The sequence below is a fragment of the Bombus affinis genome, chromosome 5, assembly GCF_024516045.1.
Source record: "Bombus affinis isolate iyBomAffi1 chromosome 5, iyBomAffi1.2, whole genome shotgun sequence".
NCBI classification, from domain to species: domain Eukaryota; kingdom Metazoa; phylum Arthropoda; class Insecta; order Hymenoptera; family Apidae; genus Bombus; species Bombus affinis.
In genome coordinates, this window is record NC_066348.1 from 3,495,745 (window position 1) to 3,613,249 (window position 117,505).

Sequence of the window (117,505 nt, forward strand, 5' to 3'; positions counted from 1 at the left end):
GACTAAGCAATAATAAATAAATAAATAAATAATATACAATATTATTTTATTTGAAGTCGACAAACGATTAGATAACCATATATCTTGATAATAACGAATTATAGTATTATAATAACGAAGATAAGAAAACACGATTCACAAAAAATATGCTTCTGTGCATCAGATAATCATAATACATATTTGCCCAAAGTAACAATACAGATTATTTGAATGTTATCGATACTTTTTTATCTTAACGTCTGTTTGTTATAATAAGATTCATAATTCCATAAGTACGTAATTTTGGCTATGACAGAATTATAAAAATATATATTAAGATTTATTCCAATTCACATTTGCACACATTCAATTCACATTCAATTCATATTTGCCGATAAAATTATTTTTACGCGTTTTTTACTAAATTTATAAAAACACGAACTAATGAACTGAGTTCATATTTCAATTATTTATATTTCATTCACATAATCCACATTTGTATCAAGATTATCCGCAGTCTCATCTAGACATTTGCGAATGCGTGTCGTATGAAACAGAAATGTGGTATTTACAATTTCCAATACTATACTGAATAAATTAAAAAGTTCCTCCTATCACTACGGAAATAGTAAACTATATTTCTATTTGTCTATTCTAACTATTTTGCTTAAAATGTGTATTCCATTTTTTACATTAAGTATTAATATATAAAACTATTTCCGTATCCGTCTGAAATTGAAGCTTAAATAGGGGGACGATTTCGCCAAATTACAACCCTGTATAAAATAGGCGCGATTTATTGAAAATAAACGGTATGACACACATTAAGCGACATGTGGACGAACTCATGAACACTTATGTAAGTGAAATTTTGTCGGCTCGTAATCATGTTCGTTACGTGTATACGAAGCTCCACAATATAACCGAAATTGTAAAAACAGTACAAAAACATAACATAAACTCGATAATTTACTCGGACATAAATACATTAAAAAAGGTCTACACACAAATATGTAACAAACTAAAATAATATCACGATACCATGTATAAATAAGAAAACCAATGTTTTGTATACGTTAACAATACGATGTCACTAACACACGTATGTGAGTACTTCGTACATAAGTAACTTGTACCTAACAATTTTACCTTCATCAAATACAGTTTAACATGTGCAAAATGATCGAAGCATAGTTGCGCTGACGGTTCTAATATAAAAGTTGAAATCATTGTACATATTACATAATTCTCGATTACATGTGTACTGTATACCTTGCACATGACTCTGGATGTGTATACGTATAGAATGACATAAGTGTTTGTCCATAAGTGTGAGAGCGGATCCACTGCTGTGCACGTGACTGAATCTCGAGTATACGTCTCTGTATAGTCGATGTATGACCAGCGGCACCGGTTGGTCGTCTAGTGAGATACATCTATATGTAGTTGGCTGTTCAATTATTCGAACGTCATGCGCATAGTCAACCGAGTCCATCCTAATGCTTAGCAATCGGCTGTCCGCTATCGGCATTCGCCGAGCAAAGATTGTCAACGGTCTTGGTAATCATTGGAGTTCACGTCACGCCAGTGACAGCAACTGTCGCACGTCGCACATATCGATAAAGTGCACGATGTTGAATTTATTCGGACCACTTCTCGACATTCCGACGACCTACTACGGGGCGCTGCTGGGCGTTGGATTCTGCGCTTATTATCTTTTTGAAGTTGTTAAAGTGAGTAACTTGATAAATACAACTTCTGTTTCATTTTGTTACTATTTTTCCGGAAATTAATTATTAGTTACGAATCGCGCGAATAGAACAATGGAAAAAAATGAAGTATACCTTATTATGAATCATTAATAAATTGACCGATTGAGTACAGGCACTTAATATGATTTTATGACGGTAATACCAATGTACTTGTGGATTTTAAAGAAAAATGATGGGGATATAAAGTGATAATTTAAATATTATGAATGATATATTATTTATGTTTCTAGAGAAGATACTATATTTATAAATTAAACGTTTTTCTAAAAAAAAGAGGATAGATAACAAAAAATTTTAAAATAATAACTTTAATATAAACTTTTAATGTTATTAATATAAATCGTAAAAGAATAATACAGAAATTGGTATATGATTGAAAGTAAAATTGAATAATAGGTAAACAGATTCCCACGTATGAATATTTTGAAACTGAATCTAAATTTTCAATTGAATTATACACGACGGCGCGGCGGATAGCATTTATCCGCAGACTTTTAACCTTCGTTAAATTCAATCAGCACCAAATTTAGTCCAGAGTCACGCGTCTATAGTGTCTGCCTTCATCCTATTAACGCCATTTATTGTAGAAAGATAAACTTCGCCAACACAACTTGAAACATTAAATTCATACTGAGGCTAATCGTAAGCGAACGTTATTTAGACTTTCACGGAGAAATAATTGCCACTCGGAGATGTGACTTATGATGAGGGAAAACTACAAAGTTGAATTATCAATGGCCGCATTGATAATTTTAAAGTACATTAACCTTAACCACACATAATCTATCCCTGAAAGTCTAATATCTCAAATATCATATATAAGCAACTTGTTTATAAATAACGATGAAGAATTCATATTATTTAATATGAATTACTTAAAAATTGCAATATACAATAGAAGATATTTCCTGTATATTTCATGTTAATTTAATATTCCGTGTCTAATAATTGATTGAACCATTAATTAATGGTACGAACTAAATAGATCTTTTGCAACGTTATTAAAGTTTCGTGATAATCGCACTTGATTAATCTATCGAGAAACTTCCAGTCAAAGAATTTTTTCTTATCAGTTTATTAATTTGTGTCGATATATTATCAGGACTTCCGCGATATGATTCGATTATGAATACTTCGAACTCTTACACACCCTTCATGGTTCGTACGAGCCACGAGGAGATGTACCATCTATTAATTCGACCTTAAAAACTCCGAGGCACTTGCACTGAACATATTGTATGCGCATTCGGTGTGCGCGCGCAACGCACGCAACACCGGAACAGGTAACATCGTATGTATTTGCTAAATAACAACTACTCGAATTAAAAATAATACAATACTAGGTAATCATAAACATCTGTATTCACGTGCTCAATTATTATCTACATACATAGATAAACATTAAATCTATTTTTACGATTTATTGAAAGCAGAAAATATATATCTAGCAATGAGTTACTAGCGTGATGAGAAACTAAAAATACAAAATACAAATCTGAATGTGGCAAGAAAGCAGACAAAAAAAAGTGAAATTTAAAAAATTATTCATCATGAAAAAAAATGTTCATCTATCGGGGAAAAAAATCGATGTGCAGAATATCTTCTCAGGACCGTATATTGGTTGATTTTACCTTTCTCTCCTTTTTTCATTCGATCTAAAGACGTGGAATATATAGTAATCTTAAAGTATTTACAGAACCTGGTGTAGAGATTATATTACACTTGCTGCAAACACATGCAAGGAGCATATGTGGTTTTTTTGCGGTTAAAGTGTAAATGGAAACGGACAATGTATTTCCATACATTAACATATAATTTTGTATCAATATAAACAGAACAATGGAAGAAATCTTACTTTTGTAAATTTAAGTTATCGTACTTCAATAACGAAAATCTTTGTACCTTTCTATACGTACAGGATAGGTTATTCACTTAACTCAGGACCCGCGCTCGCGAGAACATTGAAGCGATCACAGTGTAACATATACGCTTCCTACTACAATCAAATGTCGTAAGCCATTTATTAGCTGTTATTAGAAGTATAATTAAGTGAGAACACAGAGTGGTTTGGTTGTCGCCGAAGGACTTTAAATTTGACGTCGCAATAAGGAGAGGACGATCGCTGAAAAAACGAGCCTGGCAAATTTTCAACCAACGATTTCATGTTCAAGCGAACGCGGTTTTGTTTTCACATGTAGCTCAATTTTTTAATAACTGATATCTTGAATTTAGCTTGTCTGAAATGTAATTGCAATGCAATTTTTATTCAAAATCGCATTCAAATGCCACAATTGTTGTGAACTGCGTTCGAACTAGTCGGGAAACGACAGAAGTTATTTACGTTAGAACAATAAGAATACAAATCTATCTTTAAATCACAGATTTAATATCAGTATTCGACAGCTCATAGATGATTCACAACATTTGATTGGAGTAGTAAGTTTCATGTTACACTGTTGCCATTCTCAATGTACTCGCAAGCGCAGGTTCCGAGTTAAATGCATAACCCTGTACATGCAGCAAAACATAGAATTTAAATAACTTACATAAATGTACTATGTACTATTTCAAGTACTATGTTATATATGTATATTAATCGATTTCTTTTTATGGAAATGAAAATTATGTTTATGGTTTGCGTAACATCAACTCACCATGTATGTAACATCAAATCATCTGAGAACATATAAATATAAACAGTGTTTTCCAAAAACTGATATAAATTGTAGTCTTTATCTATTTTATATCCACTATCACAGAAAGTTCATTGTGAACTTATCGATGATAATTAATCTACTTCTCTTTAAATTTTTTTTATGAGCCATTTACATACAGTACAAGAAACGCTACTCGTGAAATAAACATTTTATTCGTTCATAAAAACTTATACATAATTACAGGAAACATCCGATAATCGTACAAACAGATCCTGTGCATAATTGCACAGTAGTCATCCCTACTACGAGCGGAGAAATAGGGGGGTGGGAGGGCGAGAAGTTCCTCTAACCCAGCCAGAGGCTCGATGGCCCGCCGCAATCGAGTAATGTAATATGATCCAGCGTCAGATATCGTTGAGACAATGTATTTAGGTACTAATTCAAAAGTAAAACATTTTTATTTTTGACTTTTTTTTAATTGAACTTTTACTAATGTATTTAAGAAATTTTTCTGATGAAAATAAGACCAAACATGATATAATCTGAACTATATTTACTTACTGATATGTATTTAGTAATCGTTTATTAAATAAGCAAATATACGCTAAATTATATTGTGTCTGATGTCATTTTAATCAGAAAAATGTAACAAATGTGTTGGTAAAAGTTTCATCGACTACAAATCAAAAATAAAAATTTTTTGAGTTAAAGTTTGCAGCTTGTTGCGACCCTTTAATATTTGTCGAATGTTCCCGATTCTCAGTCCCTCTTTCTCTTTCACTCGCACTATCCATTTCTACATTCAGCAAGTCTAAAATTTTAATTTCAAAAAATAGAATCGTTTCTCTATCTTCATAATTGCAACACTTGACTCCCCATTTTCGTACAGTTATCGAATGTTTCCTAAGTTTATATCTATAGAGAATTTGTAATTCGTTATTAAATTAATATATCGAAAAATATTTTCCCGTAATAGTACATAATAATTGAAAAGTGATTACAGCAGTCAAGCAACAAAAAGTTATCATGAATAAATATATTCTTTCAATTTCTTTGGTACTTATAAATTATCTTCAATCCCCTGCAGCTGCTCAGCTCTAATGTTCGTTGATCAGACCGCTCATTGCGACCAATAAGTTGATGAAAAAAATAGCAAGCCTTTTAAATGACTTTCAGACGCCTATGCTGGTATGTGCGAATGGACCATTCCGATCATTTCTAGAAGAGCACGTATCTCTAGTGAGGAGCAAGTTTTGGCCAACCCTATGGTGTTTCGAATCCAGGGCACAAACCATTATAGCAAGCCTTCTTAGATCGCGAATCTTGCCACCTATTCACTATAAAAGGTTGGTAAGTTTACGTCTAACGTTATTTCCATTTTTGTACAAAATAAATTCCCATATGAAAAGAGGAAAAAATAGTGCAATAAAGAAAGCTTACAATTGAAAATAAAAAAAAATTATCTGACTGGTATTGAAATATTAAAATCAAAGATGTTAATTGTTAATCAAATTATTTTTGTATTAAATTGTTGATTCAAATACTGGAATTTTTATATCAGAATATTAATTATCCTAAGTAATGTATACTTTTTTCTTACTTCAGAAGAACTTATTGTAGCATGGTACAAGCAAAGATTAATGACCGCTCTTGTCTTGAAGTGCACGATTACAAGCTAATTACCAGACTCGTTTGCTTTCGATCTAATTAATCAATTGTCTCACAGAGAGATTCTGACCTTGTCGGATGGGGGTGAAGTGGCTCTGGATTGGGCGGAACAGGGATGTTCCGTTACTTCGCCCATCGTGATTATTTTGCCAGGACTCACCGGCGCAAGTCAAGCAGAATATATCAAGTGCCTTGTCTCGTCCGCAAAAAAAGTTGGCATACGATGCGTAATCTTCAACAACAGGGGGTTAGGAGGCGTAGAATTAAAGGTATAGGAACATATATAAATTTTGTATAAAAAATATATATCGATCTTTCTATCATATTCCTTTATTAACTTGTCTGCTTTAGTAATTTATATTTAGTAATATTGTAAATTTGATCTATCGCGGGGAGACGCGGTCGCGAGAAAACGCGTCAACGGGAGTCGTAAATTCCCGTTACGATTGTAATAATCGACACTTATTTCGGTTAGGATAATAGGGGTGGTTGTTGTAGTATGACGCTGTGATTCACAGGGTTATAAAAATGTATATTTCCAACACTTTGTACAATCACACAAATTAGTAATTTCTAATAATTAAATAAAATTAAATTATATTAAAAAATTATATTATAATATTATATTATTATATTATATAATATAATATTATAATATTATATTATATTATTATATTAATTATTATTATATTATTATATTAATAATAATATAATATTATAATATATATAAAATTATAATTATATTATATAAAAAATAACTAATTAAATAAAATTAGTAGATGAGAGAATCCTTGTATATATTGACTTTGATTGACTAGCTAGACACTTTGAGAGCCGTAGGAACTCTCGGACCTGTAGGCACTGTGAGAGTTATAGGGACTCTGAAGTTCGTTCTGATGTGATATATATAGAACTCTACTCTATCAAATTGATGAATGAATGAAAATGCATTGAGAACAAAGTCAATGGTATTTTATCTTATTGTTCTCGAGTTGTTTCAATCCTACACGTTCAGTCTACTTATTCTTCTTTCTTGGAAATTGGAATGGAAGTTTAATCGAATAATTGTACAATTTCAGACTCCACGAATGTATTGCGCTGCAAATAGTGACGATTTATCAGAGGTTATCGAATACGTGAGGAAGATTCATCCTCATGTGCCTTTGGGGGCGACAGGAATCTCGATGGGAGGGTAATGAGAAAATCTTTTCCTTATATGCAAGACAGTTGTATAAGTCTCGTATATATGTGTGTATGTATGTGTGTAAATTATTTGTTTGTTCATCGTGCTCATATCTATACATAGAAGGCACATAAGAGATGTAATTAATATATTATGACAGTATCAGTAGCGATATAATAATGTTTTTTGTTATGCATGTATTTTTTCAGATTAATTTTAGGTAATTATTTAGCACGACAAGGAGTAATGGCAAAAGGAAAACTGAAAGGGGGATTCTTGATATCCGTGCCATGGAACGTATTCGCTGCAACGAAAAGTACGGAAGAGAATTATTTTAATTTGATGTTAAATAAGTATTTGGCCAGTACACTTCGTAAGAATTTACGGCGTTTGCACTATTCTTCGGAAACCGGAATGTTCGACGTTGACATTGACACTATTCTTAAAGTAAGCTTGTCTACTAGAATTACTATAAAATATTTACTTTTAAAATTTATTTTAAATGAATGTTATTATTTTTAAAATATGTTTTCTTTCTTTATGTGATCAGAGTCAAACATTGAGAGAGTTTGATTCACATTTTACGGTGAAACAATTCGGTTACAAAAATGTAGAGGATTACTATTCCAATGCAACCATACATGACAAATTACATTTGATTGACGTGCCGTTATTGTGTCTCAGCGCTGCAGACGACCCATTTCAACCATTTCAAGGTAACTTATTATTTTAAGCCACCAAATGATTACATTAGTCGTGGTTATTTTGTATATTATTTATTTAAGATAATTTATTTATGATAGTAACCTTTTTTAATATCTTTCTTTTCGTTTAGCCATACCAGTAAAAGAAATATCAGAAACTAAAAATGTAGCTGTTGTTGTAACATCCCGCGGCGGTCACATTGGTTTCATGGAGGGTATGTGGCCAGTAAAAGAAGAACAATACATGGGTAAACTGTTTTCACAATTTTTCACCGCTCTCTTCACTACTGGTTTCGATTGTCAAATGTGATATGGAAATTAAATGAACTTACAAATTATATATCAAATGCATTCGAATCTAAACATTAATATTTGCGTTCAGGCATTGCGTTAAATCTATCACGTGCCATAATTAATCATATTCAGGGTATTGCACATGCGATGTAAATAGTACTAAGAACTATTGACTTTCCACCGCTTTTATACTAAAAAGATTTTCATGAACGATCTACGAAATATTAGTTAATAACATAATATATATAGATATAATTTTTTACAAGCACATAGAACAATGTATAAAAATAAAACGCACATATTCGTTTTTGCTAGTAATGTTATATTTATTTTTAATATACTAAGTTTAATATGAAATTTGTTATGCATATCTTATCTTTAAAATAAATAACACTTTAGTTTTATATATTTGCTTTGTATTCGGGCAAATTTGCTTCAAATTAAAGAATATAAACAATTTAAGTCGTTTGAAATAGTCTTGTAATGCATCATTCAATAATTTATTTCGTTCATTATAAATATTTCGCACAAGATTATAATAAATAAAAGTTCCTGAACAAATTAATCTGGAAAGTACAAACAAACATATTCGTTATATTAGTATTCTATTTCCAAGAGCTAATGTTGAAATTTGATTAAGTATAAGTATAAATTTAATTTGAGTCGTAAATTCCCGTTACAATTCTACGAATCGACGCCGCGAATAGATCGATCCCCTGATTTCCGTTAAGATAATAGGGGTGGTTGAAATGATATAACTCCGTAATTAAGAGTGTTATAAATTATGTATTTTCCAACAACTTCATAGAATCACACACTTTAGTTACGTCGCTGAATATGAGAACTGCCTTCATTGGTACCGCCTTGATCTTGCTCAGATTTTGACTGACAATCTGGTAGATGAAGGCCCTCGTGTTGTAATAGACGTAGCGATTGATCAGACCCGACTTTGAGTGAACCGACTCAACAGAATCAACCGAATGCCCCAATGACTAGACTTTGACTTCTTGACTTCCCCTGCTTGACTGCCCTTCCGCTCTTACATACTTACGGAGGAAAGCTCGGTATGGGGGTGTTTTTTGAACAAAGAAAGTTGATTCGTTGTTCATACTTTTCGTTATGAAAGTGAGGACAAGGATCCCGTGATAATTACCAGCTTTCTCCGTAATTTGTAAGAACGTACAATAGACCTAAGAAATTTTTAGTACCAGAAAGTACCAGTTATAAACCGAAAATACTTGCAGAAATAACGGTTCCTGCAAGTTTATAAGACTCGGTTTATGGTGGGACCTTAGGTTTACTGAGGGCTTTCTATGAGTGCTTGGGTCTTGACGGTCAGACAATGAAGGACGTCGCGCGGACCTTTTCACGCGACGTAACAATATTAAAGACGTATAAATCGACATTTAAGGACTACATATTACGAATTGTGATACTATTATAGCAGTTAGAGACAAAAATATTGTTAATGTATGTTGTTAAATTTTATATATAGTTTCTGTTATACTTTATAAACAAATATTGTAAAAAAAAATAAAATATCCTATATTATTTTTCCTAATTTTTTAATGTTAAATGTACGTAAAACATAAAAGTCCAATAATATATTTTATCAATAAAATTTTTTCTTGTTATTCAATATTTAATAAAAATAAAAAATCACATTATATATAATTTGATCAACATTATCACTTAATCCTAGAAGGTAGTAACGTGAATTAAAAAATGTATTTTGTTACATTAAATGGGAGAGATAGGCTATAGTAAATTACATAAATTTTTTATTTGATACAAAAAAGATTTTTACTATAAAATAATTTGCTAAAAAGTATTTTAGAATATTTCGAAATATTATTTTGTAATATGAACGATCATAACGTAAAAACACTTCCCATTGTATAGCATTAATGTTCTCGAATGTATTAAAATTAATTCTGTCCAATTAACTGTTAGGAACAAAATAAGTTTTTCATTTTTTTTTCTCCCTACTAACATATTATATCCACATTAGTAACACAGCAATCAAAAAAGGATAAAATACAAAGGATTTGATCCATGGACAGAATTGTGTTAAAAGACCTGTACTTAGTATCAAATATAAGAATGTTAATATTCTTGATATATGTTACAATTTAAATTCTAAGTTCAATGATTTCACAATAAATGCTAAAATGTCTGTACTCTCTTCGATCTGAAATGAAAAATACAATGTTAATTATGTATGCATGACCAGTTAATTATTATATGTTAATACTAACCACTTTCATAGTCGGTTTTCCACCACCATGTCCAGCTTTAGTCTCTATTTTAATTAATAAAGGATTCGTTTGTTGTGGTAATTTTCCCAACGTACATTGCAGAGTGGCGATAAGTTTTAGACTGTGTAATGGTACTACTCGATCATCGTGATCGGCAGTTAATAATAATGTTGCGGGATACTGTCCATTCTCTGGGATTCTCACATTATGCAACGGGGAATATTTTAAAAGATTTTCAAAATGTTTTGGATCATCCGAACTACCGTAATCAGATACCCAAGCAACACCAATGGTAAATTTATGGAAACGTAACATATCCATTACCCTGTACGATAAATGTAAAACATAAAATATAAGATAAAATAGAAGATAAACATTTTTTTAATAAAATTAGCATATCAACTTACCCAACTTGAGCAATTGCAGCACCAAACAGATCAGGTCTTTGATTTACGCATGCAGCAACTAATAAACCTCCATTACTGGCACCTAAAATACTTAGTTTCGAAGAAGTAGTATAACCTTTTTCGACCAAATATTCAGCAGCAGCTTGGAAATCATCAAATACATTTTGTTTGTTAAAAAATCGTCCCCCATTATGCCATTTTTCTCCATATTCACTAAAATACATAATAAAATATTATATATCAAACACACATTCGATTAACGTCGTTGCTTACTCAACCTACCCGCCACCACGAATATTTGCCACGGCAAGTACTCCATTTAAATGCTGAACAAACACCAGCTTTGTAACGCTAAACGTCGGTTGAATGCTAACATTAAAGCCTCCATAGCCATATAATAAAGCCGGCATGGAACCATCCAAAACTGCATCCTAAATAAAAGATCCATTATTGTACTTCTTTTAGTATAAATTTAATGAATTTAAACAATACTTACATGTTTCATTACTATAAACATTGGAATCTTTGTACCATCTTTGCTTGTATAAAATATTTGACTAGTCTTGTACAAACTTGGATCAAAATTTTTTACTTTAATTTCGCGTAGTACCTATAAATACATTTATATATGTACACGTACAATTCTTTTTAACTTTCTTTGAAGTTACGTTCCTAGTAATATCACTATTATTTGTGAAGTTAATACTAACTTGTGGTTCTTCTTCATTTTTCAAATCAACTCTGTATATGATGCCAGGAACTAGAAATGATTTGAATTGATAAAATATTTCAGAATATTTTTTTTGCCCCGCAAAATTAACTATTGTGCCAACATCAAGCGGAAATATTCTAAGTTTTTCACCACTTGTTAAACTGTGTAATTGTAAAATATTCTACAAAAAACAAACAAGATTAACGATATCATAACTCCATTTTTACTTTGTTTAATACTAAATTTTTTCATCATAATGTTATAATCTTTTGTATTTGTTTAGAGTAATATTAATTCATGATTACCTTAACATCTGCAATATAACAAGCTACAAATTTATCACCATCAACTGCACATGCCCAATCTAATACATTATCAGGATGTTCTGGTAAAAGATCAACCCATTTTTCTTGCTTATAATCCAATAAATCTATAGCTATTAACTTGTAATTCGGCGCGTTTTTATTTGTCCGAAATATCGCCTTGGTATCATCGTTTGTTACATACTAATTACGAAAGAAAAAGTTAAGTAGTAAAAAAGATATTAAAAGTAAAAGAATAAATATTCATGCTACTAATATCACTAACTTCATAATCAGCTTCAAGTTTGTCAACTACTTGGGTTAATTGTAACTTTTCTGCTATTTTCTTCTCTGGTTTCAATTCCGTAAAGTAAACTAAATTATCTCTACAATCTTTCACAGGTGTAACAATTAACCATTTTCCACAATCAGAAACTTGTGCGCCTCTAAAGATAGAGAAACATATGCAACAAGTGTGTTAAGTAATATTTAATTAAATATGTTTGTATGAAACACATAGGATGCAATCGTCATATTTACAATTAATCAACTTTGTTAAAACACATACATAATGTATCACTCACATCCTCCATAAAGGTTCTTCAGGAAATTCAACTACAATGACATCTTCTGACTGAGGTGTACCAACAATATGATAGCATAGCTTTTGATCTCGATTACCTTCTGTTTCTGAACCATCGGTTTTACCTTTTTGATCTGGGTAACAACCATAAAAGATTCCACGATTGTCGTGAGTCCATGTTATTGGAGAAAATTTTACTTTTTCCAAAATTTCTGGGTATTTTTCACCTGTATGTATTATTTAAGTATTGAGACAATAAGTCATGTAATTAGAAATTCTTTTTACAGATAAAAATGCAAATTGTACCAGTTTCTGTATTCATAAAGTGGATTGTACACCAGTCAGATCCGCTAATAGATAAACCATATGCATATATGCTACCATCTTCGCTAAATTTACTACTAGTAATTGCAATGGTACCATCTTCTGAGAAAGTATTTGGATCTAAGAATATTCTAGGTTCACTATCCAATGTATCTTGTACATACAGAACACTGGAAAAAGAAATATTCATGTGTAATAATCAAACATAGATTAATATTTACTATTATTACCTTTGGTTTTGTAAGCCAGTATTTTTATAGAAATAATACTTATTTCCATATTTAGCAGGACATGAATATTTTGGGAAATCCCATAATTGTTTTAATCGATCATGAATATCTTGACGTGCTTTGCATGAAGCTAAATATGGTATGGTAACAGCATTCTGAGCATCAACAAATGCTTTAGTCTTTTCAGAATCAGGATCTTCTAACCATCTATATGAATCTTGAACCTGGTAATAAGAATGATAAAGTCTCACGCTTTATATTGTTTTTAATTTCTATTTTGAATAAAATTTATCATTATGTTTAACTAAAGAGTAGAAATATATTTCGTACTACCATTAGTTTATTAAGATAAACTGTTTCTATCATCAAAGAAATGTTATTTATAAACATATTTACGTATAAACTTCATTTAAAAAAATTATCTTTTTTCTTATTCTAACCTCGACACCATGATAATTATCGACAATGGTTTCATCGCGATACGCTTCAGGATATTGTAATTTCTCCATTATTTTATGATTTTCTATGTGTTTTCGTATCGTAGGGTCCAGCACCTAGATATTTTTCGAAATAATATAATTGAAATTTTGGCAGTATCGCTGACAATTGTGTTACTACAAAATCTTACTTTCACAGTCGAAAAAGCCGATGCGCAAATAAATTGTGGGCGCTTACTAAGCAAATTCTTGTAAATACCAGTTTGAATTTTACGTGAGCAAATTTTCGTCGATATATTTGCAATTAAGAACATAGCCATAATATGTATTTTTCTTACCTAACACATACTTTTTGTGAAATATAATGCTCTAAAATGCTTTTTTGTAATATTACACGTTAAGTGTATAAGTGTATACGTGATTAAGTGTATAAGTGATATATATATATCGTTACTTTTATAAAATTGTTACTTTTCTGAATAAACTCTGATAAATGTTTTAAAAAGATTTATATTCTTTATATGTGTATTATAAATAAAGGGTAGTAAAATATTTGTTAAGTTAAAGCCATCACTACTGCAAAATTATACATTATTGAAATATAAATATTAAATATTTTTATTGTATCTTCAACAAATTCGATAATACATATAAGCTACTCGTTTAAATATAGCAAATTATAATTACGCATAAAGCGCTCATCGTATCTGCTTTTCTTAAAAAAGTACAAATCTTATCTTGTTCTTCACGAAATCGTATTTCACGTATGCGATTTCTACATGAAACGCTCCAGTCAAAATTAAATTATGATCAGCTTTCATTTTAACGAGCACGATTAAAGACAATTCGTACAATATTAGATAAAAATATGACAGCTGATATAAAATACATTTGAAAGAAAACTGACAAACTGCGATCAGTTGTGTGTATGGTAAGGGCCAATAAAGATAAAAAATTTGTATCGGAGTAATTAAAAATGTCATTTATCAGCATAGTTATAAATGCAATAGTAGTATAAACGCATGATACGGAATAGTAGGGGATATATTCTTATCAAATTGGCCTTAATTACTTCTTCCAATACCATACAGTATTACTTAGCTGTTACTAGGATATAAATACGAAGCACAGCATCGTACAATAAGGAAATGTTTATACAGGTAAAAAAAATAAGAGGTATATACATTTTTAATACTCTATTTTACATAAACTTTATTTTTATTTTATTCATATTTGTTATTTAAAAATACTGAAAAAAATACATGTAATATAGATATTTTTACAAAATCTGATACTATTTTTCCAAATATAATGTAATTACCTATAACTTTTAAACGGAATAGCATAGTTTAAAATTTATAACAAATTAATTTTCCATTGTTAACATTTTTTTGTTTAATCTAATAACAGACAATATTACAATAAATAAAATTCACACAGAATACAATTTTTTAGCAAATATATTTATATGAAAAAATTAACGAGAATACGGAAGGATATGCATGGTACTATTTACGAGTCTGAAACTTCGTGGGAGAGAATCGATTACGAAGAACATATACATCTGTAACGCATCATGAGCAGGTCAGCTGTATTCCCTGTACTTTGTACTGTGAACGTTGATAACCTCTCACATGGAAATTTAAGACCTCCCACTTTCTTCAACTATAGTAGGAGTTTATATAACGTTAAAATCTCCCGCTAGAGTATTCACAGTGAAGCAGAGAGTGCATCAGTGAATTTTAGCTCCGACTCGTAGTTGCGTGCAATTTATTCTCAAGTATTGTAACATTACAAGAAGAAACAGCGATTCTATCTTGGACAGAATTTACGTATCGATAGAGAGGAAGAGGTCGCCCTAGTCACCGTATACCGTTCGTACGGATAATTTGAATACTTTCCAAACTGTCAGCACACGGAGGAATGCAAAAGGACTGCCGAGATTGTTTAGGTATCCGATACCGTATTAACTCCCTGGATCAAACGTGGAAGTGGTTGCATCAAACAATTGCACTTCACGATTACCTAATTTCTATAACAGCCATTCAATCTAACTTTTCGAGATTTTGTCAATAAGGGTGCTATCTACAGATAAAAATATTAAACATTGTCAAGGCTGATTTCGTTACAAAAACGGAAGTGTTAAAGGAAGTCTCGCGAATTTAGTAATTAAAGACTGATTTCACGTGCAACGTTTCCAAGGAGTAAAAAAAAGTAGACAGTGATCTCGCTTGTGTATGAAAAATAAATTCTACTTACACACGAATTCTACTTGCACAACGAAAGGAAAATGTCTCTGATAAACACATTTATGATCACTTTCAAACGGAAACTGCAATACAATAATTTGTATCACATGTGTAAATACTCAACAAGCTTTAATGAAAAGCAGAATGATGCTAATGATTCGATTACGAAGTCAGTATTCATATCGCAAGCCACAGATGTGTTCACCAATTTAGCGTTAGAACATTGGCTCTATAACAGCTATAATTTTACGAATCACCACGTATTACTCCTATGGCGTAACGATCCGTGTGTAGTAATAGGACGACATCAAAATCCATGGATTGAGCACAACACTCAACTGGCTGAAAAACGCGGTATAGTTCTGGTTCGACGTAACAGTGGTGGTGGTACTGTCTATCATGATCATGGTAATTTGAATTTGTCCTTCTTCACGCCACGGGAACGGTATAATCGAAGATACAATCTGGACATCATTACCAGAGCTTTATATCGAGAATGGGGTGTAGAAGCCGAGGTCAATAAACGCGAGGACATCGTTGTCGAAGAGAAGTACAAAGTATCCTTTCATGTAATGTATTAAAAATACCTACATATATATTTTTTTATTCAGGGTGTTCCAAAATTACATTTTCAATGACTACATTAGTCAGTGCTTAATTTGCTGGAATGAAGTTAATTGTAAAATAATTATAAAATAATAATAAATATATATAAAATATATATAATAAATATATATAAAATAATTGTAAAATTATTGTAAAACTTTAAGGGGCATGGGTATATGTATGTGATGTTTTATATTGCAGAATTCTTAGTTGTATATTCTAAAATTTTAATAACGTGTAACGATTTATTTAAAAATTTATATTCATTTTATAAAAGTAGAATATTCTCGAGAAAAACACTAACAGACTTTTCTTTATTTTGTACGAAGTAACATTAAAAACCCAGTTGGAACAACCTACATAAGAGCAAAGCTTTGCGCTTTGCAAAAATTTACCTATATATGCTTAACTATTTTAAAACGCAGATATCTGGTACTGCAGCGAAATTAGGACGGCCTAATGCATATCATCACTGCACCCTATTGGTCAATGTAAACAAAACAGCTTTAAGCTTAGCACTCGAGAAGAAAAAGGTATATTATTTTCAATTATGTCACAAGATAGATATTATTTATAATCACTATTAAAAGATCTATTTCTAATTACTTTCTTCAAAACATAATATGACAGAATTTTTATACTTTCTTCAAATATAATTTTTCTAGTTGCTGAATATAAAAGCAAAATTTAATTTTCTTATAATTTTAAATTTAAAAAGATATATTTATTTGATATTTTTATATGTTTATTTGTATTACAGGATGGTATAGAAACAAATGCTACTACATCCATACGATCTTCAATAAAAAATTTAATTGATATAAATTCTCATATCCGAATGGACAAACTCATTACTGCAATAGGCTGGGAATATCTTCGCACTAAAGCTCTTGTTCTTGAAGATGGTGGACAGGATCTCATTCAGCGTCAAAAAGGATTTCAATATATCAATCCTACTGAGGACTGGTTTCCAGGTATATAAATATTAAAAAAGGTATTATTTTCTGTCTAATAGTTTTTAATTATTATTTTCAGGATTGGACAAATTAATTAGCGAATTTCGTTCCTGGGAATGGAATTATGGTAAAACACCGAAATTCACGGTAACACGCATTGTAGATGTACCTACTGAAGACAACAAAGTCCATCAATTTAATTTGGTGCTAGAAATACAGAACGGCATCATTGAGGAAATCAAGATGAAGCTGCCAGCTAATTTGGTATCAAAAGATTTTAGTCAAGACGTGAGCGTAATAACTAATCTACGTGGTACGAGATACGATCATGGAGTAATGGAAAATATAATAACCGCGATCGGTTGTAAGACTGTTACGCTAAGTACGAGTCAAAATGTAGATAAAAGTAATATGATTGCCACGCAATGATTAAACCCATCGAACAATAACAATGATTGTACTTAAATTGTCGTTGTGTTCAAAACGAGAATCGAATTATTGTACGATAACTCACATTATTAGCATAAACCTGAACTGTATATAGTTTTACTTCTATAATTCTTATATTGCAATATAAATGATAAAAAAATGCGCTTTTAGTGATGTAGCTACTGATTTTATATTTTTGCATTATATGCATGTGAAAGTCGTGTTTGTTCTTATTAACAAATATTGTTAACAAAGATATATATGTATATATACGTGTAGCCATTAATGATTAGTTATTGACAATAAATTTACTAAATTTTTCATCCAGTTTTCTTTTTTTATAAATAATTTTACTATTAATCTAATTATTAGTTATTGGTCAATGTAATCGTTAATGTACGATGCATAACAACAAACATATATAAGAAATATTTTATGAAAAATCTGTAATGTAACAAAAATGAAGTTTCAATGCTGAATAAATAATGTAGTGATGTGCATTTTTACTTTTCCCTGTCATACGACAACAATAAGTTACCTTCTGAAGTTATGTATACATTTCTCCATATCCGGTACCATTGTTATTTAAATTCTATACCCTTGGTGGATAGAGGCTAGGTCGTAGCATAACATCGCGATATTGAGGTGGCGGGGTACTTGGACAAGATTCTATCAAGCTTCTATCGCTACTTATGAGTCCTTGTAAATATAAATCCAGCAAAGACAGTCGTTGAGAGGTTATTAATTCGTCGTTAAATTGTTCGTGATAACTGTATCTCCGGTTACATAAATACATCCTCGACAACCAAATATAAGAAATAAATAATCCACTTGAAATACCAAGTATAAAACCAAGAAGAAGAAACCAATATACTACAGGTTTATAATCGACAACATGCGTTTGGTTTATCATTTGTTCACATGTTGACAGATTTTTATCCTTCACTGTATTCGATACATTATATTCAGTTACCGATTTAGTTTCATCAAAAAGCATACTCGCATTTGCCAAATGATGATAACTACGTGATGTTGTAGGAAGATTAATCATTTTCTCGAATTTTTTTACGTTTATTTTCTTACCGCAAACTTCGTCGAATTCGATGTTCTTAGTATTGAGATATGTTTGTAACTCAAACATAATTTTATTGCAAGACCATGGATTTCTGGAAAGAATGAAAAAATGAAAATTCTGTTTATGTTTTTTGAATAATTCTGACATATCTACACAAGGTAAGATATGTCAATTATTCGAGATGTTGAGAAGTGAATATTATTTATAACAAATAAAATGTAATGAAGTTTTAAGAGTAAAAGATAAATTCTTATTCGAAATAATTATGTTAATAAAATAATGTGATATACATATATTAATGTTATGTGCTTTGTTCATCATACCCCTCCAATGATAATTTGTTCAAAACATGCAATGTTTGCACGACGATGGTACTCATCTGAATCATCAAATTATTTGAAAGATCGAGACGACGAACGTGCGTGAGTCCATTAAACGTGTCTGGAGGTAAATGACTAATCTGACATGAATCCAAATTTAGTTCCTGCATCGAAATTTACTTCATCTTATTAAAAATGAAATTTTTATCGAAAATAATAATTTTATCACAGATATACATATGTTAATACCATCAACGAAGAGGATCGTAATTTCGGTACATGCGAATTGAAATTATTTTTTGATAGTATTAAGATTCGTAGATTTCTGTTTCTTTCAAAGACTTCATCCGAAATATCATGGAGTCTATTTTTCGATAGATCCAAGATCGTTAAATACGTAAGGCCATCGAAAGCATTTAGGCCGATTTCACTGATTGCATTCTTAGAAAGATTAAGATACTTTAATCTCGTCATTCCAATATCCTAAAATAATGAACAATTTCTCACTTACTATGCGCACAAGTTCACAATATTTTAGTGAAATTATTATCATAATTTGCTTCAATAAAATTTATACTCAGTTGCATATAATTATAAACAAAGAAAAATGATTTTATAAATTCAAACGTACCGCTAACTCGAAGCTACTTAAAAGTGATATCACATTATCCGATAAGTCGAGTGCTTGCATGTTGTTCGGTGCATCTGTATGTATATTGTAAAGATGGCGGCCCACACAAGAAGCGCGCTCCAAACCATACCAAGTGTCACACACACAAAACGACGAGCATTGTTGCGTCAAAACTGTCGTCCCGCGAGCGGAGAACATCGAAATAAGTGAAATGGTTAAATAAACGACGATACTATGGGTCATGGTAATAAAAGTAAATGATAGATTTCACAAAAGTTCGTTAAACTTATTCCGTAACTAATGATTTTTGAAGTAATAGTAGAGCAAATTCACTTCTGATAGAGATTATTGCGTTTTCCTGCGGCTCGTGATTGCCCCGCCAATGTAATCTTATCTTGCAACATGACTGGATGGATATCGTGGATAAATGTGTTAACGATTGAGATACGTCATCGTATCGTCTCAATTTTCTTTCCGTTCTCATTATTTCTTTTGACAGAAACAATGTGTTTTCCGCAATGAAAAACATATGAGGCAATCTGAAATAAAATGTAGCTGGATACAATTATTTATTACCCAATGTTTTTCCTTACTACTGAAACGTTTTCTTGCGACGTCATGTTGAGAACTATTAGAGCAAACGGAAATTTTATTCCTTAAACGAAGGGTTAAAGAAGAGTACGATGAAAAGGAAGATATTATTTATCAGGCATTATTCATCATTTTATGCTACATATTTTAATCTAACTGATACGTCCCTAGGCAGAAACAACGGCGTATCAGAAACGGATGGTAATCAGTAAAAGAAATATTCATATCATACGGTCCTTCAAATTTTGAGCTTGTTATAATTTTATTGTTAGGATTATATATCCTTGTTATAATTTTCTAACATTTTTTGTTATTAAAATGATAACTTCAATAAGTTTCTTCAAATTGATATCCCCACTGTAGCTAATTCAGTGATTAAAACGCAGATTTTATTGCCTACACCGTAGAATACTCTCCTGTGAAAACGTATGGAATTCGTGCATGTATTTAAATAAGATATCAAGATTGAATAATTTTTTGCTTTAATAAGGATGTAAATTTGATGCATGTGTGTTTATTAATAGACATATCTGAGTATGAATAAAAAAATAATAACGATGAAACCAAGCAATGTCAAATAATAAGATTTATATTACCATGTTTTTAGAAAGATAAAATTCCTCAGTCTGAAACATAATTGAAAACACAATTAAAACGTGATTTAGTTTTTCTTATAGAGTTGCTTTCTCATGATCGATACAGTGAAAGCGTACTGTAATCTACTTGTTGTACCTCTTTATTTTCATTTACTGATTCTTGAAAACCGATAAAAACCTTCTGTAAAAATTCCGTGCGCCTTCTTTCATTCGAAATTCCCCGTGTGGAAGCGTTTCCATGTGAACGCCAAAACGTGGATAGCGTTAAAGAGGTGCATTAATATAATACAAGGATGACTAAGTCTCCATTACATTGACAGCGAGAAATAACATTACAGCGCATATACATGGCGAACATAATCGCGCTCCTTTATGCGATGAAAAGAATGGCAGCCGATGACAATTAACATGTTACTCACTAGCCCTTGGCACCTCTTCGAAGTTAAACGAGGGGTAGCATTCAGTGAGCTAACAGTGTAGAGTTTATTGCGCAACATCCACGGAAATAAATCTAGGATAGGCTGCTGAGAACGCGTGGACCGCTGCCTTCTATTCGGCCTTACCATCCCTCCCCACTGCCCCTTGCATCTTCCGGCCATTTTCATTGCTCGTCCTCCATGCCGCCATGACAAGCATACGGTATGGCACTGCAGCTACCTCACCTTTACCGACCACGCCGCATTTATCGGCGTAATTACGTTTTTACCTGAAGTCAACTTTTCATCGATGTACCTACGACTCTATGCTGCTCAAAATCACTCGGAATGGACTAAAAATCACAGTCATCTATCGGTTTGCGAAAGCTACTACGAATTGGCCAACAAAATATATCGCTGCTCTCACAGACTATCCACTCCACTGTGTTTCGTCACTAGCGCCCTCAGCTGACACGAAGTACTAATTTGACACTGTTACGATTAAATATTGAATATATGACAATTTTGCATCACAAGGCAGGATATCGTATAAGAAACAGAGAAATAATTGTAAAATATTGAACTTTTTATCGAATCGAAATTACATGTTTTTAATTAGTTTCATATATTTGATAGGAAGGATGAATTTGTTCTTTAAATAAAAAATATAAGGTATACACTGTTTCCGGTGCAATGACAAGCTTTGTAAATAACTTTGTTGTTGATGTTCTCTGTGACACATTCCCTGACGCTCGACTGCCATGCGAAAGATATTTCACTCAATGTGTGTCGTCACCGACCTTCTCAGCTGACGTAAAATGGCCGCCTTCTACTGACAGCTGAACCATAAACATAGTTTTTCTCTGTTAAAACAATATTTATTGCAATGAAACGCATAACTCCCCTTTTCCTACAGGCATTGCTTTACCAAAAAGTAAGAATCTTGAGGAAATTTAAGGTATTTCATTAAAAAGATGTTACAGTATGGTATACGAGCGGCAGTAGGAGTATCTTACGAAGAGAGGCTTCTTTGACGCGGGCTTTGTACCTATCGGCAGACTGATCACTCGCTCCGATTTCGTCACAGGCGTTCTCAGCTGATGACAAAATGACTGCTTTGTGTATTTAAGTACCAGCTGATTACAAAACTGTCGTTTATAAAACCTATGTAAAATCGATATTTCCATGAATACTTTTAGGTTAATTTGACAAAGTAAGTCGATGGTGTGTAAGATTTCATATGAGCCTGTATGTAATCGACGTACTTTGCGCATAGAAAAGAGGGACGCCAGAAGGGACGCCGAGTACAGGCGTACGAAAAGAGGAGAGGGCTGAGAAAGTGGAAGGTCTTGATGAGCGAAATGCTTTGGCTAGGGTTCTAGTCTGCGATTTTTTCCCGTTCTTCTCGTTGTCCGGGCGGACGGCCAATGAGAGTAAGTAGGTCAGCGAGCGCGACCAATCGGTGCTCGAGGCCGAATCACGTGGGTTTGTTGTTATCTATCAGCTGTTTTTCCCGGGCGGGCGGGCGGCCGGCCGGCGCAGTGAAAGCCGCTTGGTAGTCTGTCCTCAGTCCCTCGGTCGCTCAGCTGTGCGTCACATGTCGGGTACCGCGAGTCCTACTCCTGCCCGTATACCATTGAATCGTGTACCGCTTGCTCGTTCAAGTTACCGTACAACGCCGGATTTCTACTCACCGGCAAGCGTCAGTCATATATTATGCTATCTACCGCGTGCACTCCAAAGTATTATCACAAATCGATCACGAAGTGCCTCGAACATGCGGACGGCGTGACGAATACAGGCAACGGTGCACGCCGTTTTGTTGATACGTTGAGTTCTGTGTTCAGGCCGCGAAGGCCACCGCGTCCTTCCTCGGTTTAGGATCGCATTTGCTATCGCGATTGCAATTTCACGCAAAACTGCCCAATCTGTCCTCGGCAAGTTATCACGGAACGATGACCTAAAGCAACGTGTCGCAGTACGGAGTTTCGGAGACGTAGGAAGAAAGAAAGGAAAAAAAAAGAGTTGAAGCTACACACGACGAGTAAAACTGGTGTTCTAGTTTCCGGGAGTGTTTTTCCAAATATTCATTCGAATCATAGACATAATATATCAATCGTGTTTCGATCATCTCTTATGGAAAGTGTCGAACTGTTGAGTCGCGCGTGACATTATTTCTTCTCTAGTGTGATCCGAATTTGTTTCCGGTTCGTGCGCTGCATCTACGTACGTTTTTTAACGTGAGTTTCGCGGACGGTAGTCAAAGAGTGAGTCTTTAACTGCGGTGCAAATGATCTATACGAGAGGCAAATTCGCGCGAGATACTTTCGAGAACGATTCGATACATGGTATTTTGTTGTGAAGTATATCGGTGTGTTAGAATCCTCGTTGAACGTTTCAATCGATTTATCGAAGTGATCGAAACGAGAGCCGAGATCGTTTAACCATAGATAATCACGAATAATGTCGACGGGCAAGAGGCTGGCGAAACGTAGCATAATCGGCACCAGAGTGTGTGCTCCCGGCGAGGACGGGAAATACTACAGTGGCGTCATTCACGCCGTAAAAACGCCGGCGTCAGCCGCGTCCGAGTCAGGCCTCAGCATTACACCGAAGACTCGCTACTCCGTGCGCTTCGATTCCGTTCCCGGCGGCCGTCCGCCGAGTCCCAGCACCGAATACTCTGATCGCGATTTGATCGGGCCTGGTTTCGGCTCTGTCACCAGCGCGCATCTCGTGCCCGGCCAGAAGGTCTATCTTACGTACAACGGACGGGAAATTCACGCAGAGGTCACGCAACATCGCGAGCATCTCGACGAAGTAGACGTGATAATTGTACCGAACGGCCAAGAGGTGAGTGAGTTTGGGAATACCCATTTTGTTCTACTTTCTCTTATTTCTTCTATTTAATTTTACGTATTTCGGGTAAATAGTACATCTTTCCAGAGTTTTCAAAACCCGTATTGAAGTAACTCTCGGATGGCGGATGTGACGCTAGTTATTTTTAAGTTCGCTTTCTTGTAATCTCTGACGATAGGTTTATTGGGTAGTTTATTTATTTTGAAGTGACAATAATTTGGTAAATTTTATTTTCGAATAATCGAATTAAATAATTTTATATTTCTAGATCAAATTTCTAATTATCACATTTCTATCACTAACTGCCAAATTTTATGTTCAATATGAAATTGATTCAATGAGAATTGATATTGGAAAGGGAGGAATAGGTCAAAGTTTCGCTCTTATTTACATGTATGTATAGTACATTCCTTTTTCATTCTCGGTAGTGCTGTGTATTACTGTATATCACATACTCATATATTACAAACATATATACGCCGTATATACATACGTTTAAAGAAAAAACGCACAAAGCATTGGCGAGGCACGTTAGGCATAACGAGGTTTGATACGTCATCCGTACCGCCGCCGGGTCTCGTTGCATCGGAGCACAGGTTAGCGCGCATCAAACTCGGCGAGCGCGCATGCGCATAGCCAGGCTGTTCCGCCGAACGCGATGTTCGCGATGTTTTCAGAGAGCGAGAAAAACGTATTCTCGCGCGCGATAACACGCCATCGATAGTACCGATGACATACTATGACGAATTGCCACGATGTTGCGTTTATTCTTAAGGTACAGACGATAGATCTTTGACAGCTGGGCGAAATCAAAGAAAAGGTAAGAGAGGAAAGACGGAATGGCACGTGACGATGTGACAGCCGGCTGTTACCGGGTGGGTGTGTGCGTGCGTGCCGTTAATCAGAAAATTTAATTTTCGTGACCTCGTTCCGCGTGCAGACTGTACAGTGGCTCTCCTATTTACGCGACGCGCATGAGCAGGGTCACTTCACTCCCCTTGTCCGCGTGCGGGATAGAGACAGGTTTAGAAGAGGCAAACACGTTACCTCTATCTGGACACGAATGCCGCGTTGTGAAGCATAACTGCCACACACAATGGAATTCGTTTCTCCGATTGTCGTCGATCTAGCGGATCGGTGATCGAGAATATTCGAGAGTAAAACAATGTCTGATCGTAAATGGGTAGAGGGACCGATGGAAGGGGAGTATGATTTCCAGCGAACGAATAACAGGTTAACGAATGGGTTAACAGAAGGAAATGCCTGCGTCTCGAGGCGCATCCGCCGCCCGATATTGGAGTCACACGATACACGAGACCGATGCCAGTCCGTCGATTTTCGACACGCCTTTCTCGAGTTACGGCCAGATAGAATCCGCGAAGTGGCCGCGCACACGCGCGTATACTCGCGTATACAGTTGCCGAGAGCCGCAAGAGTTTTTTGCAGATTCGTAGAAAAGCGTAGCGAGCGCAACGTAATAAATACCCCATAAAACGAGGGATAGCGCTATTACGGTCGGTCAGGCGTGGCAGAGAAGTATACGCAGCCTCGATACCGCTACGTGGGCGCGGTTAGATTCGTAATGAGAGGCACTGGCGTTCTCTAGCTTGCTTGTCCGTACAGCGAGGCTCTTTCGCGCGTATGTATGTATGTACGTAGATGCGGGAGAGGTCGGTTTTATGCGCGAAGCCAGTACGGTAGTACTGGCCCGTGCACCGGCTACCGGTGACCCCACGTGGAACGCATTAGCGCAATATCTTTCTACCTCCGTTAGGTAGCTCAGGCGTGACCACGGTTTCATTTCGTGGAAACTTTGCTGCGCGCTCGCGAGCGCTCATGCTCCACTCGGGGGAAAAAATAAACCGGATCTGGTCAGACCGAAGTGTCCGGTTCCGATATTTTTGCGCCCCGCAATATGTAGTTATGTCTGTTTTGCACGAGTTCACCGGAAAATCGGCCTGCCTTACTGCGGTGGCAAATGGTCAAATTGTCGCGTTTTTACTTAACAACGATGTCACGTAGACTAAAGACATGTTTCCAGTAGATGTTTAGAATGAAAGACTGACACTTAAAATTCTTCGAGGAATAGTTGGTTTTTATTTGTCAAATTTGTATACATTTAAGGGTATGTGTATTACGATAGAGAATTCATAAACAAAATTACGCTAGAAAATTTTATATTTCGGTTTGGGTATTAAATGATAATTTTATTGTATTATAACTTATTTATGTAATTAATTAATTTTGATTAAATTGATAATTTATTAAATCAAAATTTTTTAAATTTACATATCTCTTGATGATTTCGACAATGGAAAAATTCTGACAATGGAAAATATGAAGCGGTAGCAGAAGGGGAGACTCATTATAGGGTTAAATATAGATAACCTTTCAACACACGTTTATTCTTATTTGAAATACATACATATAGGGCAATTATTACTACATTCAAGAGAGAACTGAAGTTTAAAAAAAGGGAACTTTTTCTTACGTTAATACTCCTTAACATCAACGAAAGCATAAATTCTGAATGAAAATCGTTCAGGTCTTGGTTTCAACGAACACATTATCGCCGGCACGTGATAGTAGTAAACTTCAGAGATTCATCTTAATCTTCTCGATCGCAATTATGATTATTTTTAATCATCGTATCCGTGATGAGATATACGTAACAGAGCGTGTTTTTCGTGTTCCTGTCTTCCTTAATTCACCGTGATCATCTGTAATCTTTAATCGCCATAATTAATCCACCGATGTAGTACTCTGACGTAAGTACTTCCCCACATCGTTACCTGTTTATACATGCAACACATAAGCGAGCGTACATGGCTGACTTTTAGTGACGTCGAAGTATTTACCGAACCGTGAATCGGTAAATACTGGACGGCGTTTATCTGTTAGCGCAAGTACGCGTAAGTGGTAATTTTAAAGCTTCCGTGCGTTCTGCCGACTATCGTGTACCTCTGCTTTAGCAAACATCTTGCATATGCAGTTTCGTAACGTCCACTTCGCGATTCGACACCTCACCGGTCGACGTGCCTTCTGTTAGCCCTGACAATATGTCAATAGCCATGGCGCTCGACCGTCAACTTCGTTGCAGTCCCTATTTTTTCAAAGTATTGTCCATGGCTGTACTCACTATTCATTTAAAGAACTATAAGGAATTCTAAAATTTAACAATTGATTTGCTCATTAATTAGAAATTTTCATTCCTTAAGAAATATTAGATATTACCATCGTTTACAATTTCATAGAAAGAGGAAGAAATTAGCGTAATGTGACATTTATCGGAATATTTATAAGGCTTTACTTGCTCAGAGTTATACTGCTACAAATAATCGGCAATTAATTAAACATGCATCTTACGTATTTAACTAAATGCTTCCTAGAATTTACATGCTATGAATCCCTAAAAGTATCAACTTAGAAGGTAATTTATTTTTTATATCAAGTTTTATTATATTTTCAATAAACATTTATATATATATAAATCCACCTCAAAGATAGTGTTCATATTTTGATTTTGCTATTATTCTAGCACATCTTTCTCTATCTGGATTCCAAGTACCCTATCAAACCGACATGATCGCGCAATAAAATCGCCTCCTTACAAATCCTCGCAGCTATTTCGTCGTATCTCTTATCGCGGTCACAATCGTCAAACTCGCTCACTCTTCTGTCAAATTGTCCAACATAATCACTCTTCAACCAACATGACAAAACAACCGTAACCGACAAAAGTTGAGAATCACTGACGCGTGCATTTCACTGCGACGAAAAGATAGCACAACATTGGATACGTGGTAATGCGTTCTACTGCAGGAGTGCGTTTCGCCGTTAACGGTGCGATCCATCGGGTCTATCTACGGTCACCACGGAAATATCCGACCTGCGGGGCGCATTCGAAATAATGGTCGCGTTTAACGGTGTCACTGGTCACCGGCACAGGCGTGAGACGATTGAGTAAGAGATGGCCAGTGTGTGCGCGCACTTCGTGCGTGGATCCAAAGATAGATATCCCGGCACAGGCTTACCAGACCTAACTGGCCCGACTCTATATACATACATACATAGAGGCGCATCCGCACAACCGTTCGCGATGTAAACAAATGTCGGTATGCGTACAGGCTTGTCTAGCGGTCTGACGTAGTCACGCGGGTGTTTCCTTCATTCCACGCGATCGTTCGTGTTATCTTGTAGCCACTGACGCTTTTGGAAATACGCATATTAGTTTCGATGCATTCTTACTTTTCTTCTCTTATATTTGCTTACCAATCGCTGTATGCGCTGGGGAATCCAGAACGTTTTAATTTTTCTGCCATACAGAAGAAACGTCCGTCCAACAGCTGCCGACAGCTCGATGAGATCCGAGGTTATAATTCATTGCTCTAGTTGCTCGGGCCACGCTCAGCAGCAGGTGGTCAATCTCTCTCGATCTCTCTAACCTCGCCTCTTTTCGTCGCGTGCTCGTTCGATTCGAGGTTACGAACTCGACCGAGGGAAACTGATTGTAAAAGGAGTTTGATTGAGTATATAGTATTTTTATCCGCCACGTTTCGAATATTCTGGTTGTTTACAGTTTAGTCGAGAGAGGTTTTGCAGGTTCGATTAAGATCTACATACATAAAGCTGGTTTCAAACATAAATTGTACGTTTTTTTAAATAGTTTATAAAAATAGCTTACCGAGTGTGAAGTAGATGGAATTAAGTGTCCAAATACTATTTAGACTGAAAAACTATAGTCGTTAGATTTAAGAATAAAGTTAAGTTCCACATAATCGATATCAGAATATGAAGTTAAGTTCTTCAAGATTCTCAAAGATCTTGTTGCATAGTTTTAAAAGTATGTTGGAAACAAAAGTATGTTTAAAATAAACAAGTGGGGCGTAAAAGAAAGGTTCCATGGGATATATAATAATGGCAAAATTGTATCTTCTTGTTTCACGGGCTGATTTTCTTCGCGTATTTTTAATTTGCTAAACGTCGCGCACTGTTGCGGCGCGGCGTGCCGGCTCGAGCTGCCGCGCAGGCGCACAATCGCAGTATGGGCTATTTAAAATAGTATTCGAACAGGCCGGAATGTAAAGTGCACAGTGCGTGCTCTGTTGCACGGGATTATGTCATATGTGCTTGTACCACTTTGCCGGTAAATAGGTTACGCAAGATGGATCACGGATGGTCACTCTACATAAGTATTAACTTATAGTCATAGGCCGGCTGTCCGGCCTCCGTCGCTGTCGCTGTAGCTGTCCATAGGTCCTATTCGACAATTCGAAACTAGAAACGATACATACTGCATTATAACTTTGCAATCGTAGCAGAATTATACGTGATATAAATTAATTTTATAATTCTTCTCATAAAAATTATTTTTAAATGAAAAAAATTAATCTTAAGGTTCGGTAGAATACAGAATTTATAATAGAAATCATTAGTTTGATAATAGCAGATTTTAAAGTACTCGCTTCTCCGTTTTAGATTCTTTATCTTAATTTATGTAACTCTTTTGGGATCTATATATTCTTGCCTCGTATTTATTACCGAGTGCAGAATAACAGTCGATCTTAGGAAAGGTTGGCACGGAAAACGAACATCTGTTTAACATCGTTTCACCAGCGAAAATCGAATATGCATAAGAGCGCTAAAATGCAGATCAGTATCGAAACTAGGATTAAAATCGATGCTATTAGCTGTTACGTGAACTGAATGGTTAAGAATCTACCATTAAGTGGAAAGAGGAAAAGAAAAAAGAAAAATTCCATTCTCTTTTTACGAACGTTGAATTCCCTTTCCACAAAAAAACACAGCGAAACCAAAGTTATGTCATAATTTCGGACGAGGTAGCGATCGGCGTTTACCTTTCTCTTTGTAAAGAGTGGTGCGAACTTGATTTCGGGTTTGGAAACAACATGGCGGTTAGTTGCGCCGATCGACCGTTGGAGGCACTGTATCCTAGCCGATCGCTTATAAAGTCGGTCATAGAGTTTACAATGCAACGCCTTCTCTCTGTCCGGCGCGTACTATACAAATGTCTTTCTACCTGCTTTCCCCCTCCCTCTTACGCTCCTTCTGATTTGGTTTACGGCGATTGCGACTGTGTCGCAATCATTAGCACGTCTGAGTACAATTACCTTGGATATTAGAACAACTCCATGCCACCCGGTGCAATACTTATGCATCGCGTACGATCGCTCACAAGGTTCCCCTCGAAATGGGCGCGTAGTACGCGCGAGACGTGTCGACTTTTAATAAGTTGCACACGCCGACGTGACGGTATGGAATTGCAAAATAGAACGCGCGTGCCGGTATGATTACCCGGAATCATGGTTCTTCAATACCATCCGAGTAATCGTTGCTACTTTGCCCACGCTCCTCGATATGCGTCGACACTCTCTACTGTTATTTAAACAGCGTATTGGCCGTGAACGAAATTTCATTGTCCGCGTGAAAGTAAATCAGCATGCCGCTTGAAATCCGTGCCAAACTGCCGTCCTTGATTTTCGAATCCGACACCCGGAGTTATTTGGATGGATAACATTTTAATTGTTGTGGTAAAAGTTGACGTTTCAGATGCACCAGGAGTTTTTTCTCTTTAGATACTTGGAACGATTGTTTGCTTGTTACGAAATTGACACGAAGTGCGAAATCAGCTGATCGTAGGCATAACGCGTGTAAGTTTATGCGTCTTCGCTCCCACCTGATAATATTGGCCGTAAACGAGCTGCACTGACGTAACAATGCAGCACGCGTCGTAAATTATGATCGATAATGCAACCTTGCACACGCCGAGCTAATATATGGTTGAATATGCATCACCCAAGTCCTCTGAGACTTTCTAACAGTTTCTGTCAATAGTACCGCGTAAGAAGAGCACTATGCGTGGTATAACACAATGTAGATCGTCACAAAGTAGTATTTACCTTTATTATCTAATCCTTTTAACCCGTTATTTTAAATCAAGCAATAGACATCTATGTACGAATCGAATAAACATTAAATTATCCTGATTCTAATTTGAATTCTAATTTAATTCTTAAAGAACAAATTCAAATAATAGAATATAATATCATCTGAATCTGTATAGCGTATTTTCGTCATCATCGAGAAGTGTGACATTGCATGCTTCGATAGTGCTGGCCCTGGCGAACGAATGGCCAGGGCACGAAAAGTTGATGCGCGTGCCATACTGCATAGGACGCACGAGGACGCGAGGAAAAGTGGCGCGTATCTGCTGCACAGAGAGAAAAGCGAGGTCGGGCCTTTCTCAGAGAAGTAGGTCGAGAAGGTACCGATCGTGCACACGAACGCGTGCTGCGTTCCACGCGCGCGAGATTCACAGGAAAGGTATCGTGTTCTGTTCGTCCCTGTGGCAAACGCGCGTGCAATACATACATCCTGTCGGCTCTCACGAATGCGATGGTGTATTGGAAAAACGGGAGGAAGAGTTCTCCCGCATAAAGGCGTCGATTGAACGTGCTCGTTATGCTATTCTTATTTTTTGCTACTTTATGACTTTCCAGTGTACCGCGCTTCCATCTATGTGGCAGAAGATAGGTGGTCTTTCGTATCACCAATTCCATATCGTACACTATCAAATACCTAATTGAATATGGGGACTTGGATGATTTAACGAGACAGCTGAATAAGTCACTCCTACGACCGAGATAAGGCGTGTTCAATTATTTACACGTTGGAGATAAAATAAGCAATTATTAGTTGGATGATCTGACCACTGATTGAATAATCAATACAAACATATTGATTACACCTTTCTGTTGTAAAATAAGGCGCTCGCGTGTGGGTATCTATAGAGGTTTCGAAACACGTGGGACGATGCGATCTGCTATCGGATATCGTTTTGCCTCAATTGGGAAAGATTTCTTGTTTAAACTATTCTATCGATTTCCAAGTGAGAACCAATTGTAAAAGATACAGTCCCCACCTATTTTTTCGAATTCTCGATCCTCTCAATCACAGAGTCACTTACGGTTCGCTATCAGTCTGCGTATTGATGTGCGCGCACACCAGATGAAAAGTCAGGTGGTGATGGCGGGCCGGTCGGCCACCGGTTTTGGTGGAGGGAGACTAAAAATGAAAACAAACTTTCGCTACGTAGAACAAGAAGCTCGGAACGTGTTCGCGTTCACGCGGTGCTGGTTAAGGCGCGTGTAAAGAGACGGAACAAGGAGGTAGCAGTGGAGTCGTAGGAGGGCAGAACGCACGGCGGAACGGGGGGATAGGTTTAAAAGGGGGCCAGGAGAGGGGCGAAAGGCGGCCACATACTCTCCGTGTAACAGAAGAGACGAGCGTGTGCCAGCGTACATTTTACGCAACGTCGCCTGTGATATAACGAGCGCGCGCACGCCGTGTATAAAGAGAAGCCCGGCCGGCGAGCAGAGAGCGATATAGTAGTCGCGTTTCTTCACACCGTACTACGCGCACATGCGTCGAAAAGGTGTGCGCCAGAGAGCAGGATCAGCGTGGCGCGTCGTGCGCCGCCATTGGGCAGCGTTTACCCGGTTTTGCTGGACCCGGTTGAACACAATGACCTAAATGATATCGCGAACCGGGTCGCAGCCTAGATACCGCCGCGGGCCGGCCTTTTCCCGCCCGCCTCGACACAGTCGACAAACGTAGTAGTATCTCTCGCTCGTGCTACGACCGGCAGCCCCAGATTTTCACTTTCGCGCGGGTGAACGTTGACACTCTCGCCTTTCGATAACGCGCCACGAACTGGATCGAGTACTCTCTTATGCATATATGTACGTGGGTATGCGAATAGGTTTTGTACATGCATATATACGTGGATGTCTGTGAGTTTAGGTTTGTGTGGTCGTTTCGATGAACAACGACATATATAACGGCATAGTCGATGAATGAGTAAGCTCTGGTTGAACGATAAACTTTCTTTGTTTGATATTTTTTATCCGAGGTGAAGAGGGATAGAGCCAGGCTTTAGGTAGTTGAGTGGATAGTAATCATATATCGGTTTTGTTACATTTTTAATAGGGCTTATCTGGTGCGATTGCAAAAATTAACTTAAGATTTGTATTTGTTTAGGTCAGAGATTTTGGATATCGCAAAAATCAAAATTTCGTAACTCTGATTTCCTTCGATAATAAGATATTACTTGCAAGTATTAATAATATACTTTCATTTTAAGATTAAGCGAAACTATACAACTTAAAAAACTAGGATTAAATGCACGAAGCGAAACTAGAATTTAAATTAAGCATCTATATATAATGCTACGTTACATTGGGAGTTACATTTCCATATATCAATATATTTTCAATATTCTGGTTTAGAAGCAAACACAATCTCTTTAAAGCACCTGTTAAGCATCTATTATACGAAGAAAATAGTTTCCACGTATTGAAGTTCGTAATTCACCGTGAATTTTTCATCTGACGATTAATTTAATACGATTCTACTACGGTTAGAAGAGACAATTTAGCTCGGGATTTCCGAATTGCAGTCGTCGCAATAGCTACGATGACTCGAAGGTAAACCCAGCCGGTCATTAGTCTGTTCGCAGTCATTATAAATCGTGTCTTGCCGTGATTCTACGGGTAAGCGAGCAAAACACTTTTCTTCGTTTGCTTTTCCACGTGAACGCCGTTACACCACGACTGCACGGATTACCGTTATCGCCGTTGCGTGACCTGCTTTTTGGTACATGCCTTCCTTCAACGGGGAACACTAAAAGAGAAGAAAGACGGAAATACCGAAGCCATCGCAAACTATAATCATCGAAATGCAGTTGTTACATTGAGTATTTTACTCTGAATTTGTAGAAATGTTGTGCAGTTTTGTTTGATCTTGAAGTCTTTACAGATTCAGAGTATACTGAAAATACTAAAATTGCAATTTACGGAAATAGATATTGTTTATTCACAACGTATACGTTGTATAACTTATACATATATTCATATCGCAACTATTCCGAAAACATTTAATTTCTCCTATTATCCCAAAATAAATAATACTTCAATAATGGAACTCGCATAGTGATCCACTTAGAAAGGAAAATATTTATTATAAAGTGTTCCACTTTAAAAAAAGATTAATTTCTCCAATTAGGCCAAAAAGAAAGTTCGTTCCCCGAAACCGTCCGTGTCTCTTGTCTTCTCAGCTTTCGTATCCGAGACCGTGAAGCAGAAAGAACGTTTTCTTCTCGAGCATGTCATCGGATATGGTTCTCTGTTCAGTTTTACGAATTTACACGATGATCGTGACACAGTTGATAAATTTAAGGTCGGTATCGCAGTGCAGTCCTTCGTTTCCAAGCTCGTAAAATCCGAATAAAAGCTGTGGCGTCAATTTCCACGAGCGGCCGTGACGTTATGCGTGCACAATGACGCATGAAGAGTAGGAAGAACCGCTGACAAGAGCGTTAAGGCTGTGGACCAAGTGAGAAATTACTGATCTGGCGTCACCCATGATTGTCAGCGTTTTAACGTCACGATTTATTTGAAATAGATCACGTGTTCAAACGGAGCTCGCGAATGGATTCAAATTTTTATCTCCGATAGAATTCTGACATCTGTCGATTGATTCGTGAACTCGAATAGGGGGAATTTTTATTATTGCGTTGAGAAGACCGTAAATAAGCTCTGCTCCAATCTTCAGTTGATATTCTAATCGTAAATTTAGCACAATATATAAACCATATATAAATTCATAATTCACGTTCTCCAGTTCTTATAATTGCTTCCTTAGCCAAATGATTACCCTTTGACTTAACGTTTCAAATTTACAAAACTAATTTCAAAAACCTATTGAAAATCGTATACAAAATATAGAGAATTCAAAAGCATGCTACCTACCAAAAATTTGCTACCTCGGATAGAAAACTAAGACTCACAGTTTTCAGCTGTATTTTATCCAAGACAGTTGATCGAAACCCATTAGCATTAAACTGGTCGTAGTTGTACTCTTAGCCAACTGACTCATTGTTTGATCTCGTTTACTGTGATCTACGTCTTTTTACTGGAGCTGAACTTCACTTAGGGACAACGAAACCGCGTGGCTCGTTGTCCGACCGAGAAAAAGCCGGTTTTCGCATACACGCTGCAACATTATCTGCCAGCTGCTAATCTCTGGCGTTCGTTCCTTATTCAGTGTCGTAAGTAAGCAAGTGTCGTGAATAGCGTTACGAGGATCGTAGAGGGGATGGCTGTTGACGGTGTTGAGCAGTGACGTCACCGGTAGCACAGCTCGACACAGTGACACCGATCGCCGGTTCTACCGGGAGGAACAATCAGGCCGGCAGCAGCTGTGTACGATTCCTGCTGCCTGTAGTCGCTCACGACTGTTCTCACTCGTGCTGAACGTGGCCTGGCCACGTTATCGTTCCCGACACCCAGGAAAAATGTTTTCTGCTGATAACCGAGCCTCTGTACGGTAGCTCTCTTTGTTTCAATGGCCACTCGATGTTTGTGGTCTTTCTTAGGGAACTTGTTCGCAGTAACTCTATCACATCGGTCTCTTTTATACGTATTTTTTCATTTTTTATTGTAAATGAACTGATCTTTCCAGGAACCGTTTCCTGCTTGCTTCAAAAGAGATTTCGTTTTTGGCAGTGCTGTTAAGGAAGTTTCTTGAATACTTTTGTTGGATCTTTGGACTCTATTTGTTCGTAATTTTTCTTATCGATGTTGTGTTCTTCGTTTAATCCTAATGGCAATTTGATGCTTGAGTACCCATTTCTACTACATAATAATTTCTTAGCTGAAAATACTTATCACAAAATTGTTAAGTAAAAAATTATAGTAGAATGCAGGCAATAACTTTATTTATACAACGAAAAGTGTTATGAAAGAAGTTTCGCTATTTATCGTTAAAAAGCCTCGTGTAACTAGTGTGCATTTCAATGCCTACTTTCCTCTATACATATAAAGTCGTCGAATAAAATTTAATTGAAATAGCCATTCCACAGACTGGGTATTTTTACGAACTTCTTTATGACTACAGATTACAACTAGTACGGTTCGATTATCTAAATTACAATTATTTAACGCTTGGACGGTTTATTTAATCGAAATTGACTTTTAATTTATTTAAAGCGGAAGCAGATAAAAATTTGATAATGAAAAAGTCCGCAGCCACTAGAATAGCCTTTTATCTGTATAAAATTCTCATCTGCGAAACATCTTTTGCCTTGAAGTACATATATTTTTGGAATAAAATTAACTTCTTCGTTTCTGCTTGTTTAGTTGATACAATAGTATTGTTCTTATTAAGAATCTCCTAATTATTTCATGACGATCTCGATGCTTCTTGAACTACCATTTGTGTGTTGTGAAAAATTGATATATATATATATGCTTTATCTTGACAAGATAATTCCCGTTACGAAAATTCGTCGGCGGTTGTTCGTTTTCGCTGTGACGACATAGCTCAGGGAAACGAACGAAAACTGTGAATTAAATCGCGGAATAATTTCCCGCATCTTTATCGTCCTTCGCATTTTATCATCAACAAGCTCGTAATTAATATGAAACGTATCATAAGAAATTGATATATTTCAATATGGTATTTTCCTTGTTCACGCTTCTCGTCGATAATCTAGATATGATTTCATAGATCATTGTCTTCGTTCCTTCCAATCAAATCTACCAAGGCCGTCTTTTGTATAAATCTTATCTAAAGCTACGAGTAATCAGCTCGAATGCGTCGTCGCTGTTCCTTTCTTTCTTTACTTTATTCTTTTTACTTTGTTTTTTCGTAACAACCTTATCAACCGGTCAACTGATATTCGTGAGTTTTTTTTTATGACAAAATTTTTCTTCATTCACCTTTTCTTTTTAACAAAACGAAAGGGACGTTTGCTATTTTCTCTGACCCTATCGTGCAGTTCTCGAGGAATGCATTCGCTAGAAAGGAGTTATTGTCCTTTGTTGCGATAAAATTTGCACTTTGCTCTTCCGCCCATTTCCTTGGGAACCTCTTTTTGCTGGAATATTCACCTCAAATGGATATGTATATACCCGCTCTTTGCGATGTTGTATTTGTTAGTCACAAATGAAATATTCGTTTGAATGTTTCGGATAGTTCAGAAAATAGAATTGAATATCGATTTATGCTCGTTCGTTCCGTGTGTTTTTGCTTGAAATTTTTTAATATCCTGTTTGCCAATATTCCGATGAATTTATATTCGCAGGAAATACGAATCGTCCTCTTATCTTATAATTTTATATTTTGTAATCTTATAATCTTATAATCAGTCATTCTGTCTGGCCAAAGCTGCGCATGATATCAATCTAGATTTCTACCTAAAATTCAATACACTTTTACAGCGAAATTTTTTTAATCTAATATATATTTATTTTAATTTAAAAGAACAAATACGTATTTCGTGTGTCATGACCTAGTACAAAGATATATTTCTGTTCTACCTTAATCATATTTTGAAACGATTCCAGTCTCGATATCTTGTTCTCCTTTGTATGTATCGCAATGCGTCAATTGGTGGAACGAGCGTGTTATCAATTAATTCGATAGAAATTTTGTTGGTCGTATAAACAGGAACGTGGTTTGACAAGTTTTCATCAATCTACCGTCGATAAAGAATCGTATCGATGAATCGACGTTACGTATGGAAATGAAGGTGACGTTGTTGATTGCCACACTGACGCACGCTTTTTCCAAATTGATTGTCAGGATAATAATATTATCTCGTCATCTCGTCAAGCACGTTTAAAGCAATAACAATAACGAGACTCGTACGTATCTCGATTTCTAAATTAGTTCAAAAGTTGAGGCAGGAGTGTTTTCGAAATTTCCGATTACCGAGCTGGAAACTTCCGTTATCTGGCTTGCGCTTTTAAACTCTGGCTGAGATGGCACAGGTAAGGAAACGCTTTAGCAATGAACCTTTTAGTTAAACTCTGTGTTCAGATTGAATCGACTAAGTTTCAGCAAAGCAATGAAATATTTACGTACGATCATTTTTTCATGGAGATTCCTCTAATACGTGTAATATCGATTCAATTGTTAGTCGAAGTGAATACGAAACGATGCATTATGAATTTATTTAATAATCGAGTCGTATAATAACCAGATTAATAGTAAAATAATAGTATAAATTTATCATACCAGTCTGGTTTTTCAATGTAATTTTATTATTCCAGGAATGATTGTTTTTAGTAAAATATAAAGCTTCCAATTAGATATTGAGAATTTAATAATTTATCGTACCTATGACCAAAAGAAGAACCACGTAACTTTCCACGGTTTTGTTTGTGCCTTAAGTTCGTCTTTACGTGTAAAAGGTTTTCGTCTATCTATTTATAGCCTGAGAAATGTTTCACGCTTAAAGCAAATTTGTTTCCGCAGACGTGTTGTCATTATTATTTAAGAACCGTTTCACCAGTGCGCTTAGTATAATATTAACACTCTTTGCACTTTTACGTTAGCATGACTTCATAACGTGCTCAATTATCTTCAACATTAATAAGAATGTAAAAATTTCTATTTTCTGCTATCAAAGAGGAGAAATTATCGTTTTAACGTTAATGTGAACTAGTTAATTAACATGTATCTCTTTCCAAGAACACATCGTTTATCTGTTAGTGAAGCTTCTTACCTTCAATTTTATCATTGTACGTGTAGCAGAAATGTCAAAGTATAGTCACGTTTTCTTTGGATAGAACGTATAAACTTGTGATTTACTCGTATCAGCTTACTATAGTTAATCAAAAAGTGCCTCTGATCGAAAAAAATCAGGTAAAAATTTAATAAGTTTATTTATTAAACAGGTACTTGTAATTTCAAATTCCTTATGCTATAGGTGGGCTTAATTCTTTGACAGTGTAATAAAATAACAAAAAATTCAGAATGAACAGAATTTAGAAAATCTCTCTTGCTTTTCAAATCCGTATTTTCTTATGGAAAATAAAAATAATTTAAGAAATTGGAGAAATTATCATTATTTTCATTATTATCGTATATCCATCTCGGCGTTCGTGTCACCGACAGACAGGCTGTTCCCTTTTATGAATAAACCCATATTCTCGTATAACGTTTATGCTCGGTCGACAAAAGCTTCCTTCTCTATTTGAGGAGGAGCAGAGAGAGAGAGAGAGAGAGAAAGAGAGAAGAAAGAGACAAAAAGATGGTAGTCGTAAAACGGTCGCACGAGAAGCCTGTGACCGAGTCGCTGACTAAGATTTCGGCAAGACTAAATTTGACCGGGGGCATAGTCCTGAATTCCCGCGGTGTCAGAACACGAACGCTTACTTTGCAGCCAGTCAATGAGCAGACGCGTAAAGGTTGCCTAGCAGTTGAACTAATCGTAAAGGCAGAGTCTGGGGCACGGTCTACAGACGCAAGGGAGGCCATTTCCTTTTTATTAAGCATTCTGAATCTTCAATGAAAATTTATTTCGACTTACACGAATACCTTTAATCATGTATTACATTGCTCGGAAAATTCAAGGTAAAAGTTAAGAAAGATCTAACTAGAGAATTGGGTTTAGATCTTTTCACGAGTTTTTGGTGTCACGAGAACAATTTTTGACAAATTCGTCTTTTCCCGTAATGAATTCCTTCGGATAGCTGTCGTATTTAATTCCTCGTTTATGCATCTTAAGTTTTTTCAAAGGCCACGGTAAATATAAATTCGTTGACTGAGACAGATAGAGACGTCTAAGTTGTAACGTGAAGTTAACACGGATTCGGTGTACTGTGACAATGAATTTTCCATAGAATCAGTTTTCATGGAACCATTTTCATTTGCACGCGTGGCATTGTGTTCGAGGGAGCACGCAGCAGTATGTTACTACAGCCGATATAATTATCTAACATTTCCTTGATCTCGGAACAAACAGGAATTATCTACGTGAACTTTGCATCATCGCGATGTGCGCTCATCTTCTCTGTTTCTTCTTCTTTCTTTTTCTATTCTCAACATGGCCGGGTAAATACGTAGTTTGTTGCTCTTAATATTTGTAATTGATTTGGAGCATCATTTTCTTAAAAAAGAAAAAAAAGATATAAAGACAAAGAATTGATCTTTGTCTTTAGGTCTTCTCTTAATGAAAAGAACTCTTTAAAAATCTTGCTAATGGGAACGCTATCGATTCTCATTTATGGTCGTTAACGTCGGGGCGATATTAATTTCCTTCAGTTCGAGATTCTGTATTCAGTTGCCGCGTTAAGCGCTGATGCAACCCACGCAGTTTTAAGCAACGAGTCGAGTTTGTTCGGCTCTTCGCTTGGAGACTCGAATTATCGCGACGAGTGTCTCTTTTGTCCTATATTTATATTGTGTGGATTTTTGAGTCGACTTTGAACCCAAAGACATCGACGAAAACCGGATGAACTTTGTCTAGACTTATCCTGTTGACCATATCTTTAGATAGACCGAGGATAAATAGAGGAACGAACGTGTTTCAAATTGAAAGTAAGCTTGTAAAGAGAATTGAAGTATGTCTGCGGGAATGATTGCAAATATTTCCTTCGTTTTGTCTCGATTCCTTCAATTTTATAATTTATCAATGTCAAATCTTCTACTTGAAATAAATAAAACAGGAGTCCTTAAGCTTTCGAGCATCTACTCGTTTTCCAGCGAGAGTGTAATTGCTCGTTAATTTCGATTCTGTTAAAGGATCACAACTAATCACTTAATCAACAGCATTGACTATTTGTAATTTAATTTGTTGCCTATTATTACCAAAAACAATCCTCCAAGGACTGTAATTCTATAATTCGGTTTTAACGCAATTCGATTAAGTATACATTGGTCCTATCATGATTCTAAAATAGACATCGCAAATTAAAGTAAATTAGATGGAAAATAATATGAAATTAGATACCAAAGTGTAGACAATTCGATACGATTACTATTCTTTCGTAATCAGAGATTCTAGAATAGCTACAATAAAACCAATACCATCGACTAAAAAACTTTGAATAACGCGTGCTAGATCTCTATAAAATATTGTGACACATAGATAAAATATAAATCTCGTATAGCAGTCGTGTTAATATTACACATACATTTTCACTCGTAAATCCATCTACCACTTTTAAGTGGACCTTACATACTACAGGTAATGTTTTGAGCATAAATCTAAAAGATTCTAAAATCATAAAACGATTTTCGAGTACCTGGAAACTATCTCAATCCCCTCTCGTCGGACGAATACCAACGAATACCAGATTTGTCCTTTCCCGTGTTCCTCGAGCCGGTCGTTTCTAGATTCCTACATGCCCGGTTACCCAGCAGACGTTCGTTACTCACATTCAGGTGCAGCCTGCACGTGGAACTGTGATTACGCGGTTGCGCCATTAGTAAGAACGGTCGATGACGAAGGATCGCGGATAAATCAGCCGGTTCGAAACAAAGGAATCACAGAATACGCGTGCCGTCACGAAAGATAGTGGCCAGATGAACGATGATTCCGTGCCCCCTTTAGATAAGCTGCGGATGATTCGAACGGCATCCAAGGTGCAGCTCGGTTTACTGGAACTGATTGCACTTGTTCGACGTCACTTGCGTAACGTTTCGAGGCTGATGCGATGGACGTAGTACTACGGGTGTTTCGCAGGAAACTCGTAGCTCGCTGCACACGTTTTATGATGGAAGATGCAGGCGCTTAGACCGTGGCCGAGGTGCATTTATTTTTAAGGTTGAGCGAGCTAACGGTTTTGCAATCGGTGAACGTTGTACGCTGATGTTTCTGTTTTGTGGTCCGGTTAGGCTTTAAATCGTTTCTTTCATTGCGTTTATCTATGGGGAACTTTTTAGTAATTTTCTGGTTCATTGGGTACACGGCAACTACTGTTTATAAATAGTCGATAATTTTGATCGATTTGTAGCAATACCGTGTGAATTCATTAAAACGCATAAATTAATGGAGAATTAAAGGCGTATCAGCAATATGTTTTATTATTTATTTCGCTATCTTATTTATCTATGAGAATTGCAGTATTTCTTAGAACATATAGCGAGAAACAATTTTTTGCTTGTTGTCATTGACGTACCTATTATAAATAAAGACTTGAATGAATTATACGAAAAATTTCTTTATTCTTTATCACTGTTGCAATGATATTTCTTTATGCCGATGAGGAAATTGGTCGACTTCTAATGAATGTTTATGGTACTACAATCCTGGTATTTAATGAATATTAACACGTTCTTGTACGAGATATTATTCTTTCAAGTCGATTAAAGCAACGATTTCGTAATCGATGATCATAATACTGATTATATTTGCAACCATTATTGCTAGTTTACACTATGTTCTGGCAAATTATAAACAAATGATCATAGCGTTGTATTTTTCTAATTTTAAAATTAAAACAACAATTGAACGACACGTGATTTACTAGCCTCTTCACTAGTTATAATCTAGAGTTTACGTGTTGCATTGTTGCATTATCTTCGAAAGATAAAGCTGAAGACGAAGGATGTTCGACGTATAAATATCCTTGATTCAATAATTAATCTTCTTTCTTCATAGTTCAACGAGTGGTTTTCTTTTTTTGCTATCAGTGGTAGATAGAAGTACATCAACTTTTTCCATATTATATTACTTCTTTAATTTATCGTTTATTTTAAATCAGGAAGAAAAGCATATAAAGTCAGCGATAACCGTTGCAGTTATTCTGGAATTGAAAGCGGTTAATTAAATCACGGGTGTAATTAAATTAGTTGGTACTTTTGTCATACCGCATCGAAACGTGTTAGCATAAAATGACAATTGGAATGCGATGCGAAGTGGTTGTATGACACGAAAACAAAGCATGAGTTATGCCAAGTGGGAAAAGGTGCTGCCATTGGTAGCAAGGTACGCGCATGTCGGATGAACTGAATCACCGACCCGCAATTTTTCGTGATGGTCATAGTAAAGGTCGTTGCCGACTTTCGCTTTTGATCCGTGGATCGATCGAATCGACGGAACGCCGTGGGTGTAAAAAATAATAAGGAGTAGGAAAGGAAAAACGAAAGAAAGAAGATTCTTATGAATCGGACGTACGTATTTAAGTATCGACGATGCAAATTTCGTGCATCAGCACCGAAAACCATCTTACGATAGAATAAGTTACATCCACGTCACCATATGAAAACAGATACTGTGTACGCCGCGCGAAAATAACCAAGAAGCCTTCCTCGTATGACGTAACGCTTGTTTTTCTAATGCCTGCCGGTATAACTCATCATAATGATCAGGCGTCTTCTGTGATGCAAATCCTTATCGATGTATCTAAGGTTAAACTTATTCCTATCGTTTTTCGTCGGGGATTCCATCTTTTTGCCTCTCATATTGCTCTTTTGAAATTCTTTCTAGAAATAGCAAACGGTATATTACCATTGCAACACCTATCTACCTACTATATTTGTTGGCAAATTTCAGAGTTCTATTGTATCTTTAATATTTTTACTTCAGTCTAATACTTGTAACCTTTTCTCATATTTTTACCCAATTTTACTGTATCTAATATTTTACATATGCAAATATTTATTTATAGTAGTCTACAGTAGTGTGGTAGTTTAGTAATATAGGCATAGTCGGCCGTATAAGTACTTTTTGATCTACGTCTGTGTCACTTGTATCGAGAATTGTAATTTCCGAAATTGAAGCGATTATGGATGACATCAGACGGAACGAACCTTTCCCAACATTTCCTTGGAAGTTTCTCGCGTTGGCTCAGGGTAGGGCGCTTGTGAGAACTGACGTCAGGGATAAATTATCAGTCGTAACGTTGCCGGATCTTGCGAAAGGTCCACAACCACAGGGATAAATTCACCGTTTCAATTTTTCACTCACTCGCACGTTGATCAATTCCTGGACGTCGTTTTGCAAGGAATTTAGCTCTGACCCTGCGCTCGTTATCTCGAAGCAGTGTTTTTAATATTTTTCGTTAGTCACGCTTTTTATGGATGATGGGTTTGATCGGGGAAGAATGAAATTGGTCGTTCGTTATCGAGAGGCTCTATGATTGAACTTTTGATTTTTGTCTGTGACATGATATCGGTCATTTTTTGTATACTACCATATGACGACTATCGCATATTATCTAATGAAAGTATAATAATTCTAATGCATAGAAAAAAATTAGCTTGATCTTGTCATTGGAAGTTTTCTGCCCGTTTCAATACGCTCGACGATGTTCGATCGTTATGCTAAATCCTATTGCCCAAAAAAAAGAACATCGAAGGTTAGCATTCCAGGGTTAAGCTCGACATTGAGTGACGCATAACTAACGAGATTACAGCGAGCCTCGTGGAGCTTCTGCCGTTGTCTCATTCGAGGATAGAACATCGTTTTCCCCCATCGAACCCACATATTCCAGCTGTCCTTCATCCAGATTTGCTTTTCTTGCGAAGGCTATCCCATGTTGTAGCGATCGAGCGCGATTTCTCGAATTTTCTGTTGCTTAACGGAACCCTTGAAGATGTGCAATCTCGAGACATCCAACACCGTTTCTTTCTTCCTTCTCGTTTCTTTTCCTTCGGTATTTTCTTTTTTTTTTTCAGCCAGTCACCGGCTGAAATACGTTAAGTAGCATGGTGCTAAGCTTGGCCCTCGATTAAATTTTACGTATCCCGTTAGACGGACCGAATCTCGTCGCATTCTTCGATCGAGGTCACGGTTTCGCGAACGTGGCCAGTTGCTGCGGAACTTGTTCTCCTGCTGTGTCCGCGAATAAGATTGCCCAAATCGGCGAATGGAACATCGACAACTACTAAACGGTGGTTACCGGCTCGATTCGCAGTCGCTGAACTTACGTAGCAGGCTTTAATTTCGCGTTAGTCTCGCCAGAGATCGATGAAAAAAATCGTGAAAAAGCCGCTTTTGTACTCGTGTCTCGTGGTACAAAACGCTGGTAGCTTTCGTGTTTCTCTTTTTCCGAGAAAAAGTAAATTAGCTGCTATGCTTAATTGTGGTTAATCGAGACGATGGGAGATTAATTATATTTATTTATTTATATATACAATATTATATGTATATTATTATGTATATTTTTAATATGTATATTTTTATGAAGATACTTTTATGAATATAATTGGAAAGATGAAAGTCAATTTCAATTTCGATAATCAATCCATAGTTTAATTTCGAATTAAATAGAAAGTGTATTTAGATTTTGAAACGGAGATTTAAAAACAATTTCTGTTCGATTCTGTTGTTAGATCGCTATTAATTTCTCGACTCTAAGTAGTTATCAAATTATGAATGACTATATAGAGAATGTAGCCATAACATAACGTCAATCATTCGAGTAGTAAATGTACACGTAAAAATAAGCAGATGCAAACAAAGCTGTGCAACGAAAAACATACAATTCTTGCAGTACTGATATTCAGATGCCAATACTCGAGATACTAAACTTATCGACGCGATCTGGTTCCAGTCATTTTAAAATCACGAGACATTCGAGAATTGTTTTTGTTTGCGTATTTTCGTTAAACAAACGTTGATATTTTTGGCTTAATTCGTTGACTTTCGTACCATTATCCTTCATGAATGTAAATTTTCTTCTTATGCCACATCAAATTTTCAGGAAATAGGAATATCAATGCATTCTTACGATAACGAAAATTTCCCAACTGATTTTCGAAACAATTTATATATGCCATTTACAGCGAAAAGAATGACAATTGCTATGCGGCGCAACATAGTAACATTTCGCAATTGTAATCATACAGCGCGCGATAATTCAAGAAGTCAATCACGAAGCTGTCGACGCTCGTTCTACTGGAGATTCGAGTGGAAACGTTCACGGTTATCGAGAAACAGGTGTACACTAGTTTCGCGTTGACCTTTCGTGATTACAGCCAGGGTGTTCGTGCAGGTGTTCAAACTATGCGCGATTATGAATAACAGGCTTAGCGTAACAATGACGACACGAGTCGAAGCGGTTGCTCCTACGAATTTACTTCTATTCGATCGCTTCTATTGCCGCGATTTCTCTGTGTTCGATAATTATTTCCACAGACCGCGTTGCAGCGCTACTTGAGAAAATGCTCAGTGGTTTCGCCTACGTTTCAGAAAACGCGTGGGATCGTTGATGAATCGTGCGCTGAATAAATAGTCGAGGCGATACGGTCTACCAAGCAACTCGTTGTCCGTGAATCATCTATGAGATAAATCCTGAAAATTGTACCACCTGGACCGACCTATTCCTGTTTCTTTCTCCCTGCTAATTGGCGTTGATCGTTGTGTCCACGTTTAATTGGTGATTTATCGCGGCTTACGTGCTATCGACGGTTCAACTGTTAAGGAATGTCGAGCTCGTTGCTTGACGTTTAATTTATGGCTTGGCCAGCTAGTTGAATTCGAGAATACGTGCGCGTCTGATTGGGCGTCGAATGATGTTGTTTGAATGAAATTTTTATCTTCTATGTTCATATTTTGTAGAGAATTTTGGTTTACCCAGTAGTACCATCCGTAAAGTAAATTAGTAGACGATGAATATTTATGAAAATTCAAGTTCTTATAGATTATAATATTTGTAAATTGGCTACTACAATGTATCTTAATTTTGTAGTAACAAGATCCGACCGACTAACACGTAAACGCTGCAACGTCATGATTCCTTGTGGGAAAATAAGAGAAAGGCGTAGAACAAAGTCTTTTCGCAAAACGTTTGCGAGAAAAATAAATTTGAAAATTTATCGTAAGCACCTATGAAGCTAATTCTTAACTAAACATGTTCAAAGTCCATTTTCCTGTCAATGGAGTCCTAAACGGAAAAATTGTATTGTACATTTTCCACTTATTTTCACACATAGAATGACTTCCTGTCGATTATTTATTTCTGTCCAGTTTGGAATTAGCCATGTTCGCATATACTTGATGAATTTTCAAATTCGTTTTTCTCCAAAACTAAGCCGAGAATAAGCAAATTTTACTCTATATTTTTCTCCTATTTTACCACAAGCGATCATATCGTGCCCGCTCATCCACGTGTTACTCGGGCGACCTCTGTACATTTTTGCATACTATATTAATTTTGGATATTTTTGCACAGTTCAATTTCCTATCAGTGCATAAAAATCCGCAGTCTATGAATCACTAAGAAAATTGCATAAACGTAATACCTTACGGACATAGGTATCTCATCATGAAACCAGACTGCAGTTCTTGAAATTACCATACTGAACGCGTAGAAACTTAAGGTCTCTCAAAAACGACCAAATTGATCCGCTGGGAGTATCGTTTTATTCGTCGGAATCGCGTTTACAGTTATCATTGTTTGATGGAATGCGACCTTCCTTTCCTGTTTTCGCGACGAGGCCAGCACTTGCAGAATACGCGTCTAAACCCGGAAAGGCCTTGGCCGGCATGTCCGACACGTCGATTTCGCGTTCCATCGCGATTAACAGCTCGTCGAAAATGGTACCGACGCCGCGTTATACATAAGGAGAGGTCAGCGAGGAAAAAATGTAATATATAGGCACGGAGACGGCCGCGTGCGCAGGTGTGTTTTCATTTGAGACGTTTCGCTCGCTAGTCGATTGCGAATTCCGTGGCTCGATAAAGCGACCTAATACAGTGGCTCTGTTGTACGCAATCATGCGGATTTCGAAACACTCGGACATCGGGCAGGACCACCGCATTGCGACCACATGTTTGCAATAATTGCGCTTCTTCATGCCGTTGCGTATACTTCTCTTCGTGATTAATTCTTTTGAAAAAATTGGAAGAGAGAGAGAGAGAGAGAGAGAGAGAGCAGGGAAAGCATTGTGAATATGTAACGGGAAGAATTTAAAAAATCTTTTAAAAACATAGTTTGACTATTGACATTCACTATTTTCGGGACAACAATAAGGATAAAAACTAAATTCCATGTCATCGAGTTTCTTCACACGTTGAGCGATGTCTTCTCGTTTATCGACGTCATTTGTATTATACGACAAATTTTGGACTTTTGAAAACTTTTCGAATGGAAACGGAGTAAGCTGATGATTACAGATGAGTAGACTGGCGAACATGTTTTAATTGTGATTTATTCTTCTTTTTGATCCTGCTAATTTACTCACTGAAAAGCCACATTTACTATTTTTGGAACAACAATAAGAATAAAAACTAAATTCCATGTCATCGAGTTTCTTCACACGTTGAGCGATGTCTTCTCGTTTATCGACGTCATTTGTATTATACAACAAATTTTGGACTTTTGAAAACTTTTCGAATGGAAACGGAGTAAACTGATGATTACAGTAGAGTGGTGAGGAATTAGGACGAGCATGTTTTAATTGTAATTTATCTTTCTTTTTGATTTTGTTAATTTATTCACCAAGAAGCTTATGATTTTATTCATAAAATATCTGTAATTTTGAATATCCATGCTAAATCTTGATAATTGCAAACATTTCATATTTATACATTTTCCTTATTAGCTTAGTATGTTAACACTTAAAGGTCATCGAGCATTTGCTGAAAATGTCACCATGCAAAAATATATATATACGTATTGCTGGCGTGCATTTCACCCATGGTATTTGGCTAAATTTTCTAAACTAATCTACTATTTCTTCTTTTGAATCAAGCTGCACCCTTTTAATCTCTAATAATGCAGGTCTTTATGTTACCAGTTCCTGCAAAGAAATAAATGACAATAATTATGCCCATAGTTACACAGCTGAGAAGAATGATAGTTCGATGACGCAAAGAATTCGTTCGAATTGTTTCTCTTCGAAATTGGTAATTATCTGTTGGTAATTATCTAAAGATCTAACACGATCGAACTTTGATGACTCGTGTGTTTCACGTAAATATGCATTGATGTAATACCAGTTTTGTTGTGCAATAGTTGTTCGTGTTGAGCTCGTTCAAAAGTGACAATGTTTATTAAAGTAGCAACATCCAACTTCCACATAGACCTCGCTTTCTGTTAATAACTCGTATATAGTGATTCATGAATATATCTTGTCGCACATTCGTGCCTCGCGATTAATCGACTTCCGCGAAATTCCATACGTGACTTGTCTCTAAACAAATCATTTCTCAGTAATCGAATCGATCTCGAATAATCGAACGAACGCTGAAATAAAGTAATCGTGAAACGAATAATTTGATTTTAAAGTATACCCGCCAGATATTCGTTGTACGTAGCCTTCAAATTTTCAAATTTGCAAATTTCCAAATTTAACAAGACTGACATATATAAGAAACAAAAAAATAGCACGGCTAAATGCCGTACCATTGTTCAGAAGCCACATTGATCAAGTCCATAAATTAACAACCGGAATGAAAGTTACGACGTTATAAATCCTATATTTTTTTTTAGCTCAAAATTTACTATTATTTGCCATTTTCCTGCAACGAGTGAACTTATCGAACCAACTGTCAGTTTGCTTTCTGACATGCTCGAATGAAAACCTAGCTAACGAGAGCAGTATGTATCATCATACTCGCTAAACTTCACCAAATCACCGCGCTCCCGTTCGTTTCATTCTGCCTTTCTCCCCGATCCCTCTCACTTTTCCATTCATCGTTACCCTTCCATTTACGACATCCACCGTTTCTGGAAATTCCATTGAACAGTAACGAACCACGAATTACGGGTTTATACCGACGTAACAGATTTCAAAGCGGCGGCGGTGGCGAGTAGCAACGAGTCTGCCGAGCGAGCGAGCCTACTAAACCCATCCCGATCGCGTTTTCCATTGCACAAGTGAATTTCGTTGCCTAACAAAAACGGTTCGCGTGGTTGCAACACGATCGTTCGTTCGTTCGTTCGCGAAACTCTTTGCCGGCAAGCAATTCGGCGTCCGCAACGCGGCACCAGAGTACCTTGTGAAATGAAGCTAATGCACTTTCACCCGACATTGCGTTTCGCAACCTCCTACTTCGCGGTGAACACAAACCATGCAAGCCACCGTGTCCTGCTCGTCGTTCGACGAGAGTCATTCCCTCGAGAACGTTTCGAGAATATTTCGTTTCGATTGTATCCCCGTTGCCTAGTGTCTGGAATGGGCTGACGCGATACAATTAAAAGAAGAAAAAGAAAAAAGAAAAGGAAAAAAAATTGGTGGCAAATGGAAAGAAGGAAGGTGGGGACGTAGAGCGAGATCCGGGAGAATAAAATTCTGAAAAAAAATTTCTCCGCGCTGCTCACTGCACCTAATTTCATTAATTTCAAGCTGGATAAAAAGCGTGATTTCTCTTTCCGATTGCCGAGTGGTCGATGTCGATCGCTGGTGTTTTACCGTAGTTTCGAGGAAATCTGATCGAGTTTGGATTGGTTCAACGTGGGTTGCTTTTTTTATGGAATACAAAAATTTCAAGTAATCGTAAAATGCAATGGATATGGATTCGATATCGAGCATATTGAATCAACATTGGTAATAATTTACCATAATTTACCAGATTTGCCTCATTTCCCCTCACATCTACCGTACATGTTTTCATATTTATGAACAGGAGTGTATAAGTTAGAACGTCATTTTGCTTGGAAAGAGTTTCGTTTTGGATTTGTTCGATGCGAATTAGCAGCCATTGCTTTTTAACTGGGAACAGGATTTCTTATTTTATGAAGCGTGTAATTGGTTGCAGTAGAGTATAGAAGTTGTGAATAACAGGTGAAACCTGTTACTATCGTGTCTTGAGAGTATGTTGAACAATTTTTTACTTTGCATTACTACTAACACTACGTCACATACAATGCAACGTAGTACAGTGGAACTTTCAGTGTCCGATCTAATAAGAAGATAAAGTTGCGCGAATAAGGGAATTGCCTGACGGAAGGGCGCTCGTCTTGTCTCTCGGTCGTCATTTTATATTCCGGAAGAAATAATATCAGTAATCATAGCGGGATATAATACAAACACGATGCACGATAAGAAGAATCGAGAAACGTCGATTCCAATAAATCTCAGTGACGATATTTCACAAAACACGTTATACGCATGCTCGTACATTAAATCGAAGTATTCAGAATTCTTGTCACAGGAAGAGAATCAATGTCAATACCAAACGCACGCTTAAAACCGACCTGCTGCGAAGTTTTAATTCAGAATTCCTCGTCTATCAGGCACACTTGCTCCGTACCGTGTTCGAGAAATTTTTCGCAGCGAATCGAGTCTCGCGACGTCACGAGTTTCGTGTCTAGTTATCTAACGAATTGTTACGCAACTGTGTTTTCAAAGCCAGCAACCGATGCTCGCACGTGTATACAGATCCCTTCAAATATTTGGATACAGAGGATTGGAGAAAAATTGGCATACACATCTTGTGTATCAAAATAAAAACAGATTCCACTTTTTAGCAACTTAAATAAAATCATTAATAAAATAAAATAATACAACAAAATTATTATCGTTATTACTATTATCACTGTTGCTGTTCTTGTTATTATTCGTGGGTATATAATCATTTAGTATGCAATTCGGTTAATATCGTTCGCGATGATGAGGATGTCGTCTATTAATATTGTACCTGAAGAAGAATCGTAAACTGTAAAAATCACAAAATTAATTGGCGTTTACTAATACGCGCAGTTAAATCGGTCAAAGGTCGTACGGGGAGCTTCTTGATGTAGTAAACCACGATTCTTTTGAAAGACGCTGACGTACTTAACTTAAAAAGAGACAATGAAAATTCATATTCGGCTAATATCAGCTATAATAAACTTGTTCATTTAAATATGAAACGTATGCATCTCCATACAAGTTATTCACAAGCGTTCGAGTACTTTCGCGAACCTATGTACACCGTATCGAACATTTTTCTTTCCTTGAAAATGTATCCCCAAATTGTGAAACGCCCTGTATATACAACAAATGCGTCACATCGTGGTATGTACGCAGGAGGAAGGCGACGATCCTTCGCGTAAGAATTCGGTCTTGGAACCGTGAAAAGGTCGACGACTTCTTGCACGACGACGTCGAAATCCCTTGGTCGCGTCGCGTCGGGACAAAACTGCGATGAATGGAAAGAGATAGGGCGGTAGACCGTCTTCTATCCTGTTTCAGATAAGCCTGGATAGAGCCGCGGAACGCGCGGAGGAGAAAAATCGCGGGCACAGGAGGGGGAGAAATTTGAAAGTGGACGGTGAAAGTGCGGTCGAGTGCAGCGCACGTGGCTCACGGCCAGAGAGCATGGCGACCTCGAGCGTACTTCCTCTTGCAGCCGGCTGTCCCCACTACCGTTCCACGTTTTCAATAGATTTCCTCCTTTCCTTCGGTTTTCTTCCTCCCTGTCTGCTCCCACGTTTTCCCGGTACACCTCGATACGCTTCTTTCTGTTCTCATACGACAGACCCCTTTGATCGTCGTCTGCGTATGACCTTTGAACGTTCTTCCGTCCTCCTGCTGGCCTTTAAGCCACCGCTACGAAGGTGATAGAGTTCAAGCGGAAAAAAGGCCGCAACCGACCGACCGGCCTCCTCCTCCTCCTCTTTGCATATCGACTTTCGATAACGAGAGATCGGCCGTGTTAAAGCGGCTACCCACCAAACCCGTATTTCTGTGCTCCGAAACGTTCGCAAAAGTTTTCGTCGAAACCGAAATAGACTGTAGCGAATGTACGTAGTAGGATTCTGTTTATTGCAATGACACTTTTAAATAGTGCTCTATTAAACGACTCTTGATTGCTAGTTGAATTTATTTGTGATACCGCCAAGAGAAATGTGAACGTTTTGAACAATTTGTAGCAACGGCTAGCAACATCGATGTTATTAAAAGGGAATAGGAAAGGTCCGTGGAAATTGACATTTTCGCCGATGCAACTAAAAATATTTTGTTTCACCCTTTAAGTATTATAATAACTGCTTTGCATGTTTTATTTTCCATATCACGTCCATTATACGCATCTCCATATATTTAAATTCCTTATACCATTCACGATTTACTATTAAATCTACTACTATTACTACTGCTACTATTATCGAACGACAATTTCTAACAACTTTAACTTCTATCTATAATTATTTAAAATATTCCTATGTATCCACAATTTTTATTTACTCCATTTTGCAATCTTGCGTCTTGCAACAACATTGCTTCGAACGTTCACAATTCACAAGTATTCACAATCCTTCGTACACTTCGAAGTTCCACCGATTGAAATTCACGTTAGCCAACTTTTGCAAACATTTTACTCAGCCGAAGGCTTTAAGCCAATGAAACTAGTCTCGAGAACCTCATAGACGTCGATTTTCTTCGCCTCTGACGTCGTCGCGTTCCGCTTTCCTAATGTTTAATCGGTGTCAGTCTGGTCGGCCTTGAACGCCTCTCTCGCATGTACGCACACGTTCCATGCCGCGTGAACATGTTTGAGGGGGCGCGGGTCGAGGGAACAGTTCGTTATCAAACGTTGAAGTCTTTTGCAATTACGCGGAATCTTAAATCTGCGTAGGGAAAAATGGTAGTTGCGGTCCCATGAGCGTATCGCGACGCTCACGATTGCTGATTTATGCTCGCGAAATTCGTCTGCGCAGTACAGTTATACGCGATTATATACGGGTTCGATCGAGTTTGAATTTCATATTGTTTCTACTTCTTGTTTCTACGTCTTCCTAACTTCGTTTGGAAATATCGAAAGATGGCATTTCTATCACGCGTACGAAGAACTTTTGTAGGTAATTATACGTTGATTTTGTATCTTCCTGATCGATTTTGTATCTTTTTAACACCCAATATACACGTGTACAAAGCTCCTAATTCATAAATCCGAGCACTAAATCCTCCAGGAATTGTCGCTATCCTCGACAAGCGCACAAAACTCAATGCCGCCTGGTTTGGTTCACCTGAAAGCTCGAACTTTCAGTCAGTCGATTCCCACCACGCGTTCGCGAAAAGAGATTCCATTCACGAGGAGGCCCGTAGAACGATGGAGCGATTAACGAGCTGCGTTTGACCGATAAAAAATGAAAATAAAAAGCGGAGCGTTTTTCGACTAGATTAGCTTCGATTACGCGTAGATTAGCTTCGAAAAGGCGTCTGCCAGCTGCATGCACAGACGTATAGACGTATTTTAACAGTCGAAAGTAGTTGGTACTTGCAACTTGGGAAATGTCTTCCTCACGCGCAAGTTTCCTTTTTCTCCTTTCTCATTTTAGTCTTTACGATTTTGTTCCTGTCTATAACCTTCGTCATTGATTCCAAAGTTATGCAATCTTTGCTTCGATGATCTGTAATTGATACGCTGTTATAGCACAAGTTGTGCGTTTTCTGTTTACTGAACTTTTACTTTTTCTACTAAAACCAAGGAACGCGAGTGTGACAAGCAAATTTGTATTTTTATATGGAATACGGTGACACGTGAAATCAGACAGAAAAAGAGAGAGAGAGAGTTGTTACCAGTATATTGAATTAAAAATTTGTGTAAGAAATGGGAAGTTTTAAATCGTGCAAATTTTCTTCTCTCTTACAGAAACGAACCATTAGAGAATTTTATATCTTGAGCTATCTATCGTTTTCAGTTGTTTCTTTTTATAAAATACGTATTTTCTTCGAAATAGAATATTCTACTAAAAATACATACAGAATGGAGCTGGCTGCTTATTACAGCAATCCGTCCAAATTTACGCTCGAAATTGATTTCTAACGGTAGTCGGTGTGCGTGAGGTAACGCGACAGTGAGAATTTCGAGTGGGAACGTGGTGGCATGCGTAACATTCGTTACATGGCGTATTTACATGCCGAATTCAGCAGCGCGTGATTCCTATCTCGTCCCATTGCCGGTCACCGGCCGGATTAAAATTATATAAGAGGCTTCCGCAGAGGTGGATCGGCCGATTTCGGACTGGAAATATCGATGTAGCCGTTAGTAGACCCTGTATGGATCCCGCAAACCCTAATAAAACCTAGAATTACTATACTTTGCTACCGTTTATGGGCGGGATTTCATCAATTGTTTGATAGATCGAGGAATCGAGGAAATTGGAAGGCGGTTTTTCTTATTTGGAGGATGATTAACCTTTTGCCTTGTAATTTATCTTTTTAGTTGCTATTTAAACACTTTGCTCGGACCAATTTCTTTCGCACGCACGATTCAAGTCCAAAAGATGTTCGAAACACGTGGCTTGTCGTTTACAAGAAAAATAGAATGCTTGATCGTCGAATTAGAATCAGTCTAAATTTTCGATGGCCGTTTCACTTGAAGATTTTGCATCTATTGGGTTGGCACACAGTTGTCGAAGGAAAACGAATACGTAGCTCAAGGGACTTCACGCAACAGTTTGTTGAATTTCTAGGTTGCTGGAAGCTAAGTTTATGGCTGTATAGATTTAGTATTGTTCTACTTTCTTGAATGTATGTACATATCCTCGTAAATAAGCTTCTTTCTTCTTTCTAAGAACACTACGACCATTTAAAAATACTATCGTTAGAGTTAAAGCGTAATATCTGTATTTATCTGTATGTTGAGTTGGAAAATATGTACGCCTTAATAGAAAAGCGGAAAATTTTATACGCTTAAACGAGATTACAAGAGAATGCAGAAAAAAGATAATTGAAATCGTTGGTTTCATTGAACAGGCAGGCCGGTCATTAAATTTCATTCGAAACCAAGGGATAATCGTATCGTCGATGAATTTTAAAGTAGCCAAGATGTAAATGTAGCCGCACGGCCAACACCGAACGCGGATATTAATTTCCTGTATTTGTATACACATAGTATTTAGTATGCCATTAACCGGTTAATGCACCTATCGACACGAGACCAAATCTAATTCTCTCGAACAAGGTTAAACGCCACTAACACGCAGTACTTTCGCGCAAGAAACGCTGCATTATAATATCTGGCAAAAAAGCTGAAGATCAACCGTGTTTATCCTCGGTTATATTTATCCAAAGTAAATATAATTGGAAATTTGGTGAAAAATACGCATATGTGCCAATATCTTTTGTAGCCACTGTATACAGTATCACGTTTAGGTTAACCAAAAATACAATGAAAATATATTTACCCTGATTTCTTCTCGATATATTATCACTGAAGTATAAGCACAGAAATCTGCGTGTCTACGAACCCGAGGAACGCCAACATGGTTGCCCACGAGTCCATTCCAATTCTCAAACGTTCTCAAAATCCACCCATTCTTCTTACAAAGAATTTATTTTTAAATATCATTTTTTGAATAAGCTGACTAAGAATAACAAAGAAACTGATCCTCCGATTCGAAACATCGGTTGTGAACTTGCGGTGTTTCGGAATTCGCGGTTTCGATTTTTTGCGAAGATAGTCGTGGGTCGGTAGCGAGAGGCTGCTGATCGCATGGTAGTTGCACAGCCTCTGTATCACGCGTTCCGTGCAATTACAAGCGCGTACAGTGCGTGCGAGCGAATAAGTTCGAGATGCACGCGTTTGAATCGGTTGGAAACCCGGTGAATGCTTTTTCCAAGGGCTCGACAGCTCGTACGGTGGATGCATTTGTGCAAGTCGCCCGGCCAGAGGCACGATAATGCGAATATAATGACGACGTTGCCACGGGTAAACTGTTTGCTGGCTCGGTTCCGATCGTTTTCTGCGTGGCCGCGTATACGTGCGCGGAGTTCAACGTTTCCGGATACGCGGACCCTTTCTTCCTTTTGCGCGACAGATGGAGCAGCCATTTCCTCGCTGTGTTCGGATTTTCAGATCGTTCTACACGTTCATTGTGGTGCCTCTTCTCTTTAGATGAGCTTTTTATTATGGTGCATTAAGCATTGGATCATTCGTGGTCGTGGTTCAATTACTTTGACCAAGTTTCCTTTAAATTCCGTGTTCTTGCATAGTTAAACTACTACGGTTACCTGGTTACTTTATCGTATTTTAGAATTAATATATTGTTTCTCCTTTCTTTAATTCTCATATTGTGCGATAGGACGTCGGTCAAAGATACGATTAGGGGAAATTTTGGAAAAAATCGCTGGTAAAAAAGATTAGAAAAGAATAACATAATAAACTCTGAGTGTGTGTGCGCGTGTAGAGGAAATTATTGCAACAGAAACGTATACCTTACAAAACTTGTGAAGTCATTAATATCATCGATAAAATTACTAGGTAATTATGTAAGAAAGCATTTATACAAATTTCTCGCCTGCCGAGCAACCAAAGGAATGGAAAACATTTCCGAGTAAGCGAGCTCTCATTAAGAGAGTATCCATCATGCGCCTAACAGTACTGGTATTTTTCAACTGATACATTTTCTCGAGGAAAAACGAGCTGATCGTTCCGGCGATCTCGTTTCCCGGCCCGCGTGTAGGGTTTAACTCGTGTTCGTGTACCTGTTCATCTATTATTACGACGTCTAATACCAATCAATTAGCTTGCGTTTCCCATGCGTTTAACGCGTTAATTGGAACTCGTTTCGGTTAACCACCACCCGCCCAACATTGGCCAATATATTTGTACTTCTTCATTGCTTTTATCCAAATACAATCTTGCTTCTTCTTTGTAACATTATGGTATTTCCACTTACCGCTTGTCCCTTGAACTTGCTTTTGTCCACTGCCGCGTATAGTGGAAAGAACAAACAATAAGAAAAGTAAAACTACCTAAGATTACGTTTAATAAATTTGTTCGTCTAAATCGCTTAAATTAGCTTCGTTCTGCGATAGCGCAACAGAAGTTGGATGTGAATCATGCCTCAGTCCGGTCATCTTTCATCGTCCATTTTTCATCTAAACGGTCTACAGAGGAATTTGCGATTGGCAATACGGCTGTACATTTTATCTCTTATTATCGAGTTTCTAGATTTTTAAGCCGAGCGGAATCGCGAACTTGGCAATTATTCAAATGATATCCGGCCTCTGTTTGTTTTATTGCGATTAGAAAGGTAACATATGGGTTACGTCGTTTGCGTAACTTGCTCGATTTATTACCTTTTCGTTTTGCACGTGCATTGGATCGTCATCAATTTTGCAATTGCGTTAATTTATTAAATCAGTCGACCTGTTACTCGAAATTGCGTTGAGATAATATTTCCTTTGCAATTTCCTTTTTTTCTCTAGTTAATTCGCATTGTTCAATCGAGTAAAAGTTGATTCCAAGGATTTCCTTAACATCTTCTTCGCCTATACTTGAACAGTAACATTAGGTTGTCCGATAAGTTTCTTTCGTTTTATAAGGAAATAATAGACGCGCAATGTTTTTTGTTTTATATTACTTTATTGAATTATGCACGAACAATAATATAACAATAGAAATATAACGAAATAGATCATACCTAATTCAACAAAATAATATAAAACAGAAATCATCTATTATCATCTTACGAAACGAAAGAAACCTTTCCGACAACCTAATATCACCTACGTCATATATCATCGAATTGAAATTTTGCCAAATATCGCGAGCCATCAACGAGCCACGTGAATCGTGGAAAAGTGTCTCGAATATCCATAAAGCTTAGCGCGCAAGATCGTTCGCACGAGAACTCGTGGAAATCGTTCGACGTTTCGTTTGATAATTATATCAGATTGTTCTGGTGGATGAAGACAAGTCGAGTCGTATCGAAGAGGAAGCGAAGGAAAACGCAAATAAAACATAGCAAATGCGGGAAACACAGGCTGACGTAACTCGCGCATGAATAACGCGTATCTCTCGGGGCTAGTTCGCTCCTTGGTCAGGAATGCTGCTCGCGAGCCGAGTAATTACGAGGAAGTAATCACCGGCGTGGCGCGATTAACCGGCCGGCGCAGGTGAATCGGGGGAAAGTGGGAATCGCGTGCCGCTCAAAAATCCAAACTTTCTCCCGAGAATCGAATATGACAATCCGGTTGTCATTGCTAAGAATTATTATAGTATGATAGATTACGATGTGTTGTTGGTAACGAGAGTCAAGCTATACGTACGTAGATTGAAAAAAGAGTGTTTGCTTTCTAAAATCCGGTAATTTTATAATACGTGTAAATTTTGAGTATGACATTTCATCTTATGGGAGTACGTTGATCTTGTTGCAGACGATGAGGCTGACTAAACGTATAGACGAGGTCAGGTTGCTCGAGTCACGTAAGAGCGCCCGACTGGCTGATCAAGATACAGATTTCGCTAGACTCGCCGATATGGCTGGTGATCGTAAACGGGCGTCTTCCCACTCCATCGATGTACCACATGTGATTGGGTAAGTCTCTAACTGGTCCCATTTATTCACTTCATTTATATCAATTTCATATCACACGAACCGTGCCTGCGAATTTCAAATTCGAGTCATAAACCGAGTTAGAGCAGTCATTCGGATAATGGTAATTCACAGAAGAGATGTCTTATAATCTCCTTAATATTTTGACGATTAATTTCCTCTTTCACGAAACCTTTGCACCTCTATTCTTCTGTTCCTTTCATCTTCGCAACGATCCTTTCGCGAGCCAACTAACTCGAAACCAATATCTGTAGATCTCCTATCACTCTCAAGAATTCGCAATTCCCATTCCCAAAATCCAATGGATCGCCGCTAGCTGCACCCTTCCGTTAGAACATTAACCGTCAAATCGTAAGTATAATTCAACCCTTGCAATCCATCGATCTTAATTCAACTAATTCTTATCGAACGAGATACGACATAAGATTCATTTGCTTTGCTTTAATTTTACCAATTGACACGCTTCAGGCGTCATTGGTATTTTTGGAAGTAAAAGTGCAAAGTGATCGACGATCGTTAAAGAGTTTCGAAAAATTTACTTTTAAAGCGAAGAAGCAAAAATTGCAGCGTGACCGCGAGAAGATCGTGAAGACGATATACGTCTATTGTCGTAACCGAACGCGAAATTCCCCCTTCGAAAAATTCTGGATGTTCGTTCGGACCCTTCCACGCTAGATTAGCGTGGGTTCGTGTGAGCCTGCGTGCACGCACACGTAGACGCATACCACACCCATACATACGTATATACAGGGTGAGTCGTGCAAAGAGCAACGGTTAGACATTTTTGGTGGTATCGGTAACGTGAAAAAATATCGGCAAACGAAGTTAAAGTTCTTTAAGGGAACAATTTTTTAAGGTGAAGAAGATTTCAAGATTGCTGTCCTAAAAAATTGATCACGAAAATACGTAGCGACAACCATATTAGAAACCGCGTGAATGCGTATGTGAACGAATTCAATGAAATATTCAAAATCATTCAAGAATACAGGTGAGTAAAAAGCAATCAAAAAGTACATGTATATGTCCAATTCACATGTTCTTCTGTATATTTTTGATTATGCTGATATTTAAGAGAAATTGTAGTAGTTCAATTACGTTTAGAATATATTAGGTCGTCCCAAAAGTTCCTTTCGTTTTATAAGGAAATAGTAAATGCACAGCATTTTTTGTTTTATATTATTTTATTGAATTACGTTTGATCCAGTTTATTCTATTACTACAAAATGGATCATAAATCCATGAAATAATATAAAATAAAAAATGTTTTGCGTCTATTATTTTACTGATGAAATGAAAGAAACTTTTGGGACAACTTAATACATTACGCTTATGAATATTTAAAACTGTACAAAAAGGTTCGGGAAGGAATATCAGCGATTTTAAAATCTTCCGAATGTTTTCTCATAGCGTAAAAATATCAGGCTTCGTAAAACACCTCAGTTTTACTAGCAAACGATTTTTTATATCGTGCACTCATGTTCTTGAGAATAAACTTTAAATAAAGATCCATCGTCTAATAGGTTTCAACCTCGTCTAATAACACTTTCCAGCGTTTTTAATATTCTCTGAAAGATTCTATCGTCGTGCTTTGCGTGCCTCACCCTGTATACGAGCGTGCACGTCCCCATATTCGACCTGTGTGTGCGTGTTCCGCCTAAAAATCGAAGGTATCTCTCCGGTTAGTTCGAAAAAGGCTGCGCGCACCCACACGTTGCACCAGGGGAGCGTTAAAAGGCGTCTGGTTGCCAATCGTTAGACCGTGAACGCACCCTCGCCGGACACCTGTCCCTCGCCTTTCCACCGCACGCAGTCGTCCAAGTGCTTTCGTCTCTCACCCTCGTGAAACGTCCCGGAATCCGATCCAACCGTCGCGATTTGGCCAGAGGGGAACGCGTTTCGTGGGATCGACGAGCGCGGAATTTCTACGGAGGCGGGCGAGAGCTTTGACCTTTACGAGGGGCGGGGATTTTGTCTAGCAGGGTATGTTGTCCTGTTTTCAGGTTCGTTCGTTCGATGATTTCGAAAACTCGAGCAACTCGTCAGTTGTAGGATTTTCCTGTTCAATGATTTCGAGAAGTTATGCGGTCGATGACTCGGGGGATCGAACGATGATTTGAAAAATTCGAGCGTTTCAGATTGGTCTTGACACGGAGCTGACATTGGTGAAAATTTTATTTCTGTCAAATAGACGCTTTTTAAATAAAGATTTTTAGGAACTGATGTTAACCAGCCAGATATCTTTGGATATTTCGATGGTTCGATTAAATTTCTTAAATCTATTTAGAAACGTGCTTAGGAATCTTAAAGAAAGAGACTTCAGATTGCTTCGCCGTAAACCAATAGCAAGCGTGACAAATTCTTGAAAATGTTACTTTCCTTCGCGTCTCTTGCCAAACGATAAATCAGCGAGTATTTATACCAAGCTAATGAAAACTTTATTTCTGGCTGCTGTTATAGGTCACCAATGAACCTAGACTTAAGTTTTTATGTCCCTATAAAAATGGAAATAAAATAAATATATGACTTCATGAAGGAAAGCTACCGAAAACAATATACGACGACATAAAGCAAATTCTTTTTAACAGTGTTTTCCGACCCTTAAGAGACTCAAGGGTATTAAACCGTGCATCCTTCCAGGCATCTCGTACTGTATACGAAGGTAGCCGAAACTGTACAGTTACTTAGTTAGAAGTGTAGCGGTAGATTTTATGATTTAGGACCGAGAACTGTGAAATAACAAGTCGCGTTGTAGCGTTACAAAACCGTAATTTCATTTTTATGGCGTGGTACGACCGCCATGAGACAACTTAGTTCGTTGAAACCTCTTTGACTGCACTTCGTAGGGGGATATATCTGTCCGGCAAGACTTTTAAAAGCTGAATAATGAACGTTGAATTGTTTCCTTGCCCGTGCAACTTCACGACGCGACGTATGCTCGAAGGTAAGAAGAGTTTGTCTGCAACACAAGGGGTTGAATATTAATGCACTCGTGGGTCCTTTAGATAAACTCTCTTCTCCCGATAAAAAATAGGCTGAACGATGGAAAAAAGTTGAAACGGATGCTTGAAAAGAATTATACTTACATATCGTTGCAACGGTCGTCTTCCCTCATGGTAATTTATTTGCGGTATTCTATTTTATAATAAAGAGCGATGCATGTACGCGTGCTCGGTACAATGTTGCGGAAACGTCTCATGGTCCTCTTGTATTTGATCGATATGCCGGAAATGGTTGACTGATTGAGTTCCTGCCGTGATGCATGTAGGCTTTGACGTTCCACATTCCACACTATGCCCTGTTATACATAGATGTTATTAACACAGTCAATGTCGACTTCTATCGAGATTGAAACATGACTGTGCACCTTCGTTTCATTTTCGCTTTCAAACGACTTTCATCATAATAATTTACACGCGGTATATTTCGATAACATGATATTAACAACAACGCTACTTTATTCCACGACGCAATCGTCATGTTCGAATCATAAAACCAAGCCAATACTCGTACACCTATCGCGCTTTCAAATGACAACAGCAGCCCGAGTTTGAACTGTCTGTCACAGCGCAGGTCATTATCGCATCAAATCCCATTAACATTCTCGTAAGAATCCATCAACCGTATCCAATCAAAAAAATAGGAAGCGACGTATTCCATCGAAAGCTAGCCTCTCGTCGAGAAGTTTCAAAACTCGCATCTTTCCACCCACCCGTGTCTAGAGATCTCTCATCTTTTTCGGTCGCACAGTTTCTCCGTCTCGCTCTGTTTGTCTGTCTGCCTGTCTGGCTGTCTGTCTCTTTCTCTCTCTCTCTCTCTCTCTCTCTCTCTCTCTCTCTCTCTCTCTCTCTCTCTTCACCGCCATAATCGTCTCCCCTCAGCAAGAAGGGTGGAACGGCAGTTTCACGATGCCAACGACCTCGGTGTCGACTTTTCCTTTTTTTACCTTTTTTTCTTCCCCCCATTGGACGAAGTCGTGCACGACCGAGGCCTCGAACATCCTCCTCACAAAGGACGACTTCGACCAGAGGAGGGATAGCGAGAAGGGAAGAGGGGTGAAGGTGCAACGTCCGGTAGCTGAGGGCGAAGCCACGCAGGTAGACGGCCTGCGTCGGTGTTTTCGGCCGAGGTTGTCGCACCTGGCCCTGGCACGACCTGCCCCACGTGAAAGGAGAGGTCACACACACCACGGCCTCTCTCGCGAGAGAAATCGAATGCCTTTCCAGTCTCGATGGTGTATCGATGACGAAAGCGCACGCGGGGCCTCTCGGCTACCGGCTTTAACGAGACCTTGCGTCGCGGCCAAGGATCTCGCGCGAAATTCATCACCGGTGACTGGCCTCTCGAGGCTGAACCAACCGGGCTCCTTCGAGCTGATTCTCGTTGCTTTTGTTTTGCTGCTCGCTGTTCGACGTGCGTACAAGACATTGGGCCTGACGCATCAACATAGCGATGGTGTTTCTAGTCGATCTAGGCCTTTTGCTTAATTCTCTAAACACGGCTGTCGTCGATAGACAACGAACTAACAATTTCGCCAAGCTGACTGTCATCGTTTTATAGATTGTGATATTGTATTCAAGTTTAGAGAGAACGATTTATGAGAATGTACATGTACTTAATGGGTCAAAGGGATAACTACTAGCAGAGGTTACGAGGTTATTAGGTTATTAGGTTATTAGGTCTTCGATTTAGGTGGAATTTTCCACGCTCTTCCGACATTCTATCTTGGATCAAATACTCGATATTTTCCTCCAGTGCTGGTGTTTCTTGATATTTCTTTACAAACGAGGATGATTTTGAAAAATTCCATTGTCGTGATCGCATTTATAAACTTCGAAACATATTAATTCCTGTTAATCGTTTCTTTCATCGAGAAAGTGTAGTAAAATGCAACGAAAATACTCCGTGACTGAATTGAAATTCCCCGTAGACCGACCTACCCTTCTCCGTTCACAATAGCGTCATCCTCGAAAATTCCTTTCACTCGAACTATTCCTAACAAGAAGCAACTTTATGATACATGGCTTCTCATCGATAAAATTTTCGAATTACAACGAAGATTGCTCATGGAAGACGAATAACCCGACTCATCCGAAGCTTCTTCTTCTTCTTCTTCTTCTTCTTCTTCTTTCACCGTCTAGCCTCGTTTCGTAGAACGAACGATGGCCCTGTTTGGCCTTTCACACGCAATCATGCACGCGAGGGCATTCTGCTACTTTGTAGCGCAATTGCAACTGCAACTCGACGTTCGTAAATTGAGCAAGATCATGCTTTTCTCTCGTAACGAAACTGCAAACGATTCTCTTCCAATGGCAACTACTTATTATGCTTTCGTTGGTCACATGGTTTGCAGGTAATCGTTGAAGCTTTAATTTTAGTTTCGCGTAGTTTAGGTTTCGTTTTCACATTTTATCTTCTGGTTGGCGAATAGAAGTTTTAGAATTTTTTCTTAAGCGAAACATCGAAACGGAGGAATCATAGTGGCACGTACGAATAGATCGTGATTTTTCTTTAAATGTCGAGTTTCGATCGAATTTCGCGGAATTTTCTATCGCCGCGGTTGAAATTTTATTTCTAGTTCGCTTTTACATTTGTTTAGCGCACACAGGCGGTTTTTAATTTCCTGTTCTGACAGCACGATGTAGGAGGGGGAATAACAATGTGACAGGGATAAATTGTGATTTTTATGATGAAAATGGAGATGTTGATCTTTTCGATGGAACGTTCTGCGTTCGGTTGTTCACAGTTTTTTAAAAGCTAATATTCTTTCGCTATTTTCTTTTCTTAAAGTAACGTCAGTAGCAAAAGAGAATAGGAAATAACGAACGCCGAAAGAGACATTGGTAAACCAACAAAAAAGAAAAAGAATTAAAAAATTAGCAGGAATAAATAAAAAATTGTATGGCAGTTGATTAAGGCACAGATACAATTTACAAATACCGCTCGGAGCTCCGTTTTAATTATATTCGGGGATAAATGGTAGCTGCTTTTTTTCACTGTGAGGCCATCATTAACGCGTTCAGGCTTATTAAAAACGTAATACAGATACTCGATCTTTTTTCACGATGGATCGTTCTGTATTCGCGGCGATTATCATCGTCTTCGGCGTACAATGAGATTCAATTATTCCACGGCTATCGATTGCCCGGCTTTTAATTCATGAACTTCACGATCTCGCGCTCGGAAGGCAATCCGTTCGCGTTGATTCTCGTTCGACGGCCACGTTTCGCCCGCAATCGCGGTCTTTAGCGCAAACGAGATTAAATTATTCGACGCTTATGCACGTTGTCTGCTTCCTAGTGAACGCTCGCCAATGAATATTTCACTAACCAGATTTTATGGTTTCCTGACTGCCCGCCACAGCGTTCTCCCCCTTAGCTAAGTTATTCCGCCGTTGAAAGTGTTTCAAGTCAACTTTTGGGGGATTTGCTCTATTCGTATGGAGCATTTCGTGTACAAGTAATTGAAACGATTTAATACGATGACATTTCTGTAGTATCGTGGATAAAAGCCCTAAGGTATCGGCCAAACCATAAACAATATCGCGAGAACCGAGGCGTCGTCGGGTCCATCAATGTGTCGTCGGTCCTTCAAGTGAATAGTTTCGTAGAAAAGGCCTACGTGAGCCTGGCCACGGAACACATGCGTGATGGGGCTAAGAAAAGACAAAGGGATGCTAGCCCATAGGGTATTAGTTAGTTGAGAAGTCGTACAGTGTTAGTTGAGAAGTCAGGAGAGTGAGTGCAGAAGCCGGAGCGTGTGAGTGGAGGAGCCGGAGAGTATGAATCGGGAAGTTGAGAGCCGAGTATGATAATAAGACGTGCGACAATATTGTAATCAGTTCGTTGTTTTGAATATTACTTGTTAAACCAAAACATCATTACTTGTCCTTACTCTAAAGACCTATTAAGTTACTACATTTCTATACAACGGAAACAAGTGATTTTACCAAGCACGTAAACTAGTTCGCTACGTTTGTAATCCTTAACTAGTACGATTCTTTAATGTCATATGTATGGAAAAGTGTTTATCCGTGTCGCGATTGTAATTGTCTTCTTGAACGAATGAATGGAAATAGTAGTATTAGTAGTAATAAATAGTAATGGGTGGGTTAGCGTGTTGGAGTATTCGAAGCAATGGATGCTTCGACCAGCTGATCATCTAATTATACCGAACGGTGTATCTATTTTCTTTGCACCCACGTAGCAGAATTTATAGCTTCTGACAATAAAATCGAATGAAATCGCCGCCAACCTTTTAAGTCTCGATCCCTGACGATGTTCTTTATTATCGGAAGTATTTATTTTGTTAAACACGCGAATGATACGTAGTAAGAGATTATTCCATCATTTAGTAACTTAATCTTCCGAGGGATTCAACGAACAGGGCGTATCAGAGTCGTTCGATTCCCCTTTACAACCCCATCGTATAGCAGAAACCCCGAAATTCTCCAACATTCCCTAAAAATTCTTTTTCGCCTTACACACGTGCATCTCGATGACTCGTCGATTTTCCATCGAACGTGATCCAAACTTAAGAATAGCAAAGGGGGTGTGTTAGAGTTTGGTAGTCGAAAGACACGGGCGTAACAACTGAAAGTTTCTGCTGCGGCAACGGGTGCAGTGAGTCAGTAGGTTAGCTTACGTAATTTCGGGCGGCAATCTCTGCGGGCGAGGAGGCGGCCGGCTTTACAGAATTAGGTCGATCAATACCGCGTCGCTATATGGGTCAGGTGCACTACCACGTTCTGTACTCGTATATGCTAGCCTTACCGGTACCTAGCAACCCCTCCCATCCCCCAGGACTACTGCATGTTCCGTTTCGATCGGCCCATTTCCAGTTCCCTTCGAGTTCGCGGTCCGTTGTCCCTTTGATCTGTTCGTTGGTCGCGCGTTAACGCGTTAATTGAGTTCAATCAGCGTCGATCTCGATCCGTCTTCTACTCACAGTCAAACTGGGTGGTCTCTGGATCGGTCATTCTGTGCCTTGGTTCAGAGATTATTATCGTCGAGGAGCGTATTATACGCGCAGAAAGGGGTCGAAGTATTCATTGGACTTTTCTTATACGTTTGTCAGGTCGATTTAACTCTTTTGCCTATGACTTTCGCGTTATTTCCTGATTATCGTATTTTGCGATTATCGTAATAAATGGTATTGTTACATTTTTTTGTTTACGAGTATGTTTTTAATTATGAGATTAATCTTTGTTTTTTCCATAGCTGAACAAAATACCCAAGAATTAAGAGTTCTCCAGGTTCTACGATAGCACTGGAATAGATTCAACTCGTCTTTGCGATTGCAAGATTCATTATCGAGTCACTTTCCGCTAATGAACGGTATTTCGTGTTGTTCGTGAAGACAAGACCACGCTGTGAAGCCACGCTAATTGAAAATAAATGAGTTTCGGCTATAGGACTGGTCTAAGAATATCATAGAAGAAGGTTCCATGCTGTAAACATACTGAATTGCTTGTTAACACCAATATATTCTGGTCCACACGATGGCAGAAAATTTCTTCGCGGACACTTTAGCTAATGTTCTTTTAATAAATTCGTTATCCTCGCTCGAAATACATTTAGCATATGATTGAAACGCTGCAAAATTTCAGGTTGATTAGTTCGATAGTTTCGCTGAAAAACACTTTTTTTAGCTACTTCTCTTTGGTGGGATCACGTTACTTTAGCCTCTTAATTAGCTTTTATTATTTCGATTTGTCTCGTTTGGAAGAAGCGTCTGTATCTATGTCACGTTCTCTGGGAACCGTACGCCACGTGCTAAGACTCGATGTTATTTCTATCGTGCGACCACCAAACGAATTAGGAAGGTTCTTTCTCTATTTCAAACGTTCTAAGCTATAAGAAATAGAGTATTCGCATATTTATTCAAGGTATAAAATTCGGATATAAGTTGCTTGAAACAGTTTGAAAATTTATTCTAGAAAATAATAAATCCATGTTACTACAGAATACCATAAGAAATTGTAGCAAATTTCATTTGAAATTTCAGTTGCATTTCGATTTGTCAATTTGATAATCTTGATTACCCAAGTATCTAATTTGTACGTTATTGTAGATAAAGAAAAGTTCTTGACTCTTCGAAGATCTTAACGTAAAATTTACTTTGCCTTTCCACTGTTCTCCAGGACCATCGCTCGAGTTTCTGAGGTTCACTGACCTAGAACAACGCGATGTTCATTGGACTTCCAAAGGAAGTTACCAAAGCTTGAACAGGACGAAGCTAGCAGAATCTGGAACGAAGTTAGAGTACGAAACTACGATCCTAGCGTGTAACGTGTGTAACTTAGGTATATGCAAGACAAAAGACAAAGAGCACACGAGCGAGTAGCCAAGGTCTTGAACGACAAAATATGCCAACAGGCGTGATCTTGACCTATAGAGCAACGAACATCTAGCAGATGTCATTTTTGTCTCGCGAAACCTTCTTCTCTTCGCAATTTACATCCGAGCTCCGAATATCTCTTCTTTTCTCACGATCCTTCGTTTTCTTTTTTTGATGACAAAACACAGTAGTAGTACTCTTCAACGCATTCCTCGTGTGTTCAGACAGCGCTAACGACGAACGAAATGACGCAATCAGCGAGGCATTTCGACTCTATTCACTGTTTGCAAATTAGAACTAGGATCGCGTGTACACTATGTAAACACACGTGATTTGCGGAATCTCCGTGTATCGAGTAGCGTTTAGAAATTTTTCCTATATTTGTTTTGTCGAGTGGGAAAAGTTGGTTCGATAACATAAGTGGAATTTTCGAAGCTGATTTATTTAGACCGTCGGAACGTTGCAGCAATTTTCGGCTTCCGAGTATCTTTACTCTTTGGCAAAGTCGTTTATTTTCGTCTATTTCATTTTTCGTCGGCTTCATTCTGGAAATTAGCAGTCGCCGTTATATCCACTTTCATCCAATCCTAATCCAAGAATCGCTGTAATCCTGTATAAAAAATCGTCCCAACGAAATGGTCAGGAAAATCCTCCTGTGAATTGCCTCGCCGAAGCATCTACTTAGCAAAGCGTTACGGCACAGCCGAATCGGTTGCGCGACCTTCGTTCGCCCGCCAAGGCTCCGATTGTGCAAGGGTTGCGAGCGAGACGCCGATGGCTCGTCTAAAGTTGATACCACACGAATCGCGAGGGTAGCCGTGCCTGCTCGACGAGGTGAGCGAGACGGAGAGGAGTTCGGGGCGGCCGATGGTACACGAGGGTGGTTAAGGTGGCCTAACAAATAGTAGGTCGTGCCAGGCTGGGGCCACGGATCTAGGCCGATCGATAGAGCTACGTACCTAGCAGTGCGGAGTCGCGTCGAATAAATGGGTCAGGTACACGGAGCCACGCGTCGTTTTCATCCTTCCTGTTTTCCCCGTTCCCTCGAAAATCCTCTCTTGCTGCACCCTTCGAATACGCTCGAGTCTCGCGAGCCCCTTTTCTCGCGCTCTGCGAGCTTTCCTCCTTTGTTGGCCGACGTGGGTCTGCACGTGCCAGCGCATACAACGCCGCTCGTACCTGTTGTAGTACTTGGCAACCGCTGCTACTTGTTGAGGTAGAAGAGCCAAGGGGCATGGAGAAGAATAAGAAGGAGAAGAGCGAAAAGAAAAAGAGAAAGGGAAAGAGAGGGTTCCGTGGCGACGCTCTTGGCCCTTCTCTCGCTTCGACTGGTCAAGGGGTGGGTCACTCTCTATCCCACTGGTAAATCTGGGACAATGAAACCGGAGCAGTACACGTGCACCAATACATCGACCCGAGTCGCATCGTGTGCAACACCGAGATACCCTCCCGCGGGTTTATATACCCTTCTCGGCGCTTTGTGTGCCGAAGCCAACACGAGAATGTTTCGCCGTGCAAAATTCCGAGACCTTGCTAGAGAGAACTTTTCCGACGAGGGACTCGTCGCTCGCACTTGGATGAAGCTTTTGTTCCATCGAATGCCCGCTTCAGGGACATGGGCCTTGCTCATGGGCGGTAATAACCCGACTAATTAGACGACTTTACTCGAGTTAAATCGACAGGTAGAGTTGCAGCGGTGGATCGTATTCTTGGATGTTGAGGTTTTGCGTTCGTAGAGCTAAAGTGGACTTTGGGTTTGGCTTGACGACCGTATTGAATTTAGAGAACGTTTAGTACGCGACATATTAGGGGAGGATATTTATCGTCTATGTGAAAAATGTAGATAATCGTATTACAAGATTTAGGTAAAATTAGTTAGAAAATTGCGAGGAAGTTGCGAGATTGGAACTTTCGATGTACGCGAGATGACGTCCTCTAAGAAAGATGTCTGGAAAGATGAAAACGCAATTTCTCTCATTTGTCGATTATTGGAGGATGGAAATGAAATGGAAGGAGTGGCTTGCAGGTATGATAAAACGACGCGTTTGATTAATAGCCGTCTTGAGATGTTAATCGAGAGATCAACACACTTTCCCTTTTAAGTATAACTTACTTTTTCAGTAGGAATTAGCATGAAACTTCAATTTAATTCATCCGTGTTGAAAGGCAGTGTTCTCTGGTTCGAAGAAAGGTGTTCGTTTTATCTAAACAAATTCCGCCTATCTGCTAATTATTCAGAGACAAATTGAGTTAGAAGAGTTGGGTGTGCACCTTGACAAAACGACGCGTTTGATTAACGATCCACGCAATAGAATATTAATCAAAAGACAAGCCTATCGTGTTCACACTTTTTTTTCTCGAACAATAGAATTTTCTCCGATAACCATGAGGAAATAGTTGCGGTAGACTTTTCCCTTACTTCCTTATTACTTGTATGAGATAAAAATTCGTCAAGATTCCTTGCGAAGCGTCCTAGGCCCAATACTATACACATTATACACGGCGAACATTCCAACAACTACCAACAGCACAGTATTGACATTCGCGGACGACACAGCTATACTAGTCAGGCATACTAACCCAGAAACGGCAGTCAAAATACTACAAGAACATATCATAAAAATAGAAAATTGGCTACAAGAAAAACAAATAAAAACAAACCCCAATAAATGCAACCATATTACATTCACGCTAGGAAAAAAGATACCACCAAACATCCTATTGAACGGCACGCATATAACGCAAACAAAGCACGTCAAATACCTAGGACTTCACTTAGATCAACAACTCACCTGGAAACTACACATCAAATCAATAGTAGAAAAAATACAGAAAACAAGGAGACAAATGCATTGGCTAACAAGCAGAAAATCCAAACTAAGCATAGAAAATAAATTAAAAATATATAAAACGATCATAAAACCAATCTGGCGTACGGAATACCATTATGGGGGATGGCAGTAATGAGCCATATAAACAAAATAGAGGTAATACAGGCTAAAATCCTCAGAACAATAGTAAACGGACCTTGGTACGTCAGAAACGAAGATATAAGGAGGGACCTGGGAATGCCAACGGTCAAAGAAGAAATTAGCAGATACTCCGAGAAATACAAATCAAGAATAGCAACACACTCAAACCGGCTAGCTGCGGAAACATACAAAACCATAAACATGGACAGAAGACTAAAAAGGAAGCACCCAGCAAACCTTATAAAGGACATAACCTAATAAACACGAGGATGGTACCCCGCTGGGGGTAGTCACCAACATGCTAATTTAACCGTTAAAAAATTCCACCAAATGTCCAAATTGGACAAATTGTGAATTTTAATAAATAAATAAAAAAAAAAAAAAAAGATTCCTTGTGGCATATTAATCTTCGAGAAGCGTAAATCGAAGGATAATTCTCACAGTGAAATAACAAATAATTTCACATCGCTAATAAAATCTCAGAATGCTTAACACCACGCATGCAATATACATAAAAGTTTTCTATGGTAAATGTTGAAACATTTTGGTCAGCCACTATAGATGCATAATAACACGCAGTCAGATCATGAGCGTAACAGATAGCAGAATCAAAGACAAGCATTTCCAACTTTTAGATAGTTCGAGAATAGTTGTATGGATCAACGTGGAACCAACCTCCGAGCGAAACAGGCAATGGATTCTAGGAATTTGCTATGAACACGATACAGCCCCGTTTTCGCAGTCGTAAATTCCAAGCAGCCCCTGTGATCGAGGGAATTAGGTCAGCGAATAAGGTCGACGTAGTCGAAATCAGGTTGTCCGGGTTGTCCTGCCGCGGAATCAGGTCGCTCGATAGAGGCCAGCCGGCTATCGCGTTCCTGTATCCGGCGAACTGACCCCGCTGTTCGACTTCGTAACCCGAACATCGTTTGGTACCGGATCGATGCACTATCCTTATGGGGTGTGAATGCTTGTCCCCGATCTACCTAGATTTTAGACTCCGTTGATATAAGTTTCTTTCTCTTTGTTTACTTCTGTTACGTTCTCGAGGAAAATCCTCCTTCAGATACCTCTGTGTATATGTGTGTTTATTACTATACCAACTTCAAACCGAAATAAAGTATACAGGTAATTTTTGACACATTTTATGGGTTGTTCATTGTTTAGTCGAAAATTATTCGTTTCTTTTTTCCTGGGCTTCTTGGGCCTGCAATATGCTGTTAGATACAAAGAGATTTTATTACGAATCTCGGATTTGCGCCAGGTAACTGTTGCTGAAAGGATTACAGTAAAGCTGTAGATTAATTCCAAGGGACGGTACTGCCAACTCAGACGTAGGCTTCTTATACGTATAGGTGTATTTTTGGTATATACTTTTGTTAATAGTATACTATATTCTCGAGCAAGTACACTAGAGAGTACCGGGATCCTCTTTGGAAAATACTAAAAAACACGCTGAATGCCACGCCAGTTTTACGATGTTTGGCATTTTTTATTATGCGACATTTTTTTTTATTATCTACGTTACGTTACTTGCGTTACGTGACCTACCATAAACCATAATCCATCCTTCGATCATATTTATTCGGACTCGCAATAATCATAAAGAACCGTTATTAAGATTTAGCATGTTTTACTTTACTGTCAGGGCCCTTAATTACTATCGAACATTTTTCAGATAGAAACGTCCCTTAGGGTTATTGTTCATTAAGGTAAAACACGGAAAAGGCTGGTTTTTCCCATGTTCGACAGCCACTGGCGAGGGGGCGCATATAACGTATTCATTTCGTCACATTATTGTAGTAACGATGGCAATAATACAAAATTTATAACTATTGAAATTTGTTCAAATTATATATTTCTACTAACTTCGTTGCGCCGGTCACCGGTGACTCCCACGACATTCAACGTGTTAAGCAACGCAATTTTCAAGAATAGATATTTCACTTGGAATTTTAGGCGATGAAAAATCTACATATATATTCGATAATATTACGACAATAATTTCAGGTCGACGTCTATTTCATACAAACAATACTGAATTAATGCCACGTTTAAAAAGCAACGAGAAAGAAAATTCTTATACGAAATCGGTACATAAAACGGTAGACCACGCGGTTCGATACGGTAGTTTGATCCTCCCGGAAAAGCGTGCTCAACCCGGAACAGGATCGCGGCAGCCAGCTAGCAACACACGGTTTCGCGTGGCCCGGCGCGGCACACACGAGTCGCTGACCTAGTTTCCCGATCACGGGGGGATGCCGTCCCGAATATGGATCAACGTGTTCCCTGACCCATATAACGAGAAGTGTATTACGGTTTCTGGGGCAACCACGAGCGTGCAACCAGAGCCAGAACACGGAACAGCCTCTCCCCTTTACATCCGCCTCACCCAGTATAGGTCCGATCGGCGTGCCTGCTCGGGGGAAAATTAAATCGAAGATGAATCGACGCATACTGTACGTAAAACGCTTCTCTCGTACACACGCGTTGTCGTTAGTGGTTGCTTTCGTATACGTATGTATGTAAATGGTGCTTTAGAATCGATGTCAGAATTAATTCTGCCGCTGGCCTTGTTGCATCTTTGTTGTATTTCAATTTTTAAAGGGTGCATGAAAAAGGTTTCTCTTCGTACGAGTTTTACTTTTCGAGACAATCTATTTATGAAAGGTTTTTCAGAGAACATTTTTACGTTGTTATTTGTGGCACGAGCAGAATTTTTTGACCGTCTCGTATAAACTCGCGGACAGCGACTTAAGTAAGTTTCTTCAACTCTACTGACTGACGTATATACGTCGACGATCGAAGACTTCGCATAAATCAACGGCTCGCATGGATCTGACTTTCTTTCGATGTTTATTCGTTTACGACGATCAGCAGAAAAGATTAATATATGTATAACAAAAGTTAGAGCAAAAGTGTCATTTGAAATTAAAGACTGTTGTATATATACTTCGACATCTTGCTAAAGTTTTGTTTTTATTATTTAATTTGTACTTTACAATTTATCCAGCTGCACATTTGGCAAATTTTTCTAACTTAATTGCTACATAACAACGGCTACCCCCAGCGGGATACCATCTTTGAGTTTGACTATTTTATTTATTTCGTGAGGTCAGTGAGATGTTTTCTTTTTAATCTTCCCTTACTAAAGTGAATCACAGTCCGAATACCGGTTTTGTGTTTCAGTTTATTTAGAAAATCGTTCCATCTGTTACGAAGCAAGCTAAATTACACAATACTCGGAAGATCTTTGAAAAATCATCGTGTTCAACGCGAACCAATATCCAATGTCCTGCATACTATCCTCGCTCAACGAAGAATGCAAAATTACGTTCTACCATTTCTATAAAGCGTATTCGATTGCCAACAAAAAAGCTCTTTAGCCGAAAGACAACTGTACAATACCGTTGACGTGGAAATTCTTTACAGTTGGTGTAATTATAAACGGCCACTATAATCCTTTAACGAGACTAATTGAAAAGAGTCTAACGACCGTCATTAAGCTCCTTCATCGACGGATTAGCTACCGATCTATTCGTCGTAACAATTTCCCTTAATGTCGTAAAAGCGACGGTTGAAAAATTTCGACGGTACGTTTGCTATCCTTCGGTTCATCGATTCAACGTATCGAGAGTGCACCAACGAGCGTGTCCTTCGTTCGAAATAGTTACATAACGTTACGTCATCGCGAGAGATGATAATGCGACGAAACGCTTCAGTAACACGCGAGCGCGTACGGCGTACACGTAACCGCTATGCGTTTCCTGCCTTTTCTTGACGCCACACATAGTAGGAATTTAATTATTGCAGCAACCCCCTGAAGAGCACGAAGAATTCTTTTCCTCGTGGAATATTTTGAACAGCGGCAAAGGAATCTTAAAATCTCTCTTACGTTTAGAAAACAGCGCGAAAATAATCATCGGCAAATCTTATCTGTCTTTCCGCTTTATTTCGCGGATTTTTCAAGCGACCCGGACTCGGCATTGAACCGCGTATAAAAAGAGAGGGCGGTTGAAAGCGGCGAAAAGAGCCGCGCAAAAGGAAATAAGGTAAATGAGAAGAGCGTACGACACGGCGTGGCATCACAGAAAGAAAAAAAGAAAGAAAGAAAGAAAGAGATGAGATCGATGCGTGGGTTTCCCACGACCCAATTTCAGTTTCGGCTTGTAAACGCTGCCGGCTCGCCGCGTAATTAGCACGCAACGCGAAAGAAAGAAGGAGGGAAAAAAGCTCGTCGACGAGGATGAAGATTATCCCCCGTCTACCTTGACTGCGGCGTCGATCGGCTTTCCAAGTACAAGGCAGCCGGCGAGTTATTCGGAGCGCAAGCTATCGGGGCAATTTACTTTCTCTTTCGTTTTTGCAGCGGCGCGGCGTCTTTGCGAGCTAGTCGAACGCGCAGCGTCTCTTTAATTAAAACGACAGCGGCGCGGGTAAACGGTTTTTCGAGATCGGAAATTGGCCGAGCTGTGAAACGAGACGCTCGAGATATTTCGCGACTGTGCCACACTTCCGCACGTGGCAATCTTATTAATCCTTGCGGCTGTGAGAATCACGTTCGAAATTTTTACGAATTTGCACCATGGCGAATAATTAATTGGTCATCTTATTGTCTCGGACAGCCGGCGTATGCCTGCATCGCAAATCCAAGCAATTACATTTTATCGTACATTGATTAATATTAATATTGACTTGACAACGAAATAACCGACTGAAACAGACAAAGAAACGAAGGAGTCTGTCACGGTCGTAAAATTCGTTATCCTCTCTTATTGTCTCCGTGACTAACCCGACCTAAACGAGCGAGTAAGTCCCATTATTATACGTCGAGTCCCTTCGACCAAAGCCTCTCGTTTGGAAATCCAAAGTAGTAGCAAGTAGCAATTACCATACAACAAATCCTCGACTGTATACCGTGCCGTTTCTAAGCGTTAGGTACGCCTAGTCCACTCTTCTTTCACCGTCATCCCTTTCCAGGCGCGTTTCCACGCGGTACAACTCCCTGTTACTTCCCTTCCGTTTACTTTCCGTTTGCATACCTGTTGTAATTCTACGGCAATTATTGACCCCCCCGAGCATACTTATCTTCGCTTAACTTTCACGCGTTTGACGCGTTCGGTATCCTGAGCGGCGTGTGCGAAAGCGATCACGAAAACGGGACAGTCACGACTGTTCGTTCGTGTATTTCAATCGTATCGGAGAGAGAAAGACAGAGAAAATCGTGCGTCATTCCGCCGGTACCGGCGACGTTTCACTTTCGACTCTCGATGTACCGCTCCGAGCGGAACGGCTAAGCGGCGGCCTTGACTACGTCGTTTCGTGTCTCCCACTTCCAACGCTAGAGATATCACGCTCTCGCGTCCTTCGCGTACGTCTATACTCGCTGCAAGAGATACGGTAGTCGCGCGTTAAATGGTCAGGATTTTTTTTTTCTTTCCGATCGAGTATCGGTATTTCCCGCCGGTAACGAAATTGAAAAAATTCACAAAGAGTGGAACTGACCAATTTGTCTTTGGAGGACGTCGGTTATTTCGTATGCTGTTCGCTGAAAACGAGAGATGCGGTGAGATGCGACGCTGCCTGAAATTCCGATTTCCGAATTTCGATCGTACAGTTACTTATCGATTTTACGATCTCTCCGTATCTCTTCCATCGACGGAAACCATCGACGAGTATTGCTTCCAGGCTTGACCAAGAGTTCTAAGGCTTCTTGTATGAAAGTCCTATGGAACACGGAGACGGAATAGCGCGGGGAGGTGAAACTTGGTGGATTGGATCGTAGAAAGTACAGCGAGCCGGATGGCTCGTTGCTTTCGTGATTTTCCTCCCATTTTTTCTCTTCCTTCGTTTTCTCTTTCCTGTATTTCCTCCTTGGCACTTTCGTTGTTTTTCGATCGAATCGGTTGATTCTTCGATGATATTCTCGATAGCTTGTTCAAGTTCGTGAAGCTTTAAACTTTGAACAAATATAGATTGGTTATAATTTTATCGATTCGGTCTGTAGAGAAACTTTTTCAAAACGACTACATCGATTTTATTATTTCACAAGACCGTCTAGACACCTGATAGGCGAAGATAACGAGGAAAATTTGCCCTGTAATTTCCTAGAAAGTCGGGGTTTCTATCGATCAGCAGGTGTCAGTTGTCCAACCGTTCGATCTACCGGCGATCTCTTGGTCTTCCCCGAGCAACCTTACCTCAACCTTACTTTTCGATACATCGTAAACCTGGCAAATTGCAAGACATTAACATCCAATGCTGTATCAAAATTATTTTCCATCGGTTTACGATCACACTCTGAACAATTGCCGGCAAACTTACGAAACAATCTAATATCGCGATAATCGACACGGCGATTAACGACTCGCGCAAAGTTCCACGCGAACAAAGATGGCAGTAGCGGGTACACGGTCGAAAATGACCAGGCTACCGATCTGGAGGAACGCGTAGACCAAAGTCCGTGGCTTGTTATCGTGGCATCTTTACGGCTGTTCTTGGAAAACTGTAATTTACAGCACGTCGTCCGCCGGGACATTACGGTACAACGACCGTATTGACCATCGTAGTACCTACGGAATATAGGCTGGAAAAACATTATTTTACGTAATTGTAGAAGCGCGAAATTCCACGAAAAGGCTGGCAAACGATTGGTTGTTACGACAGCTTCTATTGTTGGGATAGACCGTGTGATCGTACGTACGCAAAGACGTGCTTCTACGAGCAAAAAGAAAAAAGGAAGAAAAAGGCGGATGATGGAAAGAGATGGAAAACGTTAGGAAGTTGGTAAACGAAACTTCTTCCGTTACGAAAGCTGCCTTTTCATCCACTAATCTCTTTGTGCTACGTTACGCCTTACAACGTTACGTTGCGATGCAGACTGACGATTCGTTGGGCCTTTTACCTTGTCACGAAGTCGTTTGTTTGAAATTACCGATTAATCTGTTATTTCTGTTGAAGCGATTCTCACTTCTAGGAAAAGTCTACATCTTCTCTAAGGGGTAGTTTTTTTAGTCCTTGAAGCCATCGAGTATTGTTTAGCTTCAAATCAGTTTGAATGGTCTCTCTACCTCGTAGCCTTTTTTAGCAATATGCCATGCACAGATGGTGCAACGGGGTATAGGCAGGCCAGATTTCATAATTATACAAATGCCCATAGGCCCATGGCTTCGGGGATCCATTGTAAAGTAACGCTGCCAGCCTCCTGACCTGGACTAGCATACACTGTACTTATTTCTATTGTAAATTCATCCACGCATTTCCCTTTCCATTCCGAGACAAACCTTAACACTTTCGAATAATTTTACTCTTAGCTGAAATTCCCATCTAACACTTGTCCTCGTTTTTCAACATATACGCGTTGAGGTATTTGAAATTCACCGTGTTGTTTACTTTCTAATCAAAGTTACATTGTACAGATTGTTACGAATTACCGATTACCGTAATATTGAAATAACCGACGATTGTAAAGCGAACACTCGTGTTCGACGGTCTTTAGATAATTTAGATAATTTTAATAATTTAATTAATTTAATTAATTACTTAGATAATAGTCACGTTTGCACTAGAGATGGCGCGAAACACTACCTTGTGAATCTCAAATGATTCGATCACGCTCGATCCCAATCACGATGATTGTTCGCAGTAGCTTGTGATTTTTCGTGATCGCTTCTGGTTTAAAACCTGCATATTTTATATCAAAGACATCGAACGAATGTTACAATTTTGAAATCGACAGGAAGAATTAATATTCTAGTCCCTAAAATGCCGATAATAATAATACCGGACGAAGAAAAGAAAATTAAATTATATTCCATTTTGAATCTTGGATACGGCAAATGTACGTTATACGAGGAAAACGTAACGTAATTTTCAATTTACCTTACGTGCAGATACCTTTATGCAAGTTATATCGAGGTAGTTTGTAAAAAATGAATCGTGTTATAAGAATAATTCAGAAAAGAATTACGATCACAGCGAGCAAATTCGCTCGAGATAAAAAAAGTCACGATCACGGCCCTGAATGAACGTAGATGACGACAGTGATCGTGATTCTGCGATCTTGCACGCGACATTAACCAGCGTCTTACGGCCGTTGTTCGTGCAACGAGCTGAAAATTGCAATACGAGCGAACCTTGTGGATCGTAATTAATCTACGAATATGTATCATTCGTGTTTCAGATCCAGAAAACGGCGACCCAGCTCGAGTAATGACTCCGAGCGATCGTACAGCGGTTGGAGCGACAGAATACCCCACGGATGCGGCCGCGAGGGTTGTCGTACCAACGAACGCGGCGATTGCATGGACGAATGCACCGCCGCTCTTGTCCTCATGTCGCTCTCATGTTCGCCACACAGCCCTCACAATCCTCTGCCATTGCACTGCCAACACAATTACGGTCAGTATCACGCTGCAAATAGCCTTCGTGTTCTAACGACATCGCGAACTTCGTTAGGTTCAACCTAGTCAAAGTTTACAAAGTTTACATTAGAAACGAGCAAATTGCTAGATATTTGATAGAACGAATGAAATCTCGAAAATAAAGTTTCGGTTCGAGATGAATTTGTTTCGATCGTAGAAAGCTGCATGCGGCTGTGTAGTATCGGCCATAATTATTTGAACGATGCACATTTTGTATTTTACTTTAGCCGTATTGTAGGAGCTAAGAATTGCTGCTGTTAACACATACGCTTTACACGTTTGATTTATTATGTACATACATGTACATATACATGTATACCGGTCATCTGTCTTTCTCCGCAATGTATTACTCTAAGTGTCTATGCAATTACTAGCGATCGAAATCGCATATCCGAGCTACATGATCGTAAATTCAAGCTTGCCATTATGTCTGACAGCGGTTCTATCTAATCTCAATTCCACACAGAGATTACACTCAATCGCATGTCAATTTGCAACGATCTATCAATTCAAGCATTCCTCCGACTCCGAACCTGCGAAATCTATAACAAGATACAAGAGGTACTTGTTTGCATCAAACATTTTATAACACCTACAGCTGTTCTAAGATATTTTTCAATACAATAGACGAGACATGCGGCTACGAAATATACTTACAGCTCATATAATTGCTATACAAATACCATAGTAAACTGGACATTTAATTTTGGAGATTGAAGGCTGTTGGAAAATTATGCAAAAAACATTACCAAAAATTACACGCTACTCTAATCGGAGCTTGGATCATCTGCGAATAATCAATTCGCAAACAAGTTGTCCAATCGAGATAAACTAACCGAGTATTTTTATGTTTTTCGCGAATAAGGTTCCTGGGGAGGTCGAGGTGGCGGAGGTGGTGGCATGGTCGTTGGCTCACCAGGAGTCGGTGGCACCTCGAATAGCAGCAGTAGCAGCAGCGGGGCTTCATGGCGTAGCGGCACTCCGAGTCCGCCTCTCAGCGACGAGGGGGCACCTACCACCGGCTCTCTGTGGCCGACATCCGCTCATCCTTCGCACAATCAACAACACTACCCTTACAACGCGTCTGGCTCGTCGTCGAGTAGCACCCCTGGCTCGACAACCACCCTGGACGAGGGTATAGTGCTCGATTACCTCGAGGAACAGCACCCACGCAAAAAGAAGGTAAATGGAATATCACGCGTACCGTTTTATCGATCGATCGATAAATGGGCACGAGCGCTTCGCTTATCTGATAAATTCAAGTGCACCGGATATATTCTGTTGCAATTCGTCAATCCGGCACACTGTCACAGCGATGATGAACTTGGCCTTCGTGTGACTTAGACAATTATTTGTTGTTTTATCGATGAGAAGGTGAGTTCTTCCCTTTATCCTTACGTAGCCAGATAATTTTTTGTTTCGTCATCATGGGATGACGTGGATGATTAGTCATCTTTGATCGTCGTGGATACATTTGAACGCTTACGCAGGCTGGAGAAAGCTTCTATCGTTGAACGGCGAATCGAATATTTCGGATACTATTCGAAATGGAAGCAGCTTCTTTCGCTGTTACACCGATATTTCTAATTTCTGTTATCGTCAATATCGAATTGGACATTGACGGAAATATTTCTTTCCTTCTCGTCGCATCAAGAAACGAAAATTATATTGTCTTAAAGCACTATTATAAATATTCCATAAGAAACATCACACGATGACGCGAGTAAATCATACGTATCGGGCTAAATTATGTGAAATTGCTATATCATTATCGGAAAATTGCTACGAGACCTATTAGCTAATTATTTTGCATATCGTTTAAATTGAATATAATCTTCGATTATACGGGATTAATGTCACGCTTGATTCAAAAACTTACGATAATTTCTAATTAGGCGAAGCGATTTAAGGATTAAGTATACGTGTATATTGAAAAAGAGAAGAAAGAGGAAAAAAAGAAAATTAACACACATAATTTTCTCGTCAATTCTGAATAAGTAGCAAACTCACTTATCGTGTCGCGTGTTTCTTTGCAATGGAAATAATAATTCGAAGAAGAAGCACTTATTGAAAGATTACGTTCTTAATTCTAGAACGACTCGTTTATAACGCTGGTAGCGAACACGTTAAACGATATTTTATTTAAATGATGCTCAACTTTGTCCCACGTGGCTTGTCTTCGAAACATTTCATTGGCCTTAATCCCACTCGTTTGCCATTGAAAAGCGAGTTTCGTGAAATCTAACTCTCGCGGGAACATCGATATTCGTACTGTTCGGTCGCTTCGGACAGCGATGCTGGTTTTATCGTTTTCGTGAACCACGGACATTCTGTTGAAACTCAGCCGAGGGTTATCAGCATGCAACGAGGTTGGAACGCACGATTAATTCGCTCATAAGGCGTGGCGGATTTATCTCCCCGAACTTAGCCCCTTCCGCGTTTCACAGCTTACATTTAATTAACATCAACGAGACAAGATAAAGCTGTAGGTACTTGCATAATACATAACGCAGCTACTCGCGTGTGCGAGTATGCGTGATCCATGACCTCGAGATGATTTTCCAAACCGAAACGCAACTCTTCTCTCGGTTAACTTTCTATCTTATGTTTCTGTAGAAACAAATAAAATCCTCGTGGAAAATTCATTCAGTTCGAAGGTTAATATCCTGTATATGAGCTACAGATTCAAAGACATAGTCGAACCTGCAATTAAAAACGAACGAACTCGATACACACTGTAAAAGTTCGTATTATTTGCCAATTTCTACAATTACATTTTTGAGAATTTTTTGGAACTAATTATGCAAATTTTAAAATACTTAACAATGTATATATATATCGTTTTTGCTTTTCGTCTATCTGCAATCGAATAGTGGGTTCCACAGATCAATGTCCATAACATACACATTTGTGAAATTGTTTTTCATCGTTCATCGTCAATCGAGAGCATGGATCGTCGAATAAATGACGACAAAATTAATTACATATCGCAATTCCTTTACAAGGATTGCTTATCTCTGGTGGATTACGCAGCATCTGTTTGCGATGTCTTTTGCGGGGATCTCGAATGTTTATTGAACAGCTGCACTACGGCATAAAACAAGTTATTATCGCTTTTCTGAAATAGCGATTGCGTTTTTGATGACGCGAGACATATGTGCTTCGAATGACTTGAACATATTTGTGAATAATTTTTATTTACTGTCTGTTTGCATTTTCCAGTGCAACAGAGCAAAATATCACTGTAGAAGTTTTAAACGGATATCTAGATTTTGTTGTCTAAGCTTTTGTTACGCAACTATGTGTCACATATCATCGGTTATCTTAATAAACGAATATATGCTTTGACACGATTTTCCAATACCATTTTTACGTTACTTGTCAGTGTCGTTGAAGGAAGAATAATTAAAAAGAAAGTTTAGGGTAGAGTAGGAAGAACAACTAAGGTGATAGAATTCAAATAATATTCGAGAAGAGAAGAATAAAAGTTAGAAACGACTAAACACGAAGATATCGAGATTTTTTCCCGATTAGCCGATGACTAAACGAAAAATCGTCGATCGATCAACCGCTTTTCTTTATTTTGCTTCTATGGAATCGCGATCGACGCGTCGCATCGTTACGAAACGATGAAAGTCGCGGAGACGCGTCGTTTTCACCGTGGCGTCAAAGGAAGAAAAGAGAAAGAAAAAAGAGGAAAGCACTGGGAACGTCTGAATGCAGAGCACGGCGATAACGGTCTGGCCACGCTCGAACGATTGAGAATCTCGCGCTTAGATTTTCATTTAGATCCATCGCGGCCTCCACCTGCGATCTAACGATCGAATCGCACCGTTAACCCGCCGAACGATGCGGTTGAATTTTTACGAATCGAGAATCCGGAAAGAGTCCCACTGGAATCGTTACATATCGTGAGAAACGCTTGATATAAATATTTATGCAAATTTATATATTCGTAGACAATCGTAAAGGAATAGAACTTGAATAAAATGTCGTTAATTCCCGAATCCCGTAACGCGTATCTTGCTTTTAATTTTCTGAATATCGTAACGTGTATTTTGATTTTTCTATGTTATTTCCTTTTATTCGACGATCACAGGGAAACACGAAAAATACACTTTTGTCGATCGTTTTGCTTTAATATCGCTTTACGAGTAAAAAGGAATATCGTAACGTAAAATAACTAAAAATAGAAAGAATCTGATTCATGATAGTAATCAGACTATCTATATCTTTGATCAACATTTTTAAATACTGACCAAATAAATTCCCAACCGCAAGTAATTTTCTATAGCTTACACTGTTAATAGATAAGATGAAAGACAAACGAGGAATTAATTCGACAAATTTAAGCAGAGATTAATTAATATACAAGTGATTCATGGTAAGGATTTTTTGATATATTAAAATTGTGGATTATCAGCGAATGGAGATCGTGATTGTTCTCTCGTGTGTAGAATAGACAACGAAAGAGAATTTGTATGTTTGCTCAATTATTAACATTAGAACTACCGATAGTTAACACGGGGCTATTTTTACCAGAAACAGTCAAAATAACTGGTCTTTAAAAAATACGTAATAATAGAATATTTGTATATTTATTGATTTATTACTTTTTTACAGAAGGAATTCCATGTTATGTAGTACATTTTTGATATTATTAATCCATCCGGGACCATGATCCATAAACGAGGGTCGACACATTTATAAAATTGTAGAACCAGTCATTTTCACTGGTATGGTATTCCTAGTGTTGCGATTTAGCGATCGATCCGGAATCTTCCTGATAACTGATATCATCATATCGAATGATACGCAGTAAAAATTTGAAAGACGTGCGGGGAATTGTACAAAACGAGGAATCTGGTTAATTGAGTTTCGATAAACAGATTGCAGGACCCTTTTACATTTTAACAAGTACCAGCCATTTTGACTAGTGTTGGTATAAGTAGCCTTGATACAAAATTATTTTCAGTTTGAATACATAAAAACAAAATAAAATTCATTATATTATTCTTTTAGTTATCGTTGTGAAAGTCATCATTGTAAAAAAAAAAAAAAAAAAATATAACATGAAGTAGGAATTTTAATATAAGGTTGTAAAACCAGGCAATTTGACTGGTGTGATAGTTCTAGTGTCAATATCCTGCGGTTAGAACCTGAAACACAACCAACAAAATATTTAGCTAATTATCTATACAAATAATGGCATAAATATCGTATTGAATGGCTATAAAATTAATAACTGAAGAACGTAAATATTTGTATTATATATATATATATACAACATATAACATAGATTCAATGAAAGAACATACAGGATTACCGATTGGACGGGAATAAATTAAATCGCGATTAACATTTTTGATAAAAGATACCTGATATTAAAATTCAAGATTTTTCCATTAACGAGTGTAGATTGTAGAGGCGCGCAGAACTGGGGGAAGTATGTGTCGGAATGCCGAGTGAACGGAATAGAGTGGATTAAATCCTGATCGTGATTCCGAGCGACGATATTTGATGAGGAAATTCGAATTCTCCGATTATTAAGAACGGGCACCATGTACACGGAATGCTAACAAGGTTGAACAAAGAGAATGAAAAGAAGTAAAAGTAGAGAACTGTTTGATGTAACACGATATGTAGGTAGTAACAAGACTAGGATTGAATATAGAATACCGATAGGCCAAACCTGTTTTCTTCGCACGTCGTTAAAAAATCTTTACTTCCCTAACTCTTATCTGCAGCAGAGGTTGCATCATAATCGTGAAAAATGAACTTTTCGAAAATTTCCTATATCGCTGTCTATTATTATCGATTCGATGGTAATTTCTACTCGAAACATCTTTTTGTCGTTTAAAGAATTGCAACGAACGTTGTATCGAACATCCTTCATAGGTGCGTTTATATATATAGTTGTATAGTAACTAACGGTTGGCGAAAGAAACAGATGCATCGGCTCGTACGACTCAGACCTTTGCCAAGTCCACGTCGATGACATAATCCTCGACCAAGAGCCAAGGATGTAAACACGCGCGGCGATTTTCGATAATTTCGTAAGATGGCTAACAAGTTGAACCTTGAGGTATTATCGCCGTGGTCTAAACTTAGGCACGTGTCGTTACGCGGTTGCCGGCGGAAAATGGGTCCGACCGGGTCTGAAAATAACCGGGTCGAGCCTCGATTAAACGGAAAGACCTTTTGTCGCCTCTCTCGCCTTAACTCGATTCCTTCGTGGTTTTTCAGATTCGATCGAAAGTAAGCCGCGACCCGATCGAGAATGGACCAGCCAACACCGCTACCTACGAAACCGAACAGGTGAGTCCTGTTTACAGCTTTCGTTTCTTCCTACGCGATATCGACACTCCAAGTTTTCGTCTAATCAGCGTTCAAATTTTTCTTTCATTACATTTTGCTACTTGGAGCCTTCTTCTACTCAGTCGTCGCGCCTGTAACTTTCGCCTTGTTCGATTTAAATATCCAAAATCGTTTCTCTAGTACGCGAATCTCAGACAATTTCACACTCGAAACTTTCTCCCATTCTACATTAATATTCAAAAGTATTCCTATACCATCTCAATATCCAAATCATCCCCTTACCTGCTTCTCTGTCTACTCACCTAACCTTACCTAAACCTAGCACCTAAACCTTCATCCGTCTCAATATTAATACTCGAAGGTTCTTCCCACGCAATCTAAACACTCGGGACTCCCCTTACTTTCAACGAACGCTCACCGTCCACATCGCTCACATACCCTGACTGCCAAGCTGTTCAGCTTTCGATCACGTCCCGTCCTTTTACGAGGCCGTCTCGGCAAATGCCAAGAGGCCGATATATCTCTGCAATCACGGAGAGCGTTCGTAACCCAGTTAGCCGAAGGTTCCTGCTACTTTCACCGACCGCAAAGTCGACTTCTGTCCATTCAACTGGCCTCGGAGTAGGAGGAGGAACCGTCGACCTGGCCCAAGTACCGTTCGAGTTCGTTCGCGTGGCAGATCCGCGATCGAGCGCATAATTTTCGACTACTTTCACTGGCTACCACCTGTGGTGTGTAGAAGTGTGCTTCTCCGGACCGCGCACCTGACCCAGTTGACCGACTCGAGAACAGAGATATCCGCGTAGTCGACGATCAAGGTCGTCGGGCTAGGCTTCTCCCTTCTCTACGACTAAGCTAGACTCGCGTTCGTTGCGACCATGTACCGTTCCCATATTGGCGTCCATGAGCAGGAAAGCTCTCGATGGAAGAGGTATAGGGGCAGGGGACGGCCAGGAAGTGCCGGTTGCAGTCGATCCGTGCAACTATTGCGACCGTGTCACGATGTTCCTCCTCGTGCTCCCCTCGACCTCTACAAACGTCGACAACTATAGTTACAACAAGTCGATGTTTCGAGTATGAAACTGTTTCAGGTTTTGTTAGGTTGAATTTGTTTTCGGCGTTGGATTTAGGATTCAGGTTTGATATCGAGGTTTCGTTAGGGCTTTAGGTAGGATAGTGTGACGAGTGCGAAAATGGAATTCGCGAGAGTCGTTGATAAATGACAGGGTTTGACGAATCGTCTGTCGTGCGTTTCACGACTGACAATTCTTTTAGTTGTACGATCCTTTTCGAAATCGAAAGTTTGCGAATTGTGTCGCCCAGATTATAAGGCAAGGCCAATAGCCATGTGTAACTGAACATCGAAAATAGATTTTCCAAATTCACGTGCTAGTTCCAGTTCGTCCAGATTAAATCTCCTCGACTGCATATTTCCAATAATAATATACATATATTTTAATTTGATATATTATATATATATATCGTATAATTCACGGAAATATTTAAACATTTATAAAACCTTTTTCTGGTATTCTCTGTGGCATATTCTCTGTGGTATAGAGCTACTTCTAATTTATTCAAACGTTGCATTGTGTGTGGAAAGGATATCACCGGGGACACTGTGTATCTGTTTGCCAGGAAATCATTCGCTCTAATCACGTTCGCCGTGATGGCGCTAATGTCTTGACAGATAACGATTGCATGACATTGACGTTATCACGGAGCATCGGACCATAATCTTGCACATTTCGTGGGCATTTATTCGCAGAACGAGCCACCGGAAACAGAAATAGAAGAGACGCAAGATCCGCTGCTCGTTAGGACGACATAGATAATCGTCCATCCTGATAATCTAGAAATACGACGTTGATTAACGATTCGATGAAGATATAAAAATGCGAAAAATAAACTGCGCAGGAGTACTCCTACCACCAACAATTCCATTTTCCTCGACTATCTTTAAAAGAGACCGAAATAATCTCTGCAATCGCATCATTCTCTATCTAACCCAAACACGCTTCATTCACACCATCCAACGTGCCCCGACTCAGCATCCCTCGTCAAACTCTTCCAAGAACGTCTCTATCCCATCATATCTCGCAATCCCATGTCCTGCTCTGCAATTCCTACGCCGAAGGTCTAGAAGCTATTCCAGTCACCATGCTCCACGAATAACTTTCATTCACCTTAGCACACTCACTCGTTCATCGATCGTTCTCTCTGGCTCTTTTCTCCATCCGCGGATACTTATTGCAAAAACTTTCGTGATTTCCATTTCACCGGATCAATTTCAATTCCGTGAGAATACCTTCCCCCACCCCCATTCTCTGTATCGAAAAGGGTGCGTCTGCGCGGACCAACATCGCCAACGCGACGCACGCCTCCGCATGGACCTAGATCTCGGCGAAGCAGCGAAGACCGGCGCCGGCATTGCACCGCGTTGCAGTGCACACCGCGTGACGTCACTGACGGCACGTGCCTCTCCTCCCGCCGCTCCCCTCCTCACCACCACCCGCTGCCAACGGCGTCGCAGCGGCGTGGGACGCGCGGAGGAGCGGATCAGGCGGGCGAAGGTGGGGGAAGGTAGTTAAGGTCACCGTGGCCCTGACTGCACGCGCGCGAAACAATATCCGTGTGCAGGCCGAATGCAACTGTGTGCGCGCTCCTGCTCTCGCGGTCACGTGAGCAAGAGCGCGCGCGCACACGAACGCATAGAGCGCACCGGTGGAAGATTTATTTCTAGTTGCGCGCTGCGGTTCCCTGTTCTTTCGCTACACGCTCTTCTTCTCCGATCGGACCACGACCACGACCACGACCACGATGACTTAGAAAGAGGGAGGTCGCCATTACACGTATTCCAAATGAATTCGTAGCGTGCGATGGTCAAGGCCCGCGAGTCCCGACGGCCAACCTTCCTTCCTTTCCGCCCACTCGCCGGCCACCCTTTGGTTCCTAGGCCGGCAGAGGTGGAGGGCCATGAAATGACCTAGAACCTAGAACGTTGCGCGTGGGCTTCGCTAGAGCCGCGCGTGCCACACCGCTGCAACGTTTTTGGACGTTGAACGTTTCGACGTCCGAGACGGTGCGCGCCGATCCATGAATGATAGCGGATGCACGAGGATCGTTTAACGGGCTATTGGACGATCAAAATGGACGTGCGTATATAGACGATGATTGGTTTCTTGTGCTGATTTTTTATGCCAGTTTATGCTGCGGCTCGAATGTGACACGGGACAGTGTACCGGGTGTAGCAGGATTTAACTCTGTTTCTCTACTCGGGTTTGTACGACGCCAAATAGGTGTTATATTTTAAAACAGCGACCACGAGGTTTGGCTACTAAAGCTCGATACCTGTTCAATGCTTCTGTGTATCGTTGCAATTAAAATGAAACCGTGGGACAGCGTTAACGTTACGCCGAAACGAAAGCGTAGGATAAATGTTCCACTCGATTCAATTCGTTTTAAAGAGCAAAAGGCCGGAGTAAATTTATGTACGCGTACAACGGTATTCTGTTCACTTTTCATTGGAATTAAACGATCGTGCGCGTGATTCCACGCACGTAAACGCCTCTATCCCTTTACAGAATGCGCGGTGTGAACCCAGGAAGTTTCTATTTAACCATGGATTACCCTGGCGGATTACTGCGTTTCCCACCCATTTCTGTTTCAGTTATTTTCAAGCTTTCTGATATTCACGAATAAATATTAGTAGTACAATTTTGAAATTTATATAAGTTACGAGTTCCTAGTATAATAATAATGACAATAATTTCCCTTTGATGGTATAGTATAGTATAGTATAGCAAAATACATATAGTAGCGTAATAAATTCTCATAAAGGCTTAAATAACATAATTCTCTTAATAACAAAGGGTTACAAAGATCATATGACATATAGACATGGTATTTCAGAATTAACCTCTTCAAGTTTTCGCGATGTATGAGAATAGCAATTCACGGAGGATAGAGGAAATTTCAGTTGACGAGAATCGCAGACAGCTTGACGCAAAAATAGCAGCATATGCGACGTATCGTGGCGGTCGCGAATGACGTTAATTTCAGAGCCAAGCTGTTCGGCGAACGTGTCGTACGAGCAAGTATCCCCCCATAAATTCGACGCGTAGTTAGATTCGATAAGTCAGTGCTGTGGCTGATTCAAGGTCAACTGCATCTTTCCCGGTGAATCCAAAAATATATCTAACGCGACGAAATTACGTCGTTGCGCTAAGCTCGATTCTCGCCTCGCAACATTTGCCTGTAAAATCTCTGTAGAAAGCCTGCCACTCAATTACGTCATTCCACCTGTCGTTTGCATAACTCGAGCAAAAGAAAAATTACGCGAATTCGCCTTTTGTATCGCGTTTCGCAACCAATGTTCCGGCGGAATGGTGTTGTTGCGAATATCGACGGTCAAAGGCGATTCTGAACACTTCCGCCTCATGCGAACCCGTTTCAATCCTTCGGTCAAGCGATTAGCAGACCAGAGAATTTGTATTTGCCGAAAAATAACAGAAATTAACGAACCTTCGATCGAACGAAGCGAATCATAAATAAAAGTATATACCACCCTATTTGCGATGTTCCTATTTGTATTTGAATCGATTTGCCGCAAACTTGGTAAAAATTTGATAAACGTACCCCAACGAACACGGATGTGGATGGCCCGATTCATTGCCAACGGCGTACATAGGTATGCGTACATACGGCTGAAGCTCTGGGACGTCGGGTCGTATTGTGACACGTCCATCCGTCTTACGTAATAACATTGCGTAAACTTGACGTTCACCGTAATGTCTGTCGTACATATTTCCGCGCGCCCAGCAACAGCGATGAGCCGATTAGAATCGCGCCCGACGTGTAATCGTACATTCTAATTTTCTTCCTTGCTTCGTTCCTTTTTCGAACGCCACTAGTGTATCACATTATATAATAATATACGATACGACGTTGATTCCGTGATCACCTTTCTTCCAAGCTATTCTTTAATTTTACATTTTTGTTCGTAGCAAGGAACCTAACCAGGACAGGAAGTAGACGATATATTCTTCGTTTACGGGGAGAATGGAAGGAATTCGAATCTTCTTTGTATCGCTTGATACATCGATTGTATCGAGATATTTTGCGGTCGTGTTAAATAGAGTCGTCGTAAATGTTTCATCGGAAGAATCGAAATTGCTTCGTTGCCGATGAAACGATTGCCTCGAAGCGGATAAAAACGTAGTTATTCTTCCGCAGCGAATTTAGACGCGGAACTGTGTAGAACGTTCTTGATTTTACAATAACAGTGGTGTTTGTAAACGTATGGGTAAATCGATTCACCGAATGATTTTCTTCTTCTTAACGAATTACGCAATAGTTACGCTCGTCCAAACGCTTGTTACTTATTATTTGTTTTCAGCGAATGCAGGTATGAGGAAAGTCACAGTTTCGTGGTAAAGCGTTATCTAAGAACCAGAATCGAAGCTATTTAATTAATTTATTTTTCTTTTCAATTCCTTTGTTTTTGTTTCCTTTGGATCTCGGTGTACACATCCGATTATTTCGCCAGACTCTGTATCTTTTGCTTTAATTTCTCGTGGCCAACTTTCATCGAGTTTGCAAGAATGTTCTATCGCCCCTGTATCGAATTCAAGTTGAAAGCTTGTCAAAGTGTAACAGGTAACGATTTAAAAAGGATCTTCCCTAATGTAAGATTACGATATAATCTTTTGAAGTGATTCTAAATTTCCGTATTACGAGTAATTATTTAAAATCTGAAATGACTGTATTGCTAATATACACAAGGTGCTGACGTCGCGTGACATAAGTGTCGGCGACCATGACACCGACATTAGAAGCGACTAGGAAACACGCTCGATTCTCTTTTGTTTCAATGCTTTCGAGCTTCGACCAACCATACGATTCCTTCTATTGCATATTCTATCAGCTGCTTGAAAATACAACCACGTAAAACGAGTTCTGTATTGCATGATCGAAACGCTTGGACGACTTTTGCCTGTGCTACATATCCTCCGATATATCGTTTGCGATCGTCAAACGACTCACGGAGCCACGCGTTCAACGTTCTTAATGTCAACGTGTATTTAAAGCGATGCTAATGAATGATCAATTCTAAAATTAGCACGTTCAAAATTAGACGACGCGATTCGATTGTCGATCAGATTCCGTGTGTTAGATCGTTTCTATGTTTGGCACTTTACTCAGTTATATCACGTGGATAGTACTGTTAGACGCTGTATATGTTTGTGTTTATAATGTTTCCTTTTAAATCCGATTAAAGATAATATATTCTTAACTCGTGCACGAGGACAGATAGCATTGATTCGTTGAAAGATCTTTGTCTTTTTCGAAATAGCGTTTGGACATAGATTCTGAATTATATCACTGCATATGCGTTCATTTCGTGCGAGAATGTCGTTTCGACGTCCTTAAATTTACGTCGAATCGATCGTCTTTTTTTGTTTTCGTAAAATTTGAATCATTCTGCGTGTAAAGCCATAGGTTGGATAAAGATGGGATGAAAATAGGGTGGAAAGGATGTTTTAGAATTTATGAAATCTGGGGGACAGATCGTTGTAGAATTAGCTTAGATTTGTAGCATTCCAGTTAAAATATTTTAATTTAATTCTTCCGATAGATCAATAACGAAAATAATAATGTCAGTTTTTAATAAAATCAACAATGACAGTCTATCGATCTAGATATGTTAATTCATGTGTGATATTTATCTTTTTAATTGAATGTTTTGTCTGAGATAAAGTTAGTGCAATTAATGTCGTGATTTTTACTTGAATTGAAAAACTTATAAGCTTACGTATGATCGTCTATCATCGATCAAAACAAGAGTGAATTTAAAAAAAAAAACACGTTTTCCCTATATAACAATTATTTATGCGAGCAATTTAAATGTTTAATGATCTTCCGCTATATTCGTGTTAATTTATACCATTTAACTTCGCAGACTAATAGAGTATCCTAATCTTATAAATCACAAAGTCAAAGGCAAATTTTCTCATCCACCTTGATATAACGAATGTGATACGATATGGAATATAACACGATAGGAAAAAAGCATAGCTTTTATATCGTAGAAATCGATAATTTTATTTTTGTAGAATAAAAAATAGTCGTGGCAATTTTGTCCCTAGAATAGATATCAAATATTTCTCATCTACCTTAATCGAAACTTATTATATATTTCTGTTCCATTAAAATGGATAATTTTATTCTAAAATATTACGATAAAAATGCACTGGCTGATGATCACCGCGATGTATCGTCGATACACGACATAATCACTGAACACTTCAACTTCCATTTCCATGTTCTAGTATTTACCGGTCTATTCGTTTTACCACTGAGACAAACACGAATATTCCTGTAAGCCGAGAAAGATCGGAACTCCCTTTCCAAGAAACAAACGCTCGTTTATAACGTAACAAGTACGTCACCGAATCGGATCTAACAGAGTACAATAGAAAATCCATAGATCGCTGATTTATCTTCTGACAGCGCATGCCATGCCAATTGGCTTCTCGATCGTCTCGATCCTAACGTCAGCGTTAGTTGCAAAGGAAGGAGGAATGCGAACGGCGAAGACACAATGCGTGCAAGTTTCTGGGAAGGCCGTGTGATGCCTATGTATATGTATATACAGTAGATCATCTCCTTGGAAACTATAGCTTGGTCGGCCTTGCGAGGTTTGACGTAGCGAGTTAATGAGCAAAAGAAGAAGTAGGGAGTGCCGCGTGCACGTGGTATATGTACCAAAGCATTAGAAAACTGGTAGCCGGCCGGGCCGGAAGGAACAAGAACGTCGCAACGTGACGTTATTTTCCATCGTGGAATTCATTTTAATCTCGCGTTGGCGCGTGAAACTCGGCGACTCGCTTCTTTCCGTACGCCAACCGTCTTTTCTTGCTTCGTCGCGTCTGTCTGACCAAGCGCCGACTTATACTACTCGAACTCGTTTCGCTTACCGTTAAGAACAGCCCGACCCAATTATTTACTTATGCGCAAAGAAAGACAACGTTTATACGTCTAATAACCAATCTGTGACAAATTGACATAGTTTTGCGGCATTGCGCTTCTCATTGCGCTTTGTACGCGGGCAATAGATATATTATTTGCTTTTCTTTTTACCACAGTGATATATGTATTTATTATATGAATTGCCAGCTGTATGTAGTGAGACATCTAATCGGTACGATTTACGTTTATCGAGAAACTCTATCAATTATATCGTAAATATCGTTGATCGATACGTATGTCTCTGCGTAAGTGTTTCTTTCGTCGTTGAAGAAATGTTCGTAGGTAGACGAAATCGAATCGATATGTTTAATAAGGGAGTTTGGAGTCGCTGGCATTCGTTTATTCCTTGTGAACTTGTCGAATGGTGAAAGATCAACATCACGAACATACACGATTAAATTGGCAGATTCTCTCGTTGAAGAGCAGTAAGATGAAGTCATAAGTTTTTTAGTACTGCTAATACACCTAATAATTCTTATCAACATATTCAGTCAGACGTATCTGGTTTTATGGTTTGTAATCTTTTATCAACATCAAAACTGCACGTTACATAATTGATTGTGTAAGAGTTACGATCTGCGATGAATCTTCTTACTAGTTTAGATAACTGGTATTTCATAACAGATACTTAGATGTAAAGGTTCGTCGAGATTTTTAAGAAATTTATACACATTTCACGAGACATTCATACGCATATATCCTTCGTAATCATCGATATCATCGTATTTACTAATTATATATTACAAGTGTGAAATTTCTGCGGTTCTACATAACGTTATGATACACCTGTGACTTAGGTCTTATCTTATTTCCTTATCACTCTACTATCGCTTTCTATTATTGTACTGTGTTTCCTTTTCATTCAGCTGCCTATTTATAGTAATTCTTTTCACAGATTTTATTTCCATAGTACAAACCAAAGATTGCCATAGTTTATCATAATCTTACAAATACTTCGATCTCCTTGAATTTGATCGAATTGTAGAATCTGGGCGAGAAAGTATTTTCTCAAGTACTTTCAAGTGTCCTTCTACATTCATAATAAATCTATCGCAAAAATTGCAAAAAGATGCGTTAACGCAACGTTGGCCTCTAGAACCAGCAAATCTATCTCTCGCCCTATCAACGAGTACTTATTACCATATTACTGAAAGGTTAATAGAACACCCTGTATAAACGAAAACATAAAGAACGCAAGTCCAAGCATGAGATTAACATTCGGACCGCGAACGCGTCTAACCGGTCCGCTTCTTGACAGGTACGACTTTTACGCGTATGACAAACGATGTCACGTGTATGCAGGTGCGTACGTAGTTGGACTGGCAAGTCGATCGACTAACCAAAGAGGACTCGGAATGACTCTCCTCTCTCTCTCTTTTCTTCTACTTCGTGTCTCATTTCGCAGGAGGACCTCGTTAGACATTTTCTGTCGAGGCAGCGAGAGGCAGAAACAAGTCAAGGCCGAAGCGCCGCACCATCGCGAATTTCAGCTGGTTACCGAACAGCTGGTCCCCTGGTGGGGATGAGATACGGTTCCGTCGAGTTGTCCTAGGTCCTGGCCTGGTGTTTTTTTACGCGCGCGCCGAACGTACGTGTCGGTCCGGCCCCGGGCTTCCTTAACGAGCGATCACAATGCCCGACACCGATACGCCATCCCATTTGCCTCAACGACTCTTTCTCTTTGCCTTTGACTTCTGTCTATTTCCATAACTCTTTGACTGCCACGCCGAAATCACACGTTTCGCTGAGGACGCCACGGGAGTATTTTTATTATTCAAACCATATAATGGCAAAATAGTAATAAATTGACGATGTAAGACAACGTTCTTCCCCAATGGACCGTTTATCTTATTGGTGGGCACCGGTGACTATCGTGGCGCCTTGCTAACAGTCGATAGCGACATATAATAACAAGGCATCGTTTATTTCAACAAACCATTCGCATTCGTTGTTTCGTCCAGAATATATCGTTGAAACGTGTAGAAGATATTAGTAAACAGTATTTGCTCATTCTATATATAATAGTAAGGTATGTTCACGCTTCTAACTTCGATTATATGATTATAAAGCATCATTTACGATTATTTTCTAAGCTGTGTTTATAGTAATATTCGTAGATTACTCCTCAAAGATATGGATGCAAACACGGTGCACCGTTAGATACAAGATTTGTTCTCATTTTTTTTTATTGATGTTCTAATAAAAATGTTTAATTACTCAACGAGGCACCTTTTATTTCAAAGTATCTTCTATTTATCGGTTATATGCAAAATGTCCTAATTGTCAATTTTCATTCAATTTTCACAATCGTAAGAAGTTGAAGCGCTCAGGTCATCAGTGACCACCATGGCGTCACAGGAGAAACCGTGGCCGGTCGCATATGACCAACGAGGCAGTCAAAGTGTTAAGCGAACGAAACGACGAGTTCGCAGATATTGGTATCGATACGTTTCGAAAAATTATCGCGTTATTTACTTCAACGTAGAGATACTTTTACTCTATCGAACTACACTCGTTCGAAGATAGTTTCCCTTCGCGATCGTGTTGTAAACCTTGCCCAAGGAAAATATCACGTGTTCTTCTGTACGATCCGCGTCGGGACAGCTTCTTATCTTGTGCGACGCGCGCGAAACGCGGCATGATCGCGCGCAGGCGTGCTATCGATCGTCCCCGTGGACTCTACCTTGACCTCGAACGACGAAGGCGAGCAATTAAAGCTCTTAAGAGCCTTGGCTGGACGAATCGATCCGCCTGATTAACGCCACAACGATCGATCCGAGGGGACGGTGGTTCATCGCGCTCCGAATTCGAACGGTTCGGCTCTTGCATTCTCATTGACAGATAATCGAAAGAGCGGGCGACTGTGTTTTATGAAAAAAGTGCGGGTGCTGGAAATACGTTCGAAGGTCGTGCTTTTGAATGGTCGAAATTTTCCATTTGAATGGAGGAGGAGATTTTTGGGAAAATGAATGAAACCATGCAAGTGTATGTTCCTGATCAGTGGTGATGCGTTAAGAAGCTTTGGTATGCGTGGTGGGGCGTTTCTGCGAGTTCGCTACCACGTGTATAATGCGTGATAACGTTCGATAGATACATGTCACGTTGTATTACGCGTTATTAACGTACATTCGAAATATTCTGTTAAACGACACATCTATGATAAAAAATCGCCCAGTGAATTTGAAATTTCAAGTTTCACATTTTCAATTCGAATGTTCCAACTTGGAACGATTTGTTTAAAATATCGTTTCGAATTTAAGATTACTTTAACACTCTCGTTTAAGAATTCGAATTTCAAATCGCTTTCTGAATCTCGAATTTCAGATCTCAAGTATGTATCGTGAATATCGAGCTTTCAAAGTCAATATCAAGCCCAATTTCGTTCTTTAGGGGGAAAATTAAAAACCACGTCAAATTTCATAAAACTCTTGAAAGTTTCCCCTCGCGATATGCGCGAGCCGTGAACGAGCTTCGTCGAAGAGAACCAAGTACGGCAGGTTAACGATCCAATAAATACTTCCTTGACAAAAAGTCTGCGCGAAATGCGTGACGCGCGGACGCAGAAAATCGCGCGCGATTCCCAATCGTCAACGCGTTTTACGTAAGCGTACTTTCGACATCGATCGAATCGCAATCGGCCAACTTTCTCTCGTATCGATCTCGGGTCGGAAAGTCACATATCCAGCGAGGACTTGTTCGTCCGTGAAACGAACTTATGAAAGAGGAATGCTCGCGCGAAAGGGGAAAGTACGACAACGACGATCGTTCGTGGCACGGGCAGAAATGCGTTTTCCCTTTTACTCGACGCCGCCGTCGTAGTCGGTTAACCTGCGTAAAATTTATCCACGAGCATTCGGTCGTTTTGCATTTCCTACTTGGCACACGTGTTAAAACGCTGCGCGTAATCCATTAATGCCATTGGCTTAAGATTTCTTGTTAGCTTCTTTCCCATTTATATAATCGAATTCGACCTTTCGACATCGTGATTATGAAAATCGAGATGCACGAGTCCGCTTCGTACTTCAACATGCGCTAAACAACTAAATTATGTACCCTCGCGTCGACAAAAACGATTTCAAACAGAGCAGAAGCAATCAGTGGATCAGTTATTTATGGAAAATACAATGGCTGAATAGAGTGGCTATCCCTGCGCTACTAAAAAGCATAGTTCCATATAGAAACACTTTCACGATCTTGAAATCAAGGAAATTCCACACGAAGGTTGCATATAAATCAACTGTGTGCAAATTAGACCGATGGAAAAATACGAATTCACGAGCTTCAGATATATAAAATTCCAAAGAACTATAAGGCCTCGTTTTTTCTAGGATCTATGAATTTTTTAGGCGTTACGTACGTTCTTGTGTGTTGTTAGCTACTTTAAAACGTAAAATATATAGGAAACATAGAGGAAATCACTCACCTAAGGTTTAACTTAATGGCATTAAACGTCCAGAATTCAAAGAATGGGAATTTTCATGCAGTTGGAGGGCAGGCGATTTCCTTAGAGCCTGGCTAACTGTAAACTGGTCCTAAGACGGGCCGCGCCCAGAGAGTTGCTCAACTTCGGTAAGCCGAGGAGAACCGGTGTGTTCGGTACGCGGCAAGGCCGTTGACAGCGATAGAGAATCGATGGTTGTCACGCTTGGCAAGCAAAATCCGCAACCGTTGCGCTGCTTGGACAGCTGATCCGCCGAGAAAGGATCAGAACGGCCAACCGATCGTTTTGCTCGTTCGTCGTGCCAAGCATTCTCTTTTTTCGTTTCGATTTAGTCGCGGTTTACTTCGAACTAAACACAGGGAGACGATTCGACCGTTTCGAAACGTTTCTGTGTGGTCGAAGCATGCAGACATCGAAAGCGAAATCCATTGCTAATGCACGTTCACTTGGATACGAACGTAGAAAGAGAGTTTCCTGGCAAAGCTTGTGGTTGTTAAGATGATAATCTTTCCAATGTCATCGACTGTAAATATCCTTTAACTCTTTGCACTCCTATGTCAAGTATGACTCAACATCAGCTTTTATCTCAGCAGCTCCTTTATCGAGTCCCACTCATCGTTCTTTCAGTCCCACCTTTTTTTCTGAAACGTGAGAAAGAAAACCAGGATTGCATCCTGGAAATTGTTTCAAGATATATCATACACTTCAAAATTACAAAATGCAACAATAGTGTGAATAAAGCTTATTTATTTAAGTGAATTTGTTTCTTCCTTTATTTATTTAAATTCTTATTTTTTAGTGCAAGTAAATTTCAAATAAAACACTTAAAAGCGTTGGGAGCTGCTGGTAACGAAATTGAAATAAAATTCGGAGTGTAAAGGGTTAAAGCTAGATAATTCGTCTGTCGAGAAAGATCGTTCCACGTCATATGAGATTGGAGATATATTTAAATTTGTCAAACATAGAGAGAAGAATATGGTGAATCTGTCTGGTTGGGGGATACTGACGTTGACCAATGATGTTCCTGAACTTTTTGTGATTCCTCGAGCATCGAGTTGGAAGATTGAAAAAGAGTCGCCTATTAAATAAGGAAGAATTGCTCTCTAGAAATAACGGTGAACTAAGGTTAAAATTAAACGGCATGATAAAGATGAATGAAGATTCGATGGTATCAAATAATAGAACTCGTGAACGAGTCGAACAGAATTATCGATTGCGTGTCATATTTGAAGAAAGAACGCCTCTTACTAATCAAATTGGAAAGTAACCATGGCCTAGGGTAATATTATCCTCCAAATACGTTCACGTATTCTTTCTCGTCGTTTGTTCAACGATTTTACGCTAGCCATTAACGAGCCGACAGCTCGTTCTAGTATCACTTCTTCTAACGTTTCAGAACATGACCTTGGTTCCACTGCTTAATTCGTTTCTTTCACCTAGTTAACCATTAAAAACTATCGCCAAGGGAAACGACGCTCTTTCAGTTTTTTGCGCGATTTGAACTATTTTCTGCAAAATTCCGAGAATCGCATAATTATGGCTGACTTTAAGAAATTTATTGTAGCAATATGTATAGGCGCAGAGGTAACGATCATAAATTAAAATATACTCGATAAACACATTTATCTACATGGAAATTCATGATAATCTTATCGCTAATCGCGTTATTCTTTGTCAGACTACCAAGTATCATTGACCTCATATATCGAAAAAAATATTTGTCTTTCATTACACTCGAGACCAACGAAAAACACTCGTAAGACATTAATTATTCAATTCATTGAATATAATTCGCGATCAAATTTGTTCTTGTTTATATTTACGCAGCTGATTTACAACACTGTTTACAAACTAATTGCAACATAATCTCCTGTAACGAATCAATATCTCCACTCGAAAAAAGCTGATCGTGGAAACTTTTTTTTTTCCACATGCTCGTAGCAATATCTTTTCGATATGCAATCAAATCTACTATATACCCACAGCCTAAACAACAAATATTATTTGCTGATAATGAACCGCATCGTTGGTCTTATCATCCACGAATTCGAGCACAGAGATCATTCTTTCGCGATCTTGTTTTATTTGCAAAACGATTTGCAGCACAGCGCACAGACAAATACAGTTTAACAGGCAGACGTCTAACCGAATTTTATTTTTACAAGTGGCGTGGCCCGGCACGATTTACCTTGTGCAAGCCGATCAGACTTGTTTTTCGCGCCTGTTCCAAGAACCATGCGCAGTCTCGTTGCAATTATAGAAACGTGAACCGATACCCACGTGAATAATAGTTCCGCGAGCTATGCATTAAAAATGTACTAAAAATGTACTAAAAATGCTATGGCAAGTTTGAACTGAACAGAGGATTTATCGTAAATGGTTGCCAACAATTTCCGGCTAGATCGTAGTTCTCTGTTTCGATTTGAATTATTCACGTTTCTTTTAATAAGACGCTTTGATTAATTACAGGCTGTTTTCGTAAATAAATACGAAATTAGGTTACAGTTAGATTACTTTATTATCTAATATTATAAAATAGTATTCTTTGAGCAAAAAATTCCAGAACATTGTATTCTGTGTGTTAAGTATGCACGGTATAATTGTGCAATAGGCTTTGAAAAACGTGTTATCTCGACAGCACAACGATACCGCATTGTGGCCGGAAGCTTCTGCCAGCCACTGTATTTACTAATTTTTATCAACGCAAGGTTTAAAGTGCAAACGGATTCTATAAACGTTGCTGTTTCCAATTTCTTTTTATTTGTTTTCTTATTCATATGTTTTCTTTTAACAAATTTAGATTTCGAGTATCTATATATAATTCGACGTGACACGATAGTTGAACACTTGAGTTTGTGAAATTTTATCACAGATCGAGTACGAAATAAAGATACTATCGAATTTAAGCAGTGAAACCGTTTTATTCCTGCACTTTACAATTTCTCCGAACTGTTTTCGATCTGATAGCCATAAAATCAGGAAATGTGTTAACACCGATTCGTAAAATTTTGTAACCGGGATTAACATGCCCGACGATGATGCTCCATAAATATTGATGAAAGAGAGTCCTTCAATGAGATCCACGTAACCAGACGAAAACTTACAAATAAGTTGTACAAATATCAACGGACATCGTCTGTACCCTCGTGAAATTAGGCATATGGTTAGCTGTGAATCATCGAATGTAGCTAGACATTTCCACAGAAGAGAATGAGCAAAATAGTTACGGTGAAGCGAGAAACTACCTCAAGGACGCTAAAAGTTTCGTTGCGCCAAATAAAACAGATCGCGACATCGATCGAATTTCCTGGTGTCGTATCGAGCGTACGTTTCGCGACCTCAGATTGGATTTTGAACCTTTCTCGTCCGATAGCGGCCGCGCAGACGAGCATTGTCGTCCAGTTTGGCAATAACAAGTGAGCCTGTCGCGATAAGAGCGCGAATAAATATTTCTCGTTGCGGTGCAAGCCGGCACTGGCCTTGAAAAAGCGTCCCTATCCGAACAATCGCCGACTGGCGCGAGTTCGAGGCGCAGTGAACGGTAACAACTCGTCGCTTGTCAGGCTGACAACCGCCTTAAAAGCGTAACGTGCGCCCGTTTGCTCGCCATGATTCAATCCGCGTATCTCTCGGCCAGAAAAATGCTCATACGTGACCAACCGAATGCGTTCCAACGCTCGTGCACGCTTGTACACGCTTGTACGCGGTCCACAGGCCACGAGTATCTCTATCGTTAACGTTGCTCGGCGTACAGCAATTAAGAATGAATTACGACGAGGCATGGTCGACGAAAACCATGTTTCCTACCCGTAGTAACGGTATCTACCAGTTTTGGCTGTTGGTTCGCAGCGATGCTTGTTCCTTAACGAAACGTAATTGTGTGGAATGTGGCCACGAAAAACGAGGTAGAAAGGAACAGCCGAACGGACACGCTGAGATTTCAGCGAGTTCACTGGTCGCTCGACTGAGGAATTCTTAAACGTTCGTGGTTTCAGTAGAATGATACTCGTTCTGGTGAGAAAGCTCCGAGTTTCGGTTGTGTTTCAAAGTAAAGTCATGAAATTAGGTTAGAACGTCTAATGTTTTATACGTGGAATAGCTTCGCGACGATACGATTTCAAATTTATAAAAATAAAAGTACAGTTTATAAGAATAATAGAAATAGAGAAGCTGAATCGTAATGCAACATTTTTAAAAAACTGCAAAAAATTAGTCATAGCGAAACGGTAACAGTACTCTCGCTTTCTACGTCGCCTATTTACGTGGTTAATTAAAAGATATCTTCGAAATATAATTTTATTGTGTATCGTATAAATCGTATAAATGATTAATGTCCTAATTACGATTTCAATTATTCCGTTGGTAACAGCGTATTAACTTAGTTACTTTCGATCGAGCGAATCGGAACAATGCGAAAGTACAACAGAGCCAAACTAATTAAGATAATCATCGAGTTAATTAATCTTCGTTGGAAAGTAGAATCCCAAATTATTATGCTAATCTGCGCGGTGTTTCCCACATACGCGAAGAAAACAAACGCCGCGACCGGTATACCGCTAACGCAAAGTAGAGTCGGCCATGATTAATCAGCCTCGCCTCGTTTCCGTCTTGAATTCAGCTGCTCCGCGCGCAAACCAACAACGCGCGCGTATTTTTATCGCGGAAGCACCAACAAGGTAACCGGCGGATTTTTACAACATGGCTGGAATGTACCCCGTGTCAAAGTCAAAGTCAACGATAAGACGATAAGCATGGAGGGAATGACCGACAATTCGCGCGTCACGTCGCTCGTCTTCATCCCATCTCGTTATCGTTTTCGTTCGCTCGTTATCTCGACCGCTTGCCGTCGGCTCGCGTTTGTCTACCCAAACGACAAAGTGACACATTCGATCGAGACTCGACGCAAGGAAGTACATACGTATCATGCCTGATGATTTGCCGCTACTTCGATGTGCTAGCGTCCTCTATCGTTTCGGTTAGACGCTGGTCAAAGACGCACGCCGTTCGACGACGTAAACAACGCGACTGCGCATGCGCCGTGCTTCCCCCTGCGCTCTTGCTCTTGAGTCTTTCACTTTTTCCGTCCTACTTCCTTCGTATATTGTTCTTTGTTGCTCTTACGGGCCAAGCAACTGCCGTTTCACAGTGTTCTCGATGGTGGCGCTGACCTTCATAATGGCGACGATCTCACCGGTAAATCGAGATTTATCGCAAATTTTTTCAGAGTCCCGATCGTTAAAGAAAAAAAAAAAAAACAAACAAACAGATGTTGATAACGGAGCAAGGATGGGTCCTGAAAATATTACTCCATTTACAAATCGGTCTCTTTATACCATATTTCTCGTTGGCCAGGCGCACATTGTAAACAGTTGAATATCCTGATGCAGTTTCATCGTGACTCACGGATGTTCAACGCTCTCCTCCCTCCCTCTCACGTGCTAGGAACGATTCTCTTTCTGTGTTCCCTGTGTCGTCGACCTCTGTTCTTGCTTGGAAATTGCGCCGAATCTGCCGTTCCAGCGTGTTTCTGTGCCTCGTGCATTTTTTACCGCTCAAATTGCTACACATTGGCGACGCCGAACAATGACAGACCTCAGGCTAACTTCTTGCTCTTTGTGCGCATCTATTATCGCCGATGCCGCTCCAAACACGCTTTAGTAAACAATAGCACGCTTTGACGCGCGTGTGTACGCAGCGTACAAACAATACACGAATTCAAAACCAAGCGTAGAAAACGCTTAAACCTTTTTGAATATCCACTCGTTTCTGTCTATCTATTCGTAAAATAAAAGAAATGAATGTCAGAAAGCGCGTGAAACTTTGTACTGTTTTTCGTACGCCATTGTGTCGTCTCCAGAGTTTTCAAGCGACATCGTCTTATCGTGCCCCGCACTTACGCTAAAACTTCCTAATCTCGGTGCGTTCATATCGACGTAACTTGCGGGCCTAACTTTGACCATGATGAGGTACCCCATAACAAACCCATAGATTTCTCGTCACCCTGTATACTCCATGTTCGTGCGTAAAGCATTCGTGTGTTAAGAAGGGTCAACGTCCGACCCTCACCACACGCCACGGATCGACGCGCCAACACACAGAAGCCTGGTTTGTTTTGGTTTCCCGGGCATTACCCTTGCCTCCCCACTTCTTCGCAACTGACTCCTCTCTCTTTCTTTCTCCCTTTCTTACCCGCACCGACCGTATAGTCATCTCGTTCTTTCTCTTCCCGCGCGCACGATACGTCCGACGCTAGTGGAAGGTATATCGGCATGTTATACGGTGACGACGCGATCTCAAAATGGGAATTGACATCGAATTAGCGTGACGTCAACGAACGTACACGATGACTAGGTAACGCTACCCGACGATGAAATACCAGAAAAAGGAGACATATCTGTATATCGATGCATTTCATAAATTTGAGGTTCGAATGGATTGAGCATTGCTATACTTCGATAGCACACTAGGAAAAGTAACGATGTAGTTGTTTCGAAACAAAACGAATAGATAAAGAACGGCACTAAATGCAAGTTATCGAAAGGTCGAAGCAGTAAAGGATTGAAAGGAGGCACAGCGTTGTTTCCAAGGCAGTGAGCATGGCGAGTGTGACGCGCGGAGAAAGCGAGAGCTGCGTGGAAAGCAAGTTGTTGCGGTGCAAGTAGTTTCGGATCGATTTTCATATCCTGTGTCTCGTCGTGTTCGTTACGTTCACCTCGAACGTGGTGAACGTTTGATTCGCTGCTATCCCGCGGTGCACCTATACGCGTACACTACTCCACGATATACGCACCAAGTACTCTCGTGATGGACACGAAATAAACACGCGGCTGCACCGCGAAGAGAGACCTTGCTTGGAATTTTCATTCGTGGAGGACGCTGTATGTATAATCGCATGCACGGTCCAATTATAAGTAATTCGTACGCCACGATACGAAACGGACGCTATGCGTGCGTGACATTAGCAGATGGATTCCAGAGGGCGTGCATGCATGTGCGTGTGCACGATGCAGGGAAAGAAGGGAAGGAGAGGAGATCGTCGCGTAAACGAGCCTGAAGCCCTAGGGTAGATGGCCCCGGCGTGGTCCGATCCGAGCGGAGCCGCGTGCATCCCCATCTATCTATCTATACTACCGGCAACATGGTATCGCGGCGCGCAATGCACCCACGGACAAGACCACTCGCCTAGCGAACTCGGCAACCCTGCCAGCTCGCTTACTTATCCCTGGCTCACTGAAAAGACCGCCACACCATCCAGAGCAACACCGAAGAAGATCGTCTTTCTCTTCGACTGACGAGATTTACATCTCTCTTTCTTCGTCTCACGGTGCTCCTTTTGGATCATCTCGCCAATGGAACGGACCGTGACCAATTACATCGGTCGTATTGTGCACCGCGTTGCACTCGATGCAACCTGTTAACACAACCTCGTGTGTATATATAGCGTATACTACCGCGTGTTACCGTACACGCTTTACATACAGACCACCGTCTCTTTTTTTGGAAACGAAACTGGTCGAACGATTATGTGATACAAAGATCCGAGGATATTTTAGAAAGTCTGTTTACATCGCATCTACATTAGGTGTATGCGTAGACGTAATGATACTACACGTTCATCGATATGGACAGCTTCTATTCGTAATTATTAACGAACATAACTGAAAGTCGACGCGCGTAAGAGGGGAAAGAATCGACGCTGACTTCTTCGGCACGAGGCAAGGCAAGGCAAGGCAAGGCAAGGCAAAGCAAAGGGAAAACATTGCCTGCCAACCGGCATAGAAGGTCTGTGACCTCGCCGATGCCTATGCTACGCCGTGTATACGCCACTGGCCGCGTGTACCGTTTCAGAGGTGATGTCACGAACAGAAAGGTCCTTGAAGAACCGAGAGCAGCTTTTCTCGAGCGATTCTTTTCCTGTTTTATGGAACTTTGAAAACCGAGACACACCGGTACAACGCGTTTTCCGTCTGACTCATTCGATAAACGGAGGGGAGATTCGCGTCATCGAGCCTCAACCGCGTTCACGGTATTTTTTACGATGTCAATTTCTACGACGGAAAAAGTTTGCTCCCTTTTTCTAATGCGATATTAATGGCGAGTTTTAAACTCGTCAACTGTCGCGTCGACCATTTATGCTTGACGGTATTGACTTTGAAGCTTTGTGTAACTGTAGGGGTTTCCAGCGTGTTGTTAAGGTTTAGTTTCCGAGTTAGTTCAGGGAAAAGTAACAATAGCAGTAAATGATAATTGCAACTGTGCTAGAGCAAATAATATTCTTTTTGTAGAATCCACGCGACATATTTGTAACTAGAATTATTGTAAATCTGAAGTTAGATATCTTGGAAACGTGTAAAGATATTTTACGCGTAAATTTAATTTTCATTTTTCTGTATCCCTACTTTGTGAAATTAAAAGCATTTTACTGCTTCGTGAAATCTCTTTATCTGTCAATCTTCTATTGTACTATATGTGGCAATAAAATCTTGCAATGTTCACCGTATTAGATTTATATCAAGAGTTAGAATTGGTAAACCTGGCACAGGCTCGTAGCAAATATATTTTTCGATTGTGCGATTATTAATTTACGAGTTTAATAATTCCATTGTTAAGTGTCTTTGATACACGTGTACTTCTTGGCGTACAAGAAATGAGTCCTTGAGAAGTAACTGTCACGGAGATATATGTTGCTATGTTCTCTTATCGCTATTCGATTCCAATGCAAGTGTACTATAATGTCGTATCTGGCTACATTTGTCACTCTCCAGCAGTGTTATCTATATTCAGCAGTGTTATTTAATATTTAATTTTATAGAATCACGCTTGCAATATTAAGGGAAAGAGTGCGAAACCTGTAATGGAATATGTAAGATGTATATTTTATCGACTGAAATTTGTGGATCGTCGATGACCCACGCAGCATGGAACATAGTTTTAATCGTCCAAAGCGTTTCGCAAAGTGTCGCCACTCGCGGCGTCCTTCGCTTTTAACCTTTCGTGATTTGAGTATGCCTGAAGGCGCAGCCAATGTCAGACACGAGTCGTGTCGAAATTTTCAGCTGACACTGTCATACACACATATAAAACATCCTCCCTTTTCCACAGCGAACATTTGCATACGAACATTCTCATGGATATCTTGTAGAAGTCAAGCGTATTTCGTTAACATCTCAAGATGTAATTACGCAAGACAAATTAAGGCGTATGCTCCGTCACTTTTTGCCAACCGTGATATAATCTTGCTCGCGAACGATATGTCTCTTAATTTACATTCAAAACACTGTTTCTCGCTACATTACTTCGAATGTGCATTACCAATAGTTCAAGCGTTTAATTAAGAGATAAGACGCGCAAGGAAAGAAAGTTGGTAGTTGAATTATTGAAACCGAAAGATTTATATACACGAAGTTTCGTGTCTTCGTAAATCATTCGTTTTCGGAATAATAGAACTGTTCTGATTTCGTATTCCTGACGTTATGTTTAACTAAATGCAGGAGAGATCGATACATTCAACGAACGTAGCTTTAGAATGTCTTCTATCATTATCTTTTATTATTTACTGGACAAGTTGGAGTTCCTCTTTCTTCCTGGGTTTCGATAAAAGAGTATATAGGAAATTGAAGCAGACGAGTATGAAACACAACGCGTGCAATTATTATTTATTCTGTGAAGAATTAATGATTTAAAATTTCATACTGACAACCGCCTTTCGTAAATTGCAAAATTTAGAGATTCTCGAAGAATGTTAGATAACATATTTGGCTAATCGTAAGACGAACAGAATAATCGTAAAACCAATAACCTTAACCTACCGATTAAACACAAAACCCAACAAATTAAATAATCACCTAAACCTCTCGTGTGCCTGCGATTCTTACGTTTCCCCGAAACCTAACCTCAAATTATAGGTACAAAACGACACGTTCCACGACGCATAAAAATTTCCATATCTGCATCACCACGCGTGCTTGTATCGTCAATTTCCAATTGTCTCGCATCTCGAAACGACCGACTCTTTGGAAAACAAAGCGGCATAATCATGATTTCGCGTTTGTTGCGTTGCGTGCGGCAGACAGAGCCGCGTGAAACGGTTGAAGGGAAGATCGCGGCACGATCATAGCACGACCGCGTGGCCCGACCAAGCGGTGTATCGTTCCTGGATCAATAGCACGTGATCGCGCCGGCACTGAGCTGCCGGTCCGATATAAACAAAGAAACGTGGCGCGCAGCGTACGCGCCGGCTGCCGCGCATCGATTTTCGCCCGTGCGCCACTGTGCTTCGCGCGATATACGTACGATTCACGCTACGCCGCTCTCGTCGACGGACCGTGAGACGTCGTTAGAGGACGTCTGAAATCCTTCACCAAATATTTCGGCACAACGATCGAGACTGTTCGAAAATCATATGAAATTAACACCGACTGAATTTGTCTGAAATTCGCGTTTCGCGAGTAGGTGAGTTTTGCTCGCGGATCCGAGGTGGATTCGAATTTTTTCCAACTTTGCACTTACAGCCGTACAGATTTCTGAATTAATCGTGAAATTTGGCTTGATTCGAACGTTTTAGAAACGTTGCATTTTCGATATAGTGTGTTTGAGTTTCGAACGGATTTGCAACTCACAACTGCACGCAACAACGCTAATCGACGTGTTAATAAATTCTCTTCGCTCTAGATATCGAATTCTTTCTCTACGAGGAAGAAGATATGCGATGGATACTAAAAACGCTATCGCTTTAACGTTCAATCATCTTCGTATTTATCAATTCAACATTCCTATCATCGGTCTAACATTTGAAACAATCACTGTTATTCTTCTGACACAGTATAAACTATGTTAACGTAGAAACTAACAGATGATAAATCTATTCGACCGTTTTGATTTTAGGCGAACGCAGCGATAGTGTTCAAATGTACTTGGCCAGGTTGTCTGGAAATCAAAGCAACTGTGGCGCTTATCGAGGAGCACGTGCGTCAATCACACTTGGGGTAAGTTTAAGCGTAGTACCGTAAGACGCAACAAGTCTCGTGAAAATCTAACGAGCTCTCGACACACCGCGCTATATTTTATCGCGTCTGTTGCACGAACTCGTGTGCGCGACGATTAATCCTCGTTTCGTGAATATGGTCACAGGCTATCTGCAAGATCTGTATCTATACTCTTTCTATTATTTATCTTTTCTTCAAACATCTTCGTCCAATTGCAATCAGAAAAGAGATACGATATCTTTCATCTTTAGATAAGCCATCTATCTTATTTGTCAATTTGAAACAATCCTATATTTACCACATCTGCGCTACTTTCCAACTTACATTACCCAAAGTTGAAACAGCCCGGTATCTATCGCCGCGAGTATAATTTTTCAAAGCCTTCGCCATCCAAGCATTAACCTTGAACCAAGCGATAAGATAAAACTACTGGACATGCCAGACTTCGTGAACATCGGGACGAGTAGATCGTTTTCGTTCACGCGCGAACAGATTGCATATACCTTTCGCACGCGCTGATATAGGCGCGTTTAACGAGGATCACGCATATTTTTCAGGCCGAAAAAGTCAAATGGTTACGATAACGAGGAAGACGACGACATCTCTGACCACGAGGAAGAATTTTATTATCAAGAGGTAGCCGTCGATCACATGAGCTCTCCGCCAACGATGTCACATCGAGACATGGCCAGGCCTCCGCACGAAGATCCGGAATACCAGAAACAGCTCCGTTTGGAGGCCACTTCTGCCACTACCAGCACAGAAAACGTGATGGTGGGCATCAGAGAACGGAACACTGCGTTCACCATTGCGCAATCACCGGTACGTTGCATTACATTCGTGTTGATTCGGACTTGGACACGTTTATTGTGGTAGTTAACAAGTTCACGATCTTGTAATGGAGTTATTTTTGAGAAGCATGGTTTGGCAGAATGAACGGTTGGTTTGTTTGCCAAAAGCCTGGAAACCATGAAGAAAAAATTTCTTTCTTTTTAATACACGCCGTGTATTATCGATCAAGATCACATTAGTTGCTAAATCAGTAAATTGAAACGAGCTAAATAAACGTAGTGCAATCGTAGTCCAAGCATAGAAAGAACCAAATTACAAAAGCCCTTCCACCTGCGATTTCTAAAATTTGATTTCTGTTTCCACAAAACAGGGTACACCGATCAAGCACATAAAGCTGTCGCCCCGGCCGTTCCCGGCGTATCAGCAGAACATGGGCCTGTTGACGGTGTCTACCGGCAAGATGCCGTCGTCGCCGCGACGGATCCGCGGTGAGACGAAGAAATGCCGCAAGGTCTACGGTATGGAGCATCGTGACCAATGGTGCACACAATGCAAATGGAAGAAGGCCTGCAGCCGTTTCGGCGACTAGGCCAAGCGGCCGCCCCGTTCGTATGTCCGCGGGCGGAGACCGTCGCCGAGCCGACCCCAGAGTTTGCCAATGCTACGTTAAACTTCTCGCCAACTGCCAGCAAACAACAATTGCAAATTTCCACAACAGTCGAACAGTTACAGACAACCACGAGTTGTAATAAATCAAGTTACGAACGGTCATCGCCGTCGTCGTCGTCGTCGTCATCAATTGTGACGTTGTTGTCGTCGCGGCGATGGCGACCACTCGCTTGATACGTGCGCGACGGAAGCGCGTTTTTCTCTCGCGTGGTTCGCGTTGTATCATAGTCACGGGACAGTGAAGACGTATCCGAAACAGTATCGTCCACCATCTTCCAGAACCGATTGACCGGATCCATATATAAATAGATTCGAAAAAAAAATAGAAGAAAGCGCCGAAGATCGAAGAACGATCTGTGTGTGGCCTGTGATGTTCAGCGCGGCTAATATCTAGCAGCGAAACACCACTTCTTCCTGTTTTTTCTTCTTATTCTTCTCGCTAAACCCGTTGTGTTTCCTCGCCGTTCTCCTCGCTTCTCTCTTTTATGAAAACGAAGCGATGAGAGGAGCACGGGTCAAGAAAGATACGTCAATCCCATGACGGATGGCGGGTGGTTAGAAGGACCGATCGCGCGTTTGTTTACTACGTGGTAAAAAAAGGATATAGAATCGTAAAGGAAAGAATCGTGTCTGACTTGGTCTAAAATACACAGATATATGTTACGTTGTCGAGCGATGGTAGAGCGGAGAAGAAGAAAATCGAGTGTACGTTGTAACGAAAGGAAAAAAGAAATAGAAATAGAAGATCGTTGACCGATCGTCGAACGATATCTTATCACTCTCGTCTAGTACTTGGCAAACTCCGTCAGGGTCTTCTTAGCCGTAATAAGGGGTTTTGATTAGTAGATAGCGAATAATTGGCGTACGGGACGAGGCATCCTTAGACTGTCGCGCCCTCTCTGTCTCTCTTTCTCCATTCTTTCTCTTTGTTATCTCTATGTAGTCTTTTCTCTCTTCCTGTCTCTGATGGAATGTAAGAGGGCTCGGAACATGACCTCGCTTCCGGTTCGCCAAAAAACAAGAATTTTAAAAGAAAAAAAGGAATCTTTCCGTGATTCGTTAGGTAAAGAAAAAAAAAAAAAAGGAAAGAAAAGGGACACGCGACTCAAGAATCGTACGGATGAGCACGCGTGCCTCTGAAAATACGTGCTGGTTCCCGAACCGACTCTTAGGTCATTACAATAGGTCTTCCTTCATCCGACGAGAGCGTCTAGGCTCCATTTCCTCGCTGGGCTCTCTCGGCTTGCCTTTTCGAGGATGTCGATGATCGTCACGCGATCCTCGCAGAAAAAGAGAGTCCCCGTGGGTTCGTGTGTCACGCGTGCGTGTCCCACATCGTGGCCGTTCGATTGTTCGGCCGATTATTCGTCCGTTTGCCTCACGGTGGCCCCTAGCGTGCGCTCGCATACGCGTATTCTTCAACGAATATTCGCTGATCTTTAGAAATATTATCGAACGTATATTCGCGTAAGATCATTCCAGGTGGTCTTTGAATTGATGCGAGACGAAACGAACGAATATTCAAAATTAACGCGTATCCTGTCCAAAAAGATGATTGGGAACGGAATATTTTTAAAGCAGAAAAAGTTGTATCGAAATATTTAATCGGAAGAGAATAACGATCGCCTTGAAATTTTTAATATTTATTCGATGAATATGTATGGAGGAATATATTTATTGGCGTAATGAACGTTTCATTCTCGTTACCCGAGACTGTTGCTTTTAAAATGTTCATAAATCCGCGAATTTATGATTCGTGGATTTTGTATTCGCTGCGAGTCATTTAAGTATATTTCCAATAAACGAATATTCGCGCGATTCGCTTCGTATCAACTTATCGACTCGCGTAAACAATCTCGCGTTTCGTGGCTTTAGCTAAAACGTGAAATATTCGTTTGCGAATGGCACGTTTCGTGGGGGGTCTATATAGTATAATTTCTCTGTCGTATGTAATATAGCGTGGGGGACGTACGCGACGCGCGTTCCGGACGAACGGAAGACCGTGAAAACAAATCGAATATTCGATTTGACCGATTGTTCTTCCTTGAAGGACGCAGGCGGGCATGTCTAGAACGAAGATTCGCCGCGAACCTACAGGCAATTGTGATATTTTTTCTCGAAATTTTATCGAATTAATTAGGCGAATCACCGTGGGCCGATACTACAAATTAGGCACGAGTTTTATTGGGATGACGATGGGGTCGACAAAAAGCGACGAAAATAATAAGATAAGATAATGGTTTGAAAACGCATGAAAAAGAAAGAAGGGCAAACGCGCGGAAGCAAAATTTTATACACCAATTGTTATACTGCCAGATTAAAAAGTAATTCAATGAAACGAATAAAAAATTATACGAAAAAAAAAAAACAAAAATAGGAGGTATAAAAACGAAGGAAAACGATTAAAATATCGTTTCGAGCTTCGTATACGAAAAAATACACACACGCACACACACATCTACGAAGATACCATCGTGTGTGTCAGGCTCAGGCTGCTTGCTAGCCTCCTCTCGACGACCTAAGACCGTGTTCGCCGATAGAAGGAAAAACGAATAATAAGAATATGAAGCTGCATGCACGAAATTTCGGTATAGATAGATAGGCTTCGCAGTTGAATCGATCGATCGATTGTACCCTAGCAGCGAGATTCTCTTTGCAAGATCTTGCTTTCTGATTATATACATATGTGTATAAATGCGTATATATATATATATATATATATATATACACACGTGTATATAGAACAATGGAAAAAGATAAATGAAACATATAAAATTTGTGAGGCAGATATTAAACGTTCAGCAACTTCTTTGTCTGTCTATCGCGGGACGCTTCTACTTTAAACCAACATCGTCAAATGTGCTCCCTTCTCGCTTTCGATCGTTCGCACGACTCGCGCGTAACTTATATACGAATCATCTTTTTCGGTTATCGAAAGAGACGATAATAGAATAAAGAGTAAAAAAGAAAAGGAAAAAAAAGGAACACACATAGAGAGAAAAAAGATAGAAATCATTTGATCTTCATAAATTTTGCGACGTGATACACGGGTGAACTCGTACGCATCAAGTCTCTTGACGACGATATTATGTTCGCTTTGGAAGAGGTTGCTTCGAAACGTAGCGATAGATTTCGTTGTTGTCTCATCGACTAATTTAAACTGATTCTTTGTCGTTAATTTATCCGTAATTATTGATATTATTAGGACCGTTGTTACTCGTTTTTGTTAACGAGACCAGCGTCTCGTTCCTTTTTTTTTTTTTTTGTTTTTTTTTTTTTAACGAACACCGAAACGAAAAAATTCAAAGGGTATTTCAAAGACTGTAGGTATATATTTAACGTCCGTTCGTTTTTTTCCCTCTCAGTTTTAATTCGTATTTACCGAGAGGAGACTACTTCCATCGTGTTAATCGATGCTCATTTTTCTAGTACAATTTAATCGCGCGACGATGTTTTTTCTCCTCACACACGTGTTTTATCTTTGTTTGCTCGCATAATTTTACGGTTTATATCACTCTCGAATCGTATATCGATATTTAATATATATATCTATATATAATAGTTATATGTATATTAACGTTGTAAGTATATACATATATATGCCCGTTTTAACACGTTAACGTTACTTGAGATTAAGAGATTCGTCGGGCGAATAAACGTTTAAAAAAAAGGAAAAAAAAGAAGAAAGAAAGAAAAGGGAGGAGAAGTGTCAATTACGGAGTTCTTTTTTGTGCAGAACCGTGTCAAATTCCGCGGAGAAAAAGAAGAATCACGAGATCAGACCAATTACATTATTATCGTGGCGATACATTACGTTTTCTCGCGACACGCGCATACAGGCACATAGAATCATGTATTTCCGAACCAAAGACGCCGTCGTATCTCCGATCGTGTTTACCAAATTTCAATCGATCTGTGGAGTTCAGCATTCTCTTCGTCGAGAACAAGTCGCTTAAACACAGTTCGTCATTATCGTACCACGAGGATTGTATAAATCTTGCGAAATAGTTTTTCTGTTTCTTTCTCTTCTCTTTTTAATATTAGATACATTATCTACGTACTTAGAAAAAATCTATTTTCTTTTGTTTCTTCGATCGGTTTGACTGGTAGCGGACACATAACAATACGAAGACCGCGCAGTGAAAATACGACAGGTCCCATCTTCGTTAATTTTCTCACTTTTAATTTGATCTTTTCAATACGAAGCAGTTTGAAGGATTCGCCTTTTGCAAACAGATGATTAATCCACGATGTTTTTATAAGAATCAAATAATATTAACTTAAAATGTGGTCAAAGACTACGATAAAACACATTTTTAATTTGAGAATTAAACGATAAGATAATTTTCATATGGAATCGATCGACACTGATCGAACTTATTCTACAAAATATACGGGAAGTGCTATCGTGTTATCGTGTTTTCCACCCGTGGCCTTCGTATCGAGTCTCAGTGAATTTTCTGAGAATAGAATTTCATAGACGAATTAGAACGGCATAAAGTATTAATCGATGTCACTGTGCTCGATCGAACGCAAGAACTTATGCCCGCTGATCCTAGAAAAAAAGAAATGATCAAGATCATTGAATCGTTACGATTTTACAAAGGAGGATTTCGCAGGAGCATTCTGAACGGAGAATGATTCCTCGTGAACTAGTTTGCGGAATGAATGTCAAGGAACAAATAAGTGAAGAAAAAATAGGAAATGAAAGTCGCGAATTGAGTGCAAGCTTGCGTGAACAAACCGCCAGCGTGCATAGGATAGAAAGTAATTGCCGTCCAAATAGGTTCCTTTTTAAATCAAAATTACCGAACCAAAATGGTTTCTCGGCCGTACGATTTAAATCGGCATACTTTTCCGGAAAACCACAGTAGAACGCCGAATAATGCTACGAATGGAAAGGAACACAAGGGGTGGTTTGAAAAAGTGCATCCCTTCATTACTGATCGTTAAAAAGAAATGGAAAAATATCGGAGGCAACGAAATTAGAACATTATATTGAAAATTTTGTAAAACTTCTGTTTTCTACAAAACATTTTTTCATTATTATTAATAGTACAGCATTGATATATTATGTGATTAAGAATTTTTTTACACAAAACCTTAGACGAAGATCTTTTAACTTAAACTTTCTTTTTATAGACAAATATCGTGTATATTTAACGCATTTCTACGTATGTTTAATGTCAAAGAAGTGATTAAGTATTTCTTTTTTTTTTTAAGGCACTTTTAAGGCACAGCCTGCACACTCTAATATCTTAATTTTTATTCAAATTTTAAGCAGCGATACCGATATTTTTAGCACGTTACGAGGATAATTACTTTTCTTTTGTTTTTGGCATTATTTTTATTTCTTATACATGTATAGAAAATACACGTAATCCCACAATTTTTTGAAATTTATAGAAATTTTGATAGATCGATCTTTTACAACGAGCCAAGTATGTAGTATTATTCGGCACAAGTCAGACGAAATTTTAATTTCTCTCGTATCCGTGTAGAAGAAACGGAAACATTGTCCTAAACGAACGAGCATCATCCAGAAAGGAAAAACTTGATTTTACCGTTATGCCTTTGAACAGAGAAAGGAGTTCGAACAAACTGACGCTGGATCATTTCTTGCGTGGAGAAGTGTCAGAAGCGAAAAGAGAATTTTGGCGGGAATTCAAATAAAGGCACTAACGTGGAAACTCACAGTACAAGGTTAAACGATTGTGCCATCTGAAATGCCAAATATTCTCTGGTACTTTTATCTTAAAATAAAAATTCGAAGAAAAAAAAAAGCATAAAAAACAGAAAAAAAACGAAAAAATAACAAAGAATAACAAAGGTAAGTTTGTAGGGAAGAAAGCAAAAAAGATGGACATTTAACGCGAAAGAGAAACATTTAAACGCGATGAGAACGGAACGAGAACGAGAACTTAAAAGTTTCGTAACGGAAGCTTTACAGACTTAAAGATACCTCAGGTTTATTTCATATACGGAAACAACGGTGAGGCCGTTTTGATCGAAGCAAATGTGTTCCGGAAAAAAGCGGGACGACTCGTTTAAACGATAGACGCGTATCTTCGCGATCACCGTCTGTTGTACTGGTTGCCCTTCTCCCGTTTCGATCAAAGTGGCTAGCCGATAGGTACTGAAAATATATTTCATACGTATCTCCTCGCGAAGTAAACGTCAATATTACTTAGTCGAATTCGTTGCATCGAGTCGTGAACTCGATTCGTTATTATTGTAAAATATATGTAATCGCATTTAATAGATCGCCTG

At 39.1% G+C, this 117,505-nt stretch overlaps 6 protein-coding genes and 4 long non-coding RNA genes across 23 annotated transcripts; 4 read left to right on the plus strand and 6 right to left on the minus strand.

The window, feature by feature from the left end:
- Positions 1-1,406: 1,406 nt before the first annotated feature.
- On the plus strand, positions 1,407-9,878 carry LOC126916555 (phospholipase ABHD3). Its single transcript, XM_050722490.1, has 7 exons — positions 1,407-1,712; positions 5,585-5,754; positions 6,135-6,345; positions 7,156-7,268; positions 7,469-7,706; positions 7,810-7,975; positions 8,095-9,878. Exons 1-7 carry the CDS (start codon positions 1,479-1,481, stop codon positions 8,271-8,273), a joined length of 1,311 nt encoding a protein of 436 aa, XP_050578447.1. The 5' UTR covers positions 1,407-1,478; the 3' UTR covers positions 8,274-9,878.
- A 143-nt stretch (positions 9,879-10,021) lies between these two features.
- On the minus strand, positions 10,022-13,844 carry LOC126916543 (prolyl endopeptidase). The gene is made up of 13 exons (XM_050722456.1): positions 13,702-13,844; positions 13,514-13,627; positions 13,074-13,297; positions 12,826-13,013; positions 12,521-12,746; positions 12,223-12,382; positions 11,940-12,140; positions 11,633-11,815; positions 11,419-11,532; positions 11,205-11,353; positions 10,923-11,135; positions 10,516-10,840; positions 10,022-10,448 (listed from the first exon to the last, which is right to left on the minus strand). The coding sequence occupies exons 1-13, from the start codon at positions 13,828-13,830 to the stop codon at positions 10,383-10,385; spliced, it is 2,292 nt and encodes a 763-aa protein (XP_050578413.1). The 5' UTR covers positions 13,831-13,844; the 3' UTR covers positions 10,022-10,382.
- A 691-nt stretch (positions 13,845-14,535) lies between these two features.
- LOC126916572 (uncharacterized) lies at positions 14,536-15,644 on the plus strand. Its single transcript, XM_050722518.1, has 2 exons — positions 14,536-14,670; positions 14,966-15,644. Exon 2 carries the CDS (start codon positions 15,434-15,436, stop codon positions 15,584-15,586), a length of 153 nt encoding a protein of 50 aa, XP_050578475.1. The 5' UTR covers positions 14,536-14,670; positions 14,966-15,433; the 3' UTR covers positions 15,587-15,644.
- Positions 15,645-15,793: 149 nt separating this feature from the next.
- LOC126916558 (lipoyltransferase 1, mitochondrial) lies at positions 15,794-18,077 on the plus strand. 2 transcript variants are annotated; one of them, XM_050722494.1, is made up of 4 exons: positions 15,794-16,328; positions 16,791-16,898; positions 17,126-17,339; positions 17,401-18,077. In XM_050722494.1, exons 1-4 carry the CDS (start codon positions 15,801-15,803, stop codon positions 17,748-17,750), a joined length of 1,200 nt encoding a protein of 399 aa, XP_050578451.1. In that variant the 5' UTR covers positions 15,794-15,800; the 3' UTR covers positions 17,751-18,077. The 2 variants fall into 2 exon arrangements, with proteins under 2 accessions (XP_050578451.1, XP_050578452.1); XM_050722495.1 differs by having other exon boundaries at positions 15,794-16,316.
- LOC126916552 (leucine-rich repeat transmembrane protein FLRT1-like) lies at positions 17,916-21,880 on the minus strand. Of its 11 annotated transcripts, XM_050722483.1 has the most exons (8): positions 21,383-21,880; positions 21,100-21,166; positions 20,964-20,993; positions 20,110-20,783; positions 19,777-19,949; positions 19,395-19,628; positions 19,149-19,309; positions 17,916-18,916 (listed from the first exon to the last, which is right to left on the minus strand). In XM_050722483.1, exons 4-8 carry the CDS (start codon positions 20,303-20,305, stop codon positions 18,343-18,345), a joined length of 1,338 nt encoding a protein of 445 aa, XP_050578440.1. In that variant the 5' UTR covers positions 20,306-20,783; positions 20,964-20,993; positions 21,100-21,166; positions 21,383-21,880; the 3' UTR covers positions 17,916-18,342. The 11 variants fall into 11 exon arrangements, 10 of the variants coding, with proteins under 10 accessions (XP_050578440.1, XP_050578443.1, XP_050578441.1 ...); XM_050722486.1 differs by lacking the exon at positions 21,100-21,166 and having other exon boundaries at positions 20,110-20,315; XM_050722484.1 differs by lacking the exon at positions 21,100-21,166.
- Positions 21,881-22,910: 1,030 nt separating this feature from the next.
- LOC126916548 (zinc finger protein 395) lies at positions 22,911-117,064 on the plus strand. 2 transcript variants are annotated; one of them, XM_050722466.1, is made up of 8 exons: positions 22,912-24,232; positions 59,090-59,250; positions 79,759-79,976; positions 80,865-81,181; positions 86,246-86,317; positions 109,674-109,774; positions 110,332-110,596; positions 110,937-117,064. In XM_050722466.1, exons 1-8 carry the CDS (start codon positions 23,843-23,845, stop codon positions 111,153-111,155), a joined length of 1,743 nt encoding a protein of 580 aa, XP_050578423.1. In that variant the 5' UTR covers positions 22,912-23,842; the 3' UTR covers positions 111,156-117,064. The 2 variants fall into 2 exon arrangements, with proteins under 2 accessions (XP_050578424.1, XP_050578423.1); XM_050722467.1 differs by lacking the exon at positions 86,246-86,317 and having other exon boundaries at positions 22,911-24,232.
- LOC126916578 (uncharacterized) lies at positions 26,624-30,668 on the minus strand. 2 transcript variants are annotated; one of them, XR_007710656.1, is made up of 2 exons: positions 28,923-30,668; positions 26,624-28,742 (listed from the first exon to the last, which is right to left on the minus strand). It is a non-coding gene; the product is annotated as an uncharacterized LOC126916578 (long non-coding RNA). The 2 variants fall into 2 exon arrangements; XR_007710655.1 differs by having other exon boundaries at positions 26,624-28,853.
- On the minus strand, positions 34,250-35,444 carry LOC126916585 (uncharacterized). The gene is made up of 2 exons (XR_007710663.1): positions 35,106-35,444; positions 34,250-34,640 (listed from the first exon to the last, which is right to left on the minus strand). It is a non-coding gene; the product is annotated as an uncharacterized LOC126916585 (long non-coding RNA).
- LOC126916580 (uncharacterized) lies at positions 61,834-76,810 on the minus strand. Its single transcript, XR_007710659.1, has 3 exons — positions 76,468-76,810; positions 62,352-62,556; positions 61,834-62,224 (listed from the first exon to the last, which is right to left on the minus strand). It is a non-coding gene; the product is annotated as an uncharacterized LOC126916580 (long non-coding RNA).
- On the minus strand, positions 84,579-87,064 carry LOC126916586 (uncharacterized). The gene is made up of 2 exons (XR_007710664.1): positions 86,620-87,064; positions 84,579-85,158 (listed from the first exon to the last, which is right to left on the minus strand). It is a non-coding gene; the product is annotated as an uncharacterized LOC126916586 (long non-coding RNA).
- Positions 117,065-117,505: the final 441 nt, after the last annotated feature.

Excerpts from the sequence above, each read along its gene's own strand:
- LOC126916555 (XM_050722490.1), top strand. The coding sequence starts at position 1,479 with ATGCTTAGCAATCGGCTGTCCGCTATCGGCATTCGCCGAGCAAAGATT. Across the intron at positions 1,713-5,584 it reads ATCTTTTTGAAGTTGTTAAA|ACGCCTATGCTGGTATGTGC; the intron begins GTGAGTAACTTG and ends AATGACTTTCAG. Across the intron at positions 6,346-7,155 it reads TAGGAGGCGTAGAATTAAAG|ACTCCACGAATGTATTGCGC; the intron begins GTATAGGAACAT and ends GTACAATTTCAG.
- LOC126916543 (XM_050722456.1), bottom strand. The coding sequence starts at position 13,830 with ATGGCTATGTTCTTAATTGCAAATATATCGACGAAAATTTGCTCACGT. Across the intron at positions 12,747-12,825 it reads CTTTATGAATACAGAAACTG|GTGAAAAATACCCAGAAATT; the intron begins GTACAATTTGCA and ends TAATACATACAG. Across the intron at positions 10,449-10,515 it reads GAAAACCGACTATGAAAGTG|ATCGAAGAGAGTACAGACAT; the intron begins GTTAGTATTAAC and ends TTTTCATTTCAG.
- LOC126916572 (XM_050722518.1), top strand. The coding sequence starts at position 15,434 with ATGCAAAAGGACTGCCGAGATTGTTTAGGTATCCGATACCGTATTAAC.
- LOC126916558 (XM_050722494.1), top strand. The coding sequence starts at position 15,801 with ATGTCTCTGATAAACACATTTATGATCACTTTCAAACGGAAACTGCAA. Across the intron at positions 16,899-17,125 it reads TAGCACTCGAGAAGAAAAAG|GATGGTATAGAAACAAATGC; the intron begins GTATATTATTTT and ends TTTGTATTACAG. Across the intron at positions 17,340-17,400 it reads TACTGAGGACTGGTTTCCAG|GATTGGACAAATTAATTAGC; the intron begins GTATATAAATAT and ends TATTATTTTCAG.
- LOC126916552 (XM_050722485.1), bottom strand. The coding sequence starts at position 20,305 with ATGTTTTTCATTGCGGAAAACACATTGTTTCTGTCAAAAGAAATAATG. Across the intron at positions 19,950-20,109 it reads CGCAATAATCTCTATCAGAA|TTTTGACGCAACAATGCTCG; the intron begins GTGAATTTGCTC and ends GCGGGACGACAG. Across the intron at positions 18,917-19,148 it reads AACAAATTATCATTGGAGGG|AAATCCATGGTCTTGCAATA; the intron begins GTATGATGAACA and ends CATTCTTTCCAG.
- LOC126916548 (XM_050722466.1), top strand. The coding sequence starts at position 23,843 with ATGTCGACGGGCAAGAGGCTGGCGAAACGTAGCATAATCGGCACCAGA. Across the intron at positions 24,233-59,089 it reads TTGTACCGAACGGCCAAGAG|ACGATGAGGCTGACTAAACG; the intron begins GTGAGTGAGTTT and ends ATCTTGTTGCAG. Across the intron at positions 109,775-110,331 it reads GTGCGTCAATCACACTTGGG|GCCGAAAAAGTCAAATGGTT; the intron begins GTAAGTTTAAGC and ends CATATTTTTCAG.